This window comes from Liolophura sinensis, chromosome 4 (assembly GCF_032854445.1).
Source record: "Liolophura sinensis isolate JHLJ2023 chromosome 4, CUHK_Ljap_v2, whole genome shotgun sequence".
Taxonomy (NCBI): Eukaryota; Metazoa; Mollusca; class Polyplacophora; order Chitonida; family Chitonidae; genus Liolophura; species Liolophura sinensis.
Window position 1 is genome coordinate 22,255,562 of NC_088298.1, and position 125,105 is coordinate 22,380,666.

The following is a 125,105-nucleotide window of genomic DNA, read 5'->3' on the forward strand; positions in this document are numbered from 1 at the left end:
TTTAAACGGTTGGATCACTGATGTTTCGTTGATGCTGGATGTGACATAACACAAGGTTAGTAAGCTATCGTGACTTAGCTGGCTTTGAGCTACCGTGATATAGGCCTAACTTAGCAACAGTAAAAAGTTGCATACCAAAAGTTAAATTGTAGGTCTACTTACCAGGCGGTGCTTCTGCGTGTATCGATGATGCCAGCGAGTAGTTGACGAATGTGTCAAGTTGAGATTTAGTAAAGGCATATATATGGTGAATCCATGTCAAGGATGTGATCATCCAGCTATTTCTTGTTTACTGGACTAGATACTGTGGATATGTAACGTTTCGAGACATCACTAAAAAAATGGGATCTGATACTTTTGTTTTGGCAACTGCAGTTCCGTGTGGAATGTTTACACTTAAGTAAAATCCTGGAGGAAATGAAGTTATTCACCAGTTGAATAATTGTGGTCATATCTTCCTTCCAGTTTTCTGGCCGTTTAAGTAAATTGATCAGATGACCATGTTTTTAGTGGGTCTGTCACCAGGACACAGGCACTTGGAAACATTTGTTTTCCTTTGTAATCAGAAAATCACAATTTCCAATACATTAAAAAAAATTTAATATAGGAATAATTTTCGATCAAAAGCTTTTTTCAAATAAAATAATAATATTCATGAAGATGTAGTAATAACTAAGAAATAGGAACTCTTGTACTTGTTCGCGGCCAAACATCCACGTACATGTTAGTGTAGGGCCGTTTTTGTGGCCAACAGTTGGACAATCCTTTCAACCAAGATAATGTATAGGATCATGCATGTTTTTTTGACCAAAAATATTAATATAGGCCGGTATGGATTTTGTCCAAATCTAAAGCTGTCATCTGACATTCTTCAGAATGTCGCCCCCCTCTGCACGAGAATGGAAGGAAATTTAACGTGTTAAGTAAAGAAGGAAAGATCCTGACGAGACTCACACGACAGCGCGAGATTCGGGCGAGATTCGGTCGATATTAAGTGTACAGCGCGAGATTTTTCGAAAATCAGTCGAGATTTGCTTCCAGAATGAACCATTCTTCTAAATCTGGCATGGTCGATTAAATGGCTCGTTAATCTCGTCAGAATGTCGCTCTGTTTTCCAAATCTCGTCGTAATTTCGCGTTGTTGCCCGAATGTCACTCTTGCCAAGGTTAAGCTTGGATTATCAGATCAATAATTTGGTGGAAACCCCAATATTCTGACGAGATTAAGGATGTAAGCGACATTCTGACAAGATTATGTGAAGAATCAATAAAACTGTGCGAGATTTAGTCGAGATTTGATCGAGTTTCAGACGAGATTATGTCGAGAAAGGAAAAAACGGGCGAGATTCGAACGAGGGTTGGAGTTTTAGACGATAATGTGAGATTCATATGCAGGTGTGAAATTCACACCAGATTCTCGACTGAATATCGTTGGAATCTGTTTGTCGCAATGTCGTCCTAATCTAGAATGAGTTTCGGCTAAATCTCACACCCTTTTTCTGTAATAGAACTTTTCACAGGGAGATATACATGAAGAAGAAAAAAGAGTTGTGGAATATCAGTGGAGTCGGTTAGTTCACTCAAAAATTATTCTGTTAATGTTAACATAAAGTCTGTTGTCTGAGCGATGCTAGAATGTATTCTGTTATGATAACATATTACTGTGTCATATTCAGCATACTATTCTGTCAGGCTAATGACAATATAAGAGGATTCCAGCTCATGATACTCATGCAAATAAGTATAAGTATGGTGTTTGCCACTAAGTGATTGATTGATTGATTGATTGACTGAGTTGGGCTTCTTTTGAGAATATTTCACTTATACAACGGCGGCCAGGATTGTGGTGGGAGGAAGCCAGGTAGAGCCAGGAGGAAACCCACGACCATCCGTGAGTTGCTGGTACACCTTCCCATGTGCGACCGGAGAGGAATCTAGCATGAGCTGGACTTGAACTCACAGCGACCGTATTGGTGGAAGGCTCCGCGCGTACTAACCCAATCGGCTACGGAGACCCGGCCAATACTTTACAGAAATGATTTACACCATTATTTTGTTATTAAATGTTCATGTCTTTGTACTACAAAAACCCTCTTATGCATATTGTCCGTCAATGATTGAAAATATTTGGATCAATGAACAAACTGGGAACTTGGGACCCGCTTATGGCGCCACCCCACCCCTTCATCCCTCCCCTACCCTAGATCCGGCTCTCCCTCAACAAAGTTGTTTTGACGGTCATCGTGTACGTCACGTTAAAGCACCAGGCTACTTAATATCCGGCAAAATAGATTAGCTTCGTGTCACCTCTTCTTGACCCGTACAAAACACGTTGATGCAGCCTGGCACCAATAAAATTCGAGATTTAATCGAACAATTAAATCCTTGTACTCTTTTTTTTGTGAAGTGTGTATACAGGAACCAGGATACGCGCTTTTACTCTTCTTCTCTAGAGCCAGTATGTGTGTACCACCCCTTCATCCCTCCCCTACCCTAGATCCGGCTCTCCCTCAACAAAGTTGTTTTGACGGTCATCGTGTACGTCACGTTAAAGCACCAGGCTACTTAATATCCGGCAAAATAGATTAGCTTCGTGTCACCTCTTCTTGACCCGTACAAAACACGTTGATGCAGCCTGGCACCAATAAAATTCGAGATTTAATCGAACAATTAAATCCTTGTACTCTTTTTTTTGTGAAGTGTGTATACAGGAACCAGGATACGCGCTTTTACTCTTCTTCTCTAGAGCCAGTATGTGTGTGGCACGGTGACCTAGATCTCGTTCGGATGTAACCATGCAGTGTACGTCTTGGAACACATTACAGAATAGCCACTGACTGGCTGACAGCGGATAGGGTTTCCTTGAGTACACTAAATGACCAAAAGTATCGCTCGTGAGCTACTGTCGTAAACTTTCGTACTATCTGAGTTGGCAAGATGACAGAAGTGTGATTAGCCACCCACCTGTTTCACGCCCCTGCACAGCACTTGGCAGGTTGTCTGTTGAGAGCCCTCGTTATGCAACGAATATGTGTAAAAATCTAGTTCAGCTAAAACAAATTTCACTGAGAAATATCAGTCAACAGCTTCCCGTGTCCATGTAATTCCAATTTAGTATGTCAGTCTACACGCTCTATCTCCATAGAGGTTTTCTCCCCAATTCCATTCCGTCATAAAATGGCGATCATAAAACAGTCAAGGTGCACCTTTTGTGAACTATACCTTTATGTATTAAATTCATTATGATTAAAACTGAGGAAAACATGAAGTGTTGGTGGCAGTAGCATAGATTGGCTGCTCAGAGAAGCGTGAGCTTGTTTATTACATTCGAGGTCTGGTGAAAATCTGCGGATGGTCGTGGGTTCCCCCCGGGCTGTGCCGGGTTTCCGCCCACCATAATGGGTCGTATAAGTAAAGTATTCTTGAGCACGACGTAAAACATCAATGAAATAAATAAATAAATATTACATTCGAGGACTGTCATAATCCCCTGTCCACTGCCGATGCTCTCCCGCGGCGCCCTGTCAGTAAGAACCAAAATCAACGCAGTGAATCCTGGGATACACTTTCTGTGTCCCAGGGTGAAAATTTAGGTCATTTACCGTAAACCCAGAAGTATTTGATCCAGCTTGAATAAATCTGCCATACCTAAAGTTCAGCGTAGGCTAGGCATCTCTCACACCAGCCAATCAGAATCGTTTTCTGTGTCCCTTTAAGCAGTAATGTCGTTTCATGCTGTTGGCTCAATTAATTCTACACAATAGGGTTTTCAGTTGTATAGAATTGTGGTTGATTATAATGTATATAGAGATTATAAAGCCTTCATGCAAACGTCGGCGATTTATTGACTGACTGAGTGATCATAAATCCGTGCAGGTATTGTGGGACAGGTGTTATCACAAGGAAACAGTAGCCCTAAGGATGGGTTAACATAATATTTCTATGTGCTTCGTCACTTGCATTTGAAAAATAAAAATTTTCATAATGCTGAGGCACTGGTTTTACTGTCTGTGCTGTCTAAATCGTTTATATCATGGTTTATTAGTTAAATTTTATTATGATTATATAAATGATTATTGATAATGCAGCACAACGCGATGGTCCTAAAGCATTAACAGTGAAAACCAAATACTTTACTTTTCTATTCTAGTGTACACTGAAACATTAAATTAATGTGTTACTTAATTAATGCGTAGAAAATCTGTTGTCTGAGTGATGCTAGAATGTATTCTGCTATTGCAACATATTATTCTGTTAAATTTAACCCACACATATTCTATTAATTCAACATAACCATTCTATTAGATTAACAGGATGACATGCTGAATATGTTACAGTTTTGTGTTATGATAACAGAGTTCAAGTCCAGCTCATGCTGGCTTCCTCTCCGGCCGTACGTGGGAAGGTCTGCCAGCAACCTAGGGATGGTCGTGGGTTTCCCCCGGGCTCTGCCCGGTTTCCACCCACCATAATGCTGGCCGCCGTCGTATAAGTGAAATATTCTTGAGTACGGCGTAAAACACCAATTAAATAAATAAATAAATAAATGATAACAGAGTACATTCTAGCTTCACTCTGACCACAGGCTTTCTGTTTAACTGAACAAATTAATTTTTGGAATGTAGTGCATGACATGGAGAAAAAAAACCTTACCTCAGCAAGTAGGCTTTACAATGTGAATTACACCTGTGAAACAGTTACTCATAAATCAAGTCGGGGCCTCCGTGGCTCAGTCGGTTAAAGCGCTAGCGCAGCGCGATGAACCAGGAGTCTCTCACCAATGCGGTCGCTGTGAGTTCAAGTCCAGCTCATGCTGGCTTCCTCTCCGGCCGTAAGTGGGAAGGTCTGGCAGCAACCTGCGGATGGTCGTGGGTTTCCCCCGGGCTCTGCCCGGTTTCCACCCACCATAATGCTGGCCGCCGTCGTATAAGTGAAATATTCTTGAATACGGCGTAAAACACCAATCATATAAATAAATAAATAAATCAAGTCTATCAGAAAGTCTCTGATATGCTTTGTAGTTTGTAGTCTGTTCTTCAATATTAAAGGCCGTATGTGTTTCTGGGCCCAGTTTCTGGACATTTATCTGTACGTGGTTTTTACCGTACCATTGTCTTATATGCGCGATTATTGTACATGTAAGTTGAGTTCAAGGAAGTAATCAGAATGGAGAATTACAGTGCACAAAATTTCTGCATCCGTTACACTTCTTAATTTCTTCAGGAAACACACATGTAACGTTTTACAATAGATGGCAGTAATCTTGATTAAGTCTAACCTGTCCTATTTCGACAGCTTCGGTGACCTAATGGTTAGAGCGTTCGCCTTGAAGTCGGGGGACCGCGAGATCTAACCTGGGTCGGGTCATACCAAAAACTTTAAAAATTGTTCTTTCAGCTGCCTTGCTTAGCGCTCAGCTAAGTCACATGACAAGGAGTCCTCATATGCGCGTACATATACTGTGGCTTCTTGTGGCAAGGTGAGTCCATGCCGTTACTGAAGTGTTATGCCGAAGAAACCAGATATGACACCCTATGCACCCAGTCACATTATACCGACACCGGGCCAACCAATCCTGTTTCCTTGCTCTCACCTTTCACTGCTGAGCTCTAAGCGAGGCAGCAACAAGTATCATTTTTATAGTCTTTAGTATGACGCGGCCCGGGTTTGATCCCTCGATTAACCGAGGTCATCTCCGAGAATTTTGGGACAGCAAATTTTCAGGATAAATAAAGGTTTGATTTTATTAAAGAGTATATAAATATAGTTGGGGTTTTTCTGTTCCTGTGTAGAAATGAACTTTTTATGGCGTTTGAACCCTTCAAGCAGATAAGGCGTGTTGAAATGGGCAGAACCAGAATTTATTTATTTATTTATTTATTTATTTATTTATTTCATACGTGTTTTACTCCGTACTCAAGAATATTTCGCTCATACGTAAGCGTTATGGTGCAAGGAAACCGGACAGAGCCCATCAATTTATCAAGGAAGTGACATTTTTTTTGTCAAACACGTTAGTATAAATTAAAAGGTTAAGAGAAGCAAATTTAACCAATAGAAGTAAGGCGTTTTGTTTATGCGACACACTTCACATGGTATTAACAATTCAATACACAGCAGGAAATGTAGGCAAAGCCTGGTCGAAATTGCTGAAAACACGGGCCTTCAAACTGCATGATCATTCACTGGGCTGATATTTGATAAATCAGGTGTAGAGACATCTTGACAAAGGGACGTTGAGTCAAACCAGACTCAAATCTCCCCTCAAATCAGACAGAGGTGTGGGAGCCGAGCCCCTCTGAAATAATAATTTCAGTAATTTAACACATATCGTATTTTTTCTCACTGCGCCCAACCAATGAATCGACAGGATTTCCCTGTACTACCCAAGGTGTACGAAAATTCTATTTTCTGTAGTACAGCTTGCTGGGTTTGATGCTTTTTGCTCGAATCAAACGGCATAGGCTAAATAAGTTCGCCCTTGACCGATTCTAACTTAACGTCATAGTATCTCGGTTTCGCCTCGATGCAATGTAGTCCTCACCAATCATGAACCATCCTAGTCATCTTTTTTCTTTCAATTAATACAAGACAAAATCTTCTACCTCAACATGCATTTGTGAAACCTGAAACAACTTGAATGAACATTGTTACAGTATTGTTGCAATGTTAAATGTAATAAAGTTGAAGCATGCCTAAATTTGGAAGGTGCCGTGTGTATTTTTCATATAGGCCTAGTTCTAGTCCCTTAGTGGAGTGTTTATTTATTTATGTGATTAGTGTTTTACGATGTACCCAAGGATATTTTTCACTTATATATACGACAGCGGCCTGGAGTTGCGTTAAACGTTGTGTTGAAAATCGGTCTAGAGTTACTAACCATAGTAAACGCGCCACATTATCGAATATTGAATCAATACTAGATCTATAAAATATGATTCTGTGGTATATAGTTCTGACTACAGAATAGATTTTTTTTTTTGATTGGTGTTTTACGCCGTACTCAAGAATATTTCACTTATACGACGTGGCCAGCATTATGGTGGGTGGAAACCGGGCAGAACCCGGGGGAAACCCACGACCATCCGCAGGTAGCTGGCAGACCTTCCCACATACGGCCGGAGAGAAAGCCAGCATGAGCGGGACTTGAACTCACAGCGACCGCATTGGTGAGAGACTCCTGACTACAGAATAGAGAGCCATATTGTATATTTCTAACACCATTACACCAACATATGTGGGCCAACATTTGGGGATCTGATACTGGCTGCAGTGCAAACAACTATAATTCTTTGTTCAGGCACTTCGGAAGCAATTTGAAAGTGGAACGGCCATCGGTCGACTATCCCCGCACAAGAGACGAGAGTTCAGGGGCCGCCGATAGGCCCCGGAAGCTTTGGGATACTAAACGGCTGCAGATGTCATGAAATCGTTTTACAGGGTCTTTATTCTTCACACAGATCCATTGTAGTTTTATATGCTTAACAGTTTACAGTGCACATGTGTGTGTAAGGGCCTTCCTTTTGTTGATCGCCATTAAATTGGTCCGATATTACTCTTGATTGATTGACTGATTGATTGATTGAATTTTTTGTTTCCTTTTTTTTAAAAGAAAAGTGGTACGGCCATGGCTGTACCGGCCGTACTGCTTCCGATGCCACTGTTGTTTACTGTTAACTAAGCGTGGGCTTTTATTGTGTCATATTAGAACACAAATTAAAATATATTCTTTGTAAACATTCTGAAATAATTTTTAAAACACAAACACGGGTGAGCCTATCTTGAATTATCTCCCCTGATGAGCACATGAGCACGGAGTTGTCTGTGCATTTTAATAGGGTCTTTGTGACGAGTACTGTTGCGTTGAGGGGTGCCTGGTGGTACCAAGCAAAAAGAAAGATGGTGATTTGTGCTGAAAGGCAGATGTGTGCAGAGTTTTTCCTGTATTCGTGAGGTGAGACACATTTAGATACTCTAATGAAACAAAGTTTTCTGAATCAATCAGTGAATCAGCTCTTCCTTGATTGCATGCAAGTTGTTGTTGTTGTTGTTGTTATTAGTAATGTGGGAGGGCCTCCGTGGCTCAGTTGGTTAGCGCGCTAACGCAGCGTTATGACCCAGGAGCCTCACACCAGTGTGGTCGCTGAGTTCAGGTCCAGCTCATGCTGGCCTCCTCTCCGGCTGTACGTGGGAAGGTCTTTCAGCAACCTGCGGATGGTCGTGGGTTTCCCCCAGGCTGTGTCCGGTTGTCACCCACCATAATGCTGGCCTTGGTATAGGTGAAATATTCTTGAGTTGGGCATGTGATAAATCAACGGATGTCTGCAACCATCAGGCCCGGAGGCCTCTTTCACAAAGCATATGTTCCTCTTCGTTGGTGTAACTATCATGGCGACATAATACCTACTGCAGTAGTCGCCATGTAAGTTAACTACATCTAATGTTGCATGCATTTTGTGAAAAGGGGCCCCTGGAGACTTACTTAATGGGTAATTTTTGTCTCAAATGGCGAGACAAACTGCCACGGCAACTGCATCTGGTTTTCAAATAGAGCGCACTCTGACAGGTAGAAATTATTGGATTAGGCAAGCTACATGCTCATGGATACATGAAATACAGCATGTATCATTTGTTCACATCTATCAGCTCTAAACCCCACAAGATGTAAGTGCAAATTTTAGCCTGTATAATTAGACATTGCATGCATTTGGTTGTGAACAACACATCCTGTCGGGTAATACTAAAGACTTTGAAACGTCTTGCGGGTTTTGTTTCCTTCTACCATAATTCTGACCACTGTTGTAGAAGTCATATAAGTTTGAGGATGACATAAGACACCAATCAAATCAGTAAAAATAGTACTTATTGTTGCCTCGATTGGTGCTCACCACCGAGAGATTTAGAGCAATGAAATAGGACTGGTTTGATCGTTATAATGTTACTGGGTGGAGAGTCATTTCTGATGGGTTTGGTTTGATATGAGTAAAAAATTTTAGGTCTACACCTGCAACCTAAAATAATAACCTTGTGCACCTGTCCTGTGTTTATATTATTGTCTTAAAGTTAATAAAAATGCATTACTGTTTTTTGTTTTTTTTGTTTTTTTTACATGTACATTTCTTACATTTACAATGTGGAAAAGCATGCTAACTGTTTTTTGTTTTTTTTCCAGATGTTTACAACATGAGACTTACATCTGTGGTGCTTTGGAACTTGTCTCTACAGTTGAGAATCGTAGAATTTATAACTTGTGAAGTCTGAATCTGAAGAAACATTCATTCACCCATGGAGTTTGAAACATTTATCAATGGAAATTCCGAAACAGAAAGTAAAATGTATACATAATGTATACATAAATCTGTCACATGTTTGTAAGCAGAACATAAATCTGTCACATGTTTGTAAGCAGAACATAAATCTGCCACATGTTTGTAAGCAGAACATAAATCTGTCTCATGTTTGTAACCAGAACATAAATCATTCACATGTTTGGAACAAGAACATATATCATGTGTGCAGAAGAAGGTGACTACAAAAAAGTGTAAGCATTTAATAAAGGAACATGGGGAAAAACAAGAACAGTATGGACTCAGAAAGACCTAGAGTTTCAAATCCAGGACCTGTGGATGACAAGATTGAAATTCCACATGTAAAGTATAAATTATCTGATCCCTGTTCTGCTGAGGGTAAAATTGAGGGAGGAAACCATCCGGATTCACAAGATTTCACACAACCACCCAAAATTATTGACTCTAGGAAAGGGAAAAATGATTGGAAAGATTTCCAAAATGGTGTAGATTCTGAAGGTGGCGACCATTTGCAAGAACCCAACAATACCCAGGGCTGTGAATCCAGCAGCCAACAGGAGTCCAGTTCAGTTTCCCCAGATGTGAAGAGTCAAAGGGAGTCACAGGATTCTAAAATTGATTTAGATAATGAATGTGTTCAGGATTCCCAAGGCTGTTTGGGTGATGAATCTAGTAACCAACAGAAGGGTGAGCATGACTTACAAACATGCATGACTGATGAATCTGGCGACCAAAATGAAGATGATCAGGATTCACAAGGCTGTTTGGGTGATGAATCTAGTAACCAACAGAAGGGTGAGCATGACTCACAAACATGCATGACTGATGAATCTTGCGACCAAAATGAAGATGATCAGGATTCACAAGAATGCAGGGATTGTGAATCTAGCGACCAGGATGATGTTGGCCAGGGTTCTGAAACTTGCAGAGATGATGGATCTGGAGTCCAAGCAGATGGAGTTCAGGATTTTCAGATAAATACGGAAAAGGATACTCAGGATTCACAAAAATGCTTGGATGATGAATCTGGCGACCCAGATAATGGGATGAAGGAATCTCAGATCTGTACAGATGATAAATCTGGCGATGAAGATAATGGAGTACAGAAGTCTCAGTCATGTACAGATGATGAAGCTAGTAAGCAAGAGAATGGTGTTCCGAGTTTCCAGAAATGTATGGATGATGATTCTAGTAGCCAGCAAAATGACGTCCGGGATTCCCAAGAACTTGTTGGTGATGAAGTACACATGGACGATGAATCCAGTGACCAACAGGAACCTGCTAGGGATCCCCATGTGGCTAGGGATAATGCATCTGGTGACCAACATTATGACGCTAATGATTCGAATGCATGCATGGATGATGAACATGACAACCAATGGGAAGATGTTCTGAATCCCCAGATATGTATCGATAATGAATCTGACAACCAACGGGAAGATGTTCTGAATCCCCGGACATGTATCGATGATGAATCTGACAACCAACGGGAAGATGTTCCGAATCCCCGGACATGTATCGATGATGAATGTGACAACCAGCGGGAAGATGTTCTGAATCCCCAGACATGTATCGTTGATGAACATGACAACCAGCGGGAAGATGTTCTGAATCCCCGGACATGTATCGATGATGAATCTGACAACCAGCAGGAAGATGTTCCGAATCCCCGGACATGTATCGATGATGAATGTGACAACCAGCGGGAAGATGTTCTGAATCCCCATATATGTATCGTTGATGAACATGATGAATGTGGAGATCAACCTAAAGGTTTGGGGATTACTCAAACCTGCAAACGGAATTCTACATCTCATGATTCCATTGAGGTGTCAGCAAAATTGTCTGTATTGGATGAAATACATTCCACTGACCTAAATATGAACATTGATGAAGTTGAGTCCAATGCTAACTCTACAACAGCTGGAGTAAAGGGATATGACCAGCCTGAGAAACTGAAAGATTTCTCAAAAGAACAATGCAAAATGATGCAGTGTTTTGTTCGTATAAACTGCTTGAAAATGTCAGAATGTTTGAGTGAAAAAATGAAAGAGAAACATGGCATTAGTTTATCTCAAAATAGTGAACCAGTCACCAGTTACTTGAAAGAAGAGAAACAGCACTCACCATTTCCAATATGCGTGGAAAACATGAATGTTTTGGATAGCTTAGACATGCCAAAATTCCACAAAGAACCTGTAATTAAACTTGAAACTTGTGTAAAGATGGAAATGTTAAAGCCTGTTTCTCAAATGTTGGCAAGGGACTGTTCACAGTCGAGAAAGCGACGTCCCAGTGTGGAACAGAAAGTAAAAAGGAGTTTTAATGATGCCAAGAAATCTAAATCAAACTGTGGTGGCAATCCAAAAGCATCAAAGTCAGGCACTTGTGTTTCTGTTCAGGAAACAATGTCATGTAGATTAAGACAATCCTCAAAGGAAAAGGAAAAAACGCTAAGGAAAAATGTTAAGCATAAGACAGGTCTGGAAGGACAAGGACAGGAAGAGACACCAGTTAAGAAAAGTGCAATTATGTCTTGTAAGGAGACAAGGTCCAGCAGGTTGAGACAAGTAACGAAGGAAATGGAAGAGACTGCATGCCCAAGGAAAAGGCAAGCTGTGTCTCCTGGGAAGTCAGTGGTTAAAATTGTTAAGTCGAGTGAATCACAGGAAGAAACCAAGAAAAGCACTGCTCAAAGATTCAAAGCTACAGAAAGGTGTGCTAGTGTTAAACAGGAACAGTTGTCTGACCTTTCTGACTCAGGTGAAGAGAAATCATCACAAGAGAAATCTACGGACGGTAATAGAAATTGTCGAAAGCCTGATGCGTTTCCTGACACAATATCCAAACAATTGAACAAAACAGTGGAAAAATCTACTGAAAGCACTGCCAAGAACTCTAAAGCAGTGGAAAGAGATTCCAGTGTGACATGCAGAAGGGAGCTGAATTCAGACTTTTCAAATGCTCTAAATGACAGGATGTTCAAACAGCCTGAAGATGATGAGAATCCTGTCTCGTCAAGAGGCAGAAGAATTACGGGAAACAAGGGTGTACCAAATTATGATCATACTAGTGATAAGACAAGTGACCCTCTGAGGGAAGCCTTGAAAAGACAGCCTGATTACAAGACAGATATTTGTTTGAACAGAAGTCCAGTCGTTTTACTGTGCAGGAAAAATTGCTTTGTAAGGTGTGATGGGTCCCCATCCAAGGAAGTTCCACCTTGCAATGGGTCCCCATCTAAGGATATTCCACCTTGTAGTGGGTCCCCATCCACGGATATTCCACATTGCACTAGGTCCCCATCCAAGAAAATTCCTCCTGTCAAAGATCTGCCTGAAAGCACCTGGCAGAAGCAGTTGTCAGGAGAGCATCCAAGCAAGAAGAGTTTGGCAAAGCAGGATGCAAAAAAACTGAGAGCTCCACAGGGAGCTGCTTCTAAGCATGAAAACAGCCAGCTAACGCTTTTGGAGAACATCAAAAGTGAAACGCCTAGTTTGTCTGAAGAGTTCGTATCCCTGCCAACAAATAAAGACCCGTTTTCAGATATTGAGGACTCGGACGATGGCTACAACACTGGATCATTGAGAACGCCAGAGAGAGCAGACGGACTGACTAGTTCACCTTATGAAAAGGTAAGGTTGTGAGCATTTGCCAACTATAACAATGTGGCTAATGCTGCTCTAGGGTTGTCTGTTGGTTTTAATTTGGTTCCCCTATATGTCTGCAATATTGTAGATGTGATGGTAATCCAAAAATCATGGTTTAAGTGAAATACTCTTGAACACAGTGTAAAACACTAATCAGTCCGGAAGACTTCGGGCACTTCATGTTCCATCCACTAGCCCTAATGCTTGAGTATGCCACTGAACACCAATCCAGTAAGATAAATAATTCTTATCAGTGAAATGTCCAACTGAGGATAAAATTCTCTGAATGATGAAGTAAAAGGTCCTACATGCATGCAGGACTTTTCACTTCATCATCCAGGAGCATTCCCTTCATCATGCAAAACTTTTTTTCTTCATCATGCAGGACATTTTACTTCATGATAAAAAAGTAACAGGTCCTGTGATGAAGTGAAAGATCCCGTATGATGAAGTGAAATACCCTACAACACTGGATCCTGATAAAGTAACAGGTCCTGTGATGAAGTGAAAGATCCCGTATGATGAAGTGAAATACCCTACAACACTGGATCCTGATAAAGTAATAGGTCCTGTGATGAAGTGAAAGATCCTGTATGATGAAGTGAAATACCCTACAACACTGGATCCTGATAAAGTAATAGGTCTTGCATGATGAAGTAAAAGGTCCTGTATGATGAAGTAAAAGGTTCTGTGATGAAGTGAATGGTCCTGCATAATGAAGTGAATGTCCTGCATGATGAAGTAAAAGGTCCTGTATGATGAAGTAAAAGGTTCTGTGATGAAGTGAATGGTCCTGCATAATGAAGTAAAGGTCTTGTATGATGAAGTAAAAGGTCCTATCAGCAACCTGCTTATGGTCGTGGGTTTCCCCCTGGGGTTTTCCCCCAGTTTCCTCCCACCATAATGCTGGCCGGAATATAAGTATAAGTGAAATATTTTTGAGTATGGCGTAAAACACCAATGAAATAAATAAATAAATATATAAAAGTCCTGTATGATGAAGTAAAAGGTTCTGTGATGAAGTAAAAGGTCCTGCATAATGAAGTGAATGTCCTGCATGATGAAATAAAAGGTGAAGATGAAGTGAAAGGTCCTGCCAGCAACCTGTGAATGGTCTTGGGTTTCACCCCTGGGCTTTGCACGGTTTTCTCCCACCATAATCCTGGCCGCCATCGTATAAGTGAAATATACTCTTGAGTACGGCGTAAACACCAATCAAATAAATCAATAAATAAAAGGTCCTTATGATGAAGTAAAAGGTCATGTTTGTGAAGTAAATGGTCTTTCATAATGAAGTAAATGGTCCTTCATGATGAAGTAATATGCCCTACATGATGAAGTAAATGATCCTGCATGAAGAAGGAAAGGGTCCTGCAAAAATGCTCTGCATAGTTACCTAAAATACATGTATGATGATGTAAAATACCCATCATGATGGCACAGTGTTGCCTCCATGACTCTAGTGGGGAAGGTCTGCCAGTAACCTGCGGATGGTCGTGGGTTCCCCTGGGCTCTGTCCAGTTTCCTACCATAATGCTGGTTGCTGTTGTACAAGTGAAATTTTCTTCAGTATGGCGTGAAATAACAATCCAATAAATAAATACTTGATGGCATTTTTGACCAATATAATGGCATAAAATGGCCTTGTGATGACAGAAATCATAAATCAGTCCAGTAAATATCAGTGTGATCGTTGCTGTTTTGTGGCTCGCCAGACAATGCTATTTTTTAGTTGTTGATGTTGTAGAAACCTTTTGACACTTCTGATTGGCTAAGAAGCCTTCTGACTAATGAGGAAACAAAGGCAATGAACGACGAGCCTGTACCCTCTGGCACGGGACCGCAGCTGTTCAGCTCTGGTACACCGTCTCTGCAGAAGACCAACTACAAACTTGCCTGGCATTCCACTAGCCCACAGGCAATGGAGAGAAACTTAACAGGTGGTAGGCACAGTTCGGAAATTCTTGGTGAGAATTCTCAGTTTTCTGTCGAGTCTCATGGTAAGCAACGCCATGTTGTGTCATGCTCCTCTTCGTTTAAATCTTGCCAGCCAAAAGATCTGCTTGAAAGGACTCGAAAACTTGTCATGCAGCATGGCAAGGAGAGATTAAATCCTCGGCAAAGGCAAGAGCTTCAGAGGACTGTTGTACAGGTGGATCTCTGTACAGCAAAGAGCGGGAGCTGCGAAAAGTGCAGGAAAAGACATGATCCAGGGACAAGAAAACGCAGAGTCAGCGCCGACATTCTACCCACAAATCTCACCCCAGAGGTCTTGTTTACTGACAGTAGCGACGAAGCTGAGAACGACTGCGTGGATAACACAGAAAATGAAGCCAGGGGTGCTGGTGCCACAGGGAAAAGCGTAAGAGAGGGCTTGATAAAGTGTAAAAGATTGTTGGTTAAGGGTTGTTCGTGAAGGGTTAAGGGTTGTTCGTGAAGGGTTATTGGTAAAGCCCAGACTATCCAACATCACTCAACTTTGTTGATTCAACAAGAGTCAACAAGTTGAGACGTGTTGAAGAGTCTGGACGAGTTCTTCAACTTGGTTCAACAACACTCAATACCATCCAACATTGTTGAATTGGAAATGTGCATGTGTGTTTCTTTTGTCAAGTTAAGTCAAGTTGATTTAAAGTAGCCAATCAGTGGGCGTGTAGAGATAATGTGACGGCCTTAAGCCATGTGACCTGGGCAAAATGGCAGCACCATGAGGGAGAGAAACTGGTCTCACGATGAGACAGTTTCGTTGATACAGGATTATGAAACATACCCTTTTCTGTACAACACTCTTTCTAAGGATTACAAAGACAGGGACAAAAGAAAATCACTGTGTCTCATGCATTGAAATGAAAGACGGAAATTTGCCTCCAATTTCACGAAAATCTGGTAAAAAAAACACAGCTCACCACATGATAACAGTGTTGGACAAAGTCGATATATTTGATTTGTAGTGTGGACAGGACAGTTGAAAAAAGTTTGAAAGATGTTGAATAGTCTTGACAGGGCTTAAAGGGTTTTTGGTGAAGGGTGGTAGGTAAAGAGTTGTTGGTGAAGGGTGGTAGGTAATGGGTGATAGGTAAAGGGTTGTTGGTCAAGGGTGGTAAGTAAAGGGTGGTATGTAATGGGTGGTAGGTAAAGGGTTGTTGGTGAAGGGTGGTAGGTAAAGGGCTGTTGGTGAAGGGTGGTAGGTAAAGGGTTGTTGGTGAAGGGTGGTAGGTAAAGGGTTGTTGGTGAAGGGTGGTAGGTAAAGAGTTGTTTGTGAAGGGTGGTAGGTAATGGGCTGTTGGTGAAAGGTGGTAGGTAAAGGGCTGTTGGTGAAGGGTGGTAGGTAAAGGGTTGTTGGTGAAGGGTGGCAGGTAATGGGTTGTTGGTAATTGGTGGTAGGTAAAGGGTTGTTGGTGAAGGGTGGTAGGTAATGGGTGGTAGGTAAAGGGTTGTTGGTGAAGGGTGGTAGGTAAGGGGTTGTTGGTGAAGGGTGGTAGGTAAAGGGCTGTTGGTGAAGGGTGGTAGGTAAAGGGCTCTTGGTTAAGGGTGGTAGGTAATGGGTGGAAGGTAAAGGGTTGTAGGTAAAGGGCTGTTGGTGAAGGGTGGTAGGTAATGGGCTGTTGGTGAAGGGTGGTAGGTAAAGGGTTGTTGGTGAAGGGTGGTAGGTAATGGGTGGTGGGTAGAGGGTTGTTGGTGAAGAGTGGTAGCTAATGGGTGGTAGGTAAAGGGTTGTTGGTAAAGGAGGAAACACAAAATGCATGCCAATTTCATTTAAAAGAGTGTAAAAAGTTATTTGTAAGTATGGCCTTCATTTATGTTTTTTTTTTGAGGTGTCGGCAGGGAACGCAGTCTTAAATAAAATGTTAGGGGTGGTATTTTAAAAAGTACTGCAGATATTGAGATAATTGTTTGAACACAATAACACAAGATGAATATTCCGCCGTTGATTCAGTGTGTGCATATTTCCTGACTTTTTGTGAAATGTTTGGAAAAAAGTGTTTGGGGTGGTATTTAAAAAAGCACAGTATGTTTTGACCCGAAGTTTGACATGCACATAAAGCATTATGACACAAGGGGGATGTTCCATCGCTGATGCCCTGTGTGCATATTAATTACTGTAAATTACCAAATTCTCATTTTCAGTACTTCATGTAATCAGCTGAAGTTTTGCATTCATGTGTCTTTTACAGGCAAGCTCTTTGGTGGCTTGAAATTTTTCGAAGATATTTTTATAAAGTTGGTTAATTGGGATCATTTCATGGTATATAACAACTTTGCATAATAATGTTCTAAATAAGCATTTGACCCGCGTCTGTTAGATTTTAATATTTGAATGTAAATTTATTACATTATATGCAAGCCTGTGTCTTTAAGGTATATAATTACAGCATTTATACACAACACAACAACTCATCATGCCACTCTACCTCCATTGGCTGCAACATCCTGTTACTGAAATATTATTGGGTGAAATTACTGTGAAACTACTGGCTGTTTTAGACGGCATCCAGGCTATCTGATTGGTTGAACTATGGTTACTTTGATTGACTGGAATTTAATTCAGTGCATGCAAGGTGAATCCATTTGTGTGTAGAAACTATTCAGTAAACAATGAATTATATTTTATGAATGTACATCTATTTAAAACATGACTATAATCAAAATTTTTGTTGAACAAGTTCGTTAAGTTTGAGCACAAGTAAATTTATCAAACATGCTTTAAACCCTCACTGAGAACATTATTATGCAAACACCAATAGGAGGTTCCAAATACCTAGTATACAGAAAATATTTTTACATGTTCTCTTTTTTTAGAAAAAATGAAAAAAGGTATTAAAGACCATATTTACAAATAATTTCTCACTTATTTTATCAGTGCTGTAGCTAACACAAATTTTTGTTTTCTTACCATTAAAGTTAAAATACCTGTAGTTGTATAATGTCACAGTTCATCTATACCTTCGAATTTTTGGGACACCTGGTCTGCTCGTTTTAGCCATTACGTATTACGGATGTAATTGTGGCCAGAATTTTGAGTTTCCTTTTTCTTACATCTAATGACAGCATACTCATATCTTTCCTTTCCAAAAGGCTTGTAAAAATGTAATATTCTACTTTCAACACTACCCTAATTCCTGAAACTTTTTGCATGTGAAAGAGCAACTTTCAGTGCCATTTATGCATGTTTTTAATTTGATTTTGGAGAAAAAATTTTATTGGTTGGATTGGCCAGTTTCAAGGCTCTAGAAAAAGTATAATTTTATCAGTCTACACAGGATAATGCCTTCATAACAGGCTTGAATATACACCTTGCAAACGAGAGAAAAGCTTGACAGTGGTTGAAGAATTACTGATATCTGTCCCAAAAATTAGAAGATTTGGGGTACTTCTGTCACTCAATCAGGGGGCCTCGGCGGTGTATAGAGAGAGGGTATCAGTGATGCCACATTCACATTTTTTACTTGAAATAACCCGTTTCAAGGTCCCATCAGCAAATGCATTCATAGATTTATATGCTTGTGCATTTTGAATTGATGAAATCTATCAGGCTGTGTGTTAAGTGGCAAACACCAGATGGGACGTTCCAATTTGGTTAAAAAAGGCCACCGTAGAATCCAATGTTTAAAATGCATTTTACTAGGTTGAAAACTTAAAAAAAAAAAAAAGATCAATCAGATTATTTTTATGGTTGGTGTTTAGTGGTTTTTGAACTGACGTATAGTTGACTTTACTGTTTTCTTTGCTGTCCAGTCATGGATTCCAGTTCCATATGTGATGCCGACGATGTGCAATGTTGTTGCCTTTTCTCTTAAGCAGTTGCTTCTGATTTCAGCTTCTAAAGACTGGTGTACTCTGCCGAAGGCGTCCAAAGCCCTCATCACGGCCTGTGTTCGAAGAAATACTGAAGCCAAGTCAAACGGTAATTCTGAAATTTTCATCTTAAGTCACCGGAATCTTTAAGAATCGGGGCATCTGTGGCTCAGGTGGTTAGCGCGCTAGTACAGGGTAATGACCCTGGAGCCTCTCACCAATGCAGTCGCTGAGAGTCCAGCTCCTCCTGGCTTCTTCCAGCCGTGCGTGGGAAGGTCCCACGGCAACCTACGGATGGTCGTGGGTTTCCCCCGGGCTGTGCCCGGTTTCCTTCCACCATAATGCTGGCTGCCGTCATATAAGTGGAATATTCTTGAGTACAGCACAAAACACCAATCAAATAAACCTTCAAGAATCCCAGTGGGTCTCCATCACCTTGTGATTAGCGTGTTTTTGCAGCACAGTGACCCAGGAGCCTCTCACCAGTGCTGATGCTGGCTTCCTCTCTGGTCATATGTGGAAAGATCTGCCAGCAACCCACAGTTTGTTGTGCAGGGTTTTTCCTCTAAGGCCTGCTTGGTTTCGTCCCACTATGATGTTGGTCATCGCCGTGTAAGTGCAATATTCTTGAGCATGGCATAAAACACCAGTCAAAGAAATAAATAGACTGAGAATCCCATGCTCTCAGGTTTCGGTGAACAAATGCTTGACTGCACATGTTGTTGTTGGAGTGGTCCTACAGTGCACAGGTACAATCCTCCGCCAATATGGCATGCGAGGCTGTGGGAAAGTTAACCAGTGACTTGCCAGTGGCTGTATGGTTTTTGCCACAGTGTCTCTGCTTTCCTTCAACTGGTTCACACTGAAGACCATCTGAAAGGCCATTTTATGCTCATTCCAAACATGGTCTTCATTTCTGTTAGGAATGTATTTCCAGTGATTAAAATGGAGATAAAGACAGAGATGCTAGAGAGGACTTTTTAGAGCATATTAAACAGATTGATCCACATTGGTGTCACAGGTTCTTTTTTTTTTTTGGCTGCTAAACTTCCTCTCGTTGCTGTGTATGTGTATATGTTGTCATGCTATGTGACTTTTCGCCAAACGTGACCATAAATTTCGTCCATGACTCACATGCCCATTTTTCCTGATTCTGAGAGTTCTATTGATTTTAGAAAGATGTTTTACAGTTTGCTTGGAACGTGGAGTGATATTCTACTGGAAAGTTGTAAATTTCAGTACCAAAAACAATATTTTGTGACTTTTATTTGCTTCTAAAAACGTTTGTGGGCAAAATTTTGAGTCATTTAGGGTATATATGAAGCTTCAACTCTTGTATTTAATGTGGGAACATAATATTTTACAACAGGTTTAGCAGCAAGAAAAGACACTGACGTCACTGTGCTTTAGTCTGTTCAATATGTTCAGAAAAATCCACCGTAACACCCTCAATCTTCATTTCCATTTTAATCACCGAAAAAAAGGCCTAAAAATGATGAAGACAATATATGAAGTCATCATGAAATTCCAATTTAGATGATGTGTACTTTGTTTAAATGTGGTCTGTTCTTTTAAGTTCACCTGTTGCTGGTTTTATCAGGCAGTTAGCAGAACAAAACGTATTTTACTGTTGTTTCTTTGATGTTTAATGTATTTGTTTCCTTGATTCTGAGAGCTCTTAAAAAAGAATTGATCTCAGAAATGTTTGTGGAACACTTCTTCATAGTTTACAAATGTAGGACGAATGTCAGAATTACGCTTGGATTTTCAGGTTTATCCTACTTACTAGTGGAAAAGTGTAAAATATTGCACCAAAAGTATATGAAAGTATAATTTATGACCTTGAAAATTATTTATTTGAGAATATTTGCCCTTGAAAAATTGAAATGAATTTTATTTGTTAATTTTAATTGGTGTTTTACGACAAACTCAAAACATGTTTCACTTGTATGACGAGGGGCCAGCATTGTGACAGGAGGAAATGCAATTTTTTTTTTTGAAATTAGAGGACATTTACACTGATAAATCCCTGATAAATTGGTTACATTTCGGTATCATTTCTAATGGAGAAAAAATGTGTATTTTACTTTCATTTCATAGCTGCTGCAGCATATTATCACATTTGATATTGTTTCTTTTTTCAAGACATTGAGTTTGTGAACATCATAATGCCAGTTAGCAGTGACCTGTCTGTGTTTTTGGGAAGTGGGATTTGTGAACGTTGTAATGGCAGCTAGTGGTGACCTGTCTCTTTGTGTTTTCAGGACATGCAGTTTGTGAATGTTGTAATCCCGACTAGCAGTCTGTCTGTGTTTTCAGGACATGGTGTTTTTGAACATTGTAATGCCAGCTATCAGTGACCTATCTGTTTGTATTTTCAGGATATCGGGTTTGTGAACATTGTAATCCTGACTAGCAGAGACCTATCTATTTGTGTTTTCAGGACATGAGGTTTGTGAGCATCATATTGCCAGCTATCAGTGACCTGTCTGTCTGTGTTTTCAGGATATGGGGTTTGTGAACATTGTAATCCCGACTAGCAGAGACCTATCTATTTGTGTTTTCAGGACATGAGGTTTGTGAGCATCATATTGCCAGCTATCAGTGACCTGTCTGTCTGTGTTTTCAGGATATGGGGTTTAATGGACATGGGGTTTGTGAACATTGTAATCCCGACTAGCAGAGACCTGTCTATTTGTGTTTTCAGGACATGGGGTTTGTGGACATCGTAATGCCAGCTATCAGTGACCTGTCTGTTTGTGTTTTCAGGACATGAGGTTTGTGAACTTTGTAACCCTGAATAGCAGTGACCTGTCTGTCTGTGTTTTCAGGACATGAGGTTTGTGAACATCATATTGCCAGCTATCAGTGACCTGTCTGTCTGTGTTTTCAGGCCATGGGGTTTGTGAACTTTATAATCCCAACTAGCAGTGACCTGTCTGTCTGTGTTTTCAGGACATGAGGTTTGTGAACATGGCAATGCTAGCTATCAGTGACCTGTCTGTTTGTGTTTTCAGGACATGGGGTTAGCCCATACTGAGCAATTCACACAAACGTGTGAGGTGTGTGGTCTACCTGTAGCTGTCAACTTCATGAGTATCCACCAAGCGGCCTGTCAGGGCTACAGTAATGTAAGTTACATAGTGCTGATAGCCGTCATAATCACAGAAACATGAAGGACAGTATTACACCATCAAGGCAAATAAAACACAGAAATGAAATGCATAGTGGATGAAAGACCATTTAATAATTTAAAACAATTATTTAGAATTTTTTGGACCGAGCACATTATTAGTTTTAAAAATTTCTGTGGTGAAGTGTAGTATTCCAGAGGGTATCAGTGATGTCACATCCATCTTTTTGTTCAAATGCATTTTACTAGCATCAAAAGTTCTGTTGAATCAGTCTAGTTTTCTGGACGGTGTTTAATGGTCTGTCATCTGATGTATATTTCAACTTAGCATTTTATTTGAAACATCCTGAGAGAACTGTGGGGGTGTAAAGAAATAATCCATGCAGTTTTATGAAGCTTGCATCTTATGTAACACAAACAAATAATTTTTTACCATCATTCTCGTAATCAATGCATAAATTCCAGTGAATGATAAGTGTTTTAGTGGTTGTAAAGGTTGAACATTTACATCACTTGCATTTTGTCACCTAATCTTTTACAAAAGAAGAAACAAAAGATTATCAATTAACACATGTTGTTACCTTGGCTCAGGGAGAAATTATTTTTCATTTTGACTCATGTAAGAGATTTTGGAGAACTTCACAAAAAAAAAAGCAATGCTGTCAAAATCACAGTATAAAAATTTAGAGTTGGGCCCTTTTTTTTTTTGAAGGCAAACATACTTTTAATGATGGCCTCACTAAGTCACACCACAAACAGAAAAAGGACAAAACAAAAGTCATTGGGAAAAAGTTATTGTAGCAGTTCCAAAGTACACAAAGGAAAAAAAGCATACTGAAAAAAGGAATACAAAATGGAAGTCTAACTTGCTCAGTCATTTTAATGTCAGTCACACTTTCCGTTGACCTCTGTTAATCTAATGTTTGTTTTTAAATTTCAGAGAAACTTAAACAACCGCTATAGAGTTGTCAGTCAGGAGGTAGGTTACACATATTTTATTATTTAGATAAAATCATGTGAAACATGCCTCTGAGAGCAAGAGAGTTAAGACAGCGGATGAACTGTGAAAACCATGAAATGTGGTTTGTGCTATATGTTGTTTTGGTAATTATCCGAAATCAATCTTAAATAACACAAATAAATAATTTTTACCATCACTTTCATAATCAATGCATAAATTCTGGTGAATGGTGAGTGTTTTAGTGGTTGTAAAGGTTGAACATTTACATCACTTGCATTTTGTCACCTAATCTTTTACAAAAGAACGAACAAAAGATTATCAATTAACCCATGTTGTTACCTTGGCTTAGGGAGAAATTATTTTTTTATTCTGACTCAGAATAAAATTTATTCTAAGAGATTTTGGAGAACTTAACAAGAATAAAAAGCAATGCCATCAAAATCCCAGTAAAAAATCCCCTTGTTTTGAAGGCACACATGCTTTTAATGAAGGCCTGACTACATCTCACCACAAACAAAGAAAAGGACGAGAAAACTCATTGAGAAAAATTTGTTCTAGCGGTTCCAAAGTACACGAAAAGCATACTGAATAAAATAATACAAAATGGAAGTCTAACTTGTTCAGTTCATGTCAGTCACACTTTCCGTTGACCTCTGTTAACCTAATGTTTGATTTTAAATTTCAGAAAAACTTAAACAACCACCACGGAGCAACCGTTGTCAGTCAGGAGGTAGGTTGTACGTATTTTTATTATTTAGATAAAATCATGTGAAACATGCCTCAGAGAGCAAGAGAGTTAAGACAGGAGATAAAGTGTGAAAACCATGAAATGTATTGAATTGCTATATGTTGTTTTGGGAATTGGCCTTGTGGATATTGACCAGGAAAGGCCTTATTGGCTGATGGCTGGTATAAGAATGTCTGTGTGGACACATAGATACAAGATCAGTGTGAAATCATGCTAGTGGTGAGAAGTTGGCGAGATGTCATCAGTTGTATTTGGCCGTGGAACTGTGAAATCAGTCATTTGTGATTAACCGAGAAGAAAATTTAAAAACATGCCGCTGTAGGCTGAAAAGAGCACATTTTTTTATATCTGGTAGTGCCTGCTGCATAATTTTGCGATTTTTCCTGGCCATACACATAAAGCCTGAAAACGGTAAAGCTGGCATAAATCGCATAAGTCCATCGCATCCTCCATCTTTAACACACTGTACTTTATGTTGGGGGTGTGTTGCCTCTCAGCCAATGAGATTCGTTAAAACAGCCGGCTTGTTTGTGCAAACTCGGAACCTACAACCAAGATTCAGGTTTCCCCTTCGTCAAGCGGAAATCATGGAAGCAACGTGAAGTACTGGCGGTTGGCAGGCCACGTACATTTTTTACTGGAAATGTACGAACTCCACTTCGGCGGTTTCCGATGGAAATTCTCCTCCTAACACAGAAGACTTCAGACCTAGTTCTTAGGCAAAATGGAGTCGCCCGCAGCGGATTTTGGCGCTGAATTTATTTATAATTTATCCACTTGAGGTACACATTAGAAATTTTTTTATGGCATGCACATGCGAGGAAATGCATACTATTTTTAATGGTATTTGTTTGATATTGAAGCTTTCTTCTCCTTTAACTGAGTGCTAAATTGTAAGCAGTGGCAGTCACAGTGTACATACATGTACAGGTGTGGGGTATTTTCTGATTATTAAGAGGTGTAGGTCTCAGGATATCATTAGTTGTTGTTTACTTTCCTATTTTGGTGTTTTTCTGTGTTAACTTTCACCTTGTTATCTGTGCCAAAAATGGTGTTCACAAGTGAGAGGTTAGAGCAAGGAACCATGACTGGTTAGCCCAGTATAATGTGACTGGATGGGGTGTCATGTCTGGTGTCTTCGACATGATGCTTCATTGGTGGCAGGACTTTAGTATATGGCCTCAACCTGCCAAAAAAATACTCAATAGACCCTTAATGACCCTAAATTTCGTCCATGACTAACTTGCCCATTTTTCTTGACAGTGAGAAATCTATTAATTTCAGAAGTCTAGAGTGTTTATTAGGTTTGCATTGAACATGGGATGATATTGTATTGCAAAGTTTCAGCACAGAAAATACAATTTTCTGACATTTATTTGCCTAAGCAAAATGCACATTTGTGGATGATATTTATGGTCATTCAGGGTATGTACTGACATCTAATGACACCTTGTCATTATACGGCTGAAAAATGATCAAGCACAATGTTAAACCCCAAGCATACGTGTGCATACTTCGTCGTCAGCTTACAACATCCTTATGCGGGCAGAACGCCCAGATGTGTGTTTTCTTGAATAAGTTTATGCCTGAAAACAGTTCATTGTATTGGGATATTTATTCCATTTTCAACAAAAGCATGGCCGTTTTTTTTTTTAGTTGTGTTTTGGTTTTTTTGAGTTTTCCAGATATGTTTTTTTTTAAGCAAGTTCGTCCCATTGCATACATGTAGCTTTTCCATGACGAGTTACCGATACCAAATGCGTTATAGGCCATTTTGTCTGTTTTCAACAAAATTTTGGCTGTTTTTTTGTTGTTTTGGAGTTTTCTGTGCTCCTGTGCTAATAATAAGGTGTAAAACACCAATCAAATAAATCAATAAATTCAGTTGAATTAAAACTTTGTGGGTGTATTGTAACCTTTTCCAAATTGGATAAGATTCCTGAGATATACCAAAACATGCGTATATGACTGGTGTCAAATTTGTTTAGGGTTAAGAGTATATGTGTAGCTGATTAGACATATTTTTTTCTTTCTTCTCCACTTTCCCAGGGGTTGTGGCTGACCCCTCAGACTTTTGCTGGTCTAGGCACGCCTTCATCCTGCAGCTCTGGTACCTGCAGACTTCCTAATCAGGTATGTATGAAGCCCGTTTATAAGAATCCAAGTTTTACCATCCTGCAAAAACACATTCAGTTTTATTTTAACTTTTTGAATTTAAAATACTTTTAAATACATTTTAGCCCATTACTGCAGTGATGTCATTCAGGTGATAACGATTTTAGTATCAGCAGCAAAACATGGTGTTATTTATTTTCTTATTTGATTGATGTTTACGCCATACTCAAGAATATTTCACTTATACAACGGCGGCCAGTGGTGGGAGGAAACTGGACACAGCCCGGGGGAAACCCACGACCATCCGCAGTTTGCTGGAAGACCTTCCAGCTGGAGAGGAAGCCAGCATGAGCTGGGCTTGAACTCACAGCGGCTGCATTGATGCATAAAATCTTAAAACTACCTATGAAAAGTTCATGTAATGTTAAAGGTAAGATGTTTGCGAATCCCAGGGGCATGTGTGGACAAGTGGTTAACATACCAGCGGGGCACAGTAACTCTCCCCAATGCGGTCGCTGTGAGTTCAAGTCCATTTTATGATGGCTTTCTCTCCAGCTATATGTGAGAAGGTCTGCTAGTTTGGTGTTATAACTCTGAAACCTCTCTGTGAGTTCAAGTCATATGATGGCTTCCTCTCCGGTCTATGTGAGAAGGTCTGTCAGCATGGTGCAAAAACTCAGAAGCCTTTTACTGCTGTGAGTCCAGCACATGCTGGCTTCCTCTCCTTTCGTACATGGAAAGGTCTACCAGCATGGCGCAATAACTTAGGAACCTCTCAGTAATGCGGCTGCTGTGAGTTCAAGCCCAGCTCATTCTGGCTTCCTCTCCAGTCAATGTGGGAAGGCCTGCCAGCAAGCATTGTTTTGCCGACAGCTTTGCCCAGTTTCCTCTCACCATAATCCCGGCTATATACCTCAGTATTAGTGAATTATCCTTGAATACAGTGTAAACTACCAATCAAATAAATGGATTGTATGAATCCCTGCATGCAGGAAACTATCTTTGTTTATAATACAGGAATTCCAGAAGCTTTTTGCATGGGAAGAACAACTTCCACTGCAAATTATGCAACTTTTTTTTGTCAGTCTACTAAGAATAATGCTGTCAGAACAGATTTGAATAAACATCTAGCAAACATGCACAAGGTTTAAAGATGTACACTATAAATGAAAATTGTGGAGATTGATTCTATGTTACCCCAAAAGTTGCATTTATAAAGGCAACTAAAATGTCTTAAAATATTGTTTTGTTTTTTTTTTGTGCTGAAACTAACCATTTTTTCTGGAGGATATCATCCTACTTGCCAAACAATTTTCAAAATACCTGTCTGTGATTAAAGTAGAACGTTAATAATTAGGCAGAATTGACAGCTTGGTGATGGGTGAAATTTTTGTCATTGATCCTGTATGTTTTCATTTATATACATTTTGTAGTTTGTGGTTTTAACTATTCTTCTCATCGTGATTATTGTGATGGATTAAATAATTAGCTGATTAATATAAAGAATGTTCTTGTTGTTTAGATGTCCAAAAAGAAGGAAAAAAAGAAGGAAGGTCTCAATTATTGCAAAGTCATTTTGAAAGAACTACTTGCGAAGAAGCATGCTGTGAGTAACTTATGGCTTTGCATCAAGGGGTTAATGGGGTACCATCGTACATGTGTCATGGAAAGACTTGAACAAATCCATACATGCATTGATAAAGGTGCTCACAGGGAGTTTAAAAACCACAACTCTGTTTTCGTGATGTTGCACAATCAAGATAGCACAGTTCAGTGTGAGCAAAACTGCAAACAAATTGCAAAAAGTGTACAGTTTAGTAGTCAGCATATACCCAGGTGATTTTTCAGACTAGCCCAAATAATTTCCTTTAACAAAATATGAAGTCTGTCTACACGTTATCATCCAAAATTGGTAATAAATTTCATCAAATTTATAACGCAACTTGCTTTATAACTTTTTCAGACTTTAGAATCTGATACTTTCTGAAAGGCAGTAATTTGAGCTATTCTGAGAAAATGGAGAAAATTTCTTTTTATTTGCGAATATGAATACTTTGACCAAGGTCTTCGGTATAGCTTCTTGTAGTGTACGTTGTATACCTTGTGTTTTTTATTTTGATGGTGCAGAGCTATTCTTGGCCCTTCCTCAAACCTGTGGATGCCAGTGTGTTAGGATTGAAAGACTACCATCAGAGAGTGAAGACCCCCATGGACCTGGGCACTGTCAGCGTGAGTTTCACTTTGTTCTCCAGTATTGTCCCCACTTGCTTCAAATTCTGACCTGCAGGAATTTCTGTACAGCTGACATGGCCTTTGTATTGACAGTGTGTCAAACAGTGGGCTGATTAGAACACGTCAAGACAAACAAATCCATTTCAAGTTCTCATTATGAATCAAATTAAATTTTGTATTTACCTCCGGCGTTAAGAATGCAGGCATATAAAGGTAGGTGGGAAAAAGTTAGATGTCACAAAATTGAGAAGGCTGCATTCATCGAACTTCAAAATTCGATGAATGCAATTATTTTCAAATGTCTTGGCGTGAATGATGTTATCTGCTTTTGTCTCTGTACACTTCATGTATTCAGGGACCAGTAGATATTCTCTGGTGAATTGCATGAAAAACATGTGATGTTACATAGTGTAAATCTTCAAACTTTTCAACCAATAAAGCATTTTTTTCAGTGGAATTCACGCATTCAATTATTATGAAAATGATATCGAAATTGATATGTTTGTGTTGTTAAAGATGCAAGTTTCATAAAACTGGACAAAGTATTTCTCTACATCCCATAGTTCTCTCAGAATGTTTCAAAATTTTGGCAGCAGAGGTGGTTGAAAAGGTTGAGGAATTAGGTTATTGACAACATTCCATGTTGGAAATTTTGTCAGCTTGACCAAAAACGGTTCAGTTAAAGGGATACAGAATCAACACTGATTGGCTGACAATGGATATAGCATTTCCTGGGTTAAACCCTACAGGCTTGGTCACGCTTGAATAAATCTGCCATACCTAAAGTTCAGCTGAGGCTCGGCAAAGCCTGAACTTGACTATTTCTAACACCAGCCAATCAGAATAGATTGTGTATCCCTTTAAGACAAAATAATTGTCTGTGTTGTGCTGTTCAGATTGCTGAATCCTGTAAATAAAATATAGTTTACTGCATTTCACCTGAAGTTAAGCATTTTTCAGGTGACACATTTTGAGAGGTCCTGATTGATTGATACATCATATGGAGCCACAAAAAGTTTTGTCTGAAGCCTGATTACTTTCTTATTGGATATGCTGGTATAAAAAATATCATTTTAAGGTCTATTGTAATTCTTCAACTTTTTCGCATGTTTGCAAGGTGTTTATTCAAGTATATTATGAAGGCATTATTCTCGGCAGAAGACTGATAAAATTATACTTTCTGTGAAGCCCTGAAAGTAGCCAACTGAACTAATGTAGTTTTGTCCTATAACGTCCCATTTAAAGGGTGCATAAATTGCACTGAAAGTTGCTCTTTCATATGCAGCATAAAACATCAATCAGTCATATGCGAGAAGCTTGAGGAATTAGGGTATATATGAGAATGCAGTCATTTATACTGCAAATTTTAGGTCTTTTAACATATTGTATTTAAATAAGAGCTGTATTTCATGTTTCAGAGAAAATTACACCATGGAGAGTATAGGGATCATAGAGAGTTTGCGGAGGACGTGCGTTTGATCTTCACAAACTGTTACCGGTATAATCCCTGGCAAAGTAATGTTGCCAACATGGCCAGGAAGTTGCACGTAAATACTTAAAATGTATAGGAATCTCTGCTCTGAGTTTTACGTCGTACTTTACAATTTTTCAGTCATTTGATGACGAGGTGTTGACGATTAGGTGTGTGTACATTTACTTCATCTCCTGCTGGCAGGACGAGTCCATGCGGCCAAAGTGCTGCAGCCACTGAAGTATCATGCCGAAGATGCCAGATATGACACCATACATGACACCCCACCCAGTCACATTGCAGTTAGCATTAGGCCACTGAAGCGGTCTCAAGTTCCTTAAAATTGGGCCTGATACTGTGAATTGCAATGAAAAATTGGCCAACATGGACCAACATTGGTGGCATGGACCAACATTGGCGGCATGGACCAACATTAGCCAACATGGATCAGCATTGGTGGCATGGACCAACATTGGCGGCATGGACCAACATAGGCCAACATGGACCAGCATAGGCCTACATGGACCAACATTGGCGGCATGGACCAACATTGGCGGCATGGACCAACATTGACCAACATGGACCAACATTGGCGGCATGGACCAACATTGGCGGCATGGACCAACATTGGCCAACATGGACCAACATTGGCAGCATGGACCAACATTGGCCAACATGGACCAACATTGGCAGCATGGACCAACATTGGCCAACATGGACCAACATTAGCGGCATTGACTCGCCCTGCCACAAGATGGCACAATATATGCACACACACCTAATGGCACGTCATCATCGTATGACAGCAAAATTGTTAAGTACGATGTTAAACCCCAATCGTACAAACACACACACACACATATAAACTAAAAATGACCTTAAATTTCATCCATGACGAAAGTTGCTCATATTCCTGATTCTTAATAACATTCTACTGATGAGAAAGGTTTTGATGTTTGTTTGGAAGGTGGGATGATATCCTACTGAAAAAAATGCAAGTTTCAGAGAAAGAATCGACAAAGAAAAATTTAAATACTTACTTTGCCTTTGTGGAAATTTGAGGCGGTTGAGGGGATTTTTGTACATGAACGTGAACCCTGCAAGCGGTACATCTCTGAAGCCAGACAGGATATACATTTATGGCATATTTGTCTTCTAGGAAGTGTTTGAAAGGAAATACGCATCCGTAGCTGATGATCCACCAGCTCCCCCACAGAGATCTCTGTCAACTCGGGCTCCCGCAGGTCCTCCTTTCTCCGACCCGGCTTCGGACAGTCTGATCCCGTTTTGCTCAGTCGAGGAGCAATGTGACAGGCAGTTGAGAGAATTACAGGTGAGGGCTAGTGGGTTTTGATTTGGGACCATAGAAACACCAGCAAGAGTGACCTCATTAATGAAGCAGTATTAATTAAAAGAAAAGATAAAACTAGACCCAATGTATATATGCAGAGATAAAGCATTCCACGGGAAACTTCAAAGGCAGAAGTTTTTATTAGCTTGCCGTATGATTAGCTCTCCTTATGAAGTATGGAGAGATATTGTGAGAGGGGGACCAGATGCTATTGGGGGCAGTAGTGGTGTCCAGTTTGGTTAAAGTTTTTGGCCAATCATAGGGCTGCAGTGACCACCCATAGTACTTAGGTAGATACACAAATATAAAAATATCAGTGGACAAGTTTTTCAGTAACTTGCCCAAGTGTCATTGGTTTACTCTGAATACTCGTTCATTCACCAACAAAACTCAGCCATCGTACAGGTGAAAAACTCTTGAGTGTTGCCTTATATATTAATTAATCAATCAATCAATCAATTAGTTAGTCAGTCAATCAGTCAAATGCAATCTGACATATCTGCAGGCTGCTGAAGGATTAGGGATTCAAAATGTGAAAGCGATAAGAAAGGAATTACAGAAACTCAAGGAGCTGGAGTCAAAACTCAAACTCAACATCCAGTCCCGCCGAGAAAAGCTCAGGCTGCTTCGTGATGACAAGAACCTGAATAAGTCTGTTAATAAGGTAAGAAACTGGAAAGTTGGCCTAGTGGTTAGTCCGCTAGCGCAGCACAGTGATCCAGAAGCCTTTCACCAATGCGGTCGCCGTAAGTTGAAGTTCAGCTCATCCGGCTTCCTCTCTGAAGGTCTATCTGCAGCCTTTAGATGATCATTATGGGTTTCTCTCTTTCCTCCTACCAAGATTCTGGCTTCCGTCGAAATAAATAAATCTAATTTGCCAGTATAATGAATAAATAAATAACCACAGCATACTGGTATGCTGCCTTGTTAATGCAAAATGGGGCATCATGATTTGTGTCTGTCTAGATGGGTTTGTCATTTTGTTCACTTGTTTTGGGAGGAGATGTAATCTTTTGAGCAAGATATCTCCAAAAAACTAAGGCTTCTAATTTGATACTTTGCCACTATTTTCTTAATGTGATTAATGTTAAAAAACGATTTTTTTCTCCATTTTTTATCACTTTAGTGGCCTAGTTTTGGCTATTTATCAACGGTTGCATGAGGCCATTAGCTATTTATCAATGGTTACGTGTGGCCAATGGCTATTTATCACCAGTTACGTGAGGCCATTGGCTATTTATCACCATGTACATGTGGCCATTGGCTATTTATCACCATGTACGTGTGGCCATTGGCTATTTATCACCGGTTATATGAGTCCATTGGCTATTTATCACCGTTTACTTGTGGTCATTGGCTATTTATCACCGGTTACATGAGGCCATTGGCTATTTATCACCATGTACATGTGGCCATTGGCTATTTATCACGGGTTATATGAGTCCATTGGCTATTTATCACCATTTACATGTGGCCATTGGCTATTTATCACCAGTTACACGAGGCCATTGGCTATTTATCACTGGTTACATGAGGCCATTGGCTATTTATCACCATTTACATGTGGCCATTGGCTATTTATTACCGGTTACATGTGGCCATTGGCTATTTATCATCATTTACATGTGGCCATTGGCTATTAATCACCGGTTACATGTGGCTATTGGCTATTTATCACCGGTTACATGAGGCTATTGGCTATTTATCACCATTTACATGTGGCCATTGGTATTTATCACCGGTTACATGTGGCCATTGGCTGTTTATCATCATTTACATGTGGCCATTGGCTATTTATCACTAGTTACATGTGGCTATTGGCTATTTTTCACCGGTTACGTGAGGCCATTGGCTATTTATCACCATTTACATGTGGCCATTGGCTATTTATCACCAGTTACATGTGGCCATTGGCTATTTATCACCAGTTACATGTGGCTATTGGCTATTTATCACTAGTTACATGTGGCCATTGGCTATTTATCACCAGTTACATGTGGCTATTGGCTATTTATCACCAGTTACATGTGGCTATTGGCTATTTATATTTGAAAGATTAATGCATTTTATCTGCTTGTTTGTGACGCAGTTAACACAGTGGATCACCAGGTCTGCCCGGGAGAGTTTTCCTTCGTGGGTGTCGGGAACAAATGAGGGTGGGAGGCTACAGAACGCACAGGATCCAGACCCCTCCTATACCCAGTCGATGAACATCATGCCACACTTATCTGATCAGCTTGGAGAACAACTTATCACACCTGTACAAATTGCTGGGAATTCAGGAGCCCAGACAGTCAAACAACAACAACTACCATTGGATGAACAGTTTTTAAATTTGCATTTATTACAGAACATTTTGGGGCCAGTGGGTTTGCCAAATCCAACACCATTGTTGCAAAGTGGTCCCCATCAGGCTGATGCAGTAGGATGCGCACAGGGGCCATGGCAACCATTGCCACAAGGCGTGGCATTGAGAGAAACACAGCAGCAGGTGCTACAATTGCCACAAGTTGGGCCACAAACTTCACAGCGGCAACCCTCATCACCATTAAGGGATTTATTAAATCAACCTACATTATTGCAAAGACAACAAGTGGTACAACAACAACAAGAAGCTCTGATAACCTCATTCCATCCAATGCAGCCATCATCGACAACTGAACTGCAGCAGCCACAGACTACTCCCAGTTCAACTCCTGTAGAGCGCGGACAAAATCCTGAGATAAACATCAAAAAAGACTCAACAAAGCAACAACAACAACAACCAAACAACGTTAAAGACATAACCCCTGTGGGAGTAGACATACCTGTAGATATTGGGGCACAGTTTCCTGTGAGCGTTTTCGCCAGCGATGGCAGCGGTAAGTTGGTCAAAGTTAATCAAGTCACAGAGATTTTTCAGTGTGTGTTTTGTGCCAAGATGTTTTCATCGCAGGAGTTTCTTGATAAGCATTTGGAAGGGAAGCACGAAGACGATGTGATCAAATTAGAGAAGCGAGCATCAGTGGCCACACCCAAAGCTCATACCAGACCAGTGGGTGCATGCAAGAGAAGTAGAGGCCAAGATAAGAATAACTCTGGCCAGTCATCAGACAATGACGCAATGTCAGACAAAAGGATTTTATCAGATAAAGATGTTATAATTGTAAGCTTTGAGAACATGTCGTCGGTCAACAATCCTGCTCAGACAGATGTTATTGTGTTGGGTAAAGAGCCAGCGCACACACCTGCTTTCTCGACAGATGAAGATGTGCAACTCGCCCGTATATCATCGCTGAGGCCAAAGCAAGTAAGATCATTTCTATCATAAACGACAAGTTTGGATACAAATATACAATAAATTTTTTTTCTTTTTTTTTGGGAACTGAATATTCTGTTACACTAAATGTCAGAGAAAACGAAAGAACATTAAACACTGTCCAGGAAAATAGTTTGATTTTTTTCTTCAACATGGTAAAATGGTTTTGAAACTTTGAATTCTACAGTAGCCCTTTCTGACCATATAAGGATTTCATCATTCAAAACGATGTATAAGTACATTGGCTGAATAGGCGTTCAAACAAACTAACTGGCCCTGCTGGCACAGTTGGTAGAGCGCCTGCTTTAGGAGCGGTAGATCCAGGATCAATCCTGGGTCGAGTCACACCTAAGACTTTAAAAGAGGAAGTTGCAGCTTCCTCGTTTGGCGTTCAGCATGAAGGGGATGGTACAACGACTGGTTGAAGCGTATCAGTATAATGGCTCGGGCAGGGCGGCTTACTTGCCTTCGGTGAGGCGTCTCAGTGAAGCAGCACTATATAAAAGAGGGGTGGAAATCCGTACTGCAACAAGGAGGCACATTACATACATTCTAATGATTCCTTCGTCGTCATCTGACTGAAAAATTGTTAAGCACAACATTAATCCCCAAGCATTCACTCACTCACTCACTCAAACAAACTACTTTAAGCAAAAAGTGTAGTTATGACCTACAGCCCAGCTTACAAACTAATGTTTTAAAACCATTTTACTCAGGTGGAAAAATTCCAGAAAAAAAAAGGTTATCAAACTATTTTTGCCATATATACTGTAAATGTTTAACCTTTTCAATCATTGCAGAACATTTGATGGTTTAAAATTATTATGAAAATGATACTAATAATGATTCCTTTGTGTTATTAAAGATGAAAGCTTCATAAAACTGTGCAAAATTATTTTTCTACACCCCATAGTTCTCTAAGAATATTTCATAATATTGGTTGCAGAGGCAGTTGAAAAGGGTGAAGAGTTAGGGTAATCTTTGTGTTAGTGTTTTCTTTGCCCTTTTAAACCTTGCATATTTCAAAGCCAGCTATATACTATAGCTATATACTACAAATTGTCAGGTACATACTGGGCAGTCTATATAGATGTGCTATGTTAAAAGTGTGACATTCATCATTACAACCCTACCTCTCTAAAAAGGGGGCGATGGACATGCAATGTACATCTGTCTAATCTCTCTGATTGCATATTTGTTTAACTCTCATTCCTCAACCATTTTGCATATGAAGGAGCAATTTAGTGCATATTTTAGTGCAATTTAAGCATATTTTTAATTAGGATTCGAAGACAAAACTACATTGGTGGGATTCACACAAAATATAATTTTATCAGTCAACACAGAATAAAGCCTTCAGGATATGCTTGAATAAACATGTTTGCAAACATGCGGAAAGGTTGAAGAACTACTGTAAGTAGCCCTTTCATTTTAACAACCTTCGGATCGTTGTGAGCTTTCCCCGGGCTCTGCCCAGTTTCCTTCCACCATAATGCTGGCCGCTGTCATATAAGTGAAATATTCTTGAGTATGGCATAAAACCCCAATGAAATAAGTAAAATAAATTTCATTTGAACAGCTGTACATGTCTTGGATTTTGGTCTTTGGTTTGCTTAGTCCCCAAGGAATAAGGTTGAATGTACTAATGAGGAGTCCACATCAGCAAGTGGGGAGGCAAACAACGGCAACAAGAGCAAGAATGAAGAGGACACAAGTTATGCAGAATGTGACATTTGTGGGAAGCATTTCCTTTCTCCCGATTTCCTGGTCAAACACATCAACAGGAGGCATGGAAAGGTTCAATCAGATTCACAGAGGGGGCGGTCAACCAAGTTGAATAGTGTAGACGTCAGCTAAGTTCTTTCACCTGTAGTTTTACCTGTGACACATATAAGAGTTCGTCAGTAACTTGCCAAGGATCAGTGGTTTACTACAAGCACTTCAGTTTCCTCCATGTATAAAGCTTGCTACCATCTTGAAAGTGAAAAATTCAACAGTATGGCAATTAAAAGCAATCAGCGGGTAAATATTTGCATTAAAAATGTAGAAAACATAAGGATTACATAAAGTTAAGAGTGCGAAAGATAAATGTAATCTTCAATATTTTTTTCGTCTTTTCTTTAAAGAGAAATACACTTGAAAATGATTTTTGTATGGTGGATAGTTTGGACCACCTGTCCTCTTGGTATGTATCATGTTTGTGTAATAATGTTATAAATGATTATGTAACATGTATTTAATAAATACATGTGTACTAGAATTGCGGTCTTCCCAGCTGACAAACGTGTTCTTATTCGATATTGATCATAGTTTATATTATTAGTAAATATATAATATTGTATGTATTATATTGATAAATATTATTGTAATTCACATCAAATGCATTTGTTCAAATAAATTTATTAAACATGTATTACATGCTTATTTGGAACATCATTTTGCAAAGACATGCCAAAATACCAAAAGGTGGTCCCATATACCCACCATGCATAAAAATTTTCAAATGGCCTTCTCTGATGAAAGAGAAGTTGAAAAAAAATATTAGAGTGACATGGGCACCCGAAATCTAGATTTAAAAAAAAAAATCTGAGTGTGATTTGTTAACAAAGGTTTAAAGTTCGTTCACAAACAAAATCACACATACCAAAAGGTGGTCCCATATACCCACTTTTTTCAAATCTTCTTTCCTACAGAAAGCAAAAATTAGAAAAAATCTCGAATCCCATATTTACAAGATAAGTTTTCACATTCTTTCATCTGATTTTGGCATGAATTTTATGGTTACTTCTCCTTTAATGCAAAGAGTCATGTAATTTGTAACAAAAAGTCGATTCACTTTTTTTGTTAGGATTATACGGAAACTGCCTTAATGCAGAACAGAATTGACACCCTCAGTTCAAAAGATTAAATTGAATGTAGATTTAGTACTGTAGCTATCCTACTGACATGACTGATCTTTGCTGATGAAAATCAAAATCAAATCAAATCCATAATGGGGCAAAATATGGTGGCTTTGTAGAATCATTTTCTGGTGGTATTATATGTCCTTGTTAGTTTATGCTAATTAGTTTGCTGAATTTAATTACAAATCAATTAAATTACAGGAACTATGTGTAAATAACAGAAAAAGTTAATTTCTTCTTCATTTTTGACATAATAAGTTCAAGGATGCTTTTCATTGTTTTTGTTGGCCGAGAGGGTTACCATGCCTGTGCAGCGTAGTGACCCAGGTGCCTCTCACCAATGTGGTCGCTGTGAGTTCAAGTCTAGCTCGTGCTGTCTTCCTCTCCGACCGTTAGTAGGAAGGTCTGCCAGCAACTTGCTGATGGTTGTGGGGTTTTTCCGGGCTCTGTCTGGTTTCCTCCCACCATAAAGTTGGCCGCCAGCGTATGAGTCAAATATTCTTGAGTACGGCATAAAACACCATTCAAATAAATAATTGTTCTTGAAACCCTTGGTGGAAATAACGGTCTGACAGAGCGCACTTATGTAGTCTTGCATAAATGTGGACAACCCTGCCCAAGGACTACACATAAAAATGGCTATTTCTCCCACTTTCAGACCAGTGATGATAACACACATGAAAACAAATCGAAGTGCTCGGACGAGCATCAGTGTAAAGGCTGTGACAAATGCTTCATGAGCAGACACTTCCCGGCCAATCATATCAAGCGGCGACACCCAGCCTCAGTGTCAAAGGTCAAGAAAATGTCAGGGAGGAAAGAGGTGGGAAATGAGGTGAATCTGGCCCTAAAATCCAGTGCCAAGTTGGAACTGTCGGATCTACCCAACATCAGTTTGGAATGCACACATTGTGACCTGACTTTCAAGAACAGAGATTTGTTGAACAAACATATAGCGAGCACACATTCTGTGTGAAGGTGAAATTTGTGGACTATATTGGCAGAGCACACTGTTCAGACACAGATATTTACATGCACAGGTATTTCCAGCTTTAAGTTGGGTAATTTTGCCTTTTATATAGAATAGATCAGAGATACCTTTGAAATGACAACGGCTTTAGTTTATTTTACGTTTACTTTAGTACACTGTGTTTTTGTTTTCTGCTTAATATGAAAAATTTTGCTTTTATGTATTTGTACAATAAGTTAAATAATTGTGTAACTTCAAGGGATACAGAATCGATTCCGATTGGCTGATAGTGGAAATAGGATTTCCTGGGTTAACTCTTAAAGCTGCAGTCATGCTTGAATAAATCTGCTATACCTAAAATTCAGCTTACACTGGACATAGCTTGGACTTGCCTATCTCTCAGAACAGCCAATAAGAAACGTTTCTCTATCCCTTTAAGAAGCACTTGTAATCCTTTGACCTAGTTTTCAGCAAATTTAAAACAAAGACTATTTGGATTATCAGTTTCATGAAGCACACTCACTTAAAATGTGATGAACTTGAACAGGTAATGTATTTGACCTGTGGTTTGCATCAAACAATCAAACATTCATATTATTTTTTGGTGAAAATTTTTATTTTTATCATTTATCGTATGCGTGTTTAGGACTTACTCAAAGGTGCATGTATGTCAACATTCCATTTTACTATTTTATTAAACTTCATACGTGTACTGTATATGGTGTTGCAGGTGCACAGATTCATGCTACTAATGACCCTGTAGCCATTCACCAATGCAGCTGCTGTGAGTTCAGCTCGTGCTGCCTTCCTCTCTGACCATACTTGGGAAGGTCTGCTAGCAATCTGTAGAAGGTCGTGGGTTCCCCTGGGCTCTGCCTGGGTTTCTCCCACCATAGCGCTGGTAGTGTAAGTGAATATGCGTGAGTGGGAAAATAAATAAATAGTAAAGGCAAAAAACTCCCACTAAAATCAAGTATGCAGATACATCAAATCAAAGAGCATTAAACATTGTCCAGGAAAATATTTTTAAAAATTTTTTTTCAATTTTATTTTTTTCCAAAGATGGGTAAAATGGGTTTTAAACATCAGAAGTCTCTCGGCAACCTGCGGATGGTCGTGGATTTCGCCCGGGCTCTGCCTAATTTCCTCCCACTATAATGCTGGCCACCATCGTATAAGTGAAATATTCTTGAGTACAGCGTGAAACACCAATCAAATAAATAAATAAATAAACATGAGAATCTATGGGGGTCTTTAATAACCCAGAGGTTATCAGTGGGGGTCTGTAATAACCCAGAGGTTATCAGTGCGTCACATCTATATTTTTTTACTGGTACATGAAATAGTTTGTATTCCCAGTAGGGTTCATATATAATATATGGTATGACCTGTATACTGTAAATCTTCAACCTTTTCAACCTCTGAAGCACTTTCTTCATTGGAATTTAAGCGTACAATTGTTATGAAAATGACATCAAAAATAATTTGTTTGTGTTGATAAAGATGTAAGCTTCGTAAAACTGTAGATTATTTCTTTAAATTCCATAGTTCTTTCGGAATGTTTCAAAATATTGCTTACAGTGAAGGTTGAAAAATTAGGGTATGCCTTTGAAAAAATGAAATACAGTAGTTTATATGTTATTAAAGTGGCGAAAACCTGATGTGACGCCATACATCTCAAAATGGTCAGGAAAGGCGACCTATGAATCCAAAGTTGCACATGCATTTTACTGGGTTGAAAAAATTCAACTGAAAAAAAAAAAAAAAAATCCAACTGTTTATATAGGACAGTATTTAATGGACTTTCGTCAGATATGTAGTTCTTGTTCGTGTTTGCCTCAAACAGGTTTGCTCGCAGTTCGGTATTCTCTAATGCATCATTAGTTCATGTAGACCCAAATTTGTAATATTCTTGACTAGAAAGCATCACAAGACATGAGTCAAAATAAAACAACACTATATAAATTTATTTTTCAAGCATTTCATATGTGAACACTTAAATATATGAAACCGTTTTTTTGTTTTTTTTTATTTACATTTTATGGTGTACTTTTGTAATGTTATGGTCTAAGGGTTATTCAATGACAAGTTGTTTTGTCTAAAGTGTAACTTAATTGTCCGTAAATGGAATGGTCTTACAGCAACCCGCGAATCGTCGTGGGTTTCCCCTGAGCTCTATCTGTTCAGTTTCATCCCACCATAATGCTGGCCGCGGTCATGTAAGTGAAATATTCTTGAGTCTGGCATAAATCAGCAATCAAATAAATAACTTAATTGTTTCTTTAATGTTGTTGCCTAATTCCCACTTACACGTATCGTTAGAATGTTATTTTGTATGTTAAGTTGAATCTATAATCTTCTGTTGCACAAGCTGATTGTGTGGTCATTTTTCACGGAGTGTTAAATGCACTGAGTAAGTTGGTTATTCATTACTTCCTTCAGCAAGTGTAATTTGTTTTCACATTTGGTTGTTCTGTTTCAGTGAGAAAGTGTAATTTGGTTGTGCATCATTCCATTAAGTGTAATTTGGTTGTGCATCATTCCATTAAGTGTAATTTGGTTGTGCATCATTCCATTAAGTGTAAATTGGTTGTGCATCATTCCATTCAGTAATTGTAATTTGATTGTGCATAGTTTCATTCAGTAATTTTAATTTGCTTGTGATTAGTTTTGTTCAGTAAGGTATTGCGAATGGAAAGCGTGATTTGGTTTTGCATTGTAATTTGGTTGTGCATAGTTGCATTATCTGTTAGCTTTTCATACTAATGACAGTCTGAATGTAAATTAGACTGTAAATGACAGTCTGAATGTAAATTAGACTGTAAATGACAGTCTGAATGTAAATTAGACTGTAAATGACAGTCTACATGTAAATTAGACTGTAAATGACAGTCTGCATGTAAATTAGACTGTAAATGACAGTCCACATGTACTTGTAGTTTGATTGTTCCATGTTCATCCATGTTTATTTTGATTGCTAAATTGCTAAGGTACATTTTAATTGTAAGACGTTCATGTAAATAACCAGCCCCACCATCACTGATCAATGTATACATACATTTACACCCTCCCAAGGCTGCATGGCTAGCTTAGCATAAACCTTCGGCCTTTGTCAAGTTACTGACAGCTTTTCCAGTGTGTGATGTACATCTGGTACAAGGCAACAGGGCACAGTTGCACACAGCGGCGTACATCATTTTTTTATCGTACATTTTTCGTGCGAAATTTTGTAAGTCTCTTATTATCTCACCATTGTCCTATATGTGCGATTATCGTACATGTGCGACATCTTTGTGAAACTGAGCGCAGGTCTTCAAAACAGATGTTAAGAAACGCAAACATGTACAGTCGTATAAGTGACTACCTGGACCAATTATTGTCACCAATCCCGCATGAACAGTGAGAGATTCCACAAATTTTCTGCCAACGGCTGGGATTGAACCAGTACCTTGCGTGTCCTAGTACATGAAAAACAAGTAACTTTAACTACGCATCCAGGGCCCTCAACCCCACTTGCTAGATGGAGTATCAAACAATGTTTCGTACCGGTACACTAGGTGTGAAATTTTAACCTTTTGTCTCAGAGTGAAAATTTTACACCCAACCAGGGTTTGAATCCCGATATTCCTTTCTTAATGTCTCGATATAAACTTGTGGATTAAGTGTCTTACTAAAACAACATGTACATGAATGAATGGTTGTATAGGTGTCCAGGACATGTATGTGCAATTCCTCTATGTGACATGATTTGTACCATTTGGAAAAGCCTCAATCCAACAGTAAATACAAAATGCGTTCATGGTTTAAATCTGTTAGTTGGTCAGCCAAGGTTTTCGTTCATCATCTAGAAGCAACGTAGTATTAAAGTCATTCCTCTGTATATACATGTATTTGTGTTGTCTGTGTAAGTGATTTTTTTTCCTGAAGTGAAAGTAATGTAGTGATCATGTATGGTCTGGATAAAGTTCGTTAGAATGATTATGGTTAAATGGCGATTTGGTAGAATGTCTATTGCAGCCTTGCATTTTTCGGCATGGTTAAAGGTGGAGAAAACATAAAAATGACATAAAGTTCACATGAAAGAGTGCGAGAAGTTATTCCTAAATGTGGTCTTCAATTTTTTTTTCCAATTTTTCCTTAAGGAGAAAAAGACACTTGAAAACAATTTTTGTATGGTATTTGGGACAACCTTTTGGTATTTATAGTCTTTGTTTAATAATGTCATAAATGAGGATGTAAGACAGGTTTAATAAATATTTTTGCACCAGAATTTGTTCTTTTCAGCTAACAAATGTATAAAAGCCCAACTTGGATCATAGTTATTTTTTTAATATGTTCATAAATACTATCATAATTTAGGTAAAATGCATATGTTTTGATATAAACAACAAATTTACATTCAAATAAAGTTATTTAGACAAGCATCACATCCTTATTTAGAACATTATTATGCAACAAAGATAAAGATACCAAAAGTTGGTCCCAAATATCCACCATACAAAACTTTTTCAAATACCCTTTTCTCTTGAAAAAAAAAAATCCAAATAAATATTAGTGACCATATTTGCAAAAAAGTTTTTACGCTCTTTCATCTTTTTTTGGCATCATTTTTATGTTTTGTTCTTTAAAGATCATGAAATTTCTGTTTGTTAATTTTATGCTTACATTAATCCATGAAGATTGTATAAAGGTGAACAGTCCGATTTACAGAACTCTGTTTTCACCAAAGACTATGTTTACGCATGATGAAAATTATATGTGTGCATAGTAAAGCTTACTTAACGTATGTACACAAAGTGTCTGAAGTTTTTCAAATGTGCATGATAACAAAGTGTTCGTCTTAAATAAATTGTGAAGCTTACACGCATATTTTTTATCTAACATCTTCAGTCCTGTCTGGAGGCCAGGTTGGTTAGAGCACTAGCGCAGCGTAATGATCCAGGAGCCTCTCACTAATGCGTTTGCTGTGAGTTAAAGTCCAACTCATGCTAGCGTCCTCTCTGGCCGTAGGTGGGAAGGTTTTCCAGCAACCTGCAGGTAGTTGTGGGTTTTCCCTGGGCTCTGCCCGGTTTTCTCCCACCATAATGCTGGCCTCCGTCGTAGAAGTGAAATATTCTTGAGTACGGCATAACACACCAATCAAATAAATAAATCGATCAATCCTGACCCACAACCACTTTTCCCAGGTCACTTCATTAATCCAGGAAAGTTTCTCTTAATTACAAAGTGGCGTTTATAAGTTCATGGATACAATGACAACGGCACACTAATCAGACCGTGACCATACCAGTCAAGCCATCCTCCTACCAAATCCTGCTAACAATCCATCGAGTTGCTCTCTGTACATTTACATGGACCAGCCCACAATACCTAGGCCAAGCCAATACCTAATTTCAAGATTTTTCCAGATGGGACTACGAAAACAGCAAATTTTCAAGGCCTTTTACGGCCTATATATTGAAAAGTAAACTGCAATTTCAAGGGTTTTTATGGCCTCATATGAACTTTAGGAGAGTTTCGAGTTCAAACTCTCTACTTGTTAAAGATAAAAACAGTCCTACTGTATCAAGTGAGTGGCGAATAATGTTACGCAATGTTTCTTGACGTTAATGATTGTGTGTCTGATCATCTTCCTGAGGCCCAAATGACAACATCTGAAATTCACTAACATTTAGCTTGTCAAGTTTCTCCATTCGTCTACGCTAATTACTTTTTTGAAACTTCCGACAAACATGTTATATTGTAAATGTAATCAACAACAGTTGCTTAACGTTGTTGACAGGTCACATAGCAGAGTAGGGCTGTTTCACCTGAAAAGAAAAGTTCAAACTCGAAACTCCAACATGTTCATTATCACAGGTTGACTGAAGTACGTACAAATATGTGGAACTTCAAGTTGTACTTACCAATGTTTCAGTCGTATGACAAGGAGTTATCATTAGATATGTGTACATATCATGTATTGTATCTCCTTGTGGCAGGGTGAGTCAATGCCACCACTAAAGTATCGGGTCAAAGACACCAGACATGACACCTCACCCAGTCACATTATACTGACACCGGATCAACCCTGCTCTTGCATGTACCTCTCAGTGCTGAGAGGCAGCAACATGTAGCATTTTTAAAGTCTTGGACCCGGACCCGGGACTCCTGGTTTTAAGGCGGACACTCTAACCATTAGGCAGCCGCAGTGAAGTGAAATAGATTTGACTAGGATCGAACACCGATCAGATAATAAAATACCCAGTCGACTTTCCTACTCCAGTCTACGGACTCAGAACAATTTCACTTACGCGACAGAGAACAGCATTATGATAGGGGGAAATTTACTGGGCACAGCACGGGGAAAACCCACAACCATCCGCAGGTCGCTGGAAGACCTGCATGAGCTTGATTTGAACTCACAGCAACTGCATGGGTGAAAAAAAAAAAAAAAAAAAAAAGAGGTCTCTGTTTCATTGTGCTACGCTAGCATGCCTACCACAGGAAGTTTTTTCAACTCTAATCACAACACTTAATGTTGGAATAACTCTTTCTTCACATGAGTAAAAGATTACTGAAATAATGTTCCCAAACTTCCTTCCTTCTGGTGAACATGAGGAAAAAAACAAAGGTGACGTGACGTCAAGAGTTCCTAGATACCGTCAGTATGGTTCATTAAGCCCACCATAGTACTCAAATATTTGAATGCCTTTCAACACTCCTAAAAAAAATCTGGAAAATACATTGAAGTATTTGTACACATAGTTTTGATAAACCTTGACCACATTTTGGTATTTATAGTCTTTGTGTAATAATGTTTTTTTTTATAAATGAGGATGTAACATTTGTTTAATAAATATATTTGCACTAGAATTTAGTAATTTTGGCTAACAAATGTGTTCAATCTGAATTTTGATCATATTTATGTTTTTAATATATTCAAAAATCTTGTCATAATTCAGATTAAATACATATGTTTGGACATGAACAACAATTAAATTTACATTCACATAAATTTATTAGACAAGCAACACATCCTTATTTAGGAAATTTTTGTGCAACGGTAACTACCAAGAAGTGGTCCCAAATACCCACCACACATAAATATTTTCAAATTGCTTTTTCTAATGAAAGAAATATCGGAGTGACATGGTTGCCCAAAATCTGGATTTTAAAAAAAAATTTGAGTTCGACGTCTTAACGAAGTTTTAAAGTTCGTTCATAAATAATTAGTATTCACCGAGCTTGTTTGTACGAGCCGGGGAAGTTGTGTCGTTGTTCGAATTCAACACGAAGAGGGCGGGATATTTTGCCTCATTAATATTCAACCCGAAGCACATGCGCAGCCTTCGGAAAGTTCTCGACACCAACTTTTGATCAGTCAACGAAGTTGGAAAGTTTGAAATATTGATACACACAGACATATGCAGAGTACAGCAGCTTTAACAGCTTTGAGGAAAGGTTACGAATAATCTTCTCATCAAATTAATAGTCAGGCACATGTGTCTGTTTTTTAACATCCCTTGCCCACAACAACAACAACATTTGCACCCACAGTTTTGCAACATCTTCGTGCTTTGTGAGACCCTTTTCTTTACTCAGTGTACTCCACCGTTTAAACTGACCACCAATTACAACTCTAGATTTCCTCGTCAGCATGTCAAGGTCTTTTTTACGAATCTATTTGGCCGATCATGTCACGAGCCTTAAGTCGTTTAATAGGCTATGTTCGTTTACATATGAAGTTTACCGAGCACTGTGCGCATGCTCCATTACCACGGAATGAGGAGTCTCGTGGACATGCTACACTGACGGTCCAAATGACAGTAGAATGCATAGCTTTCTTCAGTGACGTTCCAGTGGGTGTGTACTTCATAAATGTTTAAAGAGCACACATACATGTACATCGATAATTGTCACATAATAAAGGGAAGAACAAATGAGTTCGCAGTTTTGGACTGTCTTGATGCAGGTGCGAAGAAGTCATAAGAGTTTCCCATGACAGCACCTCATTTAAATATTCTGGCATAATTTTCAGTTTTCAGTTAACGCACAATTCTGGGGGTGGGATTAACGAAAACCTTGTGACGTTTACTTGTTGAGAAAAATACCCAGTACTAAGGACATTCTGTGATACCTCCAAAATACCTAATATCTGGGCTTTTAAGTTTTGACGCTCTTTCATCTGACTTTGGCATCATTTTTATGTTCTTTCCTCCTTTAACAAATCACTGGTGAACTCTCCGATGGGCGACATGCATGTACCTGATGTACATTATCTTGATGGATGAATGAATAAATACATGATTATTGCACAACACTGGCAATATTTCAGCCATTTTGTGTCCAGAACATATTTAAAACATGAGGCAGTGAATGGTTTTCAATGTGATAATGAAGACTTCTAAAACAGTGCACAAAAGACGAGATCACCAAATAAACCCACCAAGCAGCAACTAACTACATGTAATTGTGTATTTCGGCTGATCTATGTAACGTACATACCGGTGGGTTAAAGCAGATAACCTTTAGCCATCTCGAAGACCGCTGCGGACACGCCTGACGTTACCATCAACAACTCATTGCCAACCAGGCTCCGCGAACAGTGGAAACAATGGAAACCCAAAAATTCATTGCCTGAGAATGTGACAGAACCCAGGCTACCATACTGACAAGTATAGTGCTGCCTCACTGAAATATCATGACAAAGAAGCTAAATTTGCCACCCACTCAGTCACAGTATATACAGGGCAGTGGAATGGAAAGCTAGTACTTTGCATATCATAGTATGCTGACTGGCAATCCATGGAAACATGACTACCTATTTTTTTTTTTTTTTTTTAGATATTTTGATACATGTACAGGTATGACCAGTAACGGACAAATTTCTTCAAAATATTGAAGACCAATGAATATATAACCTAAACCAAGGTTATTCTGCAGAGCTCACCAAAATGTCTTCTGTGAATAGGTGAAATAAGACAATAATTAAGAAATTTTATGTCCTTCCAGTATCTTGATCATTCATTTAGAATAACGCAAACAAAATGATGAGGGCAAACAAATCTAGTGTGGTTGGAAGACATGCGACTTTCATTAAACCTTGTTGTCTGTAAATTTGCCAAGTCTCTCTTCAATCTTCCCAAGAAGATGTTGTCAACAGAAAAAAAAATAAACAAAGAGTACATAGTTTTTAGAAAGAGACCTGAATTCCACAAGTTCAGTACATGTATCAAAACATCTTTTGAGTATTAAGATTGGGAAATTTTATTAACAAAAAATCATAAGCAGGAGCATAAAATCAATGAGTACAATATTTTTTTTATTTAAACCAGACTACAATATACAGGCTCCATTCATGACTAACTCTGACGCAATCTGATTGGTCAATCACACCACCGAGATAACTGAGAACATAGTTACTGCCCTTGTTTTTCCTGCCACTGTGCACCAAACGGCAAAATGGACTCTTGGCTTAGAATGAAGTGTACAACAGATGATCGAGAGGAGCATGCAGTCACAAATTAAAGCCACAAACATCGCATTCAGACTCCGTCTTTCACACAAAATATGAATTCTGTACAAAATCTGTCAGCTAATTAAACATGCTGCAACAATTGCAATTGTGTTCATCAATCATCTGAAATTATAGTACTTGAAAAAATCAGCACTGGTTTAGTGAAATGTCTCCAACAAGTGTGAACTGGAATTTGAACAAAAAGTGCGAACGTCCACTCAATAGCTATACAGATTACTTTGTTTTTGTTTTCTTTGCAAGTTCTGTTCATCCAGAAAAGAAAATATTAAAGCATTAATTCTGCAAGGTACAAAGTATATAAAGGCAAGTCTACATGAGTCTGGACATACATAGGTGAGTATACCATTTCAAAAGGATTGTATCAAACTAAAATGAATATAAACTGTCCACAATGTTGTACGAGATGATGCCCTCATTCTTTTCTTTCATGAGAATGACAAATGGCTGTTACGAAAAAAAAAAAAAAAAAAACAGAGAAACTTTCCTTTCTTCTTTCTTCGCATACGTTTGACTTCACTGTTTTACTACACTGTTCATGTTTCTACATGTAAAAGCAGCGACGTTACTCGAAGCAAAATGTACCTGAACTTTCATTGCGCTTTAACTCGGCGACGTCTCTGACCCAACAAAAAGGGATGTTGTATATCAGGCTAGTGTACAGTATGTGTGTACTTTTCTGGCTACCAGTATCATTATCCATCCCTAACACCTCTATCCTTGTGCGTTTCTCTTCTCAATGAACTGGTAAATACTGGATACACCGTTAAGCAAACTCACACTCATGAAGTACCATCTTGGATGTCAGACAGCAACAGTTAAGTGAACATGCAAAAGAGTTCTTAAAAATACAGAAGATATGTATGCAAAAGCTGTTTTCCTGTCTTTCTCATAGCCTTTTCATACATGCAAGTCAAAAAATAATTTAGAAGAAACTACAGTTATATTACTGCAAATGAACTTGAATATCAAACTTAGGTCTGGAAACATTAGTCCTAAGACTGTAGATCACAAATGTCCATAACTGCGCCCATGTACATCAAAGTAACACTTATGGAAGATCACTCCTTCTTAACACTGTGACTTGTAGATGTAACTTTTCCATTGTCATCTTAGCACAATGGGAGAACGAACTGACACTTTGTCTTTACAAGCATTTAGAAAAAAACACTAACATTAATCAGTAAATCACTAGCAATATTTTGTGATGTTAATTACCCATATGCCAAAGTCATTGACCGATACTGATAACTGCATTATTGCCATTGGTTAATCGTCTAACAGTATCACTTGTTTTCACATTAACAATAAATTCAAAGCAAGGATGTTTGTACGTGGTGAGAGTTTCAAGCAGCCAGTTTTACATGGGTGAGAATTCTCAACAGTAGCACACAAGTACATGTACTTGGGTGAGAATTCTCAACAGTAGCACACAAGTACATATACATGGTTGAGAATTCCAAACAGTAGCACACCAGTACATGTACATGGGTGAGAATTCCCAACAGTACCACACCAGTAGATGTACATGGGTGAGAATTCCCAACAGTAGCATGCAAGCACATGGGCGAGAATTCCCAACAGTAGCACACCAGTACATGTACATGGTTGAGAATTCCCAACAGTAGCATGCAAGCACATGGGTGAGAATTCCCAACAGTACCACACCAGTAGATGTACATGGGTGAGAATTCCCAACAGTACCACACCAGTAGATGTACATGGGTGAGAATTCCCAACAGTACCACACCAGTAGATGTACATGGGTGAGAATTCCAACAGTAGCATGCAAGCACATGGGTGAGAATTCCCAACAGTAGCACACCAGTAGATGTACATGGGTGAGAATTCCCAACAGTAGCACACAAGTAGATGTACATGGGTGAGAATTTCCAACAGTAGCATGCAAGCACATGGGTGAGAATTCCCAACAGTAGCACACCAGTAGATGTACATGGGTGAGAATTCCCAACAGTAGCAGACCAGTAGATGTACATGGGTGAGAATTCCCAACAGTAGCATGCAAGCACATGGGTGAAAATTCCCAACAGTAGCACACCAGTAGATGTACATGGGTGAGAATTCCCAACAGTAGCACACCAGTAGATGTACATGGGTGAGAATTCCCAACAGTAGCATGCAAGCACATGGGTGAGAATTCCCAACAGTAGCACACCAGTAGATGTACATGGGTGAGAATTCCCAACAGTAGCACACCAGTAGATGTACATGGGTGAGAATTCCCAACAGTACCACACCAGTAGATGTACATGGGTGAGAATTCCCAACAGTACCACACCAGCAGATGTACATGGGTGAGAATTCCCAACAGTAGCATACAAGTAAATGACATGCAAGTGTGAGAAATCTTCAGTGATGTGCAGGAATTCTGATCAATCATCTACATACCCTATTTCTTCTAATTTTTGGGACACCTGGTCTGCTCATTTTAGCCAATACATCTGTAATTCTAGCAGCAATATTGAGTTCCTTTTTTTCTCACATGGTTAGACCATCTAATGAACAACATACTCATATCTTTACTTTTCCAAAAGCCTGGTAAAGAAATGTAATACACCACTTTCAACACTACTAATACCTGTCCCAAAAATGAGAAGAATTACACCATTACAAATTGGCAGATCTCTTCATTTAATCAACCCAGAATTATTACCAGTATTATATCCACCGTCAAGTAACAAAAATATTCCTTTGTACCATACGTATTACAATTATCCTGGACTTCTGATTACCCTTACAGATCTCCTCTAATTAATAAAGCTGTGTCTCGCTTAAAAACTGATACATGTTTATACTATAAATTTTAACGTTTTAGTACGTAACCATGTTAATAATGCATCTACATTCACTTCCATTTTCAGTTTGAAAGATGACAGTTTAATTATATGAACTGTTTGCTCGGACTCTCATCCTAGCGTTCTCACAAGCCATTCTCCACAAATGCTGACCGTAAGTCTGTCTCAAGCCTCTTGTAACCAATGTATACACAAAATACATGTGCAGTAAGAAGAAGAAAAAGCTTATTTCTGGACAAGACCACCTTTGTGGCAGGCTGAGTGAATGCTACAATCACACCCTCACATAGCACACTCAGTCAATCATGGCTGGTGAACATTTATAGCAAAATATATATATCTTCAGCTTGAGACGGCAGGGCCTACACTTGTCCATCGTGAACCTTGGGAGTAGCGTGTTGCCATTAGGTCAAATGTTACATGTATGTCTCCATTATTATGGATACAGGTGACACACTATCACTGGGAAACTGTCAAAACGTTTTAATCTTGAGTACAAGATGGCAATTTATTCCATCCCTATACTACACAAAACTAAACGCCAATGGAAGTATCCAAACGGAGGATCTTGGTCATCTGGGCCCAGTTGTTCGAAAGTGTATTAGCTAATACTGGTATTAAGTCATATTTTATATTTAAAATTTTAGACAATCTCACAGCCAATGCAGTTCTCCAAAGTAAAATTATATCAGCAGCAGTTTCAGTTCATATTTAATATACTGGTACACAATTTTTAAGGCCAAGTACTAAATTAAAGACTTGGCTTAAAGTTAAATCTGGTATTAAGTCTTAAGCAGTTTTGAACAACTGGGCCCTGTTAATGTAAGTACCATGATGATGTAACACCTACAGTATTGGTCTCCATGGAAGCTAAGTACACGTAATGTTACATGTGCTTTGTGAAAAGGGCCCCTAGGCCCAACTGTTCACAAGAACTTAAACATGGTATTAATTTTCACCACAGTATTAACTAATGCCCCATTTATTTTGTGTCAGGATAAACTAGTATTAAGCCTGACTTTACATGTACTGTTAACACTCTTCTGACCATCTGGGCCTTGATTAATGATAAAAAAAAATATCACGCTTGAGAAAAAGCTATGAAGAAAGAATTTAATATTCCACTCAAATGTCTTCAGTTATGTCCCCTTCGTCCCTATTACACAAAATGCACCACTGGAACCAAAATAAGGTATTGTTGACTTCCTACCGAGATATCAAGAAAGACAAATTCTGAAACTCTATGAAAGATTCATCAAGTTGTCTGAGGTGTAAATGTATCTTGATTGGGTTGTTAGATTTAAGTCGTCACATGATGCACAACTGTAGTATAGAGGTCCATAAATAGAACAGATGAATTATGGCAGGTTTCATGCACCTGAACAACTACAGGTGTACTGTATTTCACCTGGAAATTAGCCTTTTTCAAGTGACACATTTTGCTTGGCTCTGATTGACTCATCGACCTTGTTTTGCTGAAGTCTAACTAATTTCTGATCAGCAAAACCTAAATGTAAGTGTTGGCATCAATAGTATCATTTTAAAACGTTCACAGTTATGTGTTTCTAAGAGTGTGTTTTTACCTATCAAACTTTTGGTAAAATACAGTCAATTATACGTACTTCTGCAAGGTTTTTGTGTTTGAAAATGCTAACAAAGCCGTCTCTGCAACTCCTAGAATGAGGAATTTGAGAAGTTGTTCCTTGTCCAGCAAGCAACATTCTAGCACAGGAAGAAACAATACATCTACACGTGTAAGCATGTCAGCAGTTTTAGCTGCCAGGATTTCATTCAACAGAGACCCTTCTTGTTTCACCTACATTTACATATATAAATTGGACAGGGGTGTAACCTTAATGCAAGTGTATGAAATCAGCCTTAGCATGCAAATTTGTTGCTAAAATTAGAAATTACAGTAATAAAAAATCTTACTGCAAAGACAGTATATATATGTACCCTAATTCCTCAACTTTTCAACTTTCAGTGCAATTTATGCATATCTTAATTTCATTTTGGAGACGAAACTACAATGGCTAGATCATCCAGGGCTTCAAAAAAAAATACACAATTTTATCAGTCAACACAGAATAATACCTTCAGAACAAGCTTGAATAAACACCTTGCAAACATCTGAAAAGGTTGAAGAATTACCGTACGCCTGATCGCATTTGCTTCGACAAAACTGACAGATCTTAGTACACATGTATCTGTACAAGAACAGTAGAGCAGGTAACCTTGAAATTAAGGAACTGCAAAAGCAATAAATTGCAGATCATTACATGTGCATAGTAAAGACTTGCACTGGAAGAGTCCCCAACCTCTGATAGATATTAATGTACAGACAAAACTAAATTGGTCAGATTTGCAAATGTCAGAGCTTAACAAAAAGTCTAATTTTACCAGTCTACACAGAACAATGCCCTCAGAATTTGCTAATTTGTAATGTAAAGCGTAAAAAAATGAATTTGCCCTTAAAATTTGCACGAAAAATACATTTTTATGGGCAAATAAATATTAACTCTGGTGCTGAAAGTTGAATTTTCCCCAATAGGCTATCATTCGATATGTAGGACACGGTGCTGTATCTTCAAAACAAAGGACTGAAACATATTTTATCAGGTGAACAAAACTACAGTATGTGTATCAGGCAGGCAAAAACAGATAAGCATAATGTGTGACTCTACTTTGTTACAAGCCCTCAATACTGGTCAATACTTATGTCAGTAGCACTTTGTCATGTTGCCAGCTTAGTACTTTCTATTTCAGTGAACTTGTGAAGTTGGAAACTTATTAATTCTATGTCTTGACTACGACTAATAATTGAAACTACTGCATTACTGGTGATACGTATTCCACCTTGCTTCTTTCATCTAAACAGACAGAGGAGAAATAATTACATTTTCCTGTCCTACTTGGGACCAAACCAAAAAGGGCAGATGTACAGATGTGCATACACCTACAGGTAGAAAATGTATCTTCCTGTAGGACAACACTATATTTCTACTTCACCTAAACTTTTTGCATTTTTCAGGGAGCACACTTAGCTTGAAGCTGATGGATTCATCCACCTTGTAGCACGACAGTTTGATTACAATAATTCTTCAACCTTTTCAACTGCCTCTGCAGCCAATATTTTGAAACATTCTGAGAGAACCATGCGGTGTAGAGAAATAATTTGTACAGTTTTATGAAGCTTGCATATTTAACGACACACACTGATCATTTTTAGCAGTTTTTTCCTTTAATATTTGTATGTTTAAATCTCACTGAAAAAAGTGCTTTAGTGGTTTGAAAAGGTCGTGGATTTACAGTAATTTCTCATTAAAAAAGACCTGGCATCAAAAGTAGTATTTTAAGGTCTTCTGAAACTTCATTTTTACAAACTAACCTTTAGATGTGTTAAATACAGTAATTTAGATGCTTTTCCCTGTTGGACAAAAATTTAATTTGTAACAATGTACAATAAAGCCTGCGCTGACTGGCTGCTGTGTTTGATAGGAAACCATTTAGGCTGCATGCGAGCCAGGGCCCACTTGCATGAAGCCCTCGTAATGTTGAGAGCATGGAAGTACCATGCCAACCAGCACTGTAGGCATTGCTTCGCCATGGTAGTTACATGCACTTAGCTTTAATGCGGCTTCATGCAAGTGTGCCCTGAGTTCTAGTAGCTGGTCACAGCCTTCTAAAGACCACTACAAACAATACCCTTCTAAAAGCTAAGTTGACCAGAAGGGTACAAATCAATTCAACAAAGAACAATCTACATTAACCATTCAACAGTCAACCCGAAAGCATGTCAAATGTTTATATGAATCAAATCAACCAGCAATGATGAGATAGCCAGCAGTAGCTTCCTGCATAATTTAATAGCAGAGCATTAATGTGCATTGTATTACAGTACATACAAGGTACATGTACAGATAACATAGAAATGCTCGTGTAGTAAACGAATCAACAAATAAAGCCGCAAGAAATGAACTGCAAAGCTTTTACAAGGAAGTCAAACCTACTGGAAAATGCAGTCACCCAGGTGCTCAGTGCTAGATTCCAAGAAATTTTAACTGAAAGCAGCACTTCAGGCATTATAAAATAGGCTCTTTTGGTTCTTGATCGGAAAATGCATGTAAATTTCTTTATTCAAGACAGAAGTGAATGGTAAAAAAGAATTTAACACTTTCAAGTACTACAGTAGACAAACAAAATAAAAATTAACAAGAAGAAAAACATGTATATGAATCTTTGTTAACAAATGAATATGTGTAATGAAAAAGAAAAAAAAAAAAAAAATCTTTAAGTAACCAAAATTGCAATTCTAACTGAGAGGAACAGGAGCAGTAACAGCAAAATACATACACATGTAGCTCCATCTTAGCGGACAGAGTTTGTTAGTAAACTAGCCACTCACCCAATCGCCCATGACGTTTGACGATTTCCAACAGTGACAGGTATATCCCAGTAATCCGTATTGGTGGACACACAAATGACCATAAGGAAAAAAAAAAAACAAAAAACACTCAGCCCCCAAGGCTGAGTCAAAGGCTTCGTTCACAGACAACCGCACTTTTTTTTTTTGTTTTCATAACTTTACAATTAATATATTTATACAGGAGTTTAAAAACTAGCCGTGTCTCATTGATTTTTGAGCGCGTTTAACGCAACACATCTTTGTTCGTGCAACGTTGATTGTATTGCAGCTAGTCGCACCAGGGAGCGAGCCCTCTTAAGTTCCACTGACACATGTTGACAATGAACGCTGCCGATTGTCAAGTATTCCTCCATGAACCGGTTCGCCTGAAAACAAAACAAAACAGGAGTTAGGTGAAAGTTAGCAAATCTCCAACAAGGAGACAGTTGCCATGCATAATCGTAAATACAGATAAATATGTATCCTAACTCTTCAACCTCTCGATCAAAAAGTGCTTTATTGTTCGAAAAAGTTGATGATTTACAGTATATACTGCAAGTTGAAGATGCTAAATGACTGCTATAATTTATCCACTTTTATGTTGTTTTATTACATGTATGTCTAAACTGGAATACTTTAACAGCATAATGGATGACCTCATGTGGGACTGTATCACTCAGCAAAGGCAGTGTGGTTTCATGTATGAGGAGAAAATCATCTGCCTTCACACATATTCTAAGCTCGCACATATATTCTGAGCTCACACACACGCAGGGTTGACTCGCATACTCTGAGCTTGCACATATATTCTGTGATCGCACACATGCAGGGCTCCCTTGCATACTCTGAGCTTGCATACATATTCTCAACTCGCACATATGCAGGGCTCACTTGCACACTCTGAACTTGCACATATGCATGGCTCGCACACATATTCTGTCCTTACACATATCCCAAGCTGACACAGCCACCTGTTAGTTACCAGCCTGTATATCAAACTCACCTGTCTTTCTGCATGGTCTGCCTGCCAACCCTGGACATGACTAATTAATTTTTCATTGAAGTGATTGGCTAGGGACGGCGTCAGCTGGGGAGTTGTGTGTCTGATGCCTGCCACAGGCAGGGCGCTGGACCCCACAGGGGCATCCTTACTACTGCTGACACTTGGGGTAGGGCTCCTGTACACACAGACAAAACAAGTAGACCTTTATGTTTACATGGCAAAAAAGCACTCTAAGGAAACACAAGAAGGAACTTTAAAACAAAGGTTATGTCTCTATGTTAATTGAAGAAAATTACGCCCGGAATGTTTGTTAAAAAATTTTATTTTGAGGGTATTTTTATACCTATTAATTACACCTCTATATTATGCATATTTTCAGAAATTACGTCATCATTGATCCTGCTCTGAACCCGGTGAACACCCCCAAAGTGCCACGAGCCCAGTGAACTGTGTCGCTACAGTGTGGGCAGGGTGACAGGTACACAAATACTGCATGGCTGCTTCAGGCCAGCTTAGTACCCCCTCCGCGCCTCTACCATCACACCCATTCCATCTGTTCACCACAACCCTGCCCCCATTCAGCCAGACCTGTTCGGTCTGCCCCCAACAGAGTTCTTTTTAAACAGGGATCATCACTGATGTCATCATTGCAAGCTACTTAAATTTCCGGACTGACCGCTGGGGCCTAAAGAAAACTGTACTTTGAAGCCATTTTTACCTCCCAAAGTGAAAGCTAAAAACTTTGTTTTTCACTGTTAAATGTTATTACACATGACAATCTGCGCATTAAGTTATAAAACCAAACTGTTTCATGTGTCCTTTAAACAGAGTATACATGTACATATGTACAGGATAAACAACCCTAGATTTACCTCCCCTTGGCATTATTTTCTCCCAACTCAAAATCATCATAAACAAAACAAAATCTCCAATGCTCAAAAAATCATAAAAAACTTTTATACATATACATATATATATATATATATATATATATATACATGCAAATAAATATTGTATAATAGTTGCTAAATATTACTTTTGATATAGGTCTATCCTTAAAAATCTTTGGCGGTAACCTAACAATATCTGAAAAAAATATCGTAGGTCAATAGCACAATTTGTAAATATATTCTGGCTAATGGAGGCGAGGGGCTGTTTTTTTTTTTTTTTTTTTTTTTTTTTAAAGAAATTAACCTTGGCAGGAAAATACAGAAAGAAATGTCATCAAAATTCCAATAAACACAGCCCTTTTTTTGGACCCGTCAACCACAAGAGACATGAATTTCATTTATGGCCTAGAACTCTCTCTTCATCCAGTTGGACAGATTCTTGAAATATTTATTTCAAAATAATCGCTGCAGACATACCCGGACCGCACACTTTTCTCTGAGCGTGGCGTTTCGCGCCCTTTTTCCATGTCGTCATGCAACGCCTGGTGCTGATGGTGGAGCGATTGTGATGTGGGCACACTGCCCATACTCATTAGCGTCACGCCGGTCTGACCCATGCTTCCCGCACTAGATACCAAGTGTGTCCCATGTGGGCGTTGGGCCTGATTTGACAGAAGGTCTTGATTGGACAACGTCAATCCACCAGGAGAGGAACTTGGAACTGGAAAACAAAATAAAATCTTAACATCAAGACAGATAGCATTGAGCAAACTTCACAGACAGATTCAGAATTTCTAGTGTTGTGACAAAATTAATATGCATATATGCTTGTTCTGAGATGGTGTGTTATATGTGTGATACGGAGTTTTAATGACTTCATAATACCGAAAGAAAAATAAATAACCTACATGTAAGATCATACTGAAACGGACTTTGATGTCACAACAAACATTTTATAAACTTGTGCAACTGTTTTCATTGGTTTCATGCTCTGGTACCACAAAATGCAGTCCACAGTTGATAAGAGTCCTGAAGTTCAAAACTAACACAAAACTTTACATCTTTACAAAAAGGAAACTTCAGGAGATCAGATTTTTTTCATTGACTGGGTAAAACTGTCAAAAAACAAGCAAAATGGCACATAGGTGACTAGCACTGTTATTCCTCAGAGCTCCGTATCAAATTTCTAACCGCAGCAGGCCCTACTTCTTTCTCAAGCAGATCATGATCCATGTGACAAAAAAAAAAATCTTCTATGAATTTTGTGGAATGGAATAAAATACATAACCATGAAGGCACACACAAAACTGGACCATGTTCCTCAATGGGTTGACAGTAAGACACAGCAAGTGAGAGATTTACAAAGGGAGATAACTCAGTACAGTTCAATAGCGGTGTTGTGTTCTAGAAGTCTTACCTGTTCTCGCCAGTTGCTGACTCAACGCTTCTTGTAACTTCTGAAGAGTTTGCAAGGCTGATTTGAGAAAAGAAAATAACAGATGTTACACATACATCCTTACTATTAGAGAACTGGTGTCAAATTCTTTCATTCTACACAGCAATGGTTGTCATACTTAGTAAATTTCAGCACATATACATACTGTTTTTGAATATACTAAGCACTAAGTTCAAATACCGTTTATCGATTGACTTATTGATAAACTTTATTTACAGAGGGTTCATAACCTTAGTCACCTGATCTTCGCTGAGGCCATCTCATTGACACATACACCCACTCACTCACAGACATTTCAAACTTATCTATAACAAACCAATACGTTAAGTTATACAGAAATTCTAAGGCAATACTGCAGTTTAAAGCCACCCTAACTACTCCCCCTCCCCTATGACAAAAAAAGACATCAACACTATCAAAGCTGTTCATCAAAGGGCAGCAACATCCCCTTCTTCCGTCTTCACAAAATAACAGTCTTGTAAGTCCTCATCGTACATCATACATATTGCCCGAATTTGAAATCATACTCATTTCCAATATTCTTGTATTTTCCCATGTTAATTTGTCAGAAAAGGATGTCTCAACAACACTGAGACACCCCATGGGTAAACCTATGCTGTACATGTGCCTATACAGATGTAATATACATGTAGCTACACTTAGGATCTTTCCACTGTCATTATTTGTTTATTTATTCATACGATTGATGTTTTACGCCGTACTCAAGAATATTTCACTTACACGACGGCGGCCAGCATTATGGCGGGGCAAACCCACGACCATCCGCAGGTTGCTGCAAGGCCTTCACACGTACGTCGAATGTCATTAGGTTCACATGTAATTGAGGTCTTTACGATAAAGCGAAAACGCTGGTGTTGCCAGCTTATCACATAATTATAACAGTGAATAACACCACCCGACTGGCCCTTCGATTCCACCATTCTCTGACCTGTGTGTTCCACCCTAATCCTGAGCTGTTGAAAAATATCCTGGAGTGTGTTGACTGATTGATTGACCTTGAGCACCACACTCAAAAATTTTCACTTATGGCAGTGGTCAGGTATAAGGGTGGGGGCTACTGGGTAGGATGACAGAGTAAACCACAGTCTTCACCAGGCACCTGACAATCTTGTCAATTTAAAGCCACGGCCTTAACTGTGAATGAGTACATGTACTATGATAATCAATCCCATCCAGGGCTTGTTTTATACAATGTCCCAAAATATTTTATGTTATTCAATAAAGTTGCAGACCAAATCTGAAATGATCCAATACCTTTTTCAACGAACCTGACAATTTATCGAAACTCACTGTCGCAGAGGTATTCCCTACATTCTGATTTGAAGGTTTTGGAATTCATGATTACTTCACGTTATTGTATTAAAAATAACGTGTATTGTGTTAAAAAAATATATATATGTATACAAGTATACAAATATCCATACAAAAAATGAAGATTGGCCTGCTATTTTTTTTTCTTTTAATTTATTTTTAGCAAGTCATTTCAAAACTGGCCTGCTATATGTTATTTTCCCCCTGGTTTTAGCCATTAGCACACTGTTAAATTGCTAATTATAAGAAGTGACCCACCTTTTTGAGTAAATTCATGATCCTGATTGTTAGGTCGGGCTGAGGGGCTGAGTAGTGTATTTATGGAGGGGTGGCCATGTGAGGAGTTGACCGGCGGGGAGGTGTGGGTAAGACAGACTCCACTCCCGGAATAGGCTTGGGCCCACGTAGGCGTCGTCACCGTTATCGGGGTGCTGGAGGAGGGGAGAATAGGTGTGCCGCTGAGGCGAGAATTCTGACGGCTGTACGGTGGTGTGTTAGTCGGGGATATATCCATGTCATCTGTTTGGTGCGAACCTGGAAATACACATAAAGGGGAGAGAACTCATTACATGTAGTGCAGCAATAGTGTAAGAAAAGAAAATGCATTTGTTTTAGTTAAATATCAGACAAGGCTTCACCAGATATTAAAACCACCAACCTCTGCATGTATCAATGAAATGCATGTACACATAACATGTGGTTAGTATTTAACTCTTCCACATCTTAACAGACATGTCTGGATAAATAGGCTATAAATCAACATTTATAGCCTACAGTACATCACCTACACTGTATACAAAAAATTGCCCCGGTCTACGAACTGAAATACAGAAGGCAAAATTTTGCCTGGCCAGGGATAGCCCCAATTCACCATCAGAGTGCAGTTATCTGCCCTTGTAAATCGTGTCTAGAATGGGTATAGAGTGGATACATGTAATTTTGACCAGTGCCACGAGTGCGGATAAGGGAAGGTCAGCTGGCAGTTCATTGGTTCAGTGTGTTCATGAGCAGCTATGTAATCTGATATGTCACTAAGCTAAAAATAGAATAAAGCACATGGCAAGTCTCTACTGGGTGTCCAGGCAAGGCAGTGACCATAACAACATCCCACAACTACTGATAACGGCCATCCCCTGGGATGGGAGTGTCACATGAATCATGTAAGGTTTATTGCTTAATTTTCATTGTTTCTTTGGTTAGCAGAGAGTATTCATCATGGAAGTACATGTAGGTTAGTAACAATGTATATCTTGGTCAAGGGGGTATGCTAAAGGAGAAGAAAATTTAAATATCAATCAAATAACAATAAAGAGTATGCATTTCCTCGCAGGTGCATGCCACAAAAAACATTCTAATTTGTTCCTCAAGATAATAAATTATAAATAACTCCATTTTGCCTAAGAACTAGTCCTGAAGTCTTCTGTGTTAGGAGGAGAATTGCTGTCGGAAACCGCCAAAGTGCAGTTCATACATTTCCGGTAGAACCCTTCTTCCCAGAAGGAAGCGAACAGTACAGTTCGTTTTCCCCTTGATGATCGTGAAACCGGAATGTTGGATGTAGGTTCCGAATTTACACAAACAAGCCGGTACTTTTAAGACTCTCATTGGCTGAGAGGCAACACACCCCCAGCATAAATTACAGGGTGTTAAAGATGGAGGACGCGATGGACTCATGGCGATTTATGCCAGCTTTGCCGTTTTCAGGCTTTACGTGTATGGCGAGGAAAACTCGCAAAATTATGCAGCAGGCACCGTCAGATAGAAAAAAATGTGCTCTTTTCAGCCTATAGTGTCATGTTTTTAAGTTTTCTTCTCCTTTAATGAGCTGCATAGGACCTACCGAATTCTGAAACTGTACACTGGATACTATCACGTGTCTGTTGGAACATACAGGTTTTTAGGAACTGGCCTATATACTATGAAGCAATGTACTAAAAGCAATTTAATTTTAGCTCAGGAAACATAAAAAAGTGAAAAATAAAATATATACATGCACCGTGGCTGATATGTGTGTGCAAAATTGGAAAATGTTGAAATGACACTGCATTATGGCACTCGAAGATTATGATTATGATTATTATTATTATTTAATATACAATTGTAATATTACAAAAATTACTTTTTGATGTCACCATGTATATCTAATTCTTCACTTATTCATCTCTTGCTTCAACAAACATCTATGCTCATGAAACAATACATGATCCTGACGTAATGATAACGCATAGCACTCGTAGTGTTTTCAGATAATTAGTTTCTACTGGAATGTGGGTCAGAATTCTGACATGTCTTAGTTAAAATTAAGCCCCTTTCAGTGCTTTGCCTCATATATAGTAGCACATTAACATACAGCCTATACCAAGACATAAATTCTTACCAATATATGATGTGTATTTTCTGCTTCCCAAGGAAACAATATAATTAGCAATAAACCTGACAAAATTCATGTGAGGCTGCCAGCCCACGCATCCCGGCTGTTATCAGTGACATCAGGAGTTGTCAACTGTCATCGGCTTGTCTGACTGGCCATGTGCTTTTTTCATTTTTAGCGTAGTGGCGTATCAGATTACCCAGCTGCGCATGTACTGAACCAATGAACTGCTGGCTGACCTTCTTCCCCTGTGCGCAAGTCCTGTGAGCTGTTTCTCATAGGTGTCCTAACGCCACCATGACGTCGCATTCTGATGACATACGTTGACCGGTGTAAGGTTATTACCCCTTTGAGAAACAGCTCCCTGCTCTGGCCCACATGGTCTTGCATGTAACCAATTGATGCTGTGTTTGTGATGAAGTTTAATTGAAAATCTGAACTATTCACATGTATAACATTGTGCCAAACGTGTACCAATTTCACATCATAACATGAAAAAGCTATTGAAAACGTGCATCATTTTATACAACTTCACTGCTGTAACTTCACTATATTCTGCCATAGAGAAAGATCCAAGCAGAGCTTGCACTGAAAATAAAATGTGTTTATAAAGGGATACTGCAATAACACTCAATGATCTAATAGAAGGCCTTAATTCAGATAAAATTAGTGCAGCAAGTTTAAGACATAACACATTCACATCTTCCTGAAGAATGTGTACATGTAGAAAACCAACAAAGTTTTAATGTGAATAAGGCATAAAAACACTGCAAACTTCATATGATATTGATTTACATAAATGCTCCATATGAAGATGTGATTCATCTCTAATAAATTTATTTTATTGTAAGGTTGTTGTTTATATCTAAAGACATCAGCTAATTCCAAACAAGAATCAGGGTGTCCAAAATACTGCCCTTCTATCCCTAAACATGTATAACACTTCCCGAAATAAAGGGAAAAAAAAAAAAGAAAAAGAAAAAGAAATTTGGCTTGATTGTTTCATGGGCCATTCGTGGTGTACATGTGCATAAGAAGATAATACAGTGTACCTGTAAATCCATTATTTCCGTAAGAAAATACTGAAGACCATATTTACAGTTCTTTCATACATTTCTTCTAAAGTTCATATCAGATTGCTCCACATTTAAAGAGATACAGAATCATTTCTCATTGGCAGACGTATGGCAGAATTATTCAAGCATGACCGAGGCTCTCGGGTTTAACCAAGAAAACTTTTTCTCCATTCAGTTTAAAAGAACGGTGTCATAGCACAAGTTTAATCATTCCTATGTCATGCAACAAGATCCGACATGCAACTTCTCATGCATAATGTCATGTTTTGTACACAAGTCTGTTAAAATCTACCACTCAAATGTTACCTAAACTTGTTCAAATACACAAAACCATGAAATTGTCAAAATCTAAACAAAAATGAAAATATTGCACAGTAATGGAAAAATACCATGGATGTTTTCTAGAGAGGTGGAAATGATAACGCACTTGAAGCCTTATGCCTTATGAGATATAATTATCACATCTATGGAGAAATATTCATGGTTAAGGGTTCAACACCTTTGTCATGCCATTTATTGTGTAACCCCATGCTGCCGAACCTTGTTTCGCACTGAGTCAAATCCCGCAAGTTGTTACAGTGTGTTCTCCTCCAAAAACTGAAGAAAATGTGCCAAAACGGCATATGCCATGCTGCTGTTCCCTTTCACTCCCTCTGCAAAAGTCTTGCATTTTAGACCAATCAAGGGCAAGCTTAAGCCACACTGCAGTTGACCAAGATCTTTCAAATTTGCGTAAGTATGACGTTGTGTCTCATTGTTGCGTGTTGTAGGAATGTAAAAGTATATTGTACATGTATTGGCGTCACATCCCCATGCTCAGATTAGAACCTCAAGAAACAATGGTTTCTTTTTCCATGTCAAGGGCAATATCCATAAACTGTGCAAAAAAACACTTTTATCACTGAAGGAAATTCTGACAGCTCAACTTTATATAGATAATAAAATGCAAATTTGACCGCTTTCGTGGCCTAATCCAAGAGTCCGGACACTCTCCGGGTCATATCAAAGTTTTAAAAATGGTACTTGCTGCAGCGTCGCTTGGCACTCATCAATGACAGGTAAGAGCAAAGAAATATGTCTGGTTGGCCCATTGTCAGTATAATGTGAATGGGTGGGGTGTCTGGGGCGTCTGGTGTCTTAAGCATTATACATCAGTGGTGCAGCACATTGGCGGCATGGACTCGCCCTACCACGAGAACTGACTGAAACTCTCAACATGAACCAAAAAATAATACTAGTCATGAACCAATACAGAATGGTCATTAATGGCTTATGGAATATATGTGTTTGTCACTCTCAGTCTATATCAGGACATTTCAAAAATGAATTAAAGAAAAAAAGAAAAAGAGAAAATCAGCAATCATGCAACACCTCACATGTACATGTATTATATACTAGAAACTGATTTGAATAGTGCATCCGGATGAATGTCCTGTGCATTATCTAAATTCTCTTGTAATGTTATCCTTACTTGTCAAAATAAACAAAGATTTCAATCAACAAAAGCAGTTCAAAACAAAGTCTGATTTGACTTACTGATCACGAGACCAACAGATGGTGAATTACCCCATGAAGTATTAAAAAAAATGATCTTTAAATAGAGAGGCTATATTTTTAGAGAGATAAAATACATTGCTACCTTATGTACTGATCAATGGACTGTCACTGTTCTCAACGACAAATATGGCTGGATTTCAACAGCTTGCAGTCCTCTCTGGCACAAGTTGAGTTTTTGAATGAAAAGTTCAATTTTACAAAGAAACAATGTTGCTAATGTTCAGATCTGGCAAAGAAGGTTTCAAATTTAACTTCACTGCTATTAGCTATTTATCAAACTTCAGACTCGAAAAAACGAAACCTGGAGGCAAACTGCCTGCTTGCCTTGAAAGGAGCTGAAGATATTAGTGCCACCTGACATCAGGGAGAGGAAACCAATGCGTGCGCTCACATGCAGTCAATCGTGCTACGTTTATGTCAAAAACAAAACTATCGGAAGCCGAAGACGGTCAAATTATTTGTAAGGCTCGATTTGGCAGGGACCAAAGAAGCTTAAGACATGTCATGTTTAATTTCATACTCCCCACCGCTTCCAACAATTGCCTTCTTAAATCGAATCAAAGCAGACAGTAATGAAGATTTCCGTAAAAGGAAGATAACTCGTAATGCAAAAAGGTTGCTTTGCAGAATTTAGTATAATTAAATTGAGTTCATGTAAAATTTTGAATATTTCTTTCAAAAAACAACCTCAAAATATGACCAGTTATTGAGCTTTCTATTCAATCGACGGAACGAATACTGGCTTGTTCAGACGACTTCTATGAACCCTTGCATATATATATATATATATATGTATGTATGTACATATAAAATACCTCTAAAGCACTTTTTTCTATGGAATTTATGCATTTAATCATTATGAAAATGACAACAAAAATGATTTCTTTGAATCACAAAAGATGCCAGCTTCGCAAAACAGTGCAAATTATTTCCCTACACCCTGTAGTTCTCTCGGACTGTTTCAAAATACTGGTCACAGTGGTGGTTGAAAAGGTTGAAGTATTAGGGTACATCATATACAACTTGGGCATAAATGGGTACAGAAAAAATAATTTACATAGGTACGTGCACAAGAACTGTACATGTACTTCTACGCCAAAGGAACTTTTAAATGTACTGAGTGAAAATTCCCTACAAAAAGTGCATTTTATTAGCCTAGTAAAGGTCATAAAACATTGCACAAATTTTATGCCAAATACAGTATTTAAAATGCACATGTGCTGTCATCAGGAATCAAATCTGTTGCATGACATATACATACAAATCTGTAAAAATGTACATGTGGTGTTTAACGCTGTACTGTTTTTCACTTAAGGGCTCAGCTTTATGAGTTAAGGAAAGCAGACACTTGAAATTTTTAGTAATTTTGTAACTGAAGAAATGTTTGCAACACCTGTACATGCTCCACATTTTCTAGACGGACAGTGACATAAACAAGGTTGAAGACAAGGTGCATCAGTGCATACATGCAGGCCATATTTCAAACTCTGCAGTAAACGGGGTTGTTGTACATACGTACATTGTGTGGAGAGTGTAGCTCTCATGGTTGGTTGTTAATCAACATTCAGTGACCTACTTACAGCAGTTCAGTGTACATGCACACACTAAATTTAGCAACAACCTTCAACACAGCAGGTCACAGTGTTCTATGCACCAGATTTTATTAAGCTTACTATACACCAGTACCTCAGTAAATACAGGCAGATTTTTCAACTTCCTCTTCTAAAATCAGAGCAGAGAAAGAGCGAGTTGCACAATGAAGATTAAAGGATTCGTGAAATGTACCTATTAATTGATAATTGTAAATGGCCAGTATTAACAGGTCAGCAAACACCACAGAATCATGGGATACACAGTCTAGCAAGTCTAGGAGCGAAACTTTAGCTTTTAGCATGAACGCACTGTTCATGTCAGCGAACATTACACAAATGAATACTTAATTTTTCATTTTTAGTGTGGAGAGACTACAAGCCATGTGCAAAGACAGGCTTAGTGCCTCTCCTCTTTTCTAATAACAATGGGATACTGACAGAACTCCAAAGAGGGACATACTATGTCATGTCAGTGGTAATGGATATTCCATTGCAGCGTCAACAGTGCAACATCACAGTGCGTAGACTATATACGCAGTGAAGTTGCAGCATGCAAAAAGTTTTTGTGACGTGCAACAAACTTGTGGCGAGGATGTCCCAATTCACAGGACTTGAGAGGAAAATCTGCCAGTGCCCCCATCAAACAGTGGTTTTCACAATGTTCACTACCTACATGTATACATACATAACCTGTGAAGCTCATTAAGATTCAGGTTGACCGCTGAGAGCTCATGAAGCCTGATCTTAAGCATCTTACATACTCTTACATGTACGCATAAGGACCTGCTATATACTTATTTTCACATTATTAACTTACAGAGTACAAGAAATGAGACACTTGCGGAATCCTATAAAGATTAATGTCACTAATTACAGTTTAATGCTGTACTCCAAGAATGCTTCAGAATCCTTCAAACATAATATTTGTCCATGTATATTCATGTTCAAGTAACATTTTGCTGTACATATTCAAACTTTTTGACCTCTAAAGCTCTTTTTTCAGAGAAAATTTACGCAAAAAATTATGAGAAAATGATGCCAAAAATGATATGTTTGAGTCAATGAGGATACAAGCTTCATAAAACTCTGAAAATTAGTTCTCTATTCCCCATAGTTCTCTCAAAAAGGATTCAAAATATTCTGGTCACAGTGGTTGTTGGAAAGAATTAGGGTATATATATAGGAGTGGCAGGTAGAATTGACAACCCTACCCGCTGCCGCTTGTACAAAGGAATCGTTGGCTAAGTTGACCGTACATACCATGGCGACACAGATATGTTAAAAGCATATGTTGCCTTGGTAGTTACCATCAACTTTGGCTATGACTGCTTTGTGCAGGAGGCCTCAAATGTTCAACAAAGCGTCCAAGAAATGACATATTATTTACCAGTGTATATACAGTATGTACAACAATGGAGTAATTTACAACACAATTCTGCAATTCACAAATTTTCTGTGGCACTAATACTATCTATACATATACACATACTGTATTTCAAATAAAGTTTGGTATGTAAAATTCCACTTTCAGAAGCAAACAGAGACCTTAAAATAATACTTTTGATGTCAACACTTACATACAAGCTTTTTTGTTAAGAAATTAATAAAATTTCTAAAAAAAAAAAATCATAAGTGGCCCAATATGATGAATGAATCAATAAGCATCATGCAAAATGAATCACCTGAAAAATGCTGAACTTAAGGTGAAATACAGTAATTACCCTAATTTTGGGGATAGATATTAGTAGTGCTGAAAGCAGAATATTATATTTCTTTCCCAGCTTTTCGGAAAAGTAAAGACATGAGTATACTTTTCACTAGACGGACTAGCCAAGTGAGAAAACAGGAAAGTGAATATTCCTGCTACAATTACATGTATGCTGGCTAAAAAGGGCAGACCAGGTATCCCAAAAATTAGACGAAATAGGGAATTTCTGACTACAGTGACTGTAACTGATACATATGACAGTTCTAAGATAAATTCCTCATTGCCAAGTCCTGTAAGAAAACAGTGGCAACACTTCGAACACAAGAACAACATACAAATCAGCACTGCCAGAAAACACTGTTGGCTCTCTGCAGCTTGACATGAGCTCAGACGACTTCCTGTTCTCAGAACATAAAGCTCATGTAAGGAAGGCAATAACGATTCAGGGCTCAAACTGGAAAACACATTTAGGATGTGACTTGTGCACCCAAACATGCAAAACTTTTTTGGGGGTGTTATTGGCTAATACTGCACCCTATATTTCAAACCCTGCAATTTAGTGACAGCAGTGGATTTGATACGTCTTTTTAAATGGTTCAGAGACACAGCTATCAGCTGGACCCTACACATGTAGATAATCCTAGACAAACGAGACTACATATACACAAAATCAAAGAAAGAAAGCACAGAAGGGGGAGCATCCTTACCTCTCCGGTCGTTTTCCGTCGCTCTCTTCTCGGTACTCCGTGAAGAATAATGTCCGGTCATTTGGCGACTGCTGTTGTCGCTGTCTCTTCGCTCCCGCTTATAGCCCGAGTGCGAGCCACTATGAGCAGGATAAACACTATGATTCCTTCTGTCTTTGTACGTGCCATCGTCCATCGGGCCGTAGTTGTGATGGGGGTGCCCACTGCTCCCTCCGGCATTTGAAAACTTATAGTCTCCCTGTGGCTGACCGTGGGAGGCGGCTGAAGACGTGGGTTGGCCGGAATAAAGGCCGCCAGATCTGTCCGTGTTTTTACTGCCGGAAAAAGAGCCCCTGTTGCCATGGTTACTTGCCCTGTATGGTCTGTCTCTGTCTCCAGCGCTGGAATGTCGACCCCCATCTCCAGAGGCTGTTCATGCGCAAAGGAAAAACATGATTATTTCTCACTATCACAAGAAAAACTTAGCAAACCCTTTGAGACACAAACTTACAACCTGAGAAAGTGGTGGAACACAGTCCTCAGACACATAAGTGTAAAACTTAAACACTAAATTCAAGATGTGCAAAAGTATATAAAACACAAAACTAAAAGACGGAAGTTTAAAAGTTTCAACCCATTAACATTCTCAAGTGCTTGGCCAAGGGATCAAGAAGCGATCTTGGATATGTTTATGTTCCTTTCCCTTATTTTCCCTGAAATTTGTTGTGCAATAACATACCCAGAATTAACGTTGTCAAGCAATATTCTCATCTTGTTGCATTAGAATTAACAATTTTAAAGTGATTTGGAATTTTGACATAAGTCTCAGATCGCTTCGTAATTCTGGGACCAGGGGTACATATAAACCCCCGATCTTGGGCAAGTTACTGATGGGCTTTCCCACATGAGATACAGATACTTATATGCACATCCTATTGATGGAAACCAAGTGGTCTTCATACAACGAATGTTAGCATGTGCAAACAGCCCAATGAGCGTCATCAACCACTTTCACATTCACACAGCCAAAATTTAATCCAGATCTAATTTGAACCTGCTTAAATCTAAGCCAGTAGTAAAAATGTATGCGTTCACACGACCATGCGGCCGGGCCACTTTTAAGCCAGTTCAAGCACTTGTCAGTTCACAAGGTCACTTTTAGGCCGGTTTAGCAAATGCAACATCATCCCGACTTCCACGTATCCGAGGCATTTAATCCAGTTACCGTTCACATGACAGAGAAAAACCGGTTCAAAACATGAAACTGGTTTAAAGCAACGGCAAATAACCCAGATTAAATATCTCCGCTTTGCTTTCACACGTCAAACTGACTCAAAGCCACAATCGGATTTAAACCAGCTTAACTTTGAGTATTACTGTCACCAATGCTCCACACACAGTGAGAGTGTGAGAATCCACAAATTACCAAAGAATGAGCTACTACATCAAAGTTGCTGGACTTACATTTGTTTGAGGTATAGGCTGGCTGTCTGTTACTGCTTGACCTGCTGTCTTTTGATCTGCTGTCAGAACCTCGGCTTCCAGGGCTAAAAATGGACGTACAGACATAAAGCAATGCATATTTCCATCACCAAATCAAACTTTCATGTCTTTAATAATTTTTTTATCATACTTATTAATGAATAAAATTAACTCGTTTTTATGAGCTCAAAATAAATACAATGACCTTGAATTGAGCCCAGGTCATCACAAAGATGACCTGGTATCTTCCAAATATTCATAATTTCAGATGCTTCAATGTTTTCTTATTCAATTTTTTTTTCATTTAACAGTGATACAAATGGAATCTAATACAATTTATAACTCTGAACACACTGGATGACCTCAATTTTTTTTAACATTATTCGGGAGACCTTGTGGTATCAAACACTTTGACCCGTATATACATCATCCCATGTGGTACTGTTCCCTTCTAGCAACTCTGTGTCTCATACACTGTATTTATGCAGTGCTGCCTCACTAAAACACCATGTAGATCAGTTTGCATGTCACAGTGTGGGGAAATATGTAAGTCCTCAAAGTGCTTTGAGCTGTGCTTTCAAGTTTAATTTGTTGTTCAACATGATGGCATATAGGTAGTCCTACAGACTAAACAGATGTACTGGTAACTGTGTAATTAACACATTTGATGTTTAATTTAGCAGAGAGGAAAGGCTAACGATTGGATGAAACAAAAGTGAAAAAGAATGTATCCGAAATGGTGAGGACACTTACAGGTCAACCCAGTCCTTGGGTTTCTCCCACTGCGAGACCTCTGTGCGACAATTGTAGTAGTACTTCTTCCCCGATGAGCTGATATGTTCAGACCAGTCCCCCGACAAGCCCACCGCCGACTTGTGTACCTAACCACACAACAACAACAACATAAGCTTCCCACAACGCATGGTCTGCAGAAGAACAGATACCAGTTCATGCATCAAAACAGGTACATGTACTGAGATAAATGCATGCATCACCGATATAGCGTACTTTACGCTATTTTGGCGCATCATCACTTCTTGCGCGTGGTCTTCTGTCTGGGAAATTGTAGGTTTAATGTACATTGTAACAGTTTGTAAAACAGTGCTGGAAGAGTGCATGACAAAACTCATGACACTCAGAAGTCAATGAAAAATGCAGTTTTTATGCAGTTAAAAAGACATAATAGAAAGACAGCGCAACATTACAAGAGGCATAAGGTCCAGCATGCAAACAAAAACATGCAATAAAATTTATTTGATTGGTATTTTATGCCGTACGCAAGAATATTCCACTTGTGCGACGGTGACCAGCATGATAGTGGGAAGGAACTCAGCAGAGCCCATGGAAAATCCACAACCATCTGTAGTTTGCTGACAAACCTTAGCGCAAATCTGCCCGTCTGAATGGAGGTGTGGCTAAAAACCAATCATGCTCCACAAGCGTGATGCTTCTGACAAGCCTGGCATTGAACTCAAAACACAACTGTTACCTTTCTTTGCATGTACCATCAGCACCAACATACATGTACTAGAAAATGTTAACAGTAGAACTTCTCTTCCATAAGTTTTCCAGCATCAACGGGTACAATTAGTCACACCATCTGATATTCTAATCAAAAGGTCAGGATCAAAACTATAATCTTCTTGTCAACGCAACATATTTGAAGCTGAATGTTCTAACTTCATTGAAATTTGACACCACAACACAGAATTGGCAATCAAACTTTATAAATTTAAAACTGAAAGATTTTAAAAAGAGTTTAATTTGGATTACAACTTTAGGCTAATATCTGAAATCACTTTATGAGACAGGCCTCTGCATACATGTTACTTTGTACATATGATCCTATAAAATCGATGCATTTTTTGCTCTACTGCCCAAAACAGAATTGTTTTTCAATTTCAAAAATTTTGGGAAAAGAAATCATGCCTTGTCCCTGAATTTTTAAGAGTCGATCAAAAACGGGCCAATCTGGTCTCTTTTTCTTGATCACTGGTGCCCTAACAAGGAATTACAAGCATTCCTGATGTAACTATAGGCTTATACAAGCTGTATAAACAGAAGACCAGACTACTCACCTCTGATCTGTGATCCCTTTCCTTGGAATCCTTGCCAGAGCTGGCCGACTCTTTAGCAGCCTTAGAAGCTCTGTCGTAACCACCGCCGTTAGCGTTGCTGCTAGATCCACCATAATGGTTGGCGCGCCAATCTCCCGGCGAGCTGGTGGAACCTGAAGACATTGTCCACCATAAAAATCATTGACTCAATGACTCACTGATTATGGCATTATGGTCTGAATTTTATTTCTTTTTTTTTTTGGAAGCAAAATATAACTTTTTGTGCTGACTTAAATCATTTCTTACAATGGGTTGACACAATTTTTTTGACTTAAACATGACAGGATACATGAAAAGGTGCTATGAAACAAAGAGAATGGTCTTAGCATAATGATAAAAGATATTCAAAAACAAAATAAATTTATTTCCAAGTCATATTTTTATATTTCTTAATAACCCATCTTTTTAAAGCACACACTGTATTTCCCTTCACTGGTCGCGAGTATTTGGTAATTACACCATCGATGAACATACTGGAAATGTGTGATCACCTTAGCGCTCCAAATTCAGGGTTTTGCCCAAATAAAAGAGTTCTGACAGCTATCACTGTTGAGGTCACCACTGCAGGCTGCTTAATTTCCAGACAGACTACTAGGGCCTTAGGAAAACTGTTAACAACCGATTCCACACTCCAGGAAGAAAGCTGAGGAGCTTTTTTACATTTTTATAAATTAGGTCACATCCTAAACTCCATATTAAAAAAATAAGAACCAGGTGTTTAATGTATCCTTTATAAAAGCCCATAAATGTGCAACCATGACATGACATTTCATCCATGACGTGTGGTCATTTCATCCATGACGTGGTCCTTTCATCCATGACGTGTGGTCATTTCATCCATGACATGTGGTCATTTCATCCATGACCTGTGGTCATTTCATCGATGACGTGGTCATTTCATCCATGACATAGCGATTTCAACGATGACGTGGTCATTTAATCCATGACATGGTCATTTCATCCATGACATGTGGTCATTTCATCGATGACGTGTGGTCATTTCAACCATGATGTGTGGTCATTTCAACCATGACATAGTCATTTCAACTCCTGTTCATTACTGATGGTTGTAATCCTATTGGCTCCCAGTAAAAACAGAACATTTTGAAAGCAACTAAACATATCCTTTATCACCTAAAATAACAGAAAATGTTTCAAAATTTTCTTTTCAATGAAATTCACAAGCTGTCAATTCTTTTTTTTTAATTAAGAACTTTCCATGCTTTCAAGGATATATAAAATTTATTTATTTCACTGGTGCTTTACGCCATACTCAAGAACATGGTGGGAGGAAACTGGGTCGAACCCAGAGGAAACCAATGACCACGTGCAGGTTGCTGTGAGACCTTCCCATGTACGACCCGAGAGGAAGCCAGCATGAGCTGCACTTGAACTCACAACTATCGCGTTAGTGAGAGGCTCCTGTGTCATTGCGTCATGCTGGCACGCTAACCACTAGTCCCTGGTGCCAAACGTTGTGTATCCACAGAACATGTCAATATACATCATCTTAGTGCCAAACCTATGACACTGTAGAACAAGTCAAAATATATTTACCTTGCTGCAGCTTTTCTCGGCCTCTTTCAATATACGAAGCTTTGTTAGCGTATCGAGGACTGCGGCGACTGCTGGGGCTGTCGTCTCTGTTTCTGAAGGATGGGGAGTCTCTCCGTGCGTACCTGTCAGGGTGACCCCCCTGGTGGTTTTTAGGCGGGTACTGGGTACTCTGAAAAAAAAAAAAAACCCATCAAAGTCCATGCTGACTGATATCCATATTTAAGAACACTTTTATTCAATGAGAGACATTAATATTGTATTAATTAATATTAATACTGTTATCAAGCATAATGATCAGCAATAGGTATTTAAAGAGCAGGCCAAGTTGTTGATTTCAAGATATGGACAAAGCGGAAAACATACCACACACTGACAAGATTGACAAGAGATGGTGGCTTTGTTGATTAAGCAATTGAACAATAGATAAAACATACAATAGACGAAACATACACCAGTTAAACAATAACCTTTAGCATCTATTAGTGCCTATACTGAAACTTCACTCAGTGAATAAATAGAAGTTGTTATCCATATATTATTTTTGTTATCGGTGTTAGTACCTATACCAAAACGTCACTCAATGAATAAATGTAAGCTGTTATTCATATTTTTGTTTTGTTATCAAACTCAACTTCTAAATGCTATTGATTTATTTATCTTTTTTTGATTGGTCTTTTATGCCACATTCAAGAATATTTCACTTATGCGACGGCAGCCAGCATTATGGTGGGAAGAGACCAGGCACAGCCTGGGGGGAAACCCAGGACCATCTGCAGGTTGCTAGAAAACCTTTCTACGTACTGCTGAAGAAAATGCTATTGAAAGAAGTCATATAAACTGTGTGTCAACAGACCACAGGTTTGGACTTTTTGGCTGCTGTAAAGCAGAGATTTGCAAGTAGTTTCATGCCATTTAGACTATTTTTATCGTCATGTCTGAGGGAGTTAAACAGCATGCTCCCGAATCTCTCTAGTCTTGATTAATGGAATTATCTAGGCTACGCAACGTCATCAGCTTCATCAGGACTTGCTGCTTAGAAATCTCATGAAATGCCGTGCCAAACTAGTATTACAGTCTATGTCGATTTCTTCCCACCTCTCTACAAGATCTTACTGCCGGTTACCACGGAGGACAACTTGAAATATTTTGTAAATATCTGGGTGGTTTGAGTTTGGTTGCATGGCTTCAAACCCATAGTATGCATTTTCAATCTGGGAAAATGGAATAAATGTCTGCATCTTGCAAAGTGGTTGTCTTTGTTTCAAAGAAATTATGCAGATATCTGGTGTTTACATCTCATCTATTAATAACATGCTTCATGTACACAGGCTAAAGAAATTAATGACGCAGCACTTGGCTGCAGTTGAGCCGGGCAAGATTTCTAAGAAAATCACTGCATCTTCAAATGTCAGTAAAACTGAAAGTTACCACCTTCGCAGTGATCAACTACATGTTCATCAACCTCTGCGCTGGAAACTTATCCAGAAGTTGCAACTTCACTGTATAATCCACCCCCATATAGTAACGTCAATTTTTGGGTTATAAATTTAACCAGAAAATCTTGCTGAAAATCACAACATTTTGAAGTTGTTATGTTTCCTTGGTGGTTTAGGCCCTGCTTCAACTCATTAAGTTCAAAATGAGCATACCGCAGTCCTCAACTGAACACTGCTTACCCTGTGTTGTTTACCACCTAATTACAACAACAACACTTCCTTGTTTCACATATTTTGGGCATATTTTTTAATAAATTATGCCGATTTTTCTTCTGAATTTCAAGGAAGCATGCTGATTCACATTTTGCCATAGTCCCTAAGCCAGTCTGTCAAGTCTGATCAGAAGGATCAAAACAAATGAAAATTGTGTTTTGTGTCCAGCAGTCAAATTGAACAATATGTCAGTTTTGACATTCACACAACACATTGGTAAAATTCTGTCAAACAGCCTTGAACACATCATGGCACTTGTCGTTCGCTGCAACACTCGGTTAGTTGATACTTTTTTTTATGTAAACAAGGCTTTCTTTGACATCTGATTTGTGTCTTCCTTTTGAAGTCCACTGCAGGACATGTCGTATGACCTCACCCATGTGGACTTCCTTCTTCACTAACCTGATACAGACGGGTGTCCTTTCTGTCGTAGTACCTGTAAAATACAATGTGAAATTATGAAAAGATCACAGCAGATGCCAAAAATCTGACAAATTTCGGATGAATTTTATTGAAATTTGCAGATTTGACAACAAACATGGCGGAAAATTCCCAACATTGAGAAACCACAAAAATTCCGACTGCAGTACGGTCATTACCCATCATTGATGAGGCGTGGATGTTTCCTTGCATGCATTACCATTAATGCTATTATAAAGGGGGTACTTTGCAGTACACTGAAGTGTAATTCAGGATAAAAATAACGCTAAAATCATGTGTATTAAATTCTCTCTCAAGCCTCCAGACGCCATGACACAGAGAGCTTTCGCCAAGATTCGGTGAGTACCGACACACAAGAAAACTTGACTTGAAATGCTGAAAACATGAAATTAACCTTGAATTTATATATAAATCATTTCTGAATACATCGTACAGAAAAAAGAGTAAATTTTATTAACAACTCCCACAAATTATCGCGATAATTTCACGTTCCCTTCTCCTAGATGCGGTTAATCTTTCGACAATACAGCCGAATCGAGGAGAATGCGTAAACGTCCTTATAACGTCTGCAATGTTTTGGTTGTCGAAAATTACTAATTTGCAACCCTTGTGAGGTACAGTATTTTCTGAATGTGTTATCAAGGAGATTTTTTTATTGCGTTATACACTTTTCAGATTATAGTTCATTGAATGTTCTGGTTTTCATGCCTATATCAAACGAAAATTTAGACTTTCTCTACTTACTTGACTGCGGGATTGACCATGTGAGTGCGCGTTGTCACGTAACAATCGACATGAGTCACTAGCCTAGCGGTTTTCTGCTTGGTTGTTGGTTTTTTAAAGTAGATACATTTAATTAGAGTTATGAAATAATACCGCATGTTTTAATTTTTAAGGTGAACGCACTGGTGTAATCCATGGAAAACAATACAGTCATACAAAGGAATTTTAAAACCACGATTTGACAGGTTGGAACAAGCGTGTATTCCGAATTGGTTTAAGTTTCTGCAACACTGAGCAGCCAATAACTGTCATAATGTAATGGCAAATATTCCTTCTGACATGGCTGATTATTCATCAGGTGACAGGGTTATTTACATGGCAGTGTTTCTCCTTTACCAAACAGTTGGTCCCGATCTGTCAAAATAATATATTGTACAGGACATTGTCCTTGTTTTGCTGCTAATTTCCATGTCTATCTGTGCAGACATTTTGGGATTTGTAAAGTTGAGGTTGATGTAACATGGCGAAGTAATGTCAGTTCATTGGCAAATCTGCTGTTCACAACAACCATCAAAGTAGACAAGAAATTGGCTGTCAGCTATTAATATTGGGTATAAGGTCTATTTCATAGCAGAGAAGACATCTACGGGTAAGGTATCTGTGCCAGATCGAGCTTTGCTTAAACTTGCTAAAAATTATGATCCAAATCTTACACGCCATGGACAATTTTTATCTCATTCTGTGGTGTATGTGAGTTGTAACACCATGATATCGCGCTTCTGCCCTTCTGGCAAATGTTCTGTCATCATTTTACCTGTGAAGCTATTGTTTACGTGCACTTGTCAAAGGGTCAGTTTCTTGTCATTTTCAGGTTCCCACACTTTTACCTCACATCGTTGTCCACCTTATGCATGTTGAGCTGTTTCATAGTCTGGAATGCTTGTGACATTGGTTCTGACATTTTTGATGATGTCAGTGTCTCAACATGATTGTTGTACATGTACCAATAGGGTTTAGGGTAGACATCGTGTCACACGTCACATGGCTCAAAACAGGCCTTATATTCGAGTTTGGCGGATATTTTCTGAAGAAATATCCAATAAATGTCAGTGGTGATGGTTGCAAAAGCAGCATAAATGTCTTAGCTTGTGAACAAACTATGTTTTAAGTGGATTTTGATATTAAGTAACGCATTTACTGATGGGGTATGTAAATATACATGTAGGTACGATGTGATACTGTTGTTTGGTCTAAGGATCTCAGCGGTATCTGCGTATCAGTAAATTAAGACATCTTTAGATCAGATATTCAGGCTACCGTCGAAAGTATCAGCGTTGTCTATATTATGGCCTATATGTCTGTTTCACAGAAGTTCTTTATATAACATATAACATAGTCTGAGATTCCTCTGGCGTTAGCTTTGGCAAAAGTTTGTTTGGCCAAAGATGTCTCATTTTTACACTTGCACACGTTCTTTTTGTTCTAACTGTATCCACTTGCACGCCAGTTATATATTGAGACAACTTAGTGTCAGGTACAATAGTAAATTAATTGTCTGTTAAGTTTAAAAAAATGCGTTATACAGTTATTAAGTATCAGTAAAAAATTCATGTGCGATGACAACTTTCCTTAGTGATGGGGGCCATCATTTGTATTTGAACACGCCCTCAGTTTCTCTCTAGCTGTCTTTTGGCTGCCATACCCAAGCTACCTTTTCAGCCAGTTTACCTACACTGCAACTGGGTATCAAACTAACCTCAATTAATAACCTCTATGAACCTCATGACATCCTTCCAAAACCTAGAACCAGTGCTCTTTAAAATTCTTTTAGATATTCTCTGATGACATTGTGGAACTGACTACCTATACATGTTAAAAAATCACAGAATGTTAATGTTTTGTAAAAAAAAAAATGGAAGTGTTATTCACGTCAAAATATGTCCCTGTTGATTAAGTATGAAATTGTCTATGATACATTGTATTGTCTGTACTACTTTGTATTGTCTGTACTACATTGTATTGTCTGTACTACATTGTATTGTCTGTACTACATTGTATACACAGGCATGAGGATTTCAGAATTGCTTGGACCACTTTTTTGGATCAGTGTACTTTTAACCTGGTAAATGTTGGGATATGATTTTTCGGTTCTCAAGAAGTTCTGCTATGGGAACCGATATCCCTGTAACAATTTTAATATTAATGACATTTCATCAAATAAATTTTGGTCTTTCTTGCAGATCTAATTATCATTTGCTTTGTAAAGTAAAAATTACCATAATTACTCAACCTTTTTGTTTAAAATGGATGAACTGTCACTGAATGATTGAGGTATCGGACTGCAAACTATGCAAAAAAGATTGGAGAGGACTGGGTGCTCTAAACTTTGTCAGTTTGAGTTATCTCCCCTACCAGAAGAGTACAGTGCAACATGTGTTAAAGGCAACTTCCACAACAGCCTTCTAATCAAACGCAACTCAGAATTCGAATTTCATATGAATTAGTTAACTTTTTTGGTCAAGGACCTTGACTGCCTTTCTGTCATTCATGAAATTCATCGGCTCTGCTACTTCCTGTCAATCGTGGCATATATATCATTGCAGACTCGCTGTATGTATACTCGTGATGGTCAATTTCAAGTGATGGTCATATTTTGCCCCTGTGTGATGTCATGCCATTAAAAATGGATACACCATAAAACCAATATTTCTATATTATAAGCCAAAACGAACAATGTACAATACCGGTTTTAATACTTTGAAATTTTTTCACAGATTAGAAAACCATTAGAAATTCAGTTTATATTAATTTGTCTCATTTAACCATGTTTTTAAGACCCAGAGACTTTAGCACTGATGTAGTAGCTTTTAGAATGTGTCGGTTCTGAAATTTGACCCTTTTCTTTTTTGTCTTTCTACAGTGTGTGTCACATTTTGATTCTCCATTTCCTTTCCTGTCATTTTAAGATGGAATCCTAACTTGTTAACCAAGGCAGTTGTGTTTTCTTAATTCCCTGACGGGGGTTATCAGCTGACAAAAAGACATGCAGCAGACGTAGTTAGCATGCCAGCACGGTGCAATAACCTAGGAGCTTCCCACCAATGCGGTCGCTGCGAGTTCAAGTCCACCTCATGCTGGCTTCCTCTCTGGTCGTAGGTGGGAAGGTCCGACAGCGACCTGCAGATGGTCGTGAATTTCCCTTGGGCTCTACCCAGTTAATACTGGCTGCCACCGTATAAATGAAATATTCTTGAGTATGGCGTAAAACACCAATCAAACAAATAACCAAGTAAAACACATGGATAAACCTCCTGGTGGCTTCCTTAATTCCATTTGTCAATAAACTGTGCACCACTGTTTGTGCAGCTCTCTGCCCATGTAGGCGGCGTGGCCCTATTTATGCCCATGGGGGAAGGGGTTTATAAACACGTTCAGGTTTCGCTTAATAAAACACCACTGTAGGCTTTCCTGGAGCAATATAGTTTGTTGCAAATAATATTTTAGTGTAATAGGTTGATCTGTTCTCACTTACATGTAAATTGGAGAAGTAATAGTTCTTGATTAAAATTAATTGGAATGGAATTATTAAGGATGAAATTTGTCACAGTTGTCACACTGTAGCCAGCAACATGGTTATTTCCTCCCTTCCCAGCAGTTTTTGTGTAGTGTTTTGGAATACTTCTATAATTCAACATAATTCTTTGAAATTTGGCAAACTTTTCACTGAATACTCTTCCACATATTTTGATGTCTTTTCTAGTTTTAGAGGAGAAAAAAATTTAAATATCAAACAAATACCACTGAAAAGAGTATGCATTTCCTCGCAGGTGCATGCCAAACAAAAAAATTCTAATATGTACATGTACCTCAAGTTGATAAATTTTAAATAAAGTCAGTGCCAAAATCTGCTGTGGGCGACTCCATTTTGCCTAAGAACTAGTCCTGAAGTCTTCTGTGTTAGGAAGGGAATTGCTGCCGGAAACCACCTAAGTGCAGTTCGTACATTTCCAGTAGAACTCTTTCTTCCAAGAAGGTAGCGAACAGTACAGTTCATTTTCCGCTTGATGATCGGGAAACCAAAATGATGGACGTAGGTTCCAAGTTTACATGAACAAGCCGGCAGTTTTAACGACTCTCATTGGCTGAGAGGCAAAACGCCCCCAGCATAATTTACAGCGTGTTAAAGATGGAGGACTGAGAAATTTATGCCAGCTTTGCTGTTTTCAGACTTTACGTGTATGGCTAGGAAAAATCGCAAAATTATGCAGCAGGCACCAGCAGATGGAAAAAAAATGTGCTCTTTTCAGCCTACTGTGTCATTGTTTAAAGTTTTCTTCTCCTTTAAACAGTGCATGTATTATGAAGTTTTTGAAAGGTTTTACTTGAAATGATCATTCGGAAAAATCCAAGGTGAATATTAAAAATCTTATTGTTTTTAGCATTTATTTTAATAAGTAATTAACTATTCACTTGGACAATAAAAATTTGAAGATGTTGAAAAGTGGTAAAAAAGCACATATACATGTAACACTGTAATAAAATAACAACTTTTTATTTTACGCACGGTTTCCTCCCACCATAATGCTGGCTGCCGTCGTATAAGTGAAATATTCTTTAGTACGGCATAAAACACCAATCAAATAAATAAATAAATATATTTTATCATTTTTTCATTATTCTCTTGAATCTGAGAGATAAATTTTCAACGTAATTTGGAAATCAGCAGTTTATTAACTTTCAAAATGTACATAGCAACTCCACCGTAGTATCCTTTACGCTATGCTAACATACTCTCATTTGTTAATATTGCGTCATCAAATTGATCTTCAATGGCCTTCACAGCTGGACAAGAACAGCAGTCATTTTTTCTTGTTGACATACATCGCAATTTGACAGAAACACCAGCTTCCAATTGTCCATCTTATTTGTTGATGGACTTTTAACTGGAATGTGGTTACTGTTTCATTGGATTCAGTACATTTGTTGGAAGAATGCCAGGATCAGATGCTAGCACCTTGGCACCTTCATTGCTTTGCACTTAGTCACCTTTATTATTCCACACATTGATTCTTTCATTGCTTCACACCTTTAAACATCTTGATTGCTTTCCACCTAGTCACCTTCATTACTTCACACCTTGACTCCTTCATTTAATCACACCAGTCATGTTTGATTGCTCTCAGAGCTGAGCGCCAAGCAAGGCAGCAGTCAGTGCCATTTTTACATGTCTAGTGACTTTTGATCATATGTCCCCGACGTTGAGACAGATGCTGTAAATATTACTCTGTCACTGAAGCTGTCTTAGCCCCTCTATGTAAAATAAATGAAGGTCCAAATAACGCCCTAAGCCAGAGAATCAAGACATTTGATTTATTTTTATTTATTTCGATTTGTGTTTAATGCCGGCAATATTTAATTCTCGGCAATATTTCACTTATACGACGGCAGCCAGCATTATTGTGAGAGGAAACCGAGCAGAGCCCAGGGGAAACCCTGGGCCATCCACAGGTTGCTGGCAGACCTTCCCACGTACGGTCAAGACATTTGAGAAAAGACTGTATAATGTTATCTCACAGATTAGCTCTGTAATTGGTTTGATAATATTATTGATGTTAATAAAAAACAGGGGCCTCTGTGGCTCAGTTGGTTAGCGCACTAGCGCAGCGTAACGACCCAGGAGCCTCTCACCAATGCAGTCGCTAGCTCACGCTGGCTTCCTCTCCGGCCGTACGTGGGAAGGTTTTCCAGCAACTTGCGGATGGTCGTGGGTTTCCCCCAGGCGCTGCCTGGTTTCCTCCCACCATAATGCTGGTCGCCATCGTATAAGTGAAATATTCTTCAGTATGGCATAAAACACCAATCAAATAAATAAATCAAATAAAGTTAATAAAAAAAATGTATTTCAACAGAGTTAGGATAAAGCACAGGTATGTGTGTCCTCTAAGAGGTAGATTCATGTGAATTTAGACCTAATGGTCAGTTGATTGCCATTGGGGTATTTTTTGGCATGTCTGTCACTTGAGTTGAACTGTAGAATAGTCCTTTTCCTCATTGATCAATCGAGATGAAAGGTGAGAAAATATTGATGTATTCAACCTGCCCGAGATTCAGCTGACTCTTTGAATGTAAACCCCATGCTGGCAGTCAATTTTTTAGTTAGAGCGACCTCGCCGTCTTAGGCTGATCTTGATGCTGATTTGATGTGCTGTAAAATTGATTTTTCATTCAGTGTCTGAATCAGGACAGAATTGCCACTGTAATTGAGACATTTGTCCATTCATGTTGACAGGGTAATGGAACACTCCTATTCTGGGCACGTTTGGTGTGGAGCAAAAGGAGGAGGAGGATGCTGGCTGACAGAGCTGCCTGTCACCCCCTCCAGGAGCAGGAAGATGGACTGTTCCAGGGAGCCATCATAGATGATGGAAGCAGAGACATAGAGCTCCCAGTACACAAGCCAGCAGAATCACCAGACTGCGGGGAACACTAGCTGCTGTGTCTCCCTAGACAGACTTTCTGCCAGGATTTCGTCCTGGGACAACCATTTGAAGCATATAAACACCACAGATATATGTAACAGTACTGCAAGCTTCACCGATGCCAAGTTGATCTGGATGTCTCCGGACACCGGGCAATGTGGGAAGACTGTCTGAAAATGAAATTCACCATGATGGTAAGTTGCTCTCTTCGTGTATCTCTTTAATTTTCCTCGCTAGCTGGTTGGTTCGAGATCACCAGCGAAGGAATTCTATTCATAACTATTGATATGGTTATGGCTGTAGATTTCTATCAGTCAATCAGTTATGATATCGGCAGTGAGATCGGACTGGTACGTGCTGCCAGTTTAGATGTCTTGATTATTCACCGGAGAAATCTGATGGCATTGAGTGTTCCTGAAATGTTGATGTGTCCCGTTCATTTAATATAAAAAAAACAATATCCTTGACAATTTTCACGTTTTATATTTCTGTCATTGGATACAATGACGCTGGACTTTGACCCACTTTTACATTTTATGTGTATCATCAAGACAAAAATAAACCCACGGACACATTATATGCCTACCTAAAATTTTTACGACATGTAGCTTTGTCTTCATTACGATGGAAGGTGAAAAAATGTGACATGCATGTACACAATGCCTCATATCTCATGGAGGGTCGCTTTTTAGAGACTTCTACAATATTAATGGCATTTAAACTTGACTTTTGGAACAAAATATCTGACTGCTGAGGTAGATTGACAAGGTGCCATTTGCCAGTTATCACACTGTCGTTGCTCCTCTGGTTTTACTTTCTATGCTGTACATCATATAATCTATTATATTGTATTCAGGCTTCTCCCGGTGGACCAGATATCCCTGAGGCCTGACCCCTTAGCAATGTTTAATGCTAATGTGTGTAATATATAATGACAACATAGCATTCTAAAAGATTCTACACCAGTCATGTCTTATAATTTTGAAAGAGAGGAGTGCATATTTGTACACATGTAAGAAAAAAAAAACATATATTTTGGGAAATCACCTCCAAATTAGGACATTTGTGGGTGCAAATTGTGAAACAAACCATTGGAAACTATGGGCCAAATGTCAGCCCCTGGAGCAGTTTCTCGTTTTTAGGCTACACTGTATGTCCTCTCCTACAGTGACATATATCACACCTCTCATACTGGTATTGACACAGACAACTGTGTGATTTTGTTGCTCTACTGGCACAGAATAAGAGTAGAGACCAGTGAAGTACATGTACATGTGATTATGAGCTTGAACTGTCCACATGTGCTATGATTAATTGGGGACCAGGTCATGCATTATCTGTTGTCTGTGATATGGTGTTCCAGTGAATCAGCACTATGGATAATTGGATATGTCATTAGTCTACTGCATGGAGACACTAATGCTGAAATAATGCTGAAAGTAATGTTAGACCCCAAGCAACGCCTAGGAAACAAATCCAGACAGTCCTACTAAAGCCTACATGTTCCCAAACACCGAATAAATAAATATACATATATGCTGTAATGAAACGCTAGGCCATTCTAGGGCCTTCGGAGCCAAAGTGGCTATTGTGCCGACACAGCGCAATAACTCAGCAGCCTCTCACCATTGCGGACGCTGTGAGTTCAAGTCCAGCTCATGCATCCTGGCTTCCTGTCCAGGTGCATGTGATAAGGTCTGTCAACAGCCTGCCAATAGTTGTAGATTTCCCCACAGGTTCTGCCCAATTTCTTTCCACTGTAAACCTGGCCACCGTAGTGTAAGTGAAATATTCTTGAGTATGATGTAAAACACCAATTAAATAAATAATTAAATACATGTACCAATCCTGTTACTTTAATAATAGTTCAATCCTGTTACTTTTAACAGAAAAGACAATGTTAGAGAACATTGACATTTACACATATATGTACATGTAGGTCAGGGGGCACATGTAAATGTAGGTCGGTGCACATGTAAATGTACATGTAGGTCAGGTGGCACATGTAAATGTACATGTAGGTCGGGGCACATTTAAATGTAGGTCAGGGGACACATGTACATTTAGGCCAGGGAGCACATGTACAAGTAGACCAGGGAGCACAGGTAAATGTACATGTAGGTCAGGGGCATAGATGTACATGTAGGTCAGGGGGTAGAGATGGATCTTTTTGAGGAATAATGCTGAAAGTAATGTTAGACCCCAAGCAACGCCTAGGAAACAAATCCAGACAGTCCTACTAAAGCCTACATGTTCCCAAACACCGAATAAATAAATATACATATATGCTGTAATGAAACGCTAGGCCATTCTAGGGCCTTCGGAGCCAAAGTGGCTATTGTGCCGACACAGCGCAATAACTCAGCAGCCTCTCACCATTGCGGACGCTGTGAATTCAAGTCCAGCTCATGCATCCTGGCTTCCTGTCCAGGTGCATGTGATAAGGTCTGTCAACAGCCTGCCAATAGTTGTAGATTTCCCCACAGGTTCTGCCCAATTTCTTTCCACTGTAAACCTGGCCACCGTAGTGTAAGTGAAATATTCTTGAGTATGATGTAAAACACCAATTAAATAAATAATTAAATACATGTACCAATCCTGTTACTTTAATAATAGTTCAATCCTGTTACTTTTAACAGAAAAGACAATGTTAGAGAACATTGACATTTACACATATATGTACATGTAGGTCAGGGGGCACATGTAAATGTAGGTCGGTGCACATGTAAATGTACATGTAGGTCAGGTGGCACATGTAAATGTACATGTAGGTCAGGGCACATTTAAATGTAGGTCAGGGGACACATGTACATTTAGGCCAGGGAGCACATGTACAAGTAGACCAGGGAGCACAGGTAAATGTACATGTAGGTCAGGGGGCATATGTACATGTAGGTCAGGGGGTAGAGATGGATCTTTTTGGACACGTCAGAGCCCAGACTGACATCCCCAAATTCTTAGAGGAAACCCCTATTTTATACCCTTTGGTCACATGACCAAACAGCTAAATTCGAGCTAAAACGGCGTGGTAAAACTAATTAAATTACGTTTAGATACCCAAAACCACTTACAGGGGTTTTTAGAGCAGGTTTCAAGATTAGTAAACAATTTCATCTAGAGAGTGTGCAATGAGCATAACTGGTTCATTTAGGTGCAGCAGCAAGTGACGCAATCAACTAACAGGTAGGCCAAACATGGCAGTGATGGGTAACCGCCAAGTGGAGATAAACTGGAATGGAGCAAGTTTCTAAGCCACATTATTTATAGTCTTCAAAGACTGTAGAATCAGAACCTATAGTTCATTACACTACTTTAAGTAATAATTTCTACTAGCTCACTCAAAATATGCAGTAGGGGGTCAAATATCGGGCTGAGTCTAACTTTGAGGTCAACCAGTGCAGTACTGTGGCTCCTAATCTCAGAAAAAATAATCCCATTAGGATTGCTTTATACGGATCATCAAGCTACCAAAATTAGTTAATTAACAGTGGTTAATACCAGAATAAATATAACAAATAACAGTGAAATAGCATCATAACATGTGTAAACAGCTCTGATGCAAACATGACCGAGAGTAGTACATGAAGTGCACATAATGTGACCATTGCGCCAACAACATGGCCGACACGAACGAGGGAATAAGAGCTGAAAACATTGGGTATACCCAGAGTAAAAGAGAGCCAAAGGTATGAAAAACAGTCAATTCAGGTATTTAGCACTTTGGTTTTTCCTGTTTTTCAAGTTTAGTTTTATTTAGAATTCTACGAAAGTGTGTTTGGTCCAAGTCGGATAGTTCATATTACACACAAGCACTGTTCATGCAATACATAGTACATAAGTATCACAGTATGTTCGATCTTTTGAGATGACCTTTTAAATACATGTACATGTATTTTGTGATGTCACGCTCTTATATGTACACGTACGACATGTAAAGGATGGAGCCTCCGTGATTCAGTTGATTAGCATGCTAGCGCAGCGTAATGACCCAGGAGCCTCTCACCAATGCGGTTGCTGTGAGTTCATGTCCAGCTCATGTTGGCTTCCTCTCTGGCCATACATGGGAAGGTCTGGCAGCAACCTGCGGATGGTTTTGGGTTTTCCTTGGGCTCTGCCCGGTTTCCTCCCACCATAATGCTGGCCACCATCGTATAAGTGAAATATTCTTGAGTACTATGTAAAACAACAATCAAATAAATAAAATAAATATGTAATGGAAAACCTCTCACCAATGCGGTCGCTGTGAGTTCAAGTCCAGCTCATGCTGGCTTCCTCTCCGACTGGTTGTCGGAAGGTCTGTCAGAAACCTGCAGATAGTCGTGGCTTTCCTTCCACCATAATGCTGGTCGCCATCATATAAGTGAAATATTCTTGAGTAATTTGTAAAACACCAATCAAGTAAATAAATAAATAAATGTCATGGATAAAACGGCGAGAGAGAAATGCCGTTTTCGAACAAATACAGTACTGCAAATGTACAGGGATATCATGAAAAATGTACGTAATTTTGTTACTCTAGTTACACTGTATGTAAATACATGTGTTATGTAACAGTTCATCTAGTTATGGATATACATGTACATGTATGAAGAAAAGATATTATACTTACACGTGACTGGTACATTTCTGTGATAGAGCACACTCAGACCTTTATCCGTCACTCCAATGACAAGGGTGGAGGAATGTGATTGATTTGTCAGGGAAAAAGCGTCGAACTGTAACACGGTGATCAATATTACAGGCTTCGTTACTGGTATTATCCAGTGCACGTTCTACCAAGACGAATTTCCCTCTCGACCCTTTTTTTCCTTGGCCACAAACCATGTTTCAGGCAATTCCATGGTTCTGCACCCCTCGAAGCTTGCATTGATCAGGCTAAACAAGCGCCCAATTAAAGGTAAGCTGGAGTTTGTCCAGTCAATGGCATTCATGAGTGCCCGCACGAGACAGAAGAATTGAAGCCCTGTGGCCCTGTGAAGGCAAGCGGATTAGTAATGCGATAGCTCTGATCGGCTTATTGCCTTCTGTCATTACTGTACACAGAGCAGAGGTCTGCTACTGTTAAATTACATGTACAATGTTAATGATTTAAAAGTCCTATATTGTGTTGGCTAATTTTGAGGTGCCTCTGTAAATTAATGCTTCTCCAGGAACTTCTAAAAAAAAAAAGAAAAATTTTTGTTGTTATTCAATACTTAAAGAAGGACACAATGTCAACCTAATTAGAAAACAAACTGTGTTGAGAGAAAAAATTTAAGGTTTTGATCCAAAACTTTCAAGGTGACAAAAAAAGATGCAACTCTGAATAATGCTTTCATTCTGAAACCTCAGTTTTAAGGGAGCATAATGTGAATGGAATAAATTTGTGTGAAAAGTTAACTTTTTAGCGACAGACCAATCATAACAATTTACTTGTTAGTTTTAATGCAGCTTCATTAGTTTTACAGGCGCCCAACATTTTAGGGGCTTAAACATTTTTCGGGTCTAAACTGGATGTATAGATATATGGCCATTCTAGCAGTCCAATGTATTAGATTCCTTCAGGGAAAAGCAAATATAACTGGTGAACATGGTGAATTCAAAAGTATAACAAGGATATTGTAGCTTTCAAGTTTAAAGAAAAGCAGAATGTTATATTTAATTAAGCCAAAAGAAAGGTGATATTTGAAGCAAGGCGAATATGAGAAAATTACACCGAGTCTTATTTGTCATATGGGCTATCATGTGTGCCTTGGATGATAAATTTTCCCCATGCAGGTAGTCAGGGGCTGTACATTTATTGTGCTTCGAATACTGAACTACTCAGTTTTTCAAGCTTAACATTTTTTATGTGACATATTTTACTTGATTCTAATTGAAACATCCAACTTATTGGGCCACTTAAAGAGCTTTTTGTGAAGTTTTGAAACCGAAAGTGTTGACATGGAAGGTGTCTTATTAATTAAGGCCTGTGTGTGCTTCTGAACGTGCAATTTGACAAACCAAGCTTCATGTGAAATACAGCAATTTGAATTGCTCAAGGTTGCACACATTTCATGTGCATCATTTATAGCAGTTGTTTAACAATCCATAAACGGAAGATTGAAATTACATATTATATAGGGTAAACTTCTAACTCAGGAAAAATATCAGCCAGAAAGATTTGTTTCCTCAGATAATAGAGACATTTTAGTTAAAATTTCAGGGTAGTACATATATGGTATCGTAGTTGTGTATTTATTTATTTATTTATGGCAACACAAATTTTATTTTTTGTTAATAAAAAATTGTTTTGTTGTTGTTAATAACTAAAGAAAAAGAACTGAAAATCCTTATTTTAAATTTGAATGATCTTGGTAAATTCCTCAATCTTTTCGGTTTTTGTATAACTATATATTGTGAAGGCATTATTCTGCGTGACAGATAAAATTATATGTGTTGTGAAGCTCTGAAAGTCTGGCCAATCCAACCAATGTAGTTTTGTCTCTTAAATCAAATAAAACATGAGCATAAATTACACTGAAAGTTTCTTTCATATGCGAAAAGGGTTGAGGAATTAGGGTAGATGATTTTCCTACTTTTCAAGACTTTTCAGTTGTGTAGATGTGCCTTTTGCAAGAACAATTTCCCACAGATTATATGGTTTTTCACTTTGATTTTTATTTTTTGTTTTACGCCATACTCAAGAATATTTCACTTATTTAATGACTTCCAGCATTATATGGTTAGAAGCAACCAGACAGATTGCTGGCAGTCAAGCCTTCCCATGCACGTATGACTGGAGAGGAAGCCAGCATGAGCTGGATTTGAACTCACAGCAATCGCATTGGTGAAAGGCTCCTGGTCGGTTGATTGTGCTGCTCTACCATGCTAACCATTGGGCCACACAGAAAGAGAATCTGTACATGTACATATTGTTAAAGACACACATGCATTTAAGGAAAACCTTCATGTAACCTAATATTGCCTTGGCATACAACCACATGGTTGTTTGAATTGAAGGATTTTATCACAGTATTTATGATAAGTCTGTCGATTCATGTATATTTATACTGTGATTATTGGCTTCAGTTTTCTCACACGTATGTATAGAAACCCTCCCCTTTGAAATTGCTGTGGTCTCTTGGGAAGTTTCAGTGGCAGTGGAAAAACTATTGGATGTACATTGTAAAAAAGGCATGTACATGTATACCCATGTGGCTGTGGTAAGGCAGACGCTGTACGAGTAGCTACAGCCCCAATGGCAGACAATGTACAAGTAGTTACAGCCCCAAGAACAGACAATGTACAAGTAGTTACAGCCCCTAGGACAGATGGCGTGCGTGTAGTTGCAGCCCCAAGGACAGGAGATTTTCGTTTGAACCGGCCTTTGTCAAAGTCTGAAGTTTGCAGACAAATTTACGGCTCTGTTGGCATCTTGATTGTTTTCCATCCTGGCTGGAAATTTATTTGCCACGGAAATGGTAGCTCATCGTTCCTCTAATGGCTGATGGAGCATAGATTTTAGTTTGCTCGGGTGTCCGTGTCTTTGCTGTGTGGGCCAGTCATTCATCTGAAGAATAATGGCCTAGCGGGACAAGCTGTGAAAGCATGTGGCAGGTTCTGTGAGGGATCTTGTTTCGGCATCAGCAGGAAGCTAAACGCAAAGATGTTGAAAGATGTGAAAGTTTTTGCTGTTAAAATCATTGTGTGTTTATGTAAAATATTTGACAATGCGTTGCTTGAAAAGGGCCACTCACATTCCCTCCTTGTTTACAGTTTCGAATGTACATGTGAAATCAATGAGATTCAAAAATTTTTGTTTTTTTATTAACATCTTGTACATTTTTTTGGTTTTTGAAACGAAACTTCTAAAATGCTAGCATAAGGGCATACCAATCTAAGTGGTTGTTTCACAAGTGGAATCAATGTTTTTTTCAATGTCCGAAGAGGGTGTAAATATAAAGTTTAATTAACGCTTGAAAATCATCTAATTTGTGGGAATTAAGCAAGGCTGCTCAAACAAACATGGTGTCACCTTAGTTAAAGAAATAAATACTTTGTCTAAAATAGCAGGAACATTTTCACCTTTGCAGAAATACATTTTTTACTGAAATAGTCAGTTTACATTTTCCAGCGTTCAGATTTCTTAAATAAAGTGTGGTGGTTAAGGGCAGGGGGTGGGGCATCCTTGAATCAGACTAATCCCCTCCCCCATCATCACATACTAGGGTAATTGTCTACACATGCAGCTTTGCCATTTGTTCTTCCACCCTAGACAAGTGTCAAGAACCTCTTCTCTCTGGTCTCTGACCAACAACAGCTTCAAACTAGCTCGTGCCTGCAGGCAACCTTGACACCCTCTAATTTAAGAACAAATATTATCGGCCACGATTGATAGTTCCCATTAGCTGTGGCCCCCTGGGGTAATCAACTGAGATGAGAATTAAATCCCCTTGGTCCCACTCCATAACCTCTGCCCTCATTGCCTGCCATGCCTGAGCACCTGAGGCAGAGATCAATTTCTCATCCTGCCTTGCAAGGAGCTTGGCTATTCATGGTTATTATAAGTCCAGACTGCTCAGTCCAGTTAGTACGCAGCACAGAGATTATCTGCTGATTACAGCCTATCTATTATTCACCAATTGCTTATTGCTAAGACAACATGTACATGTAAACTCCTTTTCAGCTTGCCTTACGAAGTAAGGAGAAGTATTGTGAGATGGGGTCAGATGCTGCTGGTGGCAGTGTTATCAGTGTCCAGTTTGGTTAAAGTGTTTGGCCAATCATAGGGTTGTAGTGGCCTCCCATAGTACACAGGCAGCCACTCGTCAGAAGCCATTTGCATATCAAAGACCAGGAAAGCCTTTTACCTCGCAGCTCAACATTTACTACTCAGCTGTTCACAAGGTTGAAATTGCCTGCCATAACACATTGATTGCCAAATGCAGTTTTTTTTACATATCAAAGACCTCTGGGGTTTAAAAGTTGTGCTCAAACTCCCCACAGTGTCTTTTACCACCACAATGATTTACAATTCCATAACATGTGAACTTACTGCTCTGCAATCCTTACACATGCAATAAACAGTCATACTGGTGACAGTATAATAATTTTTCGTCTTTCTTGTTGATTTAATGTCAAGATCTTAGCACTGTATAATTACGGGATAATATCTGTGTATGGCAGTGTCAGTCATTCAACTTTTTGGGGTTTAGAGGTCAATATTTGAATGTATCACATGACTAGAACATATTGCAGTTTTGCAAACTGCTCAATCAGGTGAGTTATCGGTATTCTCCGAATGCCTTGTTAATCAAAAGCAGCTATAGCTAAATCATGGAGCATGTGCATGTACATTGTAAATAAAGCAACCAGCCAGGTATAATATTGCAAGAAATCTTGGTACATAAACAGCGTTGCTTGGCAATCGGCATATTTAAAGAGAAATAGACGAATTACTGGCAGGCTCAGTGTCAGTATAGTGTGACTGAATGGATCAAGCATTTTGTCTGGTGTCTTCAACATGACATTCGAGTTAAGGCAGCACTGCAAGAAAGATGGTGGTGGAGGTGCAGGGGTGGACATGCCAGCGTGGCATGATGACCCAGGAGCCTTTCACCAATGTGGGCCCCCTGTGACTTCAAGTTCATGCAACTCATGCTGGCTTCCTCTCCGACCATACGTGCGAAGGTCTGTCAGCAACCTGAGGATGGTTGTGGGTTTCCTTCTGCCATAATGCTGGCTGGCGTCACATAACTGAAATATTTTTGATTACGCTATCAAATGCCAACCAAATAAATAAACTAAATATGTTGCCTGTGGTTCTTGGTTTTGACCTGCTACAAGGAAGTACCATTGTAAAATGACGGGAGTAATGTTCAAATCCCATTCAAAGCTAACGAGGAAAGAAATGCTTATCAGCCTGAATATCATTACTTATGTCAAGGAAGTTATGTATTTGGTGGTGTTTATTTGTCAACAATTTCGGCAATTAAAGAAGATATGGACAGATTAAAAAGAAATTAGCTCAGTTTTTCAGCCAATTAAGTTTTGGCATCAGTATGGAACTGAAGGAAGGCTCTATTCTCGTACCTATATTTTACTAAGGCAACATCTCAGCTGTGAACTAGACCTTGCACAATAGTTCAGTCGATTTGTTGGCTAAAGAAAGAACCTTATCCATAACTGTAAGCTTTTTTTTTTTGAGTTAGTTATAGTTGTTGTTGTTTTTGTTTTGTTTTTTTTTTGTTGTTTTTTTTTTTGAGCTTTATATTACACAATTTTTTTAAAGTGTGGCCTGAACTAGGTGAACAATGCACCAGATGGGCGTGAACTCTGATAAAGTGGGGGGGGGGGGGGGGGGGGGGGGAATATAGTCTGCTTTCATGTTTAGTCTGTGTGAAAATCTTTGACACACTCTCTAACAGCCTTCACTGCCAAGCCTGGTGATTAACACAGACGGTTACATTCCACGCTTTTTGCTTCACAGCACTGCTTATAGCTGCTAAATCGGTCCTATCGGACGGCTTCCGCGATTAGTTTTGTCAGGATGCACAAAAATGCTGATTGGCTGAAGCCACGATTGTGTTCAAGGGCCCGTAAAAGAGAAGATATGAAAACAATTACAGCTGGATAGAAGTGCAAGGCGAACTGAATGAGGTGGCCTCCAAAATCAATATGGCCGGATCCTATTTTTCACGTTCATCCTTGCGTATTTACATTTTGATTCGTTCAGTAGGAGATAATCGCTTAAGATAACAAGGCAGATCTATGTCCTGTCAGGGTCGCCTCTCGACACGTCGAGTTCTGAGGCTGACTGGCTGTCTTGACTGAACCCAAGCTACCGCCTGTTAAAACATTCCACGCTGTCGTTTTTGACTCCGCATGTAGCTAAGGGATGTAAGTCTGTTTAACTTAGGAGAGTGAATTTAAGAAGGTGGAGTCAAGAATTAATGTTATCTAGCAATCCTGTTTTAAATGTTTAATATCCACAAATTCACCCATATCTAACTGCATACATGCATGTGTATATACCAGGGGCCTCCGAATGGGGCTGGAATGCCAGCACTTGGCACAAATGTGGTCGCTGTGAGTTCAATTCTAGCTCATGCTGCTTCCTCCCTGGCTATTTGGGGATGATCGTGGGTTTTCCCCTGGTTTCTGCCAGGTTTCCTTCTACAATAATGCTGGCTGCTGTCGTGTAAGTGAAATATTCTTGAGTACGGCGTAGAACAGCAATCAAATAAATAAATAAATGTATACACCCTTTATATGTACATGTGTGCCTGTGGAGGGACAGGCATGTGATCCTTAAAAGGACTGTGGTTAATGTGCTAGTGCAGTGTAATGACCCAGGAGCCTCTCACCAATGCGGTCGCTGTGAGTTCAAGCCCTGCTGAACAAGTCCTGTTCCACTCATGCGGCCCTCTAAAGAAATCATCCGACCATATGTGGGAAGGTCTGTCAGCAACCTGCCGGTTCGGCCCGCTTTTCACCTACCATAATGCTGGCTGCCATTGTATAAATGAGATATTCTTGAGTACAGCGTAAAAACCAGTCAAAAGTAAAGAAAAAGATTGTATAATATGGCCTTGGAATTGCAAAGCTATCTTCCACTTCATCATTAGCTTGTTCATTTCCCATGCTAGCTTCCACTTGATCAGTTGCTTGTTCATTTCCCATGCTAACTTCCACTTGATCATCTGCTTGTTCATTTCCCATGCTAACTTCCACTTCATCATCTGCTTGTTTGTTTCCCATGCTAACTTCCACTTGATCATCTGATTGTTCATTTCCCATGCTAACTTCCACTTGATCATCTGATTGTTCATTTCCCAGCTAACTTCCACTTGATCATCTGCTTGTTCATTTCCCAGCTAACTTCCACTTCATCATCATCTTGTTCATTTCCCATGCTAACTTCGACTTCATCATCTGATTGTTCATTTCCCATGCTAACTTCCACTTCGTCTTACACGCTACACATACTTCAGCATGTGATAGAAGTGTCTGAATATACACAGAGCTTGGTATATGAGTGCTTATATAATACATGTGGGAGCCAACATACATGGTCTGTAATTTTTTTTGCATATTTGCAAGATGTTTATTCAAGCATATTCTGAAGGCATTGTTCTGTGTAGACTGATAAAATCATACTTTTTATGAAGCCTGAAATTGGCCAATCCAACCAATTGGCCAAAGTCTGATAATAAAAATGCATAAATTGCACTGAAAGTTGCTCTTTCATATGGGAAAAGGTTGTGGAATTAGAGCATGTTCTGGCCAAACATCCCTCTTGAAAACTGTTGTCTTTAAATTCTAGCCTTGGACAAGCTGGTGATCAGATTAGTCAGGCTTAGGTTGTTGGGAAAGCAGGTGACAGATTACACTGAAGTATCACATAGTATGTCCAATGTACATGTACTCACTGATTTCCCTAGAGTACAGACCTCATCAGTTGTGATGGTAAACAGAGCCTTAGTACATGTACATGCAGTTCTGCCGATCTTGTGCCAAAGACGGTTAAAGCTGCCTGAGCAATATAATCATGTACAACTAGATGCAGGTGATTTTTCCCCTACCTATGAGAGATGCCCAATTAAAAAAGCAAAAAAAAGGTCTAAATAAAAATGAGACATAAATTTGAAAATTAAATTTAATGATCTGATGCTAAAATGGTATGATTTAATCTTTAGTACTTCATTTTGTTATTTTCTTATTAGTATTTAGCCTATTATTAGGTATGTGTATACATGTATAATCACCATAACAAGCTTTAATTTGCATAAATTTGGCCTTTACATATGGTATAATAGCTGTATTCTGACGCCTAGTCTACTGTTTCTAATGACACTGGGATAAACCAGTGGTTGAGTGACTGGTGTACTCTTTAGGAAAGTTCTCATTCAGTATTTTGATGTTTCATTGTGCATCATAAATTTTCAGATGGAAACAGCAGAAGCCATGCATTGAAGAGTTTTGATTGGATGGAGCGCCACCTAGCGGCTAGATGTTGAAGTGATGGCTTGTACATGTTGTATATGGATACAGGTAGGCAGTATAGTGACAAGTGCAGTCACTGCAAGCAATAATGTAAAAATCTTGTGTGCTAGGCTCTTCTCATCTCTTATTGTTGTTAAGTTTTATTGCACTCATCAAGTCCACAGGATATACAAACATTTATTATAATAATAAAAACTGAGGTCACATATAATGGCAGCTTATAGCGAGACAGTGTATTAATACAGCGTATGATTCCACTTAGCATATACATGTATGCATGTATTACTGAAATGTACTACTGGTGTAAAAAAATCCTTTAAACATCTTTGTCTAATTAACACCTTTATGAAATACATCAAGGAAACAAATTCGTTAAGAAAAGAAATCTTCTGAGGAACTTGAAACTTTCATCTGGAAAGAAGACAATTTATCAGGTGACAAAAATCAAATCAGCTGCATGTGGCTGTAAATATCTAAATAAAAAGCTGGGCACATGTATACGTATCATTTTTCCAGCCATGCAAGTAAATGTTATAGATTCTGATCAGGTTTTTTAAACCATGTCATTCTTGGACAATAAATGTGCCTTTTTTTTTGGATTGGGTAAAAAATCAGGTTATTTTCAGACCTTGAAAAACGTAAATTTTGAGAGTACATGTAACGTTGCAAGCCAAGGTATTGAAAAAGCTCAGTTGAGATATCAAGGTTGAACCTCCTGTAGTTTAGCCCCAAAAAACCCCTTGAATTTTAGTTTATAAAACCATCCTTAGTTACTGTATACAGTGTACTGACAAATATTTTTATATATAACCAATTTAAAATTGCTGTCAAAGTCACTACTGTATGTATGTGGAAGGCTGAGTTACTAGTAAACTCATTACAATCATTTTACAAAGAAGCCTGGAAAATGTAAATTTTAAACCGGGAAAAGTTTTGAAAAAGCCTTGGAAATTTGAAATCTTAAAGGTGCATGAACGCTGATTGGCTGATGCCTCGTTCATTTAAAAGGTAGAGTCAAGCCCGGGTCAAGTCACTCCTAAGACCTTAAAAGAGGAAGTTCTAACTTCCTCGCCTGGCGTTCAGCATGAAGGGGATAGTGCAATGACTGGTTGACCCGTATCAGTATAATGGCTCGGGCAGGGTGGCTTACTTGCCTTTGGTAAGGCGTCTCAATGAAGCAGCACTAGATTAGACAGCAGTGGAAATCCGTCCTGCAACAAGGAGGCACATTACATGCACTTTAAAGATTCCTTCGTCCTCATGCGACTGCAAAATTGTTAAGTATGATGTTAAACGCCAAGCACTCACTCTCTCTCTCATTCAAAATGTTTGTTATGTTTACCAGGTGTAGCACAGGTGGGGGCATCGTTAGACTACATACAGCACCAGGTGAAGGCAGAAGCGGATGACATTGGCTTCCTCAAGTCTCTTCTCTTCTCTCAACATTTACACAAAATTATACCGGTAAAATGTCACTCTGGTTAAATTTTCTAATTGTGCATGTAGATTATAAATTACATTTAGGCAAAGGTATACGAGATTTTCATGGTGTTTTTATACATGGTCAGGATCAGGATCTTACATGTGTTTCCATTTGAAGAGTCATTGTTGAATGGTTAAACATGATAAAAGATGTATGACCTTTATTTCCTAAAACTTGGGAGGTGCAGGTTCAATCCCAGCCTTGGACTGAGAATTTGTTGCCTTGCAGTCCAGCTGCTTTCAATGTTTGTGGGATCTTGTTGACAATAAGCTGTCAAAACATTTCACTCTCAATTTTTTTTCTTAGAAAAAAATATAGAAAATACAAAAAATCACTCAGGTTCATGCGAATAATTTGAAGTCCAGAGGAATGGCTTTAATTGTGTTTAAGAGAAGTCATTTAATAGCCCAATTCCTGCTTTTTTGCTACATATTTGGACTATGTATGCATTATTGACCTAAGAATCATTTTAGGGGCAAACAAAGCTCACAATAGGCTTTTGGTGCTGAAACTCACATATTTCCTAACCCTACATTCCTCCACATTGAACCCTGAGATATTTTTGTGATTGCTTACACCTGGAGGACTGCAGAACTAAGTCTTTCCAAAAGGATTTCATCCTACCTTCCTAACACTGGGATATTTGGTGACTGCTTACACGGGAGGACTGTAGGAATAAATTGTCCAGACTGCTACAAGAAGATAGCATTGTGATATGGCTGAAATAATGTTAAAGGTGACATTAAACTAATAATTTTTTATTTATTTTACATATAACAGATTTACCGTTGTATGGAGAAACTGAACATGCCGGCAGCGGGCCCATATCTTGAGTGTGCCACAGGATTAACAGGGGAGGTAAGCACTGAATTTGTTCCCTATGTTACTTTATTTTGACATGACATTTTCCTCTTCCTTGATATGATATTACAACAAGAAATAACTGTACATATTTTGGTACATTGCAGTACATGCAGTTAAGGACAGAGAATATGGTCAGTTAACCATAATGTATGTAGAAATGTATATTTGAATAATACACCAATAAATAATCATTATTTAATCCGGGGCCTCCGTGGCTCCGTCGGTTAGCGCGCTAACGCAGCGTAATGACCCAGGAGTCTCTCTCCAATGCAGTTGTTGTGAGTTCAAGTCCAGCTCATGCTGGATTCCTCTCCGGCCGTACGTGGGAAGGTTTTCCAGCAACCTGTGGATGGTTGTGGGTTTCCCCCAGGCTCTGCCCGGTTTCCTCCCACCATAAGTTTGGCTGTCGTCGTATAAGTGAAATATTCTGAGTGAGTACGGCGTAAAACACCAATCAAATAAATAAATAAAATTATTTAATTCCAGCTCTTTGTGTTGGGGGCAAGACTAAAGTTGTGAGTTTTTTCAGGTGCATGTACCTGGCGAAGCTCGGTGGTTTATTCTCTGGCACGCAACTTGAATTTTCAAATCCATGCCTTCTTGTTTCTGCTGGGAATATAGGTCAAAACGTTAGGTACATGAATGTAGCATGTCAGTGTCCTCCACTCATAAACCTGACTGCAGATACTGTATGATGGGAGTGAAAAATTCCTTAACACAGTGTTAAACACCAGTCAAATCAATAAATGAGTCCTACTTGTTCATAAGTATCAAATTTAATCATTATTAAATCTCATTACATACATAACAGTGTAACAGATTACTTGGAAATTTTGGTGATGGAATGTCTTCTACTTTCAGCTGCTGGAAGACTTAAGCCCCTGTCGACATCACCCAGATGTAGCAGAGCTGATAGACATCTTGTCCTACCCGCACATGCTGGTGAGTTACTTGACTAATGTATGCACGATGTTCGTTTAATGGAAGGGTTTTGGCCACGAGGTTGGGATGGGCGTGGCCACTAGGTTGGGATAGGTGTTGCAATGAGGTTGGGATGGGCGTGGCCACTAGGTTGGGATGGGTGTTGCAATGAGGTTGGGATGGGCCTGGCCACAAAATTGGGATGGGCGTGGCCATGAGGCTCGGATGAGTGTGAGAACATCATTTGCATTGGTTTTCAAGGCAAGAGAGGGGAGATAACTGCTGCTGTTCTGTTTTCTACATGGTTGCTCAAGTATGGACTAGTCTTGCTGGAATGTTCCTGTTGTTACCTTACTCATTCACAATGATTATTTTCAGTTCTTTGACCAAACAGAATAAAAAAATTGGAAGTATTTTGTCTTTGACACCAAGAAGAGAAGATAGAGAATATATTGAGCTGGATCATTATGACTATTCGCGCATATTATAGTCTTTCACAGAAGCTGTAATATTCTGCTGTATTTTCAGACACTGCTGTGTGCTCATGACAGTATAGCCTGTAAGGACTACGACCCGCGCCTTCCCCCTATACCTCTGGAGGTGGACGAAGATGATGAGGTCGTTAAGGTTGTGAAACTGATTAAAAATAACGAACCACTGGTGAGTAGTTTCAGCAAATAATAAAACTGTCACAGAATGAATTTAAAGCAGGGATTCCCTGTCTGGCTTGCAGTTCTGGATCCATGAATTGAGGCCTATACTTCATCTTGAGAAGAATTTATTACGGGTGGATAGGAAGCCAGCATGAACTGGACTTGAACTCACAGCGACCGTATTGGTGAGAGGTTCCTGGGTCATTGCGTCCCTCTGGTACACTAACCACGGGGGCCCCAAGGTCACATTGATAACCTTTATTCACGAAGTCACTGGACAGCCATTTTCCATGAGTCAAGACCAGCTTTTCCTAATTTGACTGACAAACATCGAGGTTGGAGAGTAGGGGTTTTTTGAGTGTTTGACTGAGCATAGGATTGTGAAGATGACTGCATTGATTATAAAAACTGAACCTATAAATAGTCTGCTTTGCTGATCGGGGTTAAATAATAAACATAAAAAAGCCTGGGCAGTTTTTTATGAGGAGAAACTGTGTTTTGAGCTAAGAACAGATAGGTCATTTGATGGTAATAAGTTTCTAACAAATGTTAGTTTGTTCGTTTGTTTTAGGGTGCTACCATCCATCAGAATGAGATAACGGGAGTGATCGAGATAGCGAGGGTCATGAAAGGTGGTGCCGCTGACCGAAGTGGTGAGATCTGCCTCCTTTGTCTCAAAATCCATTTGACCATTTTCTAGCTACAATGTGAAGCTGTGGTCACCGTATTCCAATCAAGTTTCAAAATCTTGTATACGACACACTGCTGTCAACATGAAGACAAATTAAATCAACTTATTTCCATGAAAACAATTTAAATTATTATACCTCATGTACGTTTCTCTTACCCTCATTGGATGGAACCATGTCATGTGGGGATCAGCATTTCATGATGTTGTGAGGTTGTTTTGGTGGCAAAGGCAAAATCCTGCTACATCAGTGACCGATACTACAAAGACTTTTCTGACTTAAATCAGAACTTAAGACATTGTCACAATGTTAAGTTTTCTTTAATGGAAGATAAAATTTTGACACATTTTTCTTTAAAATAACATTACTGGGGTGGTCAAAATTTTAATTTTCAGGTCTCACAAATAAGCTCTAAAATCATATTCTAGATTTTTGACTTAAGTCAAAACTGGCTTTGTGGAATCGGCCCCTGACCTGAGTTGTGTCCCCTTGTAATCTAATTTCCAAATCTTGTACGATGTATTAAGCACTCTGCAGATTGACACATTGTTACATCTAAGATGATCATGATGTGTCATGATGTGTGCAATGAGAAGACTTCTGCATGTTGCAGAGTAGAACATTGTGCTTTGCATGCATGCAGGCTCTTAACAGTCGGTTCCACACAACATACATGCACCATTGATTGCGTATCGTTAACTGTTTAAGAGATGTGGGGTATCGTGTAAAAATTTTGGAAATTCAAATTTCGTTTAACGTGTTGTTGCAGGTTTAATTCACGTGGGAGACCAGGTTTGTGAAGTGAATGGAATCTCAGTCCAGGGCAAAACTCCAGATGACATTTTGGAAATATTGGTCTGTTACTTTCTCACTTTATATTACCACTTTGTCTTTTATTATGGACGTTTTCTTTTTATCACTGACCTTGTCTTTGCATCATTGACAGTGTCATTGTATCATTGACCGTGTCATTGTATCATTGACCTTGTCTTTGTATCGTTGACCTTGTCGTCATATCATTGACCTTGTCTTGTATCATTGACCTTTTCTGTGAATCACTGACCTTTTCTGTGTATCACTGACCTTGTCTTTATTATTGTGCAATTATTTGTTTCATTAACCTATTCTGTCATTGACCTTGTCTTTGTAACATTGACCCTGTCTTTGTATCATTGACCTTGTTTTTATATAATTGACCCTTTCTGTGTATCATTGACCTTGTCTTTGTTATTGTACTATTCTTTGTTTCACTGACCTATTCTTACATTGATCGTCTTTGAATCATTGACCTTGTTGTATCATTGACCTTGTCTTTGTACCATTGACCTTACAGTTGTATCATTGACTCTGCCTTTGTATCAGTGACCTTACAGTTGTATCATTGACTCTGCCTTTGTATCATTGACTTTGTCTTTGTATCAGTGACCTTACAGTTGTATCATTGATTCTGCCTTTGTATCATTGACTCTGCCTTTGTATCATTGACTTTGTCTTTGTATCATTGACTTTGTCTTTGTATCAATGACCTTACAGTTGTATCATTGACTCTGCCTTTGTATCATTGACCTTGTCTTTGTATCAATGACCTTGTCTTTGTATCAATGACCTTGCCTTTGTATCATTGACCTTGCCTTTGTATCATTGACCATGTCGTATCACTGACCTTGCCTTTGTATCATTGACCTTGTCTTTGTATCAATGACCTTGTCTTTGTATCAGTGACCTTACAGTTGTATCATTGACTCTGCCTTTGTATCATTGACTTTGTCTTTGTATCATTGAACTTGTCTTTGTATCGTTGACCTTGTCTGTAACATTGACCTTGCCTTCGCATCACTGACCTTGATTTTCATAGGTCGGTGCTCGTAGAAAGGCTGCGATAGTTTCACGTTTGAGGACTCAGAAAAGCAGATTGTTTTTATCCTGCTCTCACTAGGTTACCTTTGGCCTATTTCCAGGTCAACGTAAAACTCACGGGCGTCTGAACTTTCTTCCTAAAGACTGATTTAGACTTGTTCTCCAATATTGAAAAGTGAAAGCAATCTTATTTTAAGTAAATAAATCAGATAAGTTTACTCGTGGTGCATTTTAATTTCCCCAAACCGTCAAACTTATGAAATAAATAAATAATTAGTTAGTTGACCTGTAACTTACATCTCTTCCCCCTCTGTTGTTAGACAGCTTCTGGCAACACGGTCACGCTGAAGTTATACCCTGCCCAAGACACAGTGTCATCCCATAGAGAAAGCACGGTAAGTGCAGGGGTCAAATGGGGTAACTGATGCTCTCTGTGAATGTTAATTACCATAAATTACCAGATTCCCAATTTCAGTAATTTTCGTATTGAGCTGAAATTTGATATTCATTTGCCTCCAAAGTTTGATCTCTTTCATAGCAAATCTAAATTTTCAGTGTATTTCTTGGACAGAAAAAAATCCAGTCATATCTTAAGAGTGTAAGGTCACATTTAAAAATAGGCAACTGGGCACTTAGAAATTGTCAATAAATAACAATAATAATAAATAAAAATAGTCATAAAATACTGTTTTCAGATGAAGGTGCGAGCGCTGTTTGACTACATACCCATACAAGACGAGCTGAATCCATGCCCAGAGGCCAGTCTGAGCTTTTCCAAGGGAGATATCCTCCATGTTGTTTGTCAGGAAGACTCCCTCTGGTGGCAGGCCAAGAAAAGGGGAGATAATAGCATCAGGGCAGGCTTGATACCAAGTCGACATTTACAGGAGCGGTAAAGTTACAGTATATTCTGTATTTTTAACGGATGCATACAATGTTTTTTTCTCATGAGGATGAAAGGAGTAAGCATTCAGCAGAGCTCCAAATGAAAATGAGACAGAGGGATGATGTCAATGTGTTAATATTGAGATTCATTTCCCTCTCTTCCCAAGTAGGTTAATGATAGTTTTGTCAGTTCTTCACCAAACATCTTCGGAGCTGATTTGTGATAAAAACTGCTGAAGTTGCTCATCTCCACTTCAGAAGGCCCAACTGTGTCGGACAATATTGTAGTGACATTTTGACCAACTTTCTGTGATCTTTTATTTCTTTTCTCCAGGAGGCGTATAATAAAGTTAAATATGGTGAATGGATCTAGCACCCAAGATGCAGAGAACAGCAGGAAAAGTAAGCTGAAGAAATAATAATTAATTTATTGAAGAACGTTTGATCAATTTATAAAGTGATTTTTCTTTCTGAACGCTTTGAAATGCACCTTCAGAAGCACATTTAGGCCATCAAATGAAACTTTTGTTGCCGACACTTAAGACTGTCTGATAAGAAAATGAATCCAACTTCTCAAAACTCATAAATAGCCCTAAATAAGGAAAATCATTCAGGCTCGAGCAAAATGTTTGACTTGGAAAAAAAGCTAATCTGTAAGTGAAATACAGTATTTCATCAAAACAAATAATAATATAAATACACTGGGTGTGACAAATTAATGAATGCATGGACATGGAAGCACCTTAGTTACACAGTTCACGGTTTAGTGTAATGGAATTGAGGTTGTATCAAGGTGCGAGTTCAATCCCAGTCTTGGCTAAAGAATTTGTATATTTTCTCGCTCACACTGTTGTTAAGGAGCCTTGGTGATAGTAAGTGTTTGATAATGCTTGTGTGGCAGTTTGCACAGTATAACATTCGTTATAAACTGCTTTTAGTCCAGAAATGTTGCATGTGTATCACATGTCGGCAAGTTTGTCAGCAACTGTCACCCTTTCACCCTAGGTATCTTTCCTTCGCCTATAAAACTAACCACGAGGGAGTGAAAAATACTTGAGTATGATATTCAACAACAGCGAAAGAAATAAAAAAAATTTACTCTGTAGTTGTCAAATAAATACATGTAACTATATGTATTTGCCCAGGTCCTGTACTCAGCCCTTCATCTAGCCCTGGTTTTAAACAGTGTCGTCGCCTGAAAAAGATGATGTATTACGTCTCACAGAATCCAGGTATGTGTTAGGTTTTTTTTTTTTTTTACAGTTTGCTCTAGGCAGATGCCTGGTATAACATTGCATCAACAGGCAGAAACAGAATATAAAAAATTACATTTTTTTTCAACCAGGAAACAGTGAATACTACATCATTACATAATCAACTGAAATCATAAATAAGTAGAGACATGTTTAAATTCACTGGCTGAAATAATTTTTCAAATATGAGGAATATGGTCACCAGCTGTCACAATTACCCACATAGCCGTGTTCGTTTGCCCCGTCAGTGGATCATCCTACGCGGTGTTGTCATCTGTTCCGTGCAGTTCATGGTATGGCTGTTTTTTTTTTTTCCATGGAGTTTTTTTCATGTGAAATGAAATTTCTACATCTAGTTCCCATAACATTAATATACTAGTATAGGATCACATGGTTTGGATTGTAATATCATCTCTTTGGCCTTTTAGGCCCATCTTCCAAGCCTTGATTGCCATGGTTGCAAAATTGCCGATGTGGCCTTGAGCCATAATCATTCATTCATTCCTAGCCTAAAGTTCAACTGTATTAGTTGGGGTCTGAAGAAGCTGTCTTAAGATAGAATTTGCAGCAGGTTTATCAGGTCATAATCGGGTTATGGCTAAATGTATATACATGTATATGTGTCAATAAAGTATCCCACAGGAAATTTGAAAAGCGTAAATTATATTTTGGGGATTTTGCACAGCCGAGATATTGGAGTTCAAAGTAAGTAAATTTGTGCACATTGATAAAGTTTTATTCAGCCATGATAAACAGCCTTTTGTGTAAACAGTTTCTTCTAAAGAACCACTAAATAGATTGTCCTAAAATTTTATTTTCATGAAGGCACATCCTATGTTCAGTAAGATTGAGAAAATCGATGACTTCCGATTTATTTTTTTAGGTGTTCCGGTGTATTTTGGCCGGTGATTCTAAATCTGCTTTTATTTGCTATCCATCTCTGTAACTGAGATATAGTCAAGAAAGTAATTTAGTTACATAATTTCAGTGGTGTGTAACTCTAGAACTACGACAGCTATCAGCTATCTGAACAGATATATAATCTGTTGACTTGCTTGTTTCTGCGGCACTGTCCAGGATTTTCCAAAGCAGTTGTGTGATTAGATACAGCTATGCTGTCTCCTATTTAATAGTGTAGAATGATAACTACAACAAATGACATCAACCGTGGCCACAACTGGTTTGCAGTTCTAGTGTTATTTGTTTTCATTTTTTTATTTTTTTTTATCTTTTCATTTTCAGTTGTATCTAACAGTGGAATTCATAACACAGAATGTCATGGGTTATCTGTAATATTGATTGACTTTATTTCAGCATATGACCTAGATGAGGTGGTAACCTATGAAGAGGTGGAGCTAAGCTACCCAGTACCTGGCAGATTTAGACCCATTGTTCTCATAGGTTTGTCCATACACCTGTTTTTATATGGCTTTTTGACCCAGGAGCCTCTCACCAGTTAATACAGTTACTGTGAATTCCAACTGATGCTGGCTTCCTGGCCAACCGTATGTGGTTAAGGCCTTCCGGCAGCGTGCAGAATGTCATGAGTTTCCCAGGTTTCCTCCCGTTATAATGCTGGCTGACGTCATTATAAGTGATATATTTTTGAGTATGGCGTGAAACACCAATCAGATAAATAAGTAAGTAAATAAAATAAACCTAAAGTTCCCCTAGAATTTTTCAGCTGACACAGTTTGATCGATTCTGATTGGTTCAACCACATTATAGGAACACTGCAGAGTTTGATTAAATTCCTTATCAGAAATGTGTTGGCATTAAAAAGTATCAATTTAAGGCCATTAATTTAAGTGCTTCTAGAAAGAGCATTTTTACATACCAAACTTTAGGTGAAATACAGTAATCTGTGAGACCGTGATATACCGCGATAATTTGTGTGGGGTATTTGTTATTTTTTTTATAACACATTCATGCTATCCATGTATTTTCTTGTGTTCCATCTGTCCATAGGAGCCCCAGGTGTAGGCCGGAATGAACTGAAAAGACGACTCATAGGCAGCAAGTCTGAACATTTCCAGGATGTAGTACCATGTAAGGGAAGTCATTCCATGTTGTCATATTACCAATTCTGACATTTAGTGCCAGTGCAAGTAAAAATTGCTTTCCAGAGCTCAGGGGCTTTGCAAGGGGAAATCATTTACAGGACCTGGGAGCTTTGTGAGGGAAATCATTTCCAAGGCCTAGGGGCTTTGTAAGGGAAATCATTGCCAAGGCCTAGGGGCTTTGTGAGGGAAATCATTGCCAAGGCCTAGGGGCTTTGTGAGGGGAATCATTGCCAAGGCCTAGGGGCTTTGCGAGGGAAATCATTTCTAGGGCCTAGGGGCTTTGTGAGGGAAATCATTGCCAATGCCTAGGGACTTTGTGAGGGAAATCATTGCCAAGGCCTAGGGGCTTTGTGAGGGAAATCATTGCCAAGGCCTAGGGGCTTTGCGAGGGAAATCATTTCTAGGGCCTAGGGGCTTTGTGAGGGAAATCATTGCCAAGGCCTAGGGGCTTTGTGAGGGAAATCATTGCCAAGGCCTAGGGGCTTTGCGAGGGAAATCATTTCTAGGGCCTAGGGGCTTTGTGAGGGAAATCATTGCCAAGGCCTAGGGGTTTTGTGAGGGAAATCATTGCCAAGGCCTAGGGGCTTTGTGAGGGAAATCATTGCCAAGGCCTAGGGGCTTTGCGAGGGAAATCATTTCTAGGGCCTAGGGGCTTTGTGAGGGAAATCATTGCCAAGGCCTAGGGGCTTTGTGAGGGAAATCATTGCCAAGGCCTAGGGGCTTTCCGAGGGAAATCATTTCCATGGCCTAGGGGCTTTGTGAGGAAAGTCATTTCTAGGGTCTAGGGCCTTTGTGGAGGAAATCATTTCCAGGTCCTTGGGGCTTTGTGAGAGACATCATTCCTTGGGCCCATGGGCTGGGTGAGAGACATCATTTCCAGGGCCTAGGAGCTTTGTGAGAGACATCATTCCTTGGGCCCATGGGCTGGGTGAGAGACATCATTTCCAGGGCCTAGGAGCTTTGTGAGAGACATCATTTCCAGGACCTAGGGGCTTTGTGAAGAAATCATTTCTAGGGTCAAGGGCCTTTGTGGAGGAAATCATTCCCAGGGCCTAGGTCTTTGTGAGAGACATCATTTCCAGGGCCTAGGGGCTTTGTGAGGGACATCATTTCCAGGGCCCAGGGGCTTTATGAAAAACATCATTCCCTTGGCCCTGGGGTTTTGTGACAGACATCATTTTCAGGGCCCAGGGACTGTGTGAGGGAAATCATTTCCAGGGCTCAGGGGCTTTGTGGGGGACATCATTTCTAGTACATAGGAGCTTAGTAATGGAAATTATTTCAGGATTTAGTGCCACTAAAGTGTAATCAGTTCCGGGTCATAGTGCCATGTAAGTGAAATTGTTTCAGGGACACTAATCATTTCCTGGATGTAGTGCCATGGTAGTTAAATTTCACCCAGGTCCACATACACATATGAACTGATGGTTGTCAAATACTGATACTGGACAAATAAATCATTTAAAAAAAAACCTGTTTACTGCACAGATACATCAAGACCTAGGAGGCATCCGGAGCAGGACGGGAAGGATTACAACTTCGTCTCACGAGAAGAAATGGAAAAAAATATTTTATTACAAAAGTAAGTGAATGAATAGCCCTGTAGTGTGATAGTTTGAATATCTAGTGACCTTCAGCTATAGTGACTCAATTGAAAGAAGTTTGATAAGATGCATGTATTTGAATTTGGATCAGTCATTAACCAATCACTATAAATGGGAAGTTTCATTTTGTCAATTCAGCACTGCTACAAGCACAAAAAGTGTGTAGCACAAATAGTGAAGTGTGTGTTCAAGGCTTGAATAAGTGTCCATGAGTCAGTATTAGGTTAGAATAAAACAAAAAATTAACAAGGACATGAGACCTTTCCGCTCAAGCTGTTTTCTCTTGTGCAGCTAGGGCATAATCCACAGATGTTGTGGGAAAATCTTGGTGCAAGACTGCATACTTTGAGAAAGATGTGTACCAGGGTGATGTGATTTTCAAGTGCCGTGTACTTCACAGTTTGCTGGTTCTTAACCTAGGTCAGATACATGTACTTTGAATAAAAACTAAGTTTATAAGTTAACCAATATGAAATGCACTAACCTTCACTTAAAGTGTACCACACCCTCACTTATATTGTACCTCACCCTTACTTATATTGTACCTCACCCTTACTTATATGGTACCACACCCTTACTTATATTGTACCACACCCTCACTTATATTGTACCTCACCCTTACTTATATTGTACCTCACCCTTACTTATATGGTACCACACCCTCACTTTTATTGTACCGCACCCTCACTTTTATTGTACCGCACCCTCACCGATCAAGCAATAAAAGAGACAGGCACGTATCTGAATAGTGTATATTATGGGAAGTCTGTGCTGAATTAGGACATCTGTCGGGACAAATTGGGAAACAGACAGTAGGGAATGGGACGGAATATTGACCCTTGGAGCATAGAAGCTTTATGCCCTGGGTAATTATACATGTATTGTTGTTGGGTGCCTGTTATATGTATTATATACAGATATTATCTGTATGTGATCTATTTTATGAGAAAGATAATCTTGTTAATCTGACAGGTTTGCTGAATACGGGGAATACAAAGGACATCTATATGGGACAAGCTTAGAATCCATCAGATCAGTCGTTACATCAGGGAAGGTGTGTGTTCTCACACCGCATACACAGGTGAGTCTGTAAAGGCGTTCCTGATTGGTGGAAAGTTGCCATGTAAAGTAGCTTGTGATTGGTAGGTAATATACACAGGTGAGTCCATAAAACTTTTCCTGATTGGTGGAAAGTTGCTATGTAAAGTACCTTGTGATTGAAAGATAATATACACAGGTGTTAGTGTGTGCTTGGTAGTTAACATACATGGCTGCAGTCAGTCATAAGGTCAGGTAGCTTCTTATTGATAGGTAGATACAGTCAGGTAGCTTCTTATTGATAGGTAGATACAGTCAGGTAGCTTCTTATTGATAGGTAGATACACAGTCAGGTAGCTTCTTATTGATAGGTAGATACACAGTCAGGTAGCTTCTTATTGATAGGTAGATACACAGTCAGGTAGCTTCTTATTGATAGGTACATACAGTCAGGTAGCTTCTTATTGATAGGTAGATACAGTCAGGTAGCTTCTTATTGATAGGTAGATACACAGTCAGGTAGCTTCTTATTGATAGGTAGATACACAGTCAGGTAGCTTCTTATTGATAGGTAGATACATAGTCAGGTAGCTTCTTATTGATAGGTAGATACACAGTCAGGTAGCTTCTTATTGATAGGTAGATACACACAGTCAGGTAGCTTCTCATTGCCAGGCAATATACTCAGGCAGGTTTGTAAAACTTTCCTCATTGGTGGAAAGATACATTGTTTGTATAAAGGTAGCTTGTGATTGGCAGGTAACATACACAGGTGAGTTAGTAAAATCCTTCCTCATGAGCGGAAAGATACATCATTTTGTGAGGTAGCTTTTGATTGGTACCTAGCATACACAGGAGAGTTTGTAAAGTCATCTCTGTTTGGTGAGACAATAAACATTGTTTTGTAAGGTAGCTTGTGATTGGTAGGTAATATACACAGGAAAGTGTGTAAAGTCGTCCCTTATTGCTGGGACAATAAACATTGTTTTGTAAGGTAGCTTGTGATTGGTAGGTAATATACACAGGAAAGTGTGTAAAGTCATCCCTTATTGCTGGGACAATAAACAGTGTTTTGTAAGGTAGCTTGTGATTGGTAGGTAATATACACAGGAAAGTGTGTAAAGTCATCCCTTATTGCTGGGACAATAAACAGTGTTTTGTAAGGTAGCTTGTGATTGGTTGGTAATATGCACAGGAAAGTGTGTAAAGTCGTCCCTTATTGCTGGGACAATAAACATTGTTTTGTAAGGTAGCTTGTGATTGGTAGGCAATATACACAGGAAAGTGTGTAAAGTCATCCCTTATTGCTGGGACAATAAACAGTGTTTTGTAAGGTAGCTTGTGATTGGTAGGTAATATACACAGGAAAGTGTGTAAAGTCATCCCTTATTGCTGGGACAATAAACAGTGTTTTGTAAGGTAGCTTGTGATTGGTAGGTAATATACACAAGTGCGTTTTCAAAGCCATTCCTGATTAATAGGTGGATATACAGTGATGGGTTACAGTGTATGTAAGGTAAGTTGTGGCTGGTCAATTAACATATACACATTGGGAAACAAGGAATGTGAAAAACAGGCTCTTATGCAAGTACCTGGTAATCTATATACAGTCATGGAAAAAATTATTAGACCACCCTTGCTTTCTCCCATTTCTTGTTCATTTTAAAACCTTGGACAACTGAAGGAACATTTGTTTGGGCAAAGAAAGTGATGAAAACAGAAATAGTTCATAAGGGTTTTATTTATTCTCAAAAACATTTTGGCATTTCGTTTTTTCTCCTGTCTCCTAGTCACGTAGTCACATGACTCTCAGTCTCACACGGGAGTTAGTACTTGATTGCATGCCCATTGTTTTTGATGACTGCAGCCATGCGCCTTGGCATGCTCTCCACCAGTTTGTTACATTGCCCCGCGGTCACAGCAGCCCATTCCTGTTGCAAAAATTCAAACAAATTTGCTTTGTTTTTGGGCTTGTGGTTCTCCATTTTGAACTTGATAATATTCCACAGGTTTTCAATTGGATTCAGATCAGGTGACTGAGCAGGCCAATTCATGGTTCGAATGTTCCGGTTCTCTATCCAGGTTTTAACTGACTTTGCTGTGTGGCAAGGGACATTGTCTTGTTGGAAAATCCAGTCATTCGAGCCAGGAAAGAGTTTAGCAGCTGATGGAAGAAGACTGTTTTCAAGAGTAGCTCTGTATGTGACTTGGTTCATTCTCCCTTCACACAACTGCATCTGTCCTGTTCCACCCATACTGAAACAACCCCAGATCATCACTGATCCACCCCCATGCTTTACAGTAGGAGCAAGGCAGTCTGGTTTGTAGGCTTCCCCAGGCTTCCTCCTAACCAGTAAGTTGGCTGGAGTAGGCATCAACTCAAAATTGGATTCATCACTGAAGAGAACTTTAGCCTAATCATCAACAGTCCAATTCTTGTGATCCCTCGCAAAACGCAAGCGGGCCTTCCGCTGCCTCTCGTTGATGAAGGGCTTCTTCCGTGCCCTGTGCGACTTTAGACCAGCTTCAAGAAGTCGGTTTCGAACTGTTCTTGCTGAACAAGTCACATTTGTTGACAATGCCCACTCATTTGTAAGGTCTCTGGAGGTCTGACGACGATTCTTGATACAGGACCGGATGAGTGCTCGGTCATCTCGTGGGGTAGAAAGACGTTTCCTGTCTCGACCAGCTAGCAGTTTTGTAGTACCATGTTCGGCTTGCTTTTTCTTGGTGTAATGAACTGCTGTCTTAGAGATCTTCAGTTTTTTGGCCACTTGTCGCTCGCTCAATCCAGTATCCAGCTGTGCCAAGATGGCTGCCTTTCTGGCTCCACATAATTCTTTCGTTTTAGGCATTATGAGAGCTGACAACTACCGAGTTGTGCTGCGTCTTAATATATAAACAAGAGACCCCTATTTATGTAAGCCTACCTGTAAACAGGAAACCACTCTTTATGTAAGTTTGCATGTAAATGGAAACCATGAAATTGCATCGCATACACCCTAGGAATAAAACTGACCTTAAAGCATATCAAATACGACAAAGTATTATGGAATCAGCTGAATTTTGTCGTATTCATTGTAATCTTCGGTTAATACACCTTTAGGGTTGCCAGGCATTAAAATGAACAAGAAACCAAAGAAAATATGAGTGGTCTAATAATTTTTTCCGTGACTGTATGTTTCTCGGGACATAAGAGGGAAGATGTGCCAGCAAACGGCGGGTTGTCGTGAGTTTTCAGTGGGCTCTGGTGGATTTCCTCCCACCATAATGCTGGCCACCATCATATAAGTGAAATATTCTTTGGTACGCCGTAAACACCAATGAAACAAATAAATCTGTAATGTTCGAAAGAGGCAAAGATAAGATACAGGTCATTCAAAATACCCCAATAGTAAATGAACAATATTTTACAAACTGTATTTATATTTGCAGGCTTTAAAGTTTCTACGCACCCGGGAAATTCAGCCTTTCATTATTCTAGTGAAGCCCCCAATTTTAGAGGTTCTCAGAGAAAGTAGACGAGCGCATCAAGCCCGAGCGACTATAGATGAAAACCAAACCAGGCCTTTTACGGTAAGTTGTACGCCATACAGATCTTCCTGCCATTCTCCTCTTTTGAAGGTAGAAAAGATTAGTTTCTCTTTCATATTTGTATTCCCTGTTGCTTTGTTACCAAACACTCTGTCTTGCCAGTTTTTGACAAAATTATCAAGACAATCTCAATGAAATAATGATTTTGACAGAGAGAAGATTATGGCTGAGTGGGTAGTGTGCTTGTCTAACAACCACCAGATCACAGGAGACATGGGTTCAACCCCAGCCTTGGACAGGGAATTTTCAAGATCCTCCTGATCCCATTGTTCTCGGGGGTTTGGTACCCTAATTCTTCATCCTTTTCACAACATTGTGTGCAATTTATGCCCCGGTATTTTAAATTTGATTTCGGACACTAAACTACATCAGTCAGGTTGGCCAATTTCAGGGCGTCATAAGAAGTATATTGTTATCAGTCTACAGTGAATAATGCTTTCAGAATATGCTGGAATGAACCCCTTGCAGTAACAGTAAGCAGTTGACTGAACTTGGTTTGGCCTTAAATGAAGTTTAGTGGGGACCAATTGACTTCCACCAATATGAGATGTCACATGTGGAGAAACTCTCCAAAGTTCATTGTTGTACTCCGGGCGCTCTAATTTCCTCCATCCTTAACAGAATGGCCACTATCCTATATCATATTTCCTGATTCCATAACAGTTATTTCTAGTTTGTTTGCTTTGGGTTTCGCATTACTTCTTACCTGATTTTTGTCCCACCGCAACTGTGACTCCTTGAAATAGGAATGTCTCAGTGCTGAATGACTGAAAAACCATTTGGTTTCACTGAAACACCACACCAAAGACACCAGACTTACCAGTCATTCACTCAAGCCAGAATGTATGTGTAAAACCCATGGGTTCTAGCTCTGTAAAATGCCTGCCATTTTGTATAATATGTTTTAATGATGAAACCTGTTAATTGTGGGAGTGACCGTGAGTTTTCCATTTGTTTACAGGATGCTGATTTTGAGGAAATGCTGTCTCGCACCCACAAGATTCAGAATCAGTATGGACATTATTTCGATTATGTGATAATCAATGATGAACTAACAGTAGCTGTGAATGAACTGATTCGAATTGCACATTCCATTGAAAACGAACCTCAGTGGGTACCATTGACGTGGATCGAAACATAATTTGAAATCTGGAGTATATTTTGGGCCTTCTTCATGGAACATTGCATCAGTGTTGCCAGAGATGATGGCAGATGTGGAAGATATGCATACATTTTACACTGGGAGTGGCCAAACCTGATTTACTACATGAAGTGCAGTACATGACAAGCAAGTTGCATATTAACAGAAAGCTCCAAGAGCAATTCTGCTACAGTAAACATCCTAAATAAATGTTCAGCAAGATGTGTGTCATCTGTAAGATTTATCACGTTTGCTCTATGTTTTCATTCATTGTTTGTGTACCTGTACCAAAGTCATGTGCCAAAAAGCAATTACGTCTCAGATCAAAGGGACATAACCATGATGTAACATCACAACCCAAGAGCTCTATACTTATTGCCGATTTGGCGTTCAGCCATAATCATTGATTTTGTTGTGTAAGAATTGCCTTGTATGTGTAGAACATCCATCACCGCTTTTCAGCCTTTTTCAGCCATTGTTAAAGAGAAAGAAAACTTGCTATATGTACTAGGGTATGAACATGTAAGAATGTTTTCAAGGTATTGTTCCTTGATCTGTCAGATCTCAGATTTAATACATACATGTAGATAATGTTTATTCTCTCTTTGAGTTTACTGATTGATAAAAACAAACAGCGAATAAAAGAGTTGAAACAAATTTGTTATTGATGTGTGAAGTATTTTTTTTGAATACTTCAATATTGATGTGTGAAAAAGAGACGCACCTAATAGGATCTTTTATTAAAGCAGATAGCGATCTTAATTTTTTGCAATACCAGCCAAGTCTTGGTGAAAATTGCACGTCATTCAAGTGGATGTTCACGCTGCTTTCCTACATACATGTAACCTTGTGGGCAATGCTATTCACGAAAATCTGTCACACTGAGGATTCTGTCACACTGAGGGCTATGTGTGTCATTAAATCAAATGAATGATTGTGGCTTAACGCCATGTTGGCAATCTTTCAGCCACATGGTGGCGAGACCATGAATCAAATGCCGTCAAGGTATTGTAAGGTGCGCTGTACGGACTACATCTTTGATGGCAAGGTACCGGCATACTCTGATGCCCCGTCGGCTTGTTTCCTTCATAATCACATATAGGCGACGTTTTTGAGAACATTGCTTAAGTAATATATCTCTACTATCAGAGATTCAAAATAAAACCTGTGTTTGGAGTAAGAAAAACTTCTTGTGCAACTCTTTTAAATCTCTATCTGATGAATCTTACTTTTTTAGCTGTCTTTCGCAAAATATCTAAACAATAATAATTTCAAGATTTTTCAAAGTGTTTGAATGTAGTTTAATCAAGGAAGACGATTCATTAATATTTTAGGTAAAGGACAGTCCTCATCGGTATGAATTTTACAAAGATGTATGGTAATGTTACGTTGATAAGAAACTTGCTTTAGATTTGCAGTACTAATAAAGTTTTGTTGTTTGATTTGTATTACTCCAATGGCTTTACACGATTTTTCACATGTAAGGATAACACGTCAGTATTCCTCAATCTCCAGACACATAGGAAGAAATGGTCCATACAAACAAAAATCTAAACTTTACTCAGCGACATTGAGACCTATTTTACTTACGGCTCTGTTCAAGCTGAGATTCCCCGATTGTCATTTCTAAACCTCCGTGCTGCTCGTACGCAAATGCAGCTGTTTTATATTACTTTATTTTCTAGAGCCTGGTCTTCTGTTTATTATTCTATTCGGGCAAATTTGGCATATTAAATTTTTGATGGAGATAATACGGATACTATTTCCTGTTTGGCACCCAAAACACGCATCATTTGATAGGAGACGAAATTTTATTTGTGAACAGGGAAGAACAACGCTTAATTGGCATAGGAAACTGAAGCACTACCTAGCCGGTAATGTGATCGACAAGTCACCAAGGTTCAATCCAATGAAAAGTTAGTCAAAAAACGAGAGAAGAATCTAAAGTTGCTATACAGCATTTGTTACCTGTGGCCAAATGTCAGGTATCACACTGTGTAACTTTCACTTAATTCAAATCATTCCACGGAGCCAAGTGCTTGATCTTTCGTTTGTATGGTATAGAGAAACCATGTGCTGAAGAAAGCTTAGAATGGTTTGAGAATATGCTTGGGGTTTAACATGTTTTAGTCGAACAACAGGGGGCCAACAACACCCATGACACCACACCCATGACACCACACCCATGACACCACACCCAGTCACATTATACTGACACCGGGTCAACCAGCCTTGTTTCCTTGCTCTAACCTCTCAGTTCTGCGCGCCAAGTGAGACAGTAATGAATACCATTTTTAAATCCACTATAATGTGGCGCCATGGTAAAAGTGAAATATTCTTGAGTACAACGTACACCACCAGTACTGATGTCACTGAAGTATATCATACACACTCGACATGACACCACACCCATGACACCACACCCATGACACCACACCCAGTCACATTATACTGACACCGGGTCAACCAGCCTTGTTTCCTTGCTCTAACCTCTCAGTGCTAAGCGCCAAGCGAGACAGTGACAAGTACCATTTTCAAAGTCTTTGGTATGACCCCACCCGGGTTTCATCTCGGGTCTCTCAAGATGCATTCGGACGCTCTAACAAATAGGCTATCGAAGCGGATAATGCTATCGGTTTGCTTTAAATCGGGCTGGAATTTTACTCCATGGAGTCCTAAATATTAAGGACTGCTTTCAAACAGTATTTACTTTTAAGCTATGAATAAAAGTCTAGAAATTATGCACAAACCTTCAGTACTATCAGTCTTAAGCTTTACTTATGGCGTTTTATATGTCTTAATAACAAACACTTAAAGGAAAACATCTATGATTTAGTAGGCATCACTAAATGGACCACTTAAAACCATGCACAAATATACTTTCATTTATTTTTCAGATTTTTGTGAAAAGAGTTGAAGGCTTTCAGAAATAAACCGTGGTAATGGAAAAATCCAGTGTAAACAACGACATCCCTTGTTGGGTTTTTGTCTCGGGCCTTTGCTCCGTGTTTAAAATCACGACATAAAATTTCATGGCTTATAAAATTAAATGTGAACTTATCACACTTTACATGTGCCTGACGACGGAAAACACCAAGCATTCATATACATACATGCAGGTGTTCAACTCACCGGCTACGATAGCACAGTTGTTAGAGCGTCCGCTTCGGGAGCGGTAGATCCTGGGTCAATCCTGGGTCGAGTCACACCTAAGACTTTAAAAGAGCAAATTGTAACTTCCTCCCTTGGCGTTCAGAATAAATGGGATAGTGCAACGACTGGTTGACCCGAATCTGTATAATGGCTCGGGTGGGGCCGATTACTTGCCTTCGGTAAGTCGTCTCAGTGAAGCAGCACTAGATAAGAGAGCGGTGGAAATCCGTCCTGCTTCAAGGAGGCGCAATACATCCACTCTAAGGATTCCATAGTCGTCATATGACTGAAAAATTGTTAAGTACGTTATACCCCATTTAATAAAGGATTTATTCGTTTATCTCTGTTGAAGAACGTTTAGATGTGGTAATAAACATAAAGTCGATCCAAAAACAACGACTGTTCACTTTTATTAGCGTTGTGGGTCACCTTATATATTCAACAATACCAAAAAGAATATGTATATGTCTAAACAAAGTATAGGCATTCTTAAGGGGTCGGCAATACACCTCCATAAAACGATTAAATATACAATATGTAGTCATAATAGTATCTATAGTGATGAAATATATCCCCAAATCATCAAGACACTAAAAATACTGTACAGTTAAAATTAGCTGTAAGTATTTTAACAATAAAAATCATATCCTCCTATTTTCTCATAACTCTATGTATTTTAACAAGGAAATTCTACCTTCCTAGGACTTATACCTATGTGTGGAACAAACTGCAAAAATATTTAAATACAAACACGTTAAGCAAACTAATGATAATAATGACGAAAAGGGTAATATTTACAACAAAGGCAAACAAGGAAAATATAAACAGGATGTTATAATTTCAGGTGTCTCTTTCTCTTTACAGAAAATTGGAAAGAAATATTGAAGACCATATTTACATCTAACTTTTGGCATTCCTTGAACTTCAAGCAATTTGTATTTTTTTCCACATTTAAATACATAGCTCTTAGCTATACGAACCACCGTTCATATCGTACAACATGTATGTCAACACTTCTGATTTGTTGTACAAAAAGTCACAGATCTATGCAGACAGGTCGCAGCAAATAAAGTATTTCATGAGATATATGGCAGATATACGTATTTATTGTACTTGATAAAAATCTTCAACAATACGTGTCTGGGAAATTAAACGCACATTTTAAAGGATACATGACATGAATTATTCTTGTCTACGGCGTAAACCACCAATCAAATAAATGAATAAATAAATAAAGGATACATGAAAAGGAACGTCAAAAGAAAGATTATGGCTTTAATTTAAAAAGACGAAAACAATTTTTTTTTTCATTATCAAGGAATATTTAATGAGCCGTCAGTATTTTCCGGTAATGGTTGAAAATTTTTCTCAAAACGTGGGCTTAGGCTAAACTATAAATAAATCTATTTTCAGACCACAAGAAAAAATTTAATTTATTTAAACCTTTTTTGCCTTTTATATGTTATGACCAATTTTAAACGGCATACTAAAAACTAGAAACCAAACGTTTCAGTGACATGTATCCTATAAACAATGCAGTACTTTTTCCCAGAAATGATTTCTTGGGCTCTGGAGGGAATTATCCTTAGTCTAAGGAAATCCATGAGTATCAGGTAACCAGATTACTCAAACATCCTCTTCGTGAAGCAGAAATGAACAGAAGATTGCGCAGTTTTGACCCAATTAACCTTAGGTTATAACAGGTTATCAATTTACCTCTTTGAACACAACCTAATCAAAACATGTGATATAGACACACACAACACATTAATGAATTTCCATATGAAAACAAAGAACAAGAAACAAAGTGAATCATATTTAAATCTTATTAAGTTAACCGGCATTGGTCATTGTTGGTTCCTTAGTCCAGGGCCTCAATCAGACTCCTCCAGAAAATGACCTGTTCCGCTTGATCAGCGCTCCACTTCAGGAAGGTGATCTTGTGCCACAGGTTTCTCAGCGCCTTCGGCATTTGACGAACTGGAATGTCCTCCATCAGTACACACAATATAATGTCGTCCCTGCCGTCGCTCAGAGATTTCATCACCGCATACTCGATTTCTAGTGGACCGTAGGTCGACTCCAGAAAATGTTGGCTAATAATCAAGAGAATTTTACGACTTTCCCTCATTTTGTCAACGATATTTTCGTGGATCGGTTTTCCGGGTGTAAAATCTCTGTCATGGATGCAGAGTTTGAAAGACTTTTCAAGTAACTCGAGATTGGGGAAAAGCTGTTGGGAGACCCATTCCCTTTCTTCAGACGTGTAGGCCACGAAAGCGTCAAAAACATACTCTTGCTCAGCGAACATGTCCTTCGGAGGTTGCAGCCTTGTATACAGCCAGTACCTTAAATTTGTGCGGTAGCGATACATAACCACAAGCAATAAAATTAACATGGAAACTGTCGAAATAGCAACTACAGATATTATTATATACGTTGAGCTCACACAGTTGACCTCAAAATTCCTAATGTCCTTGCTAAATTCAAGAATCGACATCCACGATCCATTAGACACCAAGCATGTGTAACTGTCTACATTATCCAAGTTATCTTTTCTGTTTCCTATCCAGCGGATGAACAAGACGGTGTCACAAGTACACTGTAGAGGATTCTTTCCCATGATCAGTAAAAAAGGTTTCTCTTTACCACCTCTGACGATCCAGCGATCAATCAGTGCAATTTCATCCGTCTGAAGATAAGTGAAAGCATTTCTAGATAAGTCCAACCGCTGCAATGCGGGTAAATGTGAAATAGCACTGGGAAGTCGCTGTAGTTTGTTGTTTGCCAAGTTGACATTTAGAAGCCGTTTGTTGTTTTGAAAAAGTCGAGGGTGTATGTCAAATATCGTGTTGCCTGACAAGTCGATGTACTCTAAGACATCAAGCATTTCGAAGGACGTCAACGACGAACTGGAAAAGTCTAAGTCAATCGAATTGGATAGCGAGAGATGGGTAACATTTCTAAGATCCTCGAAATAATCCCTGTGTACATTATAACATCTTATGCCTGAAAGATCCAAATATGTTAGACTACCAATCCCCTTAAACACTGACTGTACACAGTTGCCTAGATTGTTGTATGCTAAAGCCAAGTGCCTGAGATTTTCCGCGTTATGGAAATATATAGGTTCTTTCATATACAACCAATAAGCGATGCCACTCAAGTCGACTTTTTCTAAAGACCGTGGCAAATATATAGAGCCTGGGTTGAAATCTACCGCTCCTTGATGGTTTAACCCCGGGTGAGAGTACTCCACATAGTGGCCTCCAACTTTTGGAATCCCAAACCCATAGCTGAAGTCAATTGACTTCAAGACCTGAGATTGTACGAAAAATGCTTGGAAAACATATGGAAAACACCGTAATGAATGGTATGACATGTTGAAATGCTCCAGACATTGGCTTAATTTAACGCCTCCACTGAGGCTCACATAGGTGATGAAGTTTTCGGATAAATCTAACGATTTTATGCACATATTCAGAAGGGTTTTCATATCATCTGAGTTTAACACGAAATAGTTTCCTCTCTCACACGAGCTGTTGTTTAGACGAGCTATTCTGATTTCTTTCATCTCACGATTGTTAAAAGAACGCAGCGATTTGATGGCTTGAACGAGTCCTAAATTAATGTTGTTTGAAAGATCCAATGTATCTAACGCAGTCAAGGGGTCAAAGGTACCGCTTTCTATGGTATCAATACCACAGTTGATCAGTCGTAGTTCCGTGATGTTCACTTCCCACAGGACGCTGAAGGTAGAATTTCTCAGCGCGCGTAAATTACACTCACTGTACAATCGCCACCGACCTGCAGTAGAAACGGTTTTCAGCTTGGTCAACTCACTAAATCCTATCCCGAAGACAAACTCAGGGGGAAAGTCGATATACAGTTTGGTTAGGTTCTTCAGCATCTGAAAGGTTGTGTCGATTCCTCTCCACTCTGATACCGGAACGGACATATGTTGCATGCGTATCTCTCTCAGAGCAGCCAGCGGCTCGAACAGTTCTGGCGTCAGTACATCTGGACTGAGCGCTATTCCATTTCCCGATAGGTTCAAGATGGCCAAATGGTCGAGTCCAACAAATGCTCTGGTTTCCAGATGAGCTATAACATTGTACGACAGATCCAAATATTTCAAAGCTGAGTTTTTGCAAAATGTTTCGTTTTTTATTCTTCTCAATTTGTTGCCACTAAGGTCGATCTCTTCGGCGTTGTCGAAGTGGATATTTTCTGTTGGAATATGGTGAAGTTGACGGGAGCCACAATCCAGGAAACCACTCACTGAATCGAAGGTACAGGGTAAACTTGCCACTTTCCAAACAGCTGAAATTCCGACCAGAAAGACCAGCATTGCCAAGCCCGTTGTGCACATTTTTTCGTATGTCTCGGAGAAATTTCTGTAAATAAAATGTCCACAAATTGGAATATTTTGACCCCATTATCGCAGTCAAAAGACCTCAGAACCAGTTGACAAAGTTTACAAGTTGTGTTCAATGAAACGTGAACAAAAGCTTTGTCCAGTGTTTCAAAAATTTGCATAGATTTAGAGAACGTGATTTTCAACTCTGGGATTCCTCATTCACATGTTGATTATTCTTTTGTTGTTGTTGTAGCCCTTGTGAAGAATATTGGGCAATATGTTTTTGGTAAACAGTAATTTGTCGTGAACAGTAGTTTGTAGTACACAATGGTTGTGGGGCATAACAGTTTATCGAGCACCGTAGTTTGTGGTGTGTAGGAGTTCAGTTAAGAGAGTCGTCTGCAGTCCGCGGCACCAGGGAAAAGATGAACTGGCGAAACACGCAACTTACAGGGAATGCATGTATCCATCTCTAGGCTGCTATGGTGTTAGAAGTGTTTGACAGCCTTCAGTTTGGTTTGTCTTTAAGTAAAAAAGAGACGCACCTAATACGATCTTTTATTAAAGCAGATAGCGATCTTAATTTTTTGCAATACCAGCCGAGTCTTGGTGAAAATTGCACGTCGTTCAAGTGGATGTTCACGCTGCTTTCCTACATACATGTAACCTTGTGGGCAATGCTATTCACGAAAATCTGTCACGCTGAGGATTCTGTCACACTGAGGGCTATGTGTGTCATTAAATCAAATGAATGATTATGGCTTAACGCCATATTGGCAATCTTTCAGCCACATGGTGGCGAGACCATGAATCAAATGCCGTCAAGGTATTGTAAGGTACGCTGTACGGACTACATCTTTGATGGCAAGGTACCGGCATACTCTGATGCCCCGTCGGCTTGTTTCCTTCATAATCACATATAGGCGAAGTTTTTGAGAACATTGCTTAAGTAATATATCTCTCGTAGGTAATATCAGAGATTCAAAACAAAACCTGTGTTTGGAGTAAGAAAAACTTCTTGTGCAACTCTTTCAAATGTCTATCTGATGAATCTTACTTTTTTAGCTGTCTTTCGCAAAATATCTAAAAAATAATAATTTCAAGATTTTTCAAAGTATTTGAATGTAGTTAAATCAAGGAAGACGATTCATTAATATTTTAGGTAAAAGGACAGTCATCATCGGTATGAATTTTACAAAGATGTATGGTAATGTTACGTTGATAAGAAACTTGCTTTAGATTTGCAGTCCTAATAAAGTTTTGTAGTTTGATTTGTATTACTCCAATGGCTTTACACGATTTTTCACATGTAAGGATAACACGTCAGTATTCCTCAATCTCCAAACACATAGGAAGAAATGGTCCATACAAACAAAAATCTAAACTTTACTCAGCGACATTGAGACCTATTTTACTTACGGCTCTGTTCAAGCTGAGATTCCCCGATTGTCATTTCTAAACCTCCGTGCTGCTCGTACGCAAATGCAGCTGTTTTATATTACTTTATTTTCTAGAGCCTGCTCTTCTTTTTACTTAATTCTGGCAAACTTTGGCATATCAAATGTTTGATGGAGATAATACGGATACTGTTTCCTGTTTGGCATCCAAAACACGCATCATTTGATAGGAGACGAAATTTTATCTGTGAACAGGGAAGAGCAACCGTTAAAAGGTATCCGAAACAATGCCGCGCCGGTAATTTGATAGACACATCAGACATTGGGTGAAAGCTATACAATTTGGCTACACCAAGGTTCGAACCTATGAAAAGTTAGTCAAAAAAACGACACAAGAATCTAAAGTTGCTATACCGCATTTGTTACCTGTGGCCAAATGTTAGGTATCACACTGTATAACTTTGACTTAATTCAAATCATTCCACGGAGCCAAGTGCTTGGTCATTCGTCTGTATGGTATAGAGAAACCATGTGCTGAAGAAAGTTTAAAATGTTTTGAGAAGTCTGAGCTTGGGGTTTTTAAAACGTCGTACTTAACAATTTTTCAGTCGTAAGCATTATGACTAGCAGCGGGGCCTCCGTGAATCAGTAGGTTAAAGCGCTAGAACCCAAAAGCCTCTGTCAAACGTATGTGGGAAGGTCTGACAGCAACCTGTGGATGGTCGTGGGTTTCCGCCGGGATCTGCCTCGTTTCCTTCCATTATAATGCTAAAAGTGAAATATTCTTGATTACAACGTAAAACACCAGTACTGCTGCCACTGAAGAATATCATGCCGAAGACGCCAGACATGACACCCCACCTAGTCACATTATACTGATAACGGGTCAACCATTCTTGTTTTCTTGCTCTAACCTCTCAGTGCTGAGCGCCAAGTGAGGCAGCAACAAGTACCATTTTTAAAACCTTTGGTATCACCCACACCCGGGTTTGATCTCGTTCCGGACGATCTACCGAATAGGCTATCAAAGCGGGTAATGCTATCGGTTTGATTTATTTCAGGGTGTAATTTTACTCCGTGGAGTCTTAAATATTACGGCTTGCTTTCAAACAGTATTTACTTTTAAGCTATAAAAACGTTCAGTAAAATCAGTCGTTACCTTTACTCATGCGGTTTTATGTCTTAATAACAAGACATTTAACGGAAAAGATCTCGGAAAATCGAGTGAGTGTTTGGGGTTTAACGTCGTACTCAACAATTTTTCAGTCATATGACGACGAAGGAATCCTTAGGGTGCATGTACGTGTAATGTGCCTCCTTGTTGCAGAACAGATTTCCACCGCTCTTTTATTTAGTGCTGCTTCACTGAGACCACTTACCGAAGGCAAGTAAACCGCCCCGCCTGAGCCATTATACTGATACGGGTCAACCAGTCGTTGCACTATCCCCTTCATGCTGAACACCAAGTCTTAGGTGTGACTCGATCAAGGATTGATCCTGGATCTACCGGTCCCGAAGCGGATGGTCTACCAACTGTGCTATCCGGGCCGGTGGGAAAATCGAAGTAGGCATCACTAATTTAACCACTTAAAACCATGTACAAATATACTTTTATTTATTTTCTAGATTTTGTGAAAAGAGTTAAAGGTTTTCAGATTTTGAGTTCTAAGGTGGGTCTTATGAACCATACTATCAGAGTTTAAGAACTCTAACGTCACATGAAGTTTTTATAATTCTAATCACGACACTGAATGTTGGAATGTCTACCCATCAGTAAAACATTACTGAAATACTGTTCCCATAAATTGCTTTCTTCTGGTGAAAATCGGGGCGGGGTGGGGGGGGGGGGGGCGTTATGTGACGCCACAATTTGTAAACACCGTGAGTATGGCATATAAAGCCACCATAGTATTCAAATATTTGAATGCCATTCAGCACTCTTAAAAAAAATGTATAAAAATAAATGAAAGTATTTTTCCACATAGTAAGATGAAGCTTACTTCATATTTTCCTTTCTTTTACTTTAATAAATTGCATGTGTCTAGTTTCATTTCCATTGAGCGTTTCTTAGCTTGGGGTTTGTGGTCACTTCGGACATTTTACCGAGCATGTCACAGTGGTGCCAGCTTGATCATATAAGGAGGGGGGACGTGATTAAATGCATTTTAACCCCCTCCCCCTCCCCCTTCCCCACCCACCATTAAATTTTCAAGAAACTTCCCCTATGTAAAATTGAGAGAATGTATTTCCCGTTTAAACCACGCCTCTGTCGTTGAAAGAGGAAATTATAACTGTTTACAGGGAAGAACAACACTTTCTGTTTGTCGTGAG

The 125,105-nt window shown here is 39.0% G+C and overlaps 4 protein-coding genes across 5 annotated transcripts; 2 read left to right on the forward strand and 2 right to left on the reverse strand.

Moving 5' to 3' along the window:
* Nucleotides 1-7,851: 7,851 nt before the first annotated feature.
* On the forward strand, nt 7,852-39,208 carry LOC135464524 (uncharacterized). The gene is made up of 16 exons (XM_064741949.1): nt 7,852-7,954; nt 9,173-12,943; nt 14,706-15,320; nt 18,777-18,863; nt 21,772-21,885; nt 22,828-22,866; nt 23,534-23,578; nt 25,646-25,729; nt 27,234-27,317; nt 27,839-27,940; nt 29,362-29,490; nt 30,574-30,747; nt 31,271-31,429; nt 32,855-34,054; nt 35,681-35,860; nt 37,625-39,208. The coding sequence occupies exons 2-16, from the start codon at nt 9,563-9,565 to the stop codon at nt 37,940-37,942; spliced, it is 6,711 nt and encodes a 2,236-aa protein (XP_064598019.1). The 5' UTR covers nt 7,852-7,954; nt 9,173-9,562; the 3' UTR covers nt 37,943-39,208.
* Nucleotides 39,209-49,528: 10,320 nt separating this feature from the next.
* LOC135464619 (WW domain-containing adapter protein with coiled-coil-like) lies at nt 49,529-75,943 on the reverse strand. The gene is made up of 12 exons (XM_064742073.1): nt 75,810-75,943; nt 75,613-75,646; nt 73,502-73,670; nt 71,906-72,057; nt 70,581-70,708; nt 69,810-69,892; nt 68,367-68,774; nt 59,614-59,889; nt 57,985-58,041; nt 57,045-57,288; nt 55,678-55,852; nt 49,529-55,060 (listed from the first exon to the last, which is right to left on the reverse strand). Exons 1-12 carry the CDS (start codon nt 75,851-75,853, stop codon nt 54,899-54,901), a joined length of 1,932 nt encoding a protein of 643 aa, XP_064598143.1. The 5' UTR covers nt 75,854-75,943; the 3' UTR covers nt 49,529-54,898.
* Nucleotides 75,944-76,187: 244 nt separating this feature from the next.
* Nucleotides 76,188-114,521, forward strand: LOC135464729 (MAGUK p55 subfamily member 7-like). 2 transcript variants are annotated; one of them, XM_064742249.1, is made up of 19 exons: nt 76,188-76,265; nt 82,664-83,047; nt 95,763-95,867; nt 97,165-97,283; nt 98,083-98,160; nt 99,028-99,108; nt 99,616-99,747; nt 100,312-100,393; nt 101,199-101,284; nt 102,607-102,681; nt 102,982-103,178; nt 103,506-103,573; nt 104,317-104,403; nt 105,739-105,825; nt 106,393-106,473; nt 107,976-108,069; nt 109,064-109,172; nt 112,565-112,705; nt 113,685-114,521. In XM_064742249.1, the coding sequence occupies exons 3-19, from the start codon at nt 95,849-95,851 to the stop codon at nt 113,862-113,864; spliced, it is 1,716 nt and encodes a 571-aa protein (XP_064598319.1). In that variant the 5' UTR covers nt 76,188-76,265; nt 82,664-83,047; nt 95,763-95,848; the 3' UTR covers nt 113,865-114,521. The 2 variants fall into 2 exon arrangements, with proteins under 2 accessions (XP_064598319.1, XP_064598320.1); XM_064742250.1 differs by lacking the exons at nt 76,188-76,265; nt 82,664-83,047 and adding an exon at nt 87,732-87,750.
* A 4,357-nt stretch (nt 114,522-118,878) lies between these two features.
* On the reverse strand, nt 118,879-119,907 carry LOC135464525 (toll-like receptor 13). Its single transcript, XM_064741950.1, has one exon. The coding sequence runs from the start codon at nt 119,905-119,907 to the stop codon at nt 118,879-118,881; it is 1,029 nt and encodes a 342-aa protein (XP_064598020.1).
* Nucleotides 119,908-125,105: the final 5,198 nt, after the last annotated feature.

Bases quoted from the DNA above. Each gene is read 5' to 3' on its own strand.
- LOC135464524 (XM_064741949.1), top strand. From the start codon at position 9,563: ATGGGGAAAAACAAGAACAGTATGGACTCAGAAAGACCTAGAGTTTCA. The intron at 29,491-30,573 runs GTAAATACTTAA...TTTGTCTTCTAG, and splicing joins ACATGGCCAGGAAGTTGCAC to GAAGTGTTTGAAAGGAAATA. The intron at 31,430-32,854 runs GTAAGAAACTGG...TTTGTGACGCAG, and splicing joins TGAATAAGTCTGTTAATAAG to TTAACACAGTGGATCACCAG.
- LOC135464619 (XM_064742073.1), bottom strand. From the start codon at position 75,853: ATGGTAATGCATGCAAGGAAACATCCACGCCTCATCAATGATGG. The intron at 55,853-57,044 runs GTATGTCTGCAG...CTGTGTGTACAG, and splicing joins GAGAAAAGTGTGCGGTCCGG to GAGCCCTACCCCAAGTGTCA. The intron at 55,061-55,677 runs GTGAGTTTGATA...TTTTGTTTTCAG, and splicing joins CAGACCATGCAGAAAGACAG to GCGAACCGGTTCATGGAGGA.
- LOC135464729 (XM_064742249.1), top strand. The intron at 101,285-102,606 runs GTCTGTTACTTT...CTCTGTTGTTAG, and splicing joins ATGACATTTTGGAAATATTG to ACAGCTTCTGGCAACACGGT. The intron at 103,574-104,316 runs GTAAGCTGAAGA...GTATTTGCCCAG, and splicing joins TGCAGAGAACAGCAGGAAAA to GTCCTGTACTCAGCCCTTCA.
- LOC135464525 (XM_064741950.1), bottom strand. From the start codon at position 119,907: ATGCTTGATGTCTTAGAGTACATCGACTTGTCAGGCAACACGATATTT.